This window comes from Bombyx mandarina, chromosome 11 (assembly GCF_030267445.1).
Source record: "Bombyx mandarina strain Sakado chromosome 11, ASM3026744v2".
Classification (NCBI taxonomy): Eukaryota; Metazoa; Arthropoda; class Insecta; order Lepidoptera; family Bombycidae; genus Bombyx; species Bombyx mandarina.
Window position 1 is genome coordinate 16,968,859 of NC_143218.1, and position 144,179 is coordinate 17,113,037.

At 37.9% G+C, this 144,179-nt stretch overlaps 1 protein-coding gene across 12 annotated transcripts; it reads left to right on the forward strand.

The window, feature by feature from the left end:
- Positions 1-3,238: 3,238 nt before the first annotated feature.
- LOC114243293 (uncharacterized) lies at positions 3,239-94,946 on the forward strand. Of its 12 annotated transcripts, none has more exons than XM_089731113.1 (23): positions 3,239-3,477; positions 41,307-41,589; positions 59,688-59,736; positions 60,482-60,516; positions 62,560-62,697; positions 64,690-64,884; positions 68,309-68,467; positions 69,085-69,202; positions 69,702-69,785; positions 74,952-75,004; positions 75,452-75,658; positions 76,156-76,299; positions 76,584-76,673; positions 77,134-77,365; positions 78,096-78,167; positions 79,060-79,172; positions 81,369-81,461; positions 86,887-87,009; positions 88,473-88,603; positions 89,571-89,750; positions 91,325-91,468; positions 92,025-92,105; positions 93,435-94,946. In XM_089731113.1, the coding sequence occupies exons 2-23, from the start codon at positions 41,401-41,403 to the stop codon at positions 93,508-93,510; spliced, it is 2,706 nt and encodes a 901-aa protein (XP_089587239.1). In that variant the 5' UTR covers positions 3,239-3,477; positions 41,307-41,400; the 3' UTR covers positions 93,511-94,946. The 12 variants fall into 12 exon arrangements, with proteins under 12 accessions (XP_089587239.1, XP_089587233.1, XP_089587237.1 ...); XM_089731107.1 differs by having other exon boundaries at positions 3,239-3,419; positions 41,203-41,589; XM_089731111.1 differs by having other exon boundaries at positions 3,239-3,419; positions 41,224-41,589.
- Positions 94,947-144,179: the final 49,233 nt, after the last annotated feature.

Consider the following 144,179-nt stretch of genomic DNA (forward strand, 5'->3'; position numbering starts at 1 on the left):
TTAAAAGCTACAGTTAAAATAAAATCAAAAGTTTCATATGAACAGCAATTACTTTTGCTGCTTCAATTATTAGATTAGCGTTTCAACCTTCTTTGTCCTGCTTCAAATTTTTACTACCTCCTTCACATTATTGCATAGTTTAACCGATTTTCTATTTTGCATCGAGACCGATAGACTGGTGCAAGACTAATTTTAAATCGCGATTAAATCGTGCCTGAAGTCTTGATAAAATATTAACAAGTGCCTGGACGTTTTGAACGAACGCCATCTTTATTAAACTTTCACGGAGTTTTAGTGCCAATAAAAGTTGTAAAAGGTAAATCAAGTGTATCAAAAGGTTAGAAGCTTTACCAGGGATTTATTTAAGCGCACATTTGCCTCACGGCATGTAAACACAGCGACTCGAAACTAAGATCCTATCATAAGATACCTGTTGTACTGGAAGCGTCGTATTTACGTTCGCGTTTGAAGATTTACAGTAGTTTTCATTATGTATGGATATATTTTTTATAGGTGATCGATTGGCAAATTGATTATGGATATGTCTGAATTATTCGTTGATATACTATTACATATGTGTCTGCTATATCAGTTGAAGGCACTGATCTAATTTTGAACTTGTTTTTAGTATCTTACGATAATTTTAGGTACCTTTTATCTTGTCATTTTTTGCTTTCATTTTGTATACTTGTTAAGAGACGATTGCTGCTAGTGCTGGATGTAGTCATGATTCAGCAGATTTTTGGTGATAATCGGGCCCAAATGCCCAAGAACCTGAAGGCTGCTAGCCACATTGAGATGAAAAATTTCAGGTATAGAACGGTTATATGGAATAATGTTTATTCTACCACGGCAAAAACATCAGATCGATACTACTTATCCATGTGACTTATTGCCAGTAAAATTAAAGGGAATCTAGAGAAAGGTTGAATATGGAAAGTTACAGTTAAGAAAATAGTGCAAGAATCGATTGATGAAGAGAAATCGTTAAATATGGATGGAGTTGCTTATCTGCATTCCCCAATAGATATTCCCAGAAGGAATCAAGATTTGACGTCTTCGGATTAAAGCTATTACAGATGAACAACAAGTAATGAATTATGCAATGTCCTAAAAAAGATGTTAGCACAATGCTCCTAAAGTAATAATAATAAAGTTCCTAAAGTACGTTTATATATAATACGTTCCTACTGTGTATGACTTTTATTTCATGTTTTACAGCCTTCCTTTTGTCTGCACGCAATAAACAAGAAAGAACTACGGAATGTTTTTGACCGCTATGAATTGTTAACCGTGTAGTTTTTTCGCTTAGTTTTATTTGGTAACGGTATAAAATAGCGAATTATAGACTTGACATATTACATTTGAAAAGTTCGATCGGGTAAGTTTGTTTGAAATTTGTTTATTTGATATATTTTGTATTGGTGGTACTTTATAATAACGCAAGATTGATAGTTGAAAGAAAACGCTTATACTATTCATTACAAGACATCACAATGTGTTATAATGTGGATACTTGACACCAGCTTAACGGTAAAAAAAAACCGTGATGAGAACAGCAATAATTAATTCTTAGCTATCGTTTTGTCTCCGCTCTCCTCGAGTGCTCTTTCTAGTAAATACTAAACAAAGTCGCTTCACCGATTATTGGCAGCGTTGCATATTTTCCTAGCTCACTTTCGAATTTCTAACCAAGAAGTCCCCAGCTGTCTACTTAAGGTTTTTAGGTTCTTGGGTTAGAATAGGCCCTAAGTACTAGTATTACATATTCGTCACTTGCTTATTCTTCTCGAATGAACGTTTGGAGGTTTCATAGTATATTTGAGAAACAGCAAACCTTTTACAAAGTACAATCCTTTCTGGAGATTCAATTAGTGGGTATCGATAGGATTTCGTTGGTTATAATATCATCAAAACGGCGTAATACTCAAGGAAATTCATTCAGAATGATCAAAATGATAGTCGGACGTAGCGCAATAATTTTCATAGCAGGTACATTTCACGTGCAAATCAAAATACACAATAATTTTGCTTTGAATTTGTTAGTATTACTGTAAATTTAGCAATAAAGGAAGCTTGACGCTGCCATTTTATGCCAAGAGCTGGTGACTTATTTTGCCAACAGCATGTACAGATGACCTCAAGATTCACCAAACACACGACTGCGTCGCGTCCGAAACAGGGCACGATATGGTACATACCAGTGGAGAATCACAATACACTACCATCCGTAAGAATACTAAAATTTAAAAATGCGTAATTTCAAAACAAATTGACTACTTTACATTAATATTTCATATCACTGAGTATTCAGTACTATTTCCTACTAGATGCAGGTCAAACACTATAGCTTATACTACATAGTTAAGATGAGGATTTCCATTTAGTTTAATAGGCAATGAATTTATTCGGCTGAGCACGCTTAGGAAATGTAAAGTTGCAAAAATATATACAACTGAAGAGATAAATGTTCTGCTTGTAAATAATATATATCATTTTACAGACTGCATGTGAAATCAACAATGGCATGGGTAAGTTGAATTCTGAAATTGTTTCGGCCGATCTGAATTTCCTTTGAGGGCTTTAATGTCGCTTATTAGTTCGTGTTTTGCAATACCTCTCTCATAAGATTGAGACATAAGGTCGGTTGTATCAATTTAAGATAATTCAATAATAGCCCTTTCATCAGCTAAAATAAGTACGTTTTCGGTTTGAATTTTTGGTCAGACTTCCGACGTTTTAATGCTGAGAAGAAATTATTTGTTTCGTGTTCTCTTTTTGATTCAAGTATCATTAATAAAATTAAATGAAAATTATTTAGTATTTACGTGAAATTTAATGTTGGTTTACAATTCAAATTCGAAAATACTTGTGAAGCTCATGAATAATCATTTACATTTTGTGCTAAATAAATTATTTTAAATTATAATAAAATAAACAAAACAGACGTATTACTATTATTTATGTCAAAAACATTAAAAAAGTCTACTAAAATGATTCAGTTAAAATGTTAAATTTTATTTTCTACGGAAAACCTTTTTGACTCATATGCAAATAATTATTTTTATATTATAAAATACCACAGTGAATTTCAAATTTAAATAGATGAAAATTTACTCGACTACTCATAGAATAGACTATTCAAATTGAATTAAACTTAAATCTATTGATTCAGGAATCTGTGCTACGAGTAATAATATAAACTGTAGCGCGCCGCGTAGCCAGTGCCGCCGCGGCATCGTAGCGAGGTGGACGCCGCACTACGCCGCACTACGCCGCTACGGAGCGCGTATCATTGTAATATTCCGTACTGCGTATCGTTACAATCACAACCGTGTTCTGTGACCGTGTCATTGATGTGATAATCTATTTCACTTTCGCACGTATTCTTGAATAAGTGTTTTGTGTATGTACGAAGGGTAATTGAAGGCTTTTGTTTTATTCTCCGGTGTCTTAGTGAAGCGCTTGAAACTAATGGTCTGTTAAGATAGACGTTAAAAGGGTTTATTCTGAGTCATAAGCCGTTCCAAGTTCTCAAATTTCATAAATCCGGTCCGGTTATCTTGTCATAAAGTATCTTAGGTTTTACGTTCGCGGCTCTGTTGGAATATATTAAAGGTACAAAAGATAAGTTAAACTCAAGTGTATTTTTTTATTTACGACAAAAAGTTCCGCAGTGTTCTTATACTCAAAACATAAGGCGATTTATTATATTTACGAATGTGATTTGCAAGTATTTTTCAAGCAGTTTGATTAGAGCTGTCTAATTGAAAACTCGCCCGTATTCTAATTTTATGACTGCTAATGAACTTTAAATTAGAAATAATTATCTTTCTTCATTAAAATGTTAGATTTGTGTATTTTAAAAAATAATATTTGTTTTGAATTATCGATTATTTCATAGATTCCGAAAAAAAATTCAATGATATTTAATTTAACTATGAGATAAATGTCGAAAAATATATTATATTTGTCCTTCTTAGGGTTTTGTGGCATGTCGTCACAAATTGTTTTTTTTTTAATTTTATACACCTCTATTTATATGTGAGATATTACGCATGTACGTAAACTAAATGCAGTCTATGAGCTAAACAAAAGTATACACTAATAAACAAAAAAGAAAAAAGAAAATTTTAACCGATATTTTTTTAACAACACTTGTTGGGACACGTCATTCTTTATTCATAAAAGTTGGACACGACTATTTAACTATGGGAGGGGTGAATCAATTTAGGGACAATTATAAACTCTTCTCTTTTCTATTATTTACCGAACACGCACTTTACCATATTTTTAAATGGTCTAGAAATTAAATGCTGGTATAAAAAATAAAGATTCGCACTATCTATTATGCCAATAATAAAATATAACAATTTCCTTACAACTTACTTACAATTTGAAACTTACTATGACTATATATATACTATAACTATATTACTTACTATGAAAACTAAGGCGTTACCTCTGACTTCAGCAGCTTCGGATTGAAGAGCACGACAGTCTATATTTGAAGTGAAATATTCGTCTACCATCTTGTAAATAAAAATTAAAAGAATATATTATACACTAAACTCACTTCACTTTCACCTAATTCGTGTCCCATAATTAACGGCAACACGCAAATTCATTTCCTAACAAATTAATTGGATAGTTAAGAGACTTATAATTAAGTCGGAAATTACTGAAAATAAGTTGTTTCTAAATACATAATTTTGTTTAACTACGGAATAATAATTATGGCTCCTTCATTTAATGTTTCAATTAACCTTGTCGTTTATGCAGTCATCGTTTGGTTTTTTAGTAAAGGAGATCTGATACAATAAATAAAAAAATTGGACCAGCAAAATTTAATTAAAAAATCAACTTTTGCATGTCAATAGAAAAATAAATCGTCAGCAATTTTATATAACGGAAAATATCTTCATAAGCAATTTCATAGTATTTCACTGTCAAACAAAGTCACTTTCTCTGTCCCTATATCTGTCTGTCCCTATGTATGCTTAAATCTTTAAAACTACGCAACGGGTTTTGATGCGGTTTTTTTTCGTAGATAGAGTGATTGAAGAGGAAGGTTTATATGTATAATAACATCCATTAAATAGTGGAGAAATCAATAATAAATTACAGTCTCCGAAGCGAAGCGAGGGCGGGTCGCTAGTGTAGGATATATTATGATGAAACGCCGCTTTGGTGAAGTAGAATCGCGACTCTCGTACGCTGATGGTAATACACTAAAAGCACTAGAACACACTAGGTAATACACTAGAATACACTAGACTAGTAATCGTAGAGAGCTTTAACTCAATATCGATGAGTTTATCAGTAGCTATCCAAATGTTTAGTTAGCCTGCTTAAAGCTGGCCATCGACTTTAAAAAAATAAGATACTATAAGTTCGTACCCATTCCTGAACCTAAGACCTCTTGATGAGAGGTACCTGTGATATCGCTTGGGTCACGAGCTGTGAATAAATTTAACTTATAATTAAATATGAATTGCAGATTTGGTAAATTTAAGTTGATCTAACTTGCAAGATACTATGCTAGATTGACGGACGGATAAATAAAAGTAATGCGCTGGAAAGGTAGCGATGAAGAGTATGTACGACACAAAATATTATAATGGATCGAATTGTCAGTGAATTATTAACCAATTTCCGCAGTAACTTCGATAAGATGAACAAATATTTAATTTATACATGCTAAGTTTCGTGAACTGAAGTAAGCCCGGATATTTTAAGTCGTATTCGTTCGAAATCAAATCAAGAGATGCAAAGTGAGATTCCAATTCACCAAAGTGATTCCATCGGAACGAGTTTCGATACAATCGCTTCTTTTGGGTGACGTGTCATTCAATTTTGAATTCCATCGACTATCTTGATTCAGTTAACGATTTCGAAGCGGATTTTTGGTTGATTTGTTGACGTTACGATAAGAAAATTGCAGTACACCTACGAATAAATATTTATTCGTAGGGTACAATGAATTATTATTATTTTAGTGATGTACAAATTAATGTACGGAATATCTTGAAACACTTCTAACACAGCTGTCTACTGGACAATTAAATATATATATAGAGAGAGTATTCTTTATTGTACACCAAAAAACAAATAAACAGTGCGATACATTAAACACAAAAAAGTACAATTGGCGGTCTTATCGCTAAGAGCGATCTCTTCCAGACAACCATCAGGCGGACAAGAATCATTTGGAAACGAACTACGCGCTATGTACCAATCCAGTGAAATACATATTATTATATGTACACATACATATACACATACATACATACATATATCCGTGTAATGTATTAGAGAATAATACCAATTATTAAAAAAAAAAATTAAATTTTACTTCTTTACATAAATAAGATATATCGACTGAGAAAGACAATAAAGCAATATAGAGTAGTAATACTTCGTGATTTAGTTAAAATAACACTTTTGTATTTGTTAGGACTTCCCAAATGTCCAACGTACTGAAAACTATTACATGTTTTTAATATAATTTATTGACGAATTTGCTTTTTAAATTTATTACATGTGAACAGAAACGTTTTCTCGCGTATTTTTACTATTACAACCCCAAAGGACCTCTTGAGTCCGCACGGGTAGGTACCACCGCCCTGCCTATTTCCGCCGTGAAACAATAATGCGTTTCGGTCCGAAGGGCGGGGCAGCCGTCGTAACTATACTGAGACCTTAGAACTTATATCTCAAGGTGGGTGGTGCATTTACGTTGTAGATGTCTATGGGCTAAAGTAACCACTTAACACCAGGTGGGCTGTGAGCTCGTCCAACCATCTAAAGAATAATAAAAATAAAACGTAATAATGTTTTGTCATTTTCGCAAAACGTTGTTAGAAATTGTAAAGTTTATTTGATATTGTAACATTCAAGTTACGACTTAAACTAAACGTTAGCTGCTAGAGTCAGAGCCCTTTCAGTTTAAAGGGTTATTTGGACGCGAAAACTATTGCAACTAGTCGAAAGAACAATCTAATTTGCATGAAGTTAGTATAAAATCTATATTGGCACTTAAAGTTCATTGCAAGCGATATAAGGTTAGTTAGTGATTGGGGTTATACAATATTAAATTTGATGCAAAATTCATTTATTTTTTATACAAAGTGACATTGAGTGTGGATATGAATTTTTTTGGAATCTGCCGGCGCGACAATTCTAATGAGTGTCTAAAGATTTACAAATCAGAAACATTTTTGTATGAATAGTTTGAAAAATTGCCGATAATAATACAATAATAATAATGAATCGCTTTAGTGAAACTTTTACTCGAGTTTTTCATTAATTCATAACCTCATAGACAGATAAAGGTAAGCCTGAAACATTTAACATCGAATTATATTATTAGTTTTGACACATATCTCACATTAAATATACAATTATTCTAATTACTACCACGAAGCTGCCATGCGTTCGACCCTTATAAATACAAATGTTCGGAAAATATTAACGAAGGCATAGTTTATATATTTATTGCTTAGATGGGTGGACGAGCTCACAGCCCACCTGGTGTTAAGTGGTTACCGGAGCCCATAGACATCTACAACGTAAATGCGCCACCCACCATGAGATATAAGTTCTAAGGTCTCAAGTATAGTTACAACGGCTGCCCCATCCTTCAAACCGAAACGCATTACTGCTTCACGGCAGAAATAGGCTGGGTGGTGGTACCTACCCACGCGGACTCACAAGAGGTCCTACCACCAGTAAAATATATCCAATCCTTTAGATGAAGATTGGATCAGAAACATTACAACGCAATAAAATTAAAACCCAAACCAAATGATTCATTAGGGTTTTTGATGCGTTATTGACATGACATGTAGCATTGGCCCGCAAAGTTTGCTCCCGTAAAGTAAACATCGCTCTTATGTTCCGATTGTCACGTTTATACATCGCCGAGCACATCGACGAATTGAACCGAGTGAAAATTTAACATTCAATGATTTGCGTGTCAGTGAACTAAAGTGCTTGTTAGCGCCCCAGTTGTTTGATGGCGGTAAGGAATTAGTACAACTGTATTTTTGTATTTTTAATAATTAAATGAGAATAGCAAAAGCAGTAAATGATCTATGTATCAAGTTCCCTTTGTATACCGGCTTAGGGGACCCGCCAGAGACACCCAAGAAGACTGCGTATAAGCTAATCTACACCGGTCTTGTGAAAGAAAAAACGGGGACAGGTACTTCGACAATGACTCTCGTTGATTCTAACCGGTTTGGATATTTTGGGATACGTGCTAGAGGAATGGTCTATATGGATTTCGCATGGCCCGTCGATTAAGAGGCTCAATATTCTCAATGCAAAGCTCGTTCCTTTGCCCCCAGCTTGCCTTGGACGAACTCTGCTTCATCAATTTGCTGAACGATAGCGTGTTCTACATGATTCATTTTGGACATGCCCCGCCAACCCGTAGGTGGAAGGCCGGTTATTTCCTCCTGAAAAATCATACTACATAATTATAATTTATTTAGCTATCCTTTGATAAAATGGAAAACATGATCTTCACTTTGGATTATAAGATCGAAGTTTCAATTGCTCAACGCCTACCCCACTCTTCATAGCGGAATGTAGGATTGCTTCACGACAGAAATAGATAGGATGGTGGCACCTACCCGTGTGGGCTCACAAGTAATTACACAAATTATAATTTTGTGGGTTCGATTTTTATTACACAATGTCATTCCGTTACCGTAAAAATCATTCGTGAATATTTATTAAGTACGTATTTTATTACAAAAATTGATACCTGCCTGCGGGATTCGAGCACTGACGCAGTTGCATCGCTCGATACAAATACACCAGACGTATTATCCTTAGCTTTATCTTATCCTTAGCCACGACGACTTCGAAAGTATGTTGGAAACTAAATGAAACATAGTTTATTGCTCGCCCCTCGCTCGTATATGTATAGACGACACATTTCATGAATACTTCGTCGATATGACACAGACGGTTGTTATTTAATATTAGGGTTCGTTCGTTTTCTTTGGGATTGTGTACCGTCTTGGGTTGTTTATCTTATGAATGCGTTCGTACGAGTTTAATTAGAGGGAAAACCGAAGTTGTTTTTCATGAAGTATTATTGTTTCGATGGCATTTTTGGAGTGCTTATTTATGTGTGAAAGATAATGTTTATTTTGTTTTCTTATCTTGATTTTTAGACTCAAATGAAATAACTTAAAAGCGTAGGTATGTTTCTTCAAATCTAAACGAAGGTGCTCATGAAAACATTATATCATATTAAGTATAGATTAACAGTGCAATACCATCTTAGTTTCCTTTATTTTAATAAATCTTTATAGAAAAGAATTCCGGTATTGTTGTAGTAGACAGAACTTGAAAAGGTTAAGGGAGGTGCCTGAAACATCTTCCGAACAAGTCCTCAACATTTTGACCGCTCCGAAATAGGTCGTCCCGTTTCTGGATGATTAAAATACCCTGATCATATTTCTAACAATAGATACTCTTGCATATCTATTGTTATAATTCGTCTCTTAAGAGAGCACAGATTAAACAATGAAAGCGAAACATTTCTATGTTCTGTAGTAGGTACGTGAGTTGTTTAATTGAAGCAATGCCGACACTTAGATGAATGTTTTGGCAACTATGACAGTGGCGCTAACGAAATTAAATTAGATGCATATACTAATTAGTTTCCGTTGGCAGATGAGATGTATCCAAACGCTTCGCTAGAAAGGAATAAGGTCATTCGCCTCTACTATCATGTCAACGAATTGGTTAGTCTGCTAATGACGGTCCAGAAAAAAGACGAAGCTATAAAAAAAGACGAAGAAAAAGAAGAAGTATTTTCCGAAGAAGAAGAAGTTATTTTCCGAATGTTTCCTTTTTTACGCATCTCAGAAAATTCTTTTAGATTTTTGATCAAACTAATGTTTTGTTGACAATTATATAACTAGTAATATTATTGTGTAATGTTTTTATTGTGTAGATTAGCGAACAGGCTCAAGATCCACCGAATGTAAAGTAGTCATCGAGCTCATAGTCAGCTCAACTCGAATGTCACCCAGTGTGTAACACACGAAGGCAAAATCTCAACTGCGTTGTATAACGGTTGTTTCACCTTTCGAAGTATAACCCATGACTGTTTCGCGGCAGAAATAAGACAATACGGTGGTAGGTATACATGCGGGCCTACAATACACCACCAGATTGAAGAAGTGATATAATATTCAGAGAACGCTTCTACCCATTCTCTGGTGAATCTCTAAAGATGACCTTTAACAATGCCCATGGGAAGAAATAATATGGTGCTATTCTAAATCGCTTGCCATCATTGATTAACAAAAATAAAGTCAAATACAAAATGCGAAAAAAACTAACTTTAATTGCGCGTTTGCTACGATTAAGATTTATCAAACACTTTCTAAAACCATTGGATGTTTAGGTACTATTAATTTTTCATTAATGAAATGACTCACGAACTCCATGGTGCCCATATTGTGTTTGTCTTGCAATAAGTCTATTAGAATAGACCACAACATATCGAGGGGTGAAAGGTGTTTGAACGACATTTTTGCAACTTTACAGGAGAGCTATTTAAAGTTTAAAATTAGGAAAAACGATCATAACAAAAAAACTTCTTCAGCTATGAATGGGATAAACTTAATTGAAGTTCAGTTAAAAACACGGACTTGTTGATACTAATACCAAATTAAAGGGCCTTTTCATGACAAGGATAAAGGTCAATATAACATGGATATTTGGATTTTCTCCAACTAATACTTGTAAGTTGGTAACGAGAATCTTGAACACAAGTACACTTAATTTACAGCTTGTTCCATAAGCTACTTTGTCTACAATTGTAGGATAAAAATGTAATAAACGAGATATTAATTTCAGCTTATCCCCCTCTGTTTGGTTCACTGTTGCGTTGTCAAGACGTTGCCTCGATTACTGTGCCATATATTCAGGTCTGACTTAGGATCTTTGTTAGACACATTTGCTGTTGAGGGTCTGGGTGTACTTTGCTCTTATCTCTGGACTCCAATAAAAATACTGTGGTTGTGAATGGAGTTTGTCACCGCAGGATTAAAAAGACGAAGGAATTCATAGAACATAAACATCGTTATGAGAAGGCTCAAGGTCACCCAAAAAGCAATGGAGAGGGCTATGCTCGGAGTTTCCCTGCGAGATCAAATCAGAAATGAGGAGATTCGCAGGAAAACAATGGTAACCGACATAGCCCAAAGGATTGCGACATTGAAGTGGCAGTGGGCAGGACATATTGCTCGCAGAACGGATGGCCGTTGGGGCCAGAAAGTTCTTGAGTGACAACCGCGTACTGGAAGACGTAGCGTGGGTAGGCCTCCCACAAGGTGGGCCGACGACCTATTGAGGTTCGCGGGGATCCGCTGGATGCAGGCAGCGCAGGACCGGTCTTTGTGGCGAGGCTTGGGGGAGGCTTATCTCCAGCAGTGGATATCTTATGGGCTGATAGGAAACATCGTCAAGGTTTTTATAAAAGCGGTTCTATCTTGAATTTAGTTACGGCACGAAACATTATTCATAAAGAATGAAACTGATGTGGAGTAGCAAAGTGAAGTATGTTGTTGAAATAATATTATACGTCAAAATATTTTTTTCTATGAAATCTACTTAAATGCAAATGACTCACTAGAAATACTTCACACGTTTCTCTTCTATTTTCATCCTCAGTAATCTTTTAGGATTTTAATGATGTTTTTTAAACAAATGCAGGTAAAAAGTTCTAATAATAGTTTTTACAAGTCTAGAGCCGTAACTATTCCCAAAGAACACGTCTTTAGGTACTGATTATAGGATAAAAGTTACATTTAAACAAGTTTTGGCGTTGTTGTATAGGCGAACTTCAGAGGCGTGAAGCCAATAAATTATACGCGTTATAAATTTGACCGTTGGGAACCCTTCATAACGAAGATACATAAAACTTTCTCACGTGCGAAGGGGCTTTATGTTCCAATTTTTATTATTTCATCGAACTAAAATATTTTTTGAGATATAGAAAAAACAAAAGGTTTTAAAGATAATCCAATTTCGTTCTTTGTGTTTTGTTTTATTTAACTCGATGGGTTATTTTAATTATTGATTGGATCAATTGTAAAAAAAATAGAACTTGAGTTTTTGATATTTTGAACTAATTTAAAACACTGACAAAACAATTATCTCTATAGCCATAGTAGTGAAAACGGTCTTAAGACAAGTTATTTGAGTTCGATATGCGTATCAATCTAATTAGGGTGTGACAATCGCAGTCAGCGTTCGATTTTATTATAATCTACAATAGTAATTTGATTAATCCGTCGAACCAAAATTACAAATAAAATAAACTCTAATAATTCTCATGTTGTATTTGTTGTTTTAGCTGTTTCACAAACACTCATCACTTTTAATTATTATTCTCATAATCCTCTCGCAGGTCTACTGGAAGAGATTTCTAAAAGAAATAAGCAGTGCCTTTGTACATAATTTTCCTATTACTCTGTACTATGTCTTCTTTTTTGTGTGTACATAAATAAATAAATAATTAATAATTAATAAAATAAACTAACCCAATAAATCAAAAGGACAGTATTATTTAATTGATCAAAATATTTCCTGTAACACGAGTTTGGGTGCTATATAATAACACTTGAATGAAAGCTACTGGATTCGTACGATTACTCATATATCTTCATTGCGAAACTTCCTTGATCCGAGTCTATCGTACATTTTTTTCTTCGAAATCAAAGCAAATTACTCGGACGTCATTCATACAATCAGTCCAGATCGGACGTTGGCTCGTAAATTGTCTCCACAATGGTTCCTCACTATGTCTTTCACGATCATATAACATCTTACTTATCGACCTCAGATCTGCTGACTAAGGTCCGCTGCGATTCGTAAGAGCTGCCTTGAATAATGCGCTATTCCTTGCAAGATTTGGGATCGGATCCGCCTCGGGCATATATTGCGGCAATTGAGTCTCCGAGATGTCGTATTGCAGAAAATATTGGATTTTTTTTGTGTGTGCGTTTCCCTTGTCAGATTATGTTCAAATAGTTTTTTTTTCGGGTAACATTTAATACTGTTGTGTGGAATAAAATAGTTATTTTTTACTGCAAAATCGGATTTTATGCGTATAATTTCAATAATATACAACAGAAACTATCTAGTTTCTGAATTCCTTACATTCCGCCAATTATGGTGGGTAATGGCAACCAAAATGTTCAGATACTGTTTCTTTTTTAATTATATTATGACTATTCTTGAAACCACTTGCTCGCAACGTTCTTTTGTTACTATAACGGAAGCCTCTTTATAACAGACTAGCGACCCGCTCCGGCTCCGCTCGGGACTTTAACAAAAATTTAATAAAAGAACACTTATTGCGGCTTAAGTATAATGCCGTCGCGACACTTTTTGTAACTAATATTGTGTTCTACAAAGTCGTAGTACATTATTTTATTCTATCAATAGTTTTCGCAGAGCACGAGATGTATTTTAAGTAATTTTTTTACACCTTGGGTTACATTATAAGAGTTTTAGTATGGATTCCTAATTATTAAAAAAATATTATAGCCTATGTCACTCGGGAATAGTGTAACTTCTAAACAGTGAAAGAATTTTTCAAATCGGTTCAGTAGTTTCGGAGCCTATTCAATACAAACAAACCAACAAATGTTTCCTCTTTATGATATTAGTATAGAAAGCTTAGAACATAAATCGGATGAACGACCTTGCAATATTAAGAACCCAAAAAAAACCCAGATAATTTACCCTCTTCAATGTTGATAAAAACGCCGATATATGTGTAGATTATATTTTAAACCAGAAGTAGGTAGGTATATAAAATTTCGTTCTTCTTGCTTTAAAAACGATGGACTACGATTTATTCTACAACTATTAATTCCTTATTTTATGTTAGAGGTTAAATTTCTAAAAATACTTCACTGACGAAGTAAGTTCTTAGTACATAAAAGGCATCAACTACCAAAATTTCAAGCTACACAGGCCTAGTTAGGAGTAGTAATTACATTTATATGTATAGGCTGAAAGGTCCGATGCATGCATGGCACGCATTCTATGGATTCACCTTATTACTGGTGGTAGGACCTCTTGTGAGTCCGCACGGGTAGGTATCACCACCCTATTTCTGCCGTGAATCAGTAATGCGTTTCGGTTTGAAGGGTGGGGTAGCCGTTGTAACTATACTTGAGACCTTAGAACTTATATCTCAAGGTGGGTGGCGCATTTACGGTTTAGATGTCTATGGGCTCCAGCAACCACTTAACACCAGGTGGGCTGTGAGCTCGTCCACCCATCTAAGCAATTAAAAAAAATGTAACGTTGTCTTTAATAAAGTTGAGAAACTAATTTCCAGTTTCACTGTATTTCAGATTTGTCTCTTCTGTCTTGGAGATAACGTTTCCGTAACAATGGGCTGAAAACCAGCTACGTGAGAGTCTTGGATAAGTTTATTGGAATTGTCTAATTGGTTTGCTCTCTTGGCTTCATCCGAAGATTCAGTATCCAACTAGAGTAGGTAGGTAGCTCTTATTCATGTTGGATAACATACAGCCAGCTTAAACATAAGAGCTTAATCAGTAGCTATTAACAGCCCGTAACAGGTTTTCGCAAACGGTTCAATGAACGTATACTCGTAGAGTGACAGAAAGTTTAATGTTAATATTGAAATGAATGAATATTTAAATTTAAATATTAAAAAAAAAATGTATATTAAATAAAATAATATCTATTGACAGTGCTTCGTGTAAGTTTCGTAAAATTCAGAACATACAAAAACCTTTTGGAATAAATATTAAAACGGTAATTATCCTACCTGCCCCCACTTCTACTTTCAATCTAAATAACGGGTTGAAATTGTTCCTGCCCAGTAAACAAACAAAATTTCACTGGTACACTTTGTTGAACATTTAAATTACCTCTCTGGTTAGTGACGCGAATAACGTTATCTTTCTATTGTGACCGACTGAGTTCTTCACGCTTTGGAAACAATTTTGACGTGACTATTTTTATGGAAACGTTTCTGGGTGATGAAATTCTTGGAAAATTCTTTTTTTTTGTTATTTTGTTTTGTTTGTTTACAGGAATTGGAATTTGGTCAACTTTTAGCGCTTTGTGCGATAAAGTACCTACATAGTTCCAATGATTGGCGTTCGTATAAAAATATTTGGGAGTATTTTGTAAAGCTTAATTTTGCACTGACAGCAAGGAAATTAAGTTAAAAGTCGTTAATTATGACATGAACACCCTGGGGAAATTTAGTACAAAAAAATTGTATGGATGGATTACATTAAATCGAATAACTAAATACCTTCTCCGTTTGTGAGAAATTACAACAATTCAAATACCTAAAGATTACATGTTTATTAATACAAAGTGTGCAGGCTAGTCTCAAGATTCTTTGATCATGTTTATTGCCGGATATTAAATCCTCGAGCTTATTACAATCCCTCAGAATAAAGACGAAATGTAGGTCCCCACTGAACGCCTATATCCTGTCCTAGGAAATAAGCAGGAAATATTTGTAAGGAGACTATCTTCATGTTTTCGTAGAGTGATTTTTTGATCTGAATAACACATTAAATAACAAATTGTAGGTAAATAAAAGGATTTAGTGAAGAATTATTTTCAATTCAACGAATTCAAAGAAGGGAAATTAGTCACAAGATAAAGTGAAGAAAATCCCAAAGAAAAACTCAATATTGATTTTGTACACTAATGTAAAAATGGACGTTGAAGCAGACTGTTTTTTTCTTCTATAATTCTTAGATAAGCGTTATTCATGGGATAAAATACAAGATACGTAATAAAAATAAAATGTTTCACGAATAAAATGGTTTAATTGCTTCACTTACTTTTTCAGTTCGGTTCAAATTTGAATTATTTGATATCTTTTCAATTATGACGAAAAATCTGCGTGTAATTCTATGTAATACTCATGTCATCTGTATTATGAGGACCTCTTTGGGAAACAACAATATAACAATGTGCTCACAATGAAAAAGCATAGTAGGATCTGTTTCATTCCATTAACATCATCTTCCTTTTTAAACTATGTACTCAAATCCACGACAATCCTAGAAATGGATACAGCTGTGAAATTTACTTGTGTGGGTAGCCGCAAGTCTTCCAAGCAGTAGACAAAGGTGGCCAGAATCACATACTTGTGTGGCGAGTGGGCAAGTCAACTCGCACATCTCAACGCAGCACAGAAATCATATGATTTTACGTCACATCAGGTGATCCGAGTGCCGTGTGCAAAGACTGTTAAACCACGCCCCCTGCAACATCTTATTTGTCGGAGTGGTAAAGACACAAGATAGCCACGCATCGAAACTCAACACGAGCTATTTGCAGCCAATGGATCAATCATATTCACCTACGGTGACCTGCCTCTTACGCTGGACTTAGGACTACGACGTAGTTTCACTTGGCGTTTCGTCGTAGCAGATGTGACGAAGCCCATCATCGGTGTCGACTTCCTAGGTTACTATAGCCTACTAGTCGATTGCCGCAATCGACGCCTGATTGATGGCATTACAGCACTTACTGTTGCCGCACCAACAAAGAATTCAACAGAGGCTATTTCATCCGTTCGCACCACTACGGACAACTCAGTATACCATCAACTGCTGAGAGAGTATCCAGATGTCACACGTCCTGCCGGTAGACTTAATAACGTCCAGCATTCAACTGTCCACCACACCTGCATGTTCTGAGAAATATGCATTGAACTCAGGATAATACTTTTTTTTTATTGCTTAGATGGGTGGACGAGCACACAGCCCACCTGGTGTTAAGTGGTTACTGGAGCCCATAGACATCTACAACGCAAATGCGCCACCCCTTGAGATATAAGTTCTAAGGTCTCAGTATAGTTACAACGGCTGAAAAATTTGTACCCGCCTGCGGGTTTCGAACACCGTTGCATCGCTAGACACGAATGCAACGTCTTATCCTTTAGGCCACGACGACTTCTAGAAATATTTTAAACTTTTCAATATATTATACATTTTTTAACTCCCTTTATAAGGAGGCGTGCATAGTCCGACATCGTTGGTTTAGGACATCAGCAATGCCAACTATCCATCCAAACCGCTGTCTGCTGCAAGATTTTCTTTTTTTAATCTGATTAAATAATATTATGTATAAACAACGAACTATAAGATACATAAGATTACAATGATTAAAGTCATTGTTATTTTTGCTTTTAGCACCTCACGCATTTTTACAATTAAACCTTTTTTTCCTAAATCACCAACTTTTTTAGAGCTTTAGTAAATTATTTTCTACTTTTTAGTAGAGCTGGCTAGCAACAAAATTATATTTTACTTTTTAAGTGTCATTTATACAGGAAAGAGCCAGAGTTAGAGTAAATACAAAACAAGCAACTAAATACTACTTGTAGCTATAGCTTCAAGGCCTGCAGTACACGATTAAGGCTGTAACGGAAAACGATCGAGTTCTCTGATAGATGTTGGTTTTATCACAGTCACGCAAAGCCTATATTGGAATGTCGTAGGCCACTGATTACATAGATAGACCATTATTACGTAAGCGTTTCTTTACAATGGCCAGTTTGTTTGTTGAACGTGCCGTGAAGTGGCTGTTATGTTTTATGTCTTCTATAAAACACTCAGTCAAACAATATAATAGTGAATTCAATGTTATAGTAGCTGGGCCCAAGTACTTTTTCAAATATCTATGTTTGTCGATACCTCGAAGATAATAACACCCTCGAAGATTGGCGTTTTCCATTCAAAGGCTGCTTTTCGTAGGCTAACAGGCATGTTCTGTGGGTAGACAGATTTTTTTTTTTTTAAGAATTAACTTCCGATAAAAGAAGTGCCAGCTCACCACGCTAAGACCTTCTGAAGTATCTGATTTAATATTTTTGCATTATCTTTTTAGTGTTGCTCTTTTGGGTTTCAATCACAACGAAGGACAACACAATACTAAGGAAGTTTTCACTGCAGTTACCAGATTTTTTTTTCAACCTTACATGGTAAAGGCCCCTAGCATGCCGTGCTTGCATGCTACGTCAGTAAATACGTACCTGACCTGCTGAGGTTAGATGATTACACATGTTATAGAGGGGAGCGATCGAATTGTCCTATAGATGGTGGTTGTAACGCTGTCACGCAAAGTTTGTTTTCATTATTCCGTTGTGATTAGATTTTATTGGATCGGTATGAAGTAAATACAATCTTTAGTGCTTTAAAACTAATCTATACGTAATTTGATTGATATATGTGTTGAATGGAGGTGAGTGAAGTGTGCATTAATAGAGGTATTTTAAACCTACACCAGGGTCGCAAGTTCTCTGGCATTCTCCAAATTCCTCTTTAAGCATAGAAATAGAACTGTCTCATGCACGGTGAATTGGTGTATTCGGTGAAATTATTCTCAAAGCATTAGAAAGCCGATTATCAAGGCATACGTGATCAAAATGCTTTTTTACTAAATTTAAAATGTAGATACCCTCATAAAAATACCCCTTTTAAATCTTATTACCTCCTAAGACATGTAATAAAACGAAGCGTAAAAGGTTACAAGCTAAATAAGCTTAAAATTTGGCTACGTACCCAACGAAGACCCTTTTTTGTTTACATTCAAACGTTTCCGGGTAGGCCTGAGAAACGCAACCTTATCTTTGGTAAACTCTCGATCTGACCGAGATAAGCACATCTGTTACGTAACGATATCGAGAAAAACAGTCGAACCATCCCTCCCGCTTCTATTACGTATGCGTACAGCCTTCGTTCATCCGGGACCGGGTTTTTCATACCGATATATTATGTAGAATCTATTATGTACCCAATTAGGTCCATAATTTAAATACGTTGATGGTGTAGGTGTACCTGCTGACTCATTTGTCTTTTTGTAAATTATAAACGTGCCCATAAATGAATTATGAGAGATAATTTGAGGAGTTTAGGTGAAAATATTCCAGTTTTGTATTGGAATTTAAGATAAGCGTTGAATTAAATCATTTGTTCCAATTTGATGTGTGAGAAAGCCTGCTAAAGTAGTTAAAACTGCAGTCTTGTTTTTAGGCTGGCAACAGTATTCACATGGTACATATGAGATCCGATGACAACTTAGTATTGGGTGGACTTAGTATTCAGTTTGGAAATGATGTAACAATAATAATTAAAATCCCTATATGTAAGATGACAAGAAGACAAGCCGTTCTCGGAAGCACAGATTGGTAATTGATACATCACAAAAAAGCGCTTCCGAATAAAAGTTTCGGAGAAAGCTTCGGGTGTACTCACGACCTATCGGGTGTGGTGCTTGTGGTTCTCAGAACCCATAGGGGTCACAGCATCAATGCCGCAACCATATTAAGAAACGTGCTCTTAATACACGGATAGAATAAATAGTACCAATTTGTGGGATTTCAACGTTGGCATGCCATCTTGATATGAGTACATTCATATTTAGTAAATACAAACGAACCTACCGCCACTGGGAATATGCAATGTTGCAGTTTATTTGTATTTTAGGTTCCATCTTTTAACAACCAGTAGTAACTACATAATTAGTACAAATTAAATTTAATATTTTTGAATATCTTATTTATGTATGAATTTCAAACATCGACTTATTGACAAGAAATAATATAGGATTGCTTACTGGCGACAGAGCGTCTTCTGAGCCTACGCATCACTCTGCCTACTTCTGCCGTGAAGCAATAATGCGTTTCGGTTTGAAGGGGCAGGTAGCCGTTGTGCTTATAACTGAGACTTGAACTCATGTCTTAAGGTCGGTAATGTCATTTACGTTATTGATGTCTATGGGCTCTTGTATTAATTCATCGTCAGCCCATTTAAACGAAAAAATGTAATATATAAAACTAATCGAAGGGTAGGTTTACGGTGCGCGCGGTTTTTGAGACATTTAACGCACGCATATAACGAAGCGAAAAATGTGAACTGAAGTCAGATTTTGAATGTACCTTGTCAGGTCATAAATTCTGTCACATGTTTAATGTAAAATAATTGAAACAAGTTTATTCATTATGTAACCATTCATATACCAAAATGAACTTAACAAAACATAGATAGATTCTTATGACACTAAAGTTTATTCAAAATGACCTCCGTGATTTTGAATACAGGCCTTCAATCTGCGCGGCCAGTCGTCTATCGCAGCACGAACGAGGTCCATGTCAATATCGGCGGCTGCCTTAATCAAGGATGTCTTGAGTGACTCCAAATTGGGATGAGGCTTTGAGCACGCCTTTTCCTCCAAGTTTGCCATATCATGTAATCTAACGGATTCAAATCTGGACTGGAGGAGGGCCAGTCTTCGTGCCGGATGAAGTCGATTTCACGCGCCGCCAGCCAGTCTTGTGTGTTCTTCGCTCTATGAGCTGGCGCCGAATCTTGTTGGAATATCCAGTGCCTGTTATTGAACATGGTATGAGAAACAGGTTCCACAAGGTTCGTCAGGACTGTATTTTGATACACAACTGCATTAGTTTTTACACCTTTCTCACAAAAATGTACCTCTGTTAAGCCCCAATAAGAAACTCCCAACCATACCATGAGCGAGGATGGAAAATGACCTCGTTGGACCCGCGGAATACGGTTGCTCGCTTCTTCACTACTGTGTGCGTACACCTTATCATTTTGTTTGTTGTAGCTCTCTTCTACGGTAAAAATGTTTTCATCCGAAATAAGAATTTCCCGATATTTTTTTCCCGCGTACCGCTTCAACAAAGCGCGGCATCTCTTCAGTCTCAGGTCCATTAGACGAGCATTCAAACGATGTCCTGTTTTTCTTCGATATGCCCGAAGCCCTAAGTCTTCATTTAACACCCTTTTCACCGTGGTTCTGCTTAACCCCATCTGAAGGGCCAACAGTTTCTGCTTACGTTTGGGATTTCTTTGAATTCGCGCCTTCACAGCTTTTATCACTGCTGGAGTCCTAACAGACCGAGGGCGACCACTTCTTGACCTGTCATCTACACTAGAGTCTTCATTGTATCGTTTGATGGTACGATAAACAAATCTTTTGGTTATATTCAAATTTTTCAGTATGTTAAAAATTTGAATTGGCGCGTAACCGCAACGATGCAACGCAATAACTGCAACACGGTCTTCTTTAAGCGTCCACTCCATATTTAAAAATGAGTAAAATTCTAAAAGTATACATTTTTATTTTCATGAACAATTCGAAATTCGAATTCAATAAACTTTTTTGTGGCCAGCATTCTAAAAGAAAAGTTTTTACTGTGTGACAATACTTATGACCTGACTAGTTATAATTATTAGTGTTTGGAAAAATAAAATACTACCCACATTTTTGATTTAGTATTATTTTTATTACATATTTTTCTTGTGTTTTTCAATTTTAAACTATTATTATGACAAAAAGATCTTATTTAGCATCTAAACTTCGAGTTCCTGATTTCCTTTCAAATATAAATCAAACCGACCTATCTGCACCAAAAACTAATACCAGAACATTGATCGGATAATTGGACAAAAACTAAAGTTTCCTAGTTCGTGCCGACGTCTTAAGCCTCGATGAAACATGAGAGGCATTCTCGCAAGCTCCCTTTCAGATAAGCCGTATCCTATATCTGTCCCTTGCCAGACGATACGTGTTATTTGTGCCTTCGGGCCTTATTATAGAATCACTTACCGGGCAGCGATTTTGATTGAATTCTGCTTTTTATTGGCATTGGTGAACAGATAAATTCACCTTGTGCTAGGTAGCTTAGTATAGTGAGGAAAGGAGACTAGTTGTTTATAGACAACACAAAATATGAAGATTACCATTTACCTTTAGGTTGGTGTTTTCTGCTTTCCAAGATAATCACACCCTAAACCCAACTCCATTTAAATTAAAGTTCACCCCTAGGCCCGTCACGTGTCCCGTAACGTGGTACGACGATCCTGATGGTTCCAAGATAATGGTCATTGATGTTCTGATGTCTTACGTCCAGTACATGAGAGGCGTTCTCCCAACCTCCCTTTCAGATAAGCCGTATCCTATATCTGTCTCTTGCCAGAAGATAAGTGTTATTTGTACCTTCGGGCCTTATTATAGAATCACTTACCGGGCAGCGATTTTTATTGAATTCTGTTTTTTATTGGCATTGATGAACAGACAAATTCACCTTGTATAGTGCTTAGTATAGTGAGGAATGGAGACTAGTTGTTTATAGACAACACCAAATATGAAGATTACCATTTACCTTTAGGTTGGTATTTTCTGTTTTCCAAGACGATCGATCGCACCCCAAACCCAACTCCACTTAAATTCAGCCCTTCTTCAGCAGGCAGCCTACAGAGGAATTCGCCCTTATGACCGTCACGTGTCTCGTAACGTGGCACGACGACCCTGATGGTTCCAAGATGATGGTCATTGATGTGCTGATGTCTTACGTTCTGTATTGCTCAGTCGCGTTGGTAATGTCAGGGTCACGGCCAATTAAATATACATTCACATCCACGTTGTGATGTCTATTGAATATTATTATAATTAAATTCAGAAATGATTCGACAAAATTCTGTCGACAATAATACTTCAACGAAATTACCGAAACAAATTTCGCTCCGTTTTCATTTCACCGACAAAATGATAGATACATCGTACGACCTATCTATTAAATAAGAACCCAATGATTCAATATTTGTTCAATCCCTTGGGTCCTTAGGTAAGCTTCTGTGTGTAGGTAAAGAGCAGGGCCGGAGGTGAGAGTCAATTTTTTTTATTAGTCCACGTTGGCAGAAAGGTAAGTGGCCCAAATTGAAACGGCAGACAATTATATCCACTTAAAAGCTGAGTGTGAGCGTCATTGAGCACGCTTCACGTTGAGCGTCTGAGTAAGACTTCAGTAAGCTAATCACTCTAAAAAGTTAGTTATGGTTTTTAGGGATGATTTTTAATTTCAAATTGGAAATTATTTTAAAAAAAGTCTGAAAAGATGGTTTTATACTAAACCTTGTTCGTGTGTATGTTTCTTTAATTATCTGCCTTTTCAAGTATTAAGGAAAGAGAATAAGAACATGGTTTAAGTTCTTCGACACCCATCAATATGGTTGTATGATCTCATGGCTCACCTGGTCCAAAATGCTTACCTGAACCCAGAGACTTTCACAGTCTCTTTGGGGTATGTATCCTCAATTGCATTGTTTAACGGATGTACCATTCTTCAAACCAGAACGCATGACTATTTCTATAAATTTGAAGAGATATTTTATGCCTGCTTTGCCATATGCTGGAGCTTCTAAATTTAGTAAAGCTCTTGTATGGTAGGTATCAGAACTGGTGGCGGCTACCTAGTGGACAAGGGTCAAACGCCATAGCTCCAGTTCAGCGATCAGTCTATAAGCACGATGAAAAGAAATCAACTTCAACTGTTTAACTTACAAAACCCCACAAGTAGTTAGTTACCTAGAAACTATTTTAGTTCCCAATAAATTAATACATTTTCACGATTTCTGAATCCGGACCCGTTGCAGCAAGGGTAATTGTATATCAACTTCTCGGATAGCCTCAGAGGCAAAAAGAACTGTCACTAACAACGTTCGTTCGACGTAATTGAAACACAATAAATGCTTCCGTTTTGTACAAATATTTCGGACATGTTTCATTAAAAGACTAGGCGTTTTTGCTTAGGCTATTTAAGTTAGGACAGACTGAAGTGTAGGTTATCAGTCCGAAAAGTCCTGATATAATAAGAACATTATAGTCCTCATGTGTACTAGCTAATTTGGTAATGTGTCCAGTCCAAAATCAAACTGTCCATGACATAGAAGAGCGTGCATTATGGCTGATGATGGAAAAGCCTTAAAAACGACTACAATCTCTAAGTTTTTAATCAAGAGCTCTTTAAAAGTAAAGCAATTTTTACGGAAATCAACTTTGACGCAATGCATTAAATAAACGAATAACTAATTGTTTTTGAGGTAAATTGCTAGGTCTTGTAAAATGCCAATACTGCACAATATTATCAAGGTCATTGACTGACGGGTCTCACACATAAAGTTCTAAGCAATATATTTTTGCACGTTTTGTATGATGGCTAGATATTAATCTCTTAAAACAGAAATTCGAAACCTTTCCTCATTAAAGGTCTAACAAGTAACGTGTTTAATGTAAGGGGCTTTGATAACGTAATTCAATAACACAGCCGTCCTGAAAATTGTTTTCTTAATGTAAATAAATTCAAATTTTCATGAAATTTTGCTTCCGGCTTATACGCTGAGAGGATTGAAAATAAATATATCCACGTAAGTATGGGTGAATAATTGGATGAAAATTTCTGTAAAATGAACAGATATATATTCAGTTTCAAAATTGAAACACAAAATGCGGCTCAAAAAGAATTTTACAATCTCGCTCAGCAGTTCATGTGTGATCAAATAACAATATTGATTATGATTTAAGAGTAACAATCTTGCAGTTAAGTATTTTCCCTTGATTGTTACTCACATATATTTATATTTAAAGTGTTATAACGAAACATTGTGTTAGATCTTAGAGCATTGTCAATAATAAACCAGTTGTAACTGTAAAGTATCAAACCCCCATTAATTTTTTATAAGCGTTTGAAACCATAGTAAACATTTTTTTACACCGTTTAAGTTTTACACCGTTTAACCATACTTAAGTCCTTAAATGGTGGCGCATTTATGTTGTGGATATCTATGGGCTCCAGTAACCACTTAATACCAGGTGAGCTGTGAGCTCGCCCACCTATCTAAGCAATAAAAAAATAAGTTTTCTGTGTCAGAATCGTATTTCTGATTTAATTATCGAAAACTAAAAAACAAAAAAAAACAATGATACTTTTTTGATGTGATACGAAGTTTAAAATTTAAATTATCTCTCGACTCGACATTACACGGATTTATTGCCGAACGCCCAATTAATTGGATTACGGGATTGTTTTCACTCGTTAAAATCAAGTTTCAGAATGACGGATCGTGGCTCAGTGATATCAACTGGAAACGTCACGCAAACTTATTCCAGAGAATATTGCATCATAATATTCTATCCCCTTGCTAATCAGAAAATACGGATATGCGAACCAGGCAGTGCTGCCAACTCTACCAACTTTTAGTGTCGTAATCAAACCTACCACTTTGTAGCAAAAATCTACCAACTTTTGAAGTTTTCAAAAAGTTCAAATCAAACCTCCATAAAAATAATATTGAAACTAATTTTTTTTTTTAATGTTAACTTTTCAATTGTTACTATTTTCTTTTGATATTTTGAATATTAGCGGCCTGTAATTCTGTTTTATCATTGGATTTCTAATAAAAATAGTTCAAATATTCAATCCAATCGAAAAGTAAATTAAGGATGCCAGATTCTTTTTGGAGGTTCTCTAAAAGACTTGAAAAGTATGGGTGGTAGATCTACCAACTTTTCATAGTAGAGTTTGTTGGAAACTACCAACTTGTAGAACCCTATCTCCCACCTTGACGAATTTCAAGTTGGCAACACCGGAACCGAGTCTCCTTGAGCGCTCACAGTTACTAGATTACCATCATCAGTCAATAGTAAACTAGTATTGTTACTTCTTTTTTCTAAATCGAATTCGGTAAATCGAGTATCGTTGGTGGTACGTATTTTGAACCCAAATATTGTACCACAGTTTTTTCTAGTGCTGTAGCAAACCAAATTCTCTTTGCTGATTTCTTTTCTGCTTTGATGAGACTTTGACATGATTGTCTCTGCAGTAGATGTATTCACTCAATGTTGTCAAAAGAATCCATTTTTTATCATAAAACGATTTAAGTTCGTCTGCAGGTCTATCAGTCTGTCTGTCTATCTTTCAGCCCACAGACGCGCACCGTTCGAAATAGGCTTCCTCCAAGCCTCGCCACAACGATGCTATTAGATGGTAATTTAAAAGTAATAACTAGATAGATTCTGATATACTCGTACCAGCGTTCATACTGGCTAACTCAATATTAATCATACCAACACTTACTAGTACCTATTTCTACCATAGCAGGTAGATAACAGCTTACGACAAGCATTACCCAAAATAAACAAAACAAAAACAAAATAATATAATAACTGTAGATTAATTGGTAAGAAAAGTCATGATGAGTCAGTCAAAGTTCAAAATAAGTCATTTGACCCGTTAAGATATGTTTAATGTTAAGCTGAAACTCAACGGGAATTTTCAGAAAACTTGACCGAAGCGATCTTCCAATTAAATTCGATTACGTACCACGTAATATACAAACATTCACCCTCGTGTACGGAGGTATTTACACGTATATACTAATTGAATGCGGTGCAGTTGTCAGTATCGTAATGACGGCACGGTCCGGGATGCGCGCTCTGACAAAACGTTACACGATTAGGCGGGAACTCTAAAGGAAATGTTGCTATAAAAGCGATCAGATATTTTAGGAAAAGCAAAAAAAAGAAGGGAGGAGAGAAGCGGCCGCCCCGAAGACCGAGGAAGAGGAGGAGAAACGAAGAATGAAGAAAGAAAAGAAGAGGGACATCACACCCATCACCGCAGTGCATCACCCCTGCCTTGATAGACAGGGTGATGAAAAGCCGGCGGTGTCACCCCGAGGCACGTTCCGCGCCTCTGTAAGGGAACGCGACGACCCAACAGAGAGCACTGCACTTAGATTTATTTAGCGGAGCTGGCAGTAGATGAAACTGCTGGGTCTAAGAAGAGACTTCTGCTCTCTCTGTGTTTTGTACCCCATATTCCATAGAGAGTACTCCGAGAAATTGTTTGAGATTATGGGATTTCAATAATACAGTAGTCTCGCAAATTTCACTCATATTACCAAGAACCACCGCGTGTGTCCATACTGTGTTTTTCTGATTTTATTTTTTTGCCACGTAGCATCAAGCTAAAGCACTTCGCTTTGCTGAATATAGACACACTGGGATAATAGTTGTGTAACGGGTGATGAGAGAACAATTATCAAACTAAACACGACTCTCAAATTAAGATACCGACTTAGAAACAGAAGCATCCGGATTTGGAATGTACGCCCGCCACGAACACTATGACGTGTATTTTTTTACGGATAATACTCAGTGGGAAACAGCGACTTGGCCTTAACTTTGCTGACATACATGAGCAACACTAAATACACATCATAAGGTGGTCTGTACGCTCTTCTGCCTATAATGGAAATAAATATGATCATAGCCGAATTTCAATAAAGCTAGGCCAGGAAAGTATTTTTGTTATTCTTAAAAGTCTATTATTATCATACAACTAAAACACAGTTAAATTAGTCAAGTGCTTCACAGGTGATTCGTTTATAATCTTATACCTTTAAACGAGCAATTCTTGTAAATTAATATATATATATAGTCTGAATCTCGGAAACGGCTCCAACGATTTTCATAAAATTTAGTATACACCGGATTTCGGGGGCGATAAATCGATCTAGCTACGATTTATTTTCAGAAAATGTTGTTTTATTCGTGTTTTCAATAATCAACTCTTCCCGACATCTATTGGCGAATAATAATACTATTTTTCTTAATTGAGGGCAACTAACCGCTTTAAAGACATAACAAGATGGCGTTATCAAAAAAAAAAACCGAGCAAAGCTCGGTCATCGTCTGGTTAATGATTAATATTTAAATAAATTATTCGTGTCCGTTATAATTTGAAGTTGATGAAACTCATTTTTCATTGACAATTTTGGTAGTAAAGACCTATCAAACAATATGATCGATGTTTTGTACATTAGTTCCACGATAACCTTGTAATAAAAGTATTTTCTACCAGTTCAATTCATCTAGTGAATTTATGGGCACAGACATTTACAGCTTTTTTATTGCTTAGACGGGTGGACGAGCTCATGACCCACCTGGTGCTAAGTGCAGCAACAGCAACAACGTAAAAGCCGTGACCCATGTTGAAAAATGAGTTCTAAGGTCTCCGTTTCTACATTACAACGTCTGCCCCACCTTTCAAACCGAAACGCATTTTACCTCACGACAGAAATAGGCATGGTGGTGGTACCTTTACCCGTGCGGGTTCTCAAGGCGTCCCACCTAAACGTTCTAAGTTTGATCAGAACTTGACAGCGAATAGTTTATCAAATGAAAATGACTTTTGAGATTAAATCTCGCGTTAATTATTATCACTTTTGCTAACTCAGACGTTTCTTCTATCCTTTTTCTAGTTCTAGTTCTGTGTGTCTGAAAACAAATTTTAATATTAATATCAAGTAATAGTTTTTATAATAAACTATCGACCCGCCCTCGCTTCGCTTCGGAAACATGAAATTTTATTATTGACTAGTTGACCCGGCAGACTTCGTCCTGCCTCAATCGATAAATAAAAGACCTAAACTTTTGTATAAAATAAACTTAAAACAAACAAAAGGAATCCGTCCGACGGGGGCCACATCAAAGGAAAAACAAAATTGTTATTTTTATTTAATTCCGAGCATTTTCATATTTATCTACCTTTTAAACCTTCTCTGGACTTCCACAAATAATTCAAGGCCAAAATTAGCCAATTCGGTCCAGCAGTTCTCGAGTTTTAGCGAGACTAACGAACAGCAATTCATTTTTTATATAAATATAGATTAGACGGTAGTTTGTACAAAATTCAAATATCGTAGTCACCTTAGTCCTCCACGAAAACAGTAAAGTATTCCAAATTCAAAAATAGTAAAAATGAAAACAATATGTAAACGCTAAACTAAGCCGTTTAAATATGTAATTATAATTGTCTAACCTAAGACTGGAGCTCAGCGGTACACTTAATTTAGAAGTAACGGACAACTTTGTTTACCTGGGCTCCAATATCAGCAACAATGGCTCTTGTGAACCGGAAATTCGCAGACGGATTGGGATGGCAAAAGGTGCCATGTCTCAGCTGGACAAAATATGGAAGGACAAAAATATCTCTATGAACACCAAGAGCAACCTAGTCCGCACACTAGTGTTTTCAATATTCATATACGGAGCAGAGACATGGACTATAAAAAAAGTTGACCGCAATCGGATTGATGCCTTCGAAATGTGGTGCTAGAGGAGGATGTTGGGTATTCCCTGGACCGCACGCCGCACCAATGTATCCATCCTAGCTCAGTTGAAGATCCGGACTAGACTCTCCACCATTTGCATGCGAAGAATACTTGAATACTTTGGCCACATCGCAAGGAAAGACAGTGACAACTTGGAGAAATTGGTGGTCACTGGAAAGGTCGAGGGCAAGCGACCAAGAGGCAGGAACCCGACCCGTTGGACGGACCAGATTCGTGCAGCCCTGGATACCACAGTGCACGATGCTCTGCACTCAGCTGCAGATAGGAACAGATGGCGGTGCACTATAAGAAACAAACTGTTTTAAGGCCATGACCACGACCCTCAGTAATGAGGAAACCGACGCAAGGAGGAGGAGGAGGAACCTAAGACAATACTCCAAAAAAAATCGCTTTAACTACGACACGAACCTTACACAAATAGTAAACAGTTGCGTCACAATTAGCTGTGAGCCGCATCCAGATTTTCGGCTCACTGTGCTGTTATTAAGCTGTGCGTATTTTAGTCACGGATTATGGGAACATTAATAGCGACGCTGTAACATATGTAGCGATTATCGTTATGCTGCTCTGAAGATGTCTTCATTGCAAACGACTGTTTTAAGTGAATTTATTTTGAAGTCGTCGTGACCTAACGGATAAGACGTCCGGTGCATTCGTGTTGAGCGATACACCGGTGTTCGAATCTCAGGCGGGTACCAATTTTTCTAATGAAATACGCACTCAACGAATGTTCACGATTGATTTCCACGGTGAAGGAATCACATCGTGTAATAAAAATGAGACCCGCAAAATTATAATTTGCGTAATTACTGGACCTCGTGTAAGTCCGCGCGGGTGGGTACCACCACCCTACCTATTTCTGCCGTGAAGCAGTAATGCGTTTCGGTTTGAAGGGTGAGGCAGCAGTTGTAACTATACTTGAGACCTTAGAATTTATATCTCAAGATGGGTAGCTCATTTACGTTGTAGATGTATATGGGCTGCAGCAACCACTTAACGCCAGATGGGCTGTGAGCTCGTCCACCCATCTAAGCAATAAAAAAACAAAAAGTGACGAATCCCGCTGTTTTTTAGATCGGAATGATTCATCCTTTGTTATTCAGCTTAGTATTTCATTAATTACAAGGAAAAAAAAAACAAGGTAAGAAACTGAGACAAGTAAAAAACACTAGAGAATTTTCAACATTTTTAGCTTGTCAAATAAACGCTGAAAACGTTCGCTTATAATATTAACTGAAAAGTGTTTTATTTTTAGCGAATTAACGTTTTTACTTTATTCGCCATTTCTGTAAAATATTTCAGCGTTATTTTGGAACGAAGTTCCTTATGGGACGATGCGGAGGGGTACCCTAACCGGGAAAAACGTTCTTAACGTAAGATTTTTATTAGTAATGCACACAGTGTACGACTTACCTTTGTAATAACGTACAAAAAATAACATATTTTATTATCATTCATTGATCACGATCTCAGAGCGTTCGTTTGCGCAATACACTAAATTGTGATCGAATCGCAAACAACCGTGAATGAAGTGTACCACAATAAGTTCGCACGTTACCGAATGACAGTGGGTTGTTGTGAAACCTCCAGTTTTGTTTTCTTTATGCCTCAAATAGAACTTAAAATTAATATTTTTATAATAAGGAACTTCGTTTCTATCCGGTGTCCCACGACCCCTTTTTTAAATATTAAATTAAATAATGAAATCGTTGTTAACTCGCAATTATTTTTATTGTAAAATGTATCTATCTCAGTTTTTCTGAGTAGCGGGTAGTTTTTATTACATTTATGGGTGATTGAGCTTACGTTTCATCTGTTATTCAGTGGTTCCCAGGACCCATAGAAATCACAGTGAAAATGTCACAACCTGTATAACCCCAAAGCTTCGCAGTCTAAATTGTCAAGGTGGTGAAACTCACCCGTACAGACTTCCAAATATGCCGTACCACCAGTAAATACGATTTTATTGCCAACACGACCACATTAATATTCAAAATTTAAAAAAGTCACGTGTACCGATAGGTATGCTTTACATCGCAGGCAATATTTTAGTTGATTTCCCTTTACATTGCTGGTCGCTAAAATATGAACACATAAAATAACATATTTATATTTAGTAAATGATTATTGATTTCTGTTGTTTTTAGGTTAATAATCGATACGTGAATGTCGCGATCTATCTCCAAATTTTAATTGTATTACTAACTGGCGCACCCTTCAAGCCGGACTACATTACAGCCTCTCGTCAGAAATAGGCATTGTGTTGGTAAGTAGGTAGCACATAGGTGTGCTAGGTCGCAAAAGGTCCTCGAAACTATTCAGTAATTACCCATCCACCAATTAATCCAGTAAATTAGTATAAAACATTTGCGGGCTTAATTATATTACAACACGTTATTCCTACATCGTGGGAGTCAGTGAAGTGAGTTTAGTGAATGTGTTCTTACACGGTCCAATATCATGAAGGTAAGACCACGCATTTTCTATTAGTGACCAATTCGTTAATATCGTTGGCCGGATAGAAAATATTTCGAAAAGTATTTGAGCGCATGAGTTCCAATCTCTCAGTTTTAATCGTACAATGGCTACCCCACCCTTCAAACCGAAACGCATTACTGCTTCACCGCAGGAATAGGCAGGGTGGTGGTACCCACCCGTGCGGACTCAAAAGACGTGCTACCACCAGTATTTCGTCTCGTGCGGTGTTAATGTGCCGGTGTTCAAATCCCACTGCCCAAATAAACATTGTAGTTTTTCTCGCATTTTCTATTAGTGACCAATTCATTGATATCCGTGGCCGGATAAAAAGGGTGCGTATACTTATGTACGCGCGTAAGAACTTATACTTTATTTTTATTAAATTTATTTCTTTTTTATTTTTAAATTTTAATCAATTTGAAAAAAATCGATTAAACAACATCCTCAAACACGCATATTGGACATCCCTTTTCTTAACATCGTATAAATTCGGTGATTCTCGGTACGGTTCGGAAAGTTCACCTGCGGCTATATTCAGACTCGCCAAGTTACGTCGGTCGTATTGTAATGAGCGATTTAGTGGGCAACTTCATTCTGTTAATTTTGTGTCACGGTGCGCGCGCATCGTAAAATTTCACTCTCATCAGTTTTTCATAACGCGCCTAAAGAAGTATAACTTCAAAAATATTATGGAGCTATTCCGAAAAAAATTCGATCAACTGACTAACTTATTTAGAAAAGTCATAAACGTACTTACTGTCTTTTGCGCGATGGACTAACATGCGTACACAATATTTACAACACAATATTTAATTCGTTTCATCATCTAATGCACCGTTAAGTTCCGGACTGAAAGCTCAAAGCGCAAACAATGTAAAGTCGGCTTTATATTTAGTGCACACAAAGCGCTGAGCATAATAAGTCTGCCGCTATAGAAAGTCATTGTTGGCCACCTTGAGGCCTATTTAAGGTATCTGGGTTATCGAGTTCCGTACACTACAATGCGTTGACGTCAAACTCGTCCTGTCTAGGGCTGGCGCGATTGTTTCATTATTATAACAGTTGTAGAACTAATGTAGTAATAATCATACACTGTAGCCTAGCCCTAGATCGAATATTTTTAGAGCCAAATTACCGATGCCAATCTTCAGTAAAGCCGCACACTGGGCCTTTTTATGCTACATAAATTCTATTTCGAAAACATTATTCAACATTATTGAAGACAGCTGAGACAATGTCCTGTATATATATTTACTGGTGGTAGGACCTTTTGTGATTCCGCACGGGTAGGTACCACCAGCTTGCCTATTTCTGCCGTGGAGCAGTAATGCTTTTCGGCTTGGAGGGTTGGGCAGCCGTTGTAACTATACTGAGAGACCTTAGAACTTATATCTCAAGGTGGGTGACGTATTTACGTTGTAGATGTCTATGGGATCCAGTAACCACTTAACACCAGGTGCGCTGTAAGCTCGTCCACCCATCTAAGCAATAAAAAAAATCTCAAAGGCATTAGCTACGTTGTGTATTGGCTTAGACGATCACCTAATATTAGGCGGATTTTAAACTCCTACACATATTAATAATATTAAAAAAGACCTCTGTACTGTTTGCTTTTTTTTTATTGCTTAGATGGGTAGACGAGCTCACAGCCCACCTGGTGTTAAGTGGTTACTGGAGCCCATAGACATCTACAAAGTAAATGCGCCACCTACCTTGAGATATAAGTTCTAAGGTCTCAGTATAGTTATAACGGCTACCCCACCCTTCAAACCGAAACGCATTACTGCTTCATGGCAGAAATAGGCGGGGTGGCGGTACCTACCCGTGCGGACTCACAAGAGGTCCTACCACCAGTGATTACGCAAATTAGAATTTTGCGGGTTTGATTTTTATTACACGATGTTATTCCTTCACCGTGGAAGTCAATCGTGAACATTTGTTAAGTTCGTATTTCATTAGAAAAATTGGTACCCGCCTGCGGGATTCTAACACCGGTGCATCGCTACATACGAATGCACCGGACGTCTTATCCCATTCCGATAGAGGCACCCGTCACGTGCGGATGTGCTCATCGTCCACTCGATCGCCCGGTCTTTGTTCGCCCGGCTTTTGTTAGCCCGGCCATTGTTCGCGCGGCCTGTGTTCGTGATACATCTGCCGACCAAGTGTGTTTCCTGGAAGCTTTTATTTGTTTTGTTTTAGTTATTTTTGTGTTCGTGGAACATTTGCCGACAAAGTGTTTTCCTGCAAGTATTTATTTGTTTTGTTTCTTTTTGTAATTTCTGTTTTGTTGTGCTTTTTCTTTGTCCTGTAGTAATCGCGCCGCATTGCCACCTGTGTTCAATAGAACCGCTCAGGTCCGAGAAGTTGGGGCCTCGCCGCAAGGCGAGTGTTTTCAAGACCCGGGGCCGCCCCACCTGGGTACTCAGCGATCATGGACGCTGTATTCGCGGAATTCCTCCGACTTCGCCACCCACAGCTCGCCTCAGAGTTTCTGGCCTTCAAGGCCAATCACACTGCGAGCCCTCTCGAGGACTCCACCGCGCTCGCTGCTCCTGCGTCGCCTGTACCTGCGTGCAGAGCTTCTGCATTGAGCACCGCAGCCTCTGTCGTGCCTGCCGCTCCCGTGTCGCCTATACTGGCGAGAAAAGCTGCTGCGTCGTCCGCCGTGACCATCGTTTCAGCTGAGCGATCATCCGCGGCCTCCGTCGCGCCCTCTAAAACACCTACACTTGCTCGTAGGTCGCCTGCACCCGCCTCCTCGTGCTCCGACTCTGACTCGGACATGGAGGTCGACCTCGCCCCCGCCTCATCGACGGATGGATTCACCCTGGTACAGAAGGGTAAGAAGCGTGCCGCGGAGTCTCGAGCTCCCGCGGCCGCTAAAATTAGCAAAGCCGTGAACGCGTCGCGCCCCCGCCCTCAGACTCCCGTTGCGCCCCCAGCCCGTGCCACTCCGTCGCCGCGTCCGGTGGCACAAAATAAAACCCAGACCCCTCCCCCGGTTATCCTTCAGGAGAAGGCAGCTTGGGATCGAGTTTGCCTGGCCCTTAAGGCCAAAAATATAAATTTCACGAATGCCCGTAACCTCGCGAACGGCATTCAAATTAAGGTTCAAACACCCGACGACCATAGGGCCCTCTCTTCTTACCTCCGTAAGGAACGTATAAGTTTCCATACTTATACGCTCCAGGAGGAGCGCGAACTCCGCGTTGTAATACGCGGAATCCCTAAAGAGTTAGATGTAGAGCTCGTCAAGGCCGATCTGTTAGAACAGGGCTTTCCAGTGAATTCTGTGCACCGTATGCACACCGGTCGCGGTAGGGAGCCATATAATATGGTTCTAGTCACCCTCCAGCCTACCCCCGAGGGTAAGAAAATCTTCAACACACAGACCGTCTGTAGGCTCTCCGGTATCGCCATCGAAGCCCCCCATAAAAAAGGCACTCCTAGCCAGTGCCATAACTGCCAATTGTACGGGCACTCTTCCCGTAACTGTCACGCGCGCCCCCGATGTGTTAAGTGTTTGGGCAATCACGCCACGGCCCTCTGCGCTCGCGACCAAAAAACCGCGACGGAACCGCCTAGCTGCGTCCTGTGTCGAACACAGGGTCACCCCGCGAATTACCGTGGTTGCCCCCGAGCCCCTAAAATAAATCGCCGCGTCGCCCGCCAAAACCGCCTCCGAGCTTCGGGCCCAGACATCAAAGCCTCGGCACCCTCTGCGTCGCAGGCTAAGCCAGCGTTCGTTCCAGCGGCGGTGCCCAGTGTCTCGGCCTGGGCAAAACCGCTGCCGTACACGAACACGGCTACAACTCCCTCCTCCGCGATTCGTCCCGCCCCCGCGACTCGTCCCTCTCCCGCGACTTGCCCTCCGACCGCGTCCGAAAATCTCGCTTTAGCGATCGACTTCTTTCAGTCGATCAACTTTGAGCGCGTTAACGCTTTGGGCGACGCCATTCGCGCTGCCTCCACTGCACAACACTTTATCGCCGTTGTGCAGGAATACGCCGACGTATACGCGTCATTAAATACGTACGTCCTCCCCTCACTCCGCCGGTAATCAATGGCGTATATAAGTAGAATAAAGCCCCTATCCGTAACGATAGGATTTTTTAACGCTTACGGTCTCGCAAATCAACGTGATCAGGTTTCTGACTTTTTGCGTGACCATCAAATTGATATCTTTTTAGTGCAAGAGACCCTACTTAAGCCCGCGCGCCGTGACCCTAAAATCGCGAACTATAACATGGTCAGGAACGACAGGCTCTCTGCCCGTGGTGGTGGTACCGTCATTTACTATAGAAGAGCCCTGCATTGCGTCCCGCTCGATCCTCCCGCGCTCGCTAATATCGAAGCATCAGTGTGCCGAATCTCACTGACGGGACACGCGCCGATCGTTATCGCGTCCGTTTATCTTCCACCGGATAAGATCGTTCTAAGCAGTGATATCGAGGCGCTGCTCGGTATGGGGAGCTCTGTCATTCTGGCGGGCGACCTAAATTGTAAACACATCAGGTGGAACTCACACACCACAACCCCGAATGGTAGGCGGCTTGACGCGTTAGTCGATGATCTCGCCTTCGATATCGTCGCTCCGCTAACCCCGACTCACTACCCGCTAAATATCGCGCATCGCCCGGATATACTCGACATAGCGTTATTAAAAAACGTAACTCTGCGCTTACACTCGATCGAAGTAGTTTCAGAGTTAGATTCAGACCACCGTCCCGTCGTTATGAAGCTCGGTCGCGCTCCCGATTCCGTTCCCGTCACGAGGACTGTGGTGGATTGGCACACGCTGGGCATCAGCCTGGCTGAATCTGATCCACCATCGCTCCCGTTTAACCCGGACTCTATCCCGTCTCCTCAGGATACCGCTGAAGCCATAGACATCTTAACGTCACACATCACCTCGACATTAGATAGGTCATCGAAACAAGTTGTAGCGGAGGACTTCCTTCACCGCTTCAAATTGTCCGACGATATTAGGGAACTCCTTAGAGCTAAGAACGCCTCGATACGCGCCTACGACAGGTATCCTACCGCGGAAAATCGTATTCGAATGCGTGCCCTACAACGCGACGTAAAGTCTCGCATCGCCGAAGTCCGAGATGCCAGATGGTCTGATTTCTTAGAAGGACTCGCGCCCTCCCAAAGGTCTTACTACCGCTTAGCTCGTACTCTCAAATCGGATACGGTAGTAACTATGCCCCCCCTCGTAGGCCCCTCAGGCCGACTCGCGGCGTTCGATGATGACGAAAAAGCAGAGCTGCTGGCCGATACATTGCAAACCCAGTGCACGCCCAGCACTCAATCCGTGGACCCTGTTCATGTAGAATTAGTAGACAGTGAGGTACAACGCAGAGCCTCCTTGCCACCATCGGATGCGTTACCACCCGTCACCCCGATAGAAGTTAAAGACTTGATCAAAGACCTACGTCCTCGCAAGGCTCCCGGTTCCGACGGTATATCTAACCGCGTTATTAAACTTCTACCCGTCCAACTCATCGTGATGTTGGCATCTATTTTTAATGCCGCTATGGCGAACTGTATCTTTCCCGCGGTGTGGAAAGAAGCGGACGTTATCGGCATACATAAACCCGGTAAACCAAAAAATCATCCGACGAGCTACCGCCCGATTAGCCTCCTCATGTCTCTAGGCAAACTGTATGAGCGTCTGCTCTACAAACGCCTCAGAGACTTCGTCTCATCCAAGGGCATTCTCATCGATGAACAATTCGGATTCCGTACAAATCACTCATGCGTTCAACAGGTGCACCGCCTCACGGAGCACATTCTTGTGGGGCTTAATCGACCAAAACCGTTATACACGGGAGCTCTCTTCTTCGACGTCGCAAAAGCGTTCGACAAAGTCTGGCACAATGGTTTGATTTTCAAACTATTCAACATGGGCGTGCCGGATAGTCTCGTGCTCATCATACGGGACTTCTTGTCGAACCGTTCTTTTCGATATCGAGTCGAGGGAACCCGCTCCTCCCCACGACCTCTCACAGCTGGAGTCCCGCAAGGCTCTGTCCTCTCACCCCTCCTATTTAGCTTATTCGCTAACGATATTCCCCGGTCGCCGCCGACCCATTTAGCTTTATTCGCCGACGACACGACTGTTTACTATTCTAGTAGAAATAAGTCCCTAATCGCGAAGAAGCTTCAGAGCGCAGCCCTAGCCCTAGGACAGTGGTTCCGAAAATGGCGCATAGACATCAACCCAGCGAAAAGTACTGCGGTGCTATTTCAGAGGGGAAGCTCCACACGGATTTCCTCCCGGATTAGGAGGAGGAATCTCACACCCCCGATTACTCTCTTTAGACAACCCATACCCTGGGCCAGGAAGGTCAAGTACCTGGGCGTTACCCTGGATGCATCGATGACATTCCGCCCGCATATAAAATCAGTCCGTGACCGTGCCACGTTTATTCTCGGTAGACTCTACCCCATGATCTGTAAGCGGAGTAAAATGTCCCTTCGGAACAAGGTGACACTTTACAAAACTTGCATAAGGCCCGTCATGACTTACGCGAGTGTGGTGTTCGCCCACGCGGCCCGCACACACATAGACACCCTCCAATCCCTACAATCCCGCTTTTGCAGGTTAGCTGTCGGGGCTCCGTGGTTCGTGAGGAACGTTGACCTACACGACGACCTGGGCCTCGAATCAATTCGGAAATACATGAAGTCAGCGTCGGAACGATACTTCGATAAGGCTATGCGTCATGATAATCGCCTTATCGTTGCCGCCGCTGACTACTCCCCGAATCCTGATCATGCAGGAGCCAGTCACCGTCGACGCCCTAGACACGTCCTTACGGATCCATCAGATCCAATAACCTTTGCATTAGATGCCTTCAGCTCTAATACTAGGGGCAGGCTTAGGGACCCCGGTAACCGTACTCGTCGAACTCGACGTGCAACCTAACCCATGCATCAGCCCGCTGAGTTTCTCGCCGGATCTTCTCAGCGGGTCGCGATTCCGATCCGGTAGTAGATTCATTCGCGAAACAATTGCTCTTGAGTTGTTAGGTCTCCTTCGGAGGCGCTCGGGCAGTTGTTAGCAAATCCCACCCCTCTTGGCTGAGCCTTTGCTCGCCCACCTGTCCTGGTGAAACTGGAAAGGCCTTCGGGCCACCAGTAAACTTTCAATTATAAAAAAAAAATTAAAAAAAAAAAAAAAAAAAAAAAACGTCTTATCCTTTAGGCCACGGCGACTTCAAAATTATGATCGCGATACAACCCTAACTATTTCCGTATTCGCGTTTACATTGAAATGTTACCCGTACATTGAATGTTATGTTTGAAACACAATTTGCATAAAACAATTTATAATGCTATTGTATAGTCTTCTATTAATATGTGACATCTGAATGCGTATTCATAGTATACATTGAGATCGGTAAGGGAAGGCAAAACAATAAAGGGTAGGTGTATTGCATATATCTTATCTCAGTCAGTACTTATTGACAAAACTTGGATGAAAAACAAATGTAGCTAAAATGCGAGTTTTTCCAGATTCGGTTGTTATTTATATGTTTATGTTAATTATGCGTCCGGAATAAATAAAAGTAACTAGGCCCTGAACTCTTTCTAAACGACTGAAACTCTTTCCAAATCTCTATAAACACGTTTTGTGATATTGTAGTAATAGCGACGAAGGGAAGATCTTCCATCGAGCGGGTAATGTTGCTCGGTAGACCTACGGTTCGAAATTTGTTGTTCGAAACTTGAATATATGTAAGCTTAACTTGAAAATGTCGTAAGCGAGATTCAGGTATCTGTCAAATATCTTGTGTTCTATGCTACCGCCAGAGCGACAATAAGAACGCACGTCGTTTTTTGTTTTTGTTTTTTTTGATTAGATGTGTGGATGAGCCCATAGCCCACCTGGTGTTAAATGGTTACTGGAGCCCATAGACATCTACAACGTAAATGCGCCACACACCTTGAGATATAGTTCTAAGGTCTCAGTATAGTCACAACGGCTGCCCCCACCCTTCAAACCGAAACGCATTACTGCTTCACGGCAGAAATAGGCGGGGCGGTGGTACCTACCCGTGCGGACTCACAAGAGGTCCTACCACCAGTAATTTCGCAAATTATAATTTGCGGGTTTGATTTTTATTGCACGATGTTATTCCTTCACCGTGGAAGTCAATCGTGAACATTTGTTGAGTACGTATTTCATTAGAAAAATTGGTACCCGCCAGCGAGATTCGAACACCGGTGCATCGCTCGATACGAATGCACCGGACGTCTTATTCTTTAGGCCACGACGACTTAAACTCGTATTGAGCGATGCGACGGTGTTTCTATTCAGATCTCGCAGAACCAATTTCTCTAACGAAATGTGTATTAGATACATGTTCAAGAATGACTTCTACTATGTAGGTATAATATCGGGTGATAAAAATCAAAACCGACCACCGTTTGGGGCGAGAGATCGTGAACTCATCCATTTGATATTAAAATAAAATAAAATGCAATTTACCTACAATATAATGTGTAGTTATCGTTGTTAGAATCTTTGTAAAAGTACGCAACGATTCTCGTAAAAATAATCAAAAAGCGATTCTATCTGAGTATAATTTAAATTCAGTTGTTAAAAAATAAAATTTATATTTTTTTGAGTGATTGTAAAACGTTAGAAATGAAATATTGCTTCGTTAGTTGTTTTTTAGAATTTTATTATTCCTGTGAAATTGTAATTCATTAAGTGAACCGATATAAAGTTTTTATTTGTGTACATAACGGAAGGGTGTTGGAAATACGCAAATGTCACAGGAACGTCCAAGTTGTCGTGGCCTAAAGGATAAGACGCCCGGTGCCTTTTTTTTATATAGCTTAGCTGGGTTGACGAGCTCACTGCTCACCTTGTGTTATGTGGTTAGCGGAACACATAGACGTCTATAACGTAAATTCCGCCATCACCCGCCCATGAGCTTACCAGTAAATATGTAAATTAGATTTTTTGCGGATTTGATTTTTATTACACGCTGTTATTTCTTTACCATGTAAGTCATTTGTGAACATTTGTTAGGTACATAATTATTTCATTAGACAACTTGGTACCTGCGGGATTTGAACACCGGTACATTAACACCGCACATATATAAATATTTAAAAAATTACCTTAAAGTCTCGATTTCAACTAAATCATACCCTACTTCCAGCCAGAACACACTGTAGCTGCGTTGTAGACAACAGCCGCTGGACCCTTCCAGCCAGAACACACTGTAGCTTCGTTGTAGACAACAGCCGCTGATAGTAACGGCTGTTGAGTTAAGTGACTATTGGAGTCCCTGGATATCACAACGTGGATACCGCCCCCTACCTTGAGAAACGAGATTGAAGAATTTAAGCCAGGATGCATGACTGCCTTGCCATAGAAATGAAAGACTATTTAGTTAAGTAGAAATAGACTTTTATAATGCTACCTTGCTACTTATTAATAACAGTAACTTGGCTACTGATAGTCAAAGTTTATAGCATAATTATCTTATAGTCAAATCTCTCAATATCCCTAGAAATGACATTAAAATATGATACTTTGGTCAATTTTTAATTCTTAATTAATTCGGGACTTGAAGCTGTTTTAAAAGACTAAGCAGTTACCCTCTTAATGCACTAAGTACACAGTTGAATAGAATACGTTTACCAGGTACTGAAGATTAAATCGTAGGTAGCCAAATTCTCAAACAAAATAATCCTCAAATTCAACGTTTGAAGCAGAACAAAAGCCTTCAACTTTACATCCTTAAACAGCGTATGCGCCAAAAATGTTTATTGCAAAGAGGAACTTGAACACACGGATCTAAGTGTTATCTGTATTGACAATGACGTGAGTGTCATATCCAAGATGGCGATGGTTATTTCCCAGACGACAAAAGCGGCAATTGGCGGGTTTTTAGCTTTAATGATCCTTGGTGCTGTGCTAGTTGTCGGGGCCGCTTTCGGGTGGTTCGACCCGAAAAGAGAAGATGAGGATACGCCTGCAAAGATCAGCGCTAGATTGCAAGGGAGGACCTCGTTCGTCACGCATAGAGCGGTAAGTCGAATTGTTTATTTTTAAACTGCCATTATAATGTTACACGGTTTGTTCTCTAGTTACAATGGCCTGGCAGTCTTAAAGCTAAGTGGCAATGAGGCGTCGCCTTTGAGAACGCCTTGTAGCCTTTGAGATGCTGTTCATATTTTTAAGTGATTTCAATGTCACAATTCATGTATTGTAGAATAAGCAAGCAAAAGATAGTTGGATATACGTTAAATGCGGATAAATGGTCATTGTATAAATTTCTATGTGTCTTAAAAACAAAAGGTAAGTAGCATCAATATTTTTATATTAACCGTAACTACGAGTATTACAGAATTACAAATTATGAGTATGGAAATTTTAAAGTCTCTCTCTCTTTGTTCAGATCGTTTATAATAAATCTTGCAGTGTTTTATTTATTGCAAAGACGAATGTCCGAGTTTAAATTCCAAGGGAACACCAAACTGTTTCGCAGCAGAATTAAACAGGACGCTAGTAATTATCCGTGCGGGCATGCTACGCGCTCGCTCCCAAGTAAAATCATTTTACTTCTAAGCATCAATTCGATCTAGGCTTTTAGTAAATTTTAAACGAGACTTACAAGCTCAGTTCAGAAGCTACGCCGAAACTTATTGAGATATTTGCTTAACGCTTAAAGTCTGAAACTAATTCAAATGAGACTAATTTATTAAGCTCTCGTCGAATCACTACAGTTTCAATTAGTCTGTTTAATAAATTTACATAGAAGAAAAGCGTGAAAATCTCCTCTCGACGTCGTGGCCTAAAGGATAAGACGTCCGTTGCATTCGTATCTAGCGATGCACCGGTGTTCGAATCCCGCAGGCGGGTACCAATTTTTCTAATGAAATACGTACTTAACGAATGTTCACGATTGACTTCCACGGTGAAGGAATAACATCGTGTAATAAAAATCAAACCCGCAAAATTATAATTTGCGTAATTACTGGTGGTAGGACCTCTTGTGAGTCCGCACGGGTAAGTACCACCGCCCCGCCTATTTCTGCCGTGAAGCAGTAATGCGTTTCGGTTTGAAAGGTGGGGCAGCCGTTGTAATTATACTGAAACCTTAGAACTTATATCTCAAGGTGTGTGGCGCATTTACGTTGTAGATGTCTATGGGCTCCAGTAACCACTTAACACCAGGTGGGCTGAGAGCTCGTCCACCCATCTAAGCAATAAAAAAAAATTAGATAGGAGAAAATCGTGATAATCTCCGCTCGACCATGTACGGTAGCATTTAGGAAGATTCTGAAATGATAGAGCGTTGCTTGAATCTCTCACGTTTTCTCGCTTAACAATTTTGTATGCTGCCCTAAATTGAAGCCGCTAATTTAAATGAAATTACATTTTAATTAGCATAAATAACAAAAGGTATTATTTTTTTAGACAGCGGTCTCGCGTTTTTTGATTATTCAACGTGATTTCGTTTCGTGCCTGACTCGATGGTGCAGTAATTAGCACCTCTGACTGTTGCGCCGAGGGTCGTGGGTTCGATTCCCACATCGGACAAACTGTGTGATGAGCAGATTTTGTCTGGGTGCTTATTATTTATACATACTGGTGGTAGGGCCTCTTGTGAGTCCGCACACCACCACCCCACCTATTGAAGCGTAATGCGTTTCGGTTTGAAGGGTGGGACAGCCGTTGTAACTATACTGAGACCTTAGAACTCGTATCTCAAGGTGGGTGGCGGCATTTACGTTGTAGATATCTATGGGCTCCGGTAACCACTTAAGATCAGGTGGGCTGTGAGCTCATTCATCCATCAAGGCATCAAAAAAACCATGTATATATTTCAACGTATATAAGTACGTTTTTGGTACCCATTAGGGAATCCTAAATTGGGGATTTTAGTCGTCTTGGGTTGTAATATAAATGTCTTTCCAAACACAAATGGAGACAAAGAAAGTTTTTATTTAAGACGAACACAATATATAGAAAGAAGGAGAAAGTAAAGAAAGTCAGATTTCGACTTGCGAGCGCGCATCCCGTATTATCTTTTCTGTTCTACGCCTTTTATAATTTTTGCTTTTTGTTGCGTGTACCGCTTGTGTTGCTTGGACTATCTATTTCTTGTTACTTTCTCCTTCTTTCTATATATTGTGTTCGTCTTAAATAAAAACTTTCTTTGTCTCCATTTGTGTTTGGAAAGACATTTATATTACAACCCAAGACGACTAAACTGGTGACCCCGACGTGATAAATGAATGTGTTGATATAAAATAAAGTATGTATGTGTTGTTGTGTAGTGTATTGTATATAATAAAATATTATAAAATAAATAAATACATGTGAGTCACCCACAGGGATGGATGACCATGTGTGATTTGCTCTCAATTAGCATCATTATTAATATGAGCTTCTTAAAATCACATCAATAAATTTAAAACTCAATTTGGAGATTTCGAATATAATATCACTTTAGTTTGTTATTTAATTATATCCCAACATTTTTCTCGCAACTTATTACGGACGCAAATGCTTTTGAGAATCATATAAATGAATGTTTTGCGTAGTTTCAGGGCTTTTGTGCAATTATGCGCACTTCTGTTTTATTAAACAACTAGCTGACCCGGTAGACGGTAGTAGACTTCGTAGTGCCTCAATCGATAAGTAAAAGACCTAAGCTGTTGTATAAAATAAACTTAAAACAAACAAAAGGAATCCGTCGGACGGGGGGCACATCAAAGGAAAAACGAAATTGTTGTTTTTATTTAATTCCGAGCATTTTCTTATTTATCTGGGATCGTTTGGAGCCTCTGGGTCTGCGGAGGGACTTCGGTTCCCTCTGTATTTTGTACCGTATGTTCCATGGGGAGTGCTCTGAGGAATTGTTTGAGATGATACCGGCATCTCGTTTTTACCATCGCACCGCCCGCCACCGGAGTAGAGTTCATCCATACTACCTGGAGCCACTGCGGTCATCCACAGTGCGTTTCCAGAGGTTTTTTTTGCCACGTACCATCCGGCTATGGAATGAGCTCCCCTCCACGGTGTTTCCGGAGCGCTATGACATGTCCTTCTTCAAACGAGGCTTGTGGAGAGTATTAAGTTGTAGGCAGCGGCTTGGCTCTGCCCCTGGCATTGCTGAAGTCCATGGGCGACGGTAACCACTCACCATCAGGTGGACCGTATGCTCGTCTGCCTACAGAGGCAATAAAAAATATATATACCTAGTCAGGTCATAAATTCTGTCACATGTTTAATGTAAAATAATTGAAACAAGTTTATTCACTATGTAACCATTCATATACCAAAATGAACTTAACAAAGCATAGATTCTTATGACACTAAAGTTTATTCAAAATGACCTCCGTGATTTTGAATACAGGCCTTCAATCTGCGCGGCCTGTCGTCTATCGCAGCACGAGCGAGGTCCATGTCAATATCGGCGGCTGCCTTAATCAAGGATGTCTTGAGTGACTCCAAATTGGGATGAGGCTTTGAGCACGCCTTTTCCTCCAAGTGTTGCCATATTTTGTAATCTAACGGATTCAAATCTGGACTGGAGGAGGGCCGGTCTTCGTGCCGGATGAAGTCGATTTCACGCGCCGCCAGCCAGTCTTGTGTGCTCTTCACTCTATTAGCTGGCGCCGAATCTTGTTGGACTACCCAGTGCCAGTTATTGAACATGGTATGAGAAACAGGTTCCACAAGGTTCGTCAGGACTGTATTTTGATACACAGCTGCATTCGTTTTTACACAAAAATGTACCTCTGTTAAGCCCCAATAAGAAACTCCCAACCATACCATGAGCGAGGATGGAAAATGACCTCGTTGGACACGCGGAATACGGTTGCTCGCTTCTTCACTACTGTGTGCGTACACCTTATCATTTTGTTTGTTGTAGCTCTCTTCTACGGTAAAAATTTTTTCATCTGAAAAAAGAATTTCCCGATATTTTTTTCCCGCGTACCGCTTCAACAAAGCGCGGCATCTCTTCAGTCTCAGGTCCATTAGACGAGCATTCAAACGATATCCTGTTTTTCTTCGATATGCCCGAAGCCCTAAGTCTTCATTTAACACCCTTTTCACCGTGGTTCTGCTTAACCCCATCTGAAGGGCCAACAGTTTCTGCTTACGTTTGGGATTTCTTTGAATTCGCGCCTTCACAGCTTTTATCACTGCTGGAGTCCTAACAGACCGAGGGCGACCACTTCTTGACCTGTCATCTACACTAGAGTCTTCATTGTATCGTTTGATGGTACGATAAACGAATCTTTTGGTTATATTCAAAATTTTCAGTATGTTAAAAATTTTAATTGGCGCGTAACCGCAACGATGCAACGCAATAACTGCAACACGGTCTTCTTTAAGCGTCCACTCCATATTTTTAAAAATGAGTAAAATTCTAAAAGTATACATTTTTATTTTCATGAACAATTCGAAATTCGAATTCAATAAACTTTTTTGTGGCCAGCATTCTAAAAGAAAAGTTTTTACTGTGTGACAATACTTATGACCTGACTAGTTATATATATCTACCTTTTAAACTTTTTCTGGACTTCCACAAATTATTCAAGACCAAAATTAGCCAAATCGGTCCAGCCGTTGTCGAGTTTTAGCGAGACTAACGAACAGCAATTCATTTTTATATACCTATATATAGAAGATAGAAGATGCATTAGAGAGAAAAAAAATCGTGGTAGAATTTTCTGGAAACGTGGCGACCTGGTTAAAAGAGACTAATTGATAGAGTGACAGTAGTAGGCTATGCAGGCTTAGATCACTCAACTTCAATCGCAAATACTTATAATCTCATCCCCTCTCAAGATTTAACTTGTACCACGTCCTATGGCTAAACGAAATAACATTTCCATATCAAAACTGACGTATGAAATTGACGTTGATCGCGGTCGTACAGATCCTGAAAACCGTTATTTACGTGATGGACGCTAAAAGTGATCCCAATTTTGAAAATTGACAATTAAAAAAAATACCGGTTTGAGGTGGACTTATGTATGAATCGGTTAGTAGTAATAGTAGTAGTAGTAGAAGTAGAAGTTGCAGCTTAAAGGGCAGCTTTTACACAATATAATGCAGACATCGTGATATTGACAACCAGACCTCACGTCTCAAAGTCGACCAGTCTCCAGTAGCCGTTCGATACCAGCTGTATCGCGAGCTGAAGGATATAAGTAATTATAAATATTTACAAACAATTTCCTATTCTCTATTTGATTTTCTTCTCTCTTCTCATTTCGGTTTCCTAAATGCCTCAATGGTCGTGACTACCGCCCAGCAACAAAAGTTTATTCTGGATCGTTCTACGCCATGAATAAATTTAAATTGAAAATGTTTTTGAAGATTTTTTCTGTCCAGTGACCGATGTTCAATTTTTTTTTTATTCATTTAAAAAACAACTTCTTTACCATACAAATCATTCGTGACCCGCACGTGCTAAGATATTAGATACCTAGACGTATATTTGAAAATTTGCTACCTGCTGGCTTAGTTAGTGGAAGGAAAGAGGGCAAGGTGGCGTAGTCCCATGCGCTGGTCCGATCAAATTAAGACGACATTGGACTCCAGCATCAATGTCACTATCCAGTGCGCAGAGGACAGAAAGAAAGTGGAGAAACAGTCCGAACAAAAATACTCTAAAAAGGTTACGACCCTCAGCACTGACGAACACGATGCAACGAGGAAGAGATTCAGTTAGTTAGAATAAGACCAGAACACCGGTACTAGACCGTGAATATTTCGGAATTGTTAAGCATAAATTAAGCTCTTCTGTAGAGAGTCAACGTAAGCAAAGAAACGAAAAAGGGAACGAAAGGGATTTCTTCATCACGATAGGGTGCATGCTCAATAATAATTTGGCTTTTCGCACTGTCCCATTTCATGTTTCGGGTGTCAATACATTTGAAAAGAAACCCTTTATAGTTTTAGTCGAGTCACGCCCAGATCTGAAGCATGGCTAAGGTTTTGGAGTCAATACATATAAATAATTCATATGGATACAGTCGGACTGATATTGAAACAACCCCAATTCTTGCATTATTTTTATTTGGGAATTCTTAAGGCGAAGCTTGCCATGCCGATTTTTATTAGGATTTTTTTTTATTTCCAATTGAGTTCTGAATTGATTCTGTTACTTTGCTATCGTATAAAGTACTTAAGTATCAGAAAATAAACAGAGTGTACCACTCTGCGACCAATGCGTGAGGTGATTAAGCAATCTACCACTAAGATCCTTTGGAACCTGAAACTCTAGTATCGGATCCCTGCCAAACCATTAGAACAAAAGAGAAAAGCGGCAACGTTTCTTCAAGTCATCTGGTTTCCCTCATTCCATGGAAAGCCCAATTAACGATCATGCTGTATTGTTTGGTGAGAAATCCGGACTCCGTAGATGTGGTACATAGTCACGTCAAAATATAAATCAAGTAGCTTTTTTACTAAAATAGGTCATATTAAACGAAGAAGAGTTACTATCATGACAATCCTATTGCATAACGGCTACCCCACTCTTTACGCATTACTGCTTGGCAGCAGAAATAGGCAGGGTGGTCTTACCAGTGCGGGTTCACAAGAAGCCATACCTTCAGTCCGAAGGTGTGCGAATGCTTTGTCTCCTAGTGGTTCATTTACAAGAGACGTGCAAATAGATACCTCCTGGTCACCGTCAGTCTTGCCATCGATTTTCAAATCGAACATGAGGGTAGCCTGAATCACTTAAATGCTGAAACAAAATAGCCCTTCTCACGCTCCTTCGACTCTTCTTTCTATCTCTCTCTCTCTCTCTCTCTCTTTTCTACGAGACATTGCAATAAGTTTGGTATCAAGAGAATTCTGCTTCAGCAATATTCAACATTTACTCAGCAATTGACATTTTAAATAGACCCGATCAAAGCAAGATATACATCGAAATTTCTCAGTAGAATTCAAAATAAATACAACTAGTTTTTTTATAAGTGTAGGCGTGAATCGTTTTCGCATAAAACTCTCAATCAATTTAAGAAAATCACAAACAAACTAACGTCAGTCACAGCATTTAAAAATATAATGATACATTTTTAACGAAACACGCAATTCGACAATTAGCAGGGTGAAGTAACTAACTTAGTTCCTTCGGTTGTACAAACTTGTATAAATCGTACGTTAAAAAGATAAATCGTTTTATTTTTATATTTACAAATATGGTACGAGCAATTAGACTAAGCAAAAGGAACTTTAGCTACCATTTCGTATAATTAAAGCGGTGTGTTTCTTATATTTATCGAAACCATAGTAAAATTTATGGTTTGTTTATTTAACAAATCAATCGGAAATGGTTTTTTTATTTTATTTTTATTGCTTAGATGGGTGGACGATCTCACAGCCCACCTGTTAAGTGGTTACTGGAGCCCATAGACATCCACAACGTAAATGCGCCACCCACCTTGAGATATAAGTTCTAAGGTCTCAGTATAGTTACAACGGCTGTCCCACCCTTCAAACCGAAACGCATTACTGCTTCACGGCAGAAATAGCCAGGGCGGTGGTACCCACCCACGCGGACTCACAAGAGGTCCTACCATCAGTCTCGATGAATAGATAAAGCCACGTCGTTGCTCTTTTTAAGCGAAAATTCCAGCATTAAAATCTAAATCCCATTGGGAATGAAATGTTATAAGAAGCTAGGCTTACTGCCGACGGATCGTAGTATATTAATAACATTGCTAATATTCATAAAATAATTTAAACATTAGTTATTAGGAGAGTTGATAGCTTTAAAGGTTAAACGACGAATAATATATTTACAATAGACAGATGCTTTAATTACGAATTAAAATACGAAGGCTAATAGACAAAGTGTTTTTAGCGAACTAGTATTCCTTCTGTTCATGACGTAATATTGATATACTAAAAAAATCTGTTAATATAATTTAATGCAGTATAGCAGCTGAAGGGCAGTGGAGGGTGCGTCGCTTATCGCCCAAAATTTAGGAAGAATATTAGCGGAATCAAATTCAATGATAGTGATGGTGCTTTTAAATGAAATATATAACGCTTCGTATCCATTCCAAAAAATTTTGATTAATTTATATACACAGTACAGCATAGGCTATCTTATATTTAGTTCCAAGAATTAATTAATTTAAAAAAAAAATTTGTTGATGAAGATTTATTAACGCCTATTCGCTGAGATATTGTATTATGAATAAACAAACAATCATTTCAACATTATATTAAAAAGTTATATTATGCTTACGGCATATACATACATTTTTTAATGTCAGCACAATTTCCTTTAAGAGAAAATTTACCTCTTTCTAAATGTGTAAAAGTACACGCTTCATACATTAAACAACATTATAGAATGTCGTATTGTAGTATCACAACGATACCTTTTATCAAGCATTCTTCTTTTCTTTCTATCATGTTCTTCTTCTTCTTCTTCTCATTCGTGTCAATATTGTTCTCAATCGTCATGTAGCGTTGGAAGGGGCAAACTTGATGCTTCTCGCGATGTCCCACCATCTCTCCCTGCTTTAGGCCATTCTACTGCACTCATTTAGGGAACCTCCCACTGCAGTTTTAATTTGCTCGGTCCACCGCATTTGTGACCTCCCGTGCGGTCTTGTACCATCAATCTGTCATCTTATTAACGAAATATTTCACTATTTTAAAGACATTTTCATTGCTAAAAATTTAAGAGGCGTCCGTGACTTAATAAGTACAGTACATACGACGTCTGGTTCAATTATTTCTAAAAAAGAAACGTACCTACAGCTTCTTCACGAACGTCTTCTGTAAAGTTGTATTAACTACAAGATGGAATGTATTCGAGAGGTACTCATAAAATATCATCTTGTAATGAAAGCCCAAATTGCCGAATTAAATCTGGCTATCAGACACTTAGTAGGGTAGCGTCTTCCACCAGCAACGCAGTTTCGCTTTCCTACTCTGAGCGTATATAAATTGTTATTGCTGTTATTAGACTTCAACGTGTATATAACAGTTGAATTTGTTAATACACAACATTTACTGTTATCTCCAAAAGGAACAGAATTTGAAAAGAACAAGTCGACTTTCGCAGACAGCAAAGTCTGTTCTTTAATAACATCATTAAAATAAACAAGCGACTTTACATTAATTGCCCCATTTATAGTTCCCATCCCATCTACAACAAAATACTTCTGTGAAACGATTCTGCGAAAATGTTATTAACCGCTTTACTGAGGCTTTCTAGAAATGTGATCGATAGGTGTTGTGTAGTCATAATTTCCATTCAATGAATGTTATACTGCTTTATTAGAAAATATACTAAATATTTAAAACATATCAATTATTAGCCGATTTCAAACACCAACAAGAACAATACAAAGGCTTTCATTTCAATCTTTCACTTCTTTGTCCAAAGACACTACTCCTGTTATTGTTATTAAAGTGAAGTTACCACAAAATCTCCATGACCTATGCAAACGTAATGTACGCTTACGCGGCCCGCACCAGATTGAAACCCCTTCAAGTGTTTCAATCCCGTTTTTGCAGTATAGCCGTCGGAGCACCATGGTTCCTAAGGAACGTAGATCTCCATGACGACCTGGAGCTTGACTCAGTCAGTCAGTATCTACAATTGGCATCATTGCGCCACTTTGAGAAGGCGGCACGACATGGAAACCCTCTTGTCGTGACCGCCGGGAATGACATACCCGATCCTGTAGACCGAATGGTAAACAGTCGACGTCGCCCTAAGCACATCATTAACTGATCCGCCCAATCCATTAACGGTGCTTTTAGGTACCACAAGCACCGGTCACCGTCCTCGTCGAACCCGTCGCTTGCGACGAAGGGCTCGACGGGTGAATTAACGCATAGAAACATCCCACTGAGTTTCTCGCCGGATCTTCTCAGTGGGTCGCGTTTCCAATCCGCTGGTAGATTCTGCGAAGCACTGCTCTTACTAGAGCCAGTGTTAGCAACACCCCCCCGGTTAGAGCCCCGTGAACTCACCTACACGTCAAGGAGAAGCAGAAATTGCCTCTCAAGGCTATCAGCAAAGGTAGGAAAAAAAATCCTAAATCTTATATTTACAATCGTATTAAAAAACAGAGCGACCACTTAACTCCGCTATTCTCCTCTGCGTTGCAGTTTTGACTACGACCAAAAACAAATAGTATTTAATTAAACCATTACACATCCCCTTAAATGACACGCCTCATGGATTTAAACAACACATACCCTCTATCAACAGTTTCACACGGAATTACATTATCCTATACCGCATTGTTCTTTCGGGAGAACGCCCCTCTCTCTGAGTAAAAGGGAAAAGCTTTGTATCGTCCAAAAGGCGTGTGCGGACTTAATGACGAATGTGAATGCGTGAATTTATATAGTAGCTTTTCTTGAGGCGAGCTTTAGTATTTTGTGGACTGATTGCAACGTTCTTTTTTTATTTTGAATGATGTTTTATGTCGGCTTGCTAAATAATTTATTATAACACCAGTTTTTGTTTTGTTCGGTCTTGACTCAAAGGCTTTTGTTGGATTTTATTTTTTGGTGTAGTTGGGTAAGAGCCTAATACAACTTGCCTGATAAATGTGATTACTGAATCACTTAGACATTGCCAGGTCGCCATGTCGATGTCGTCGTGAATATCACCGAACTTGAGACAAGAGATCTAAGTCTTAATTATATCGTTTTATCGCTGTTTGTGAAAGAAATAGACAGCATAGGGCTACTTATGAGCTAAGGCACATAATACGGTCTACCACCATTAATCATGCTTTAATTTCTCCGATAGAATCTTAACACACACCATTATCCCTAATCGTCGAAAGACATCCTTGACCTGACAAAATTTTCAAAATGAAATGAAAGTCAGTAAAATTATTTTTCGTTTCCATTGTTTCTGTAACAATTGCTATGTGGTTACCGTCCCGTGTGACTTTATTAACTAGAAGCACTAATAAAATTGCTTTTAGTTGTTATGGTGATATCATAACCACACTGTTTTTTCTATTGAAAAAATTAAAGACTTTTACTTTTTTAATTGAAATAAATGATATTATATGTTTTTTGTTGTTGTTGGTTTGTAATATTAAGCACCCACTGATGTTCATCTGTGTTCATATAGTTTCCATGTTGCACGTTCTCTTCGGTATATTGAGTATATGAGTAGAAACTTTATGCATTGGATATTGGGACGTCAGGTAAAGCATCCCATAAAATCTTCAATTCTGATGACTCACGTACGTGTTGTTTCTATTGCATAGAGATTTTAACTGTTTTTCTAAGGCGCATATTGTGAGTGCGCACGGGTATTGTGATCTTGCTGTATTCTGCCACTAATCTTACTCGCATTAAGTCCGATTAGTCAAGCAGTTGCTACATCTCCTGTCCCAAAATGCTTGACGGTATTTATGTATATGGGCTGCGGTAACTACCTAATGATAAGAGGATCATGAGCTCTGTCAACCTCGAGGATTGGGATACTCATACTTTTAACAACATCCCTTTTGAGCTCGCTAGTCAGAGAGAGAGAGAGAAGAGAGAGAGAGAGAGAGAGAGAAGAGAGAGAGAGAGAAGAGAGAGAGAGAGAAGAGAGAGGAGAGAGAAGAGAGAGAGAGAGATGTATAAAAAAATAAGCAAAAAAAGTTTTGCAACGCGCTCTCTGCAACATTTTCACGCCTCAGTCGTTGAATTTATTTGAGCGAAAGTCGGTTTAGAAACAGTTTGAATCCTTGGCAATAATATCGGCTAACTCTAATTTCAGCGGAGTAAGTAACCCACGTAAGTTTAAAATGTAGTTCACGCGTGAGAAATAACGGTCGAAATGCTCGTTTTGACACGTACCTTTTCATAAATCGTCTTGAAATCTATATATTAATACGTGAAGCAAAAACTTTGTATCCCTTTTTACGAAAATTGCGCGGACGGTGGAGTATGAAATTTTCCACACTTATAGAGAATATAGAGAAGAAATGCACAATGCTAATATTTTTTTTAAATAATGTATAAAAGATACATTAAATCAATAAAGAAAACATTACACACACTACATACCATGTGTTTGACGCACACACGCATACATACTATTTATTGTCAAACTTTTGTTCTTGACGTCTGTTGTCAAATTGAGAATAGATTAAAATTAAATATTGTTTGTCTTTATTTTTTTATAGAGCAGCCTTGGCGAAATTTGTGATTATAGACGTATAAAATACAATCATAATAGTGTATAAACTTACAATTCCAATTATAGTCGAATTTCGACTACTGCGGGACCTCTAGTTTGAATAAAGAAACAGACAAATACTAGCCAATTCTAAACATTAAAACAAAATAAATACGACAGTTAGATGTCATTATCATTGAACTCGAACATCAAATACGCCGATTTATTATTCAGGTCCTAAATTCAAAGGCCTTTGTAATTTTACGTCTCTGGAATTTTACAAAATATTTGGAATTCTTGTCGAACCCTAAGTTCTTGTTTTATCAAAATAAATAGCCACGTAAAACTAAAATATTTTGATCTTCAGTGTAACCTTTTTGATAAAATTACTTTAGAAGATTGAGTCAATTTATGAAACAACCCCCAAGCAAGGAATATCTGTTCTACAATTTTTTTATTGCTTAGATGGGTGGACGAGCTCACAGCCCACCTGGTGTTAAGTGATTACTGGAGCCCATAGACATCTACAACGTAAATCCGCCACCCAGCTTGAGATATAAGTTCTAAGGTCTCAAGTATAGTTACAACGGCTGCCCCACCCTTCAAACCGAAACGCATTACTGCTTCACGGCAGAAATAGGCAGGGTGGTAGAACCTACCCGCGCGGACTCTCAAGAGGTCCTACCACCAGTAAAAATTGAGTAAATTTATGAAACTACCCCCAAGCAAGGAATATTTGTTCTACATTCGGTCTAATGTTTGTAGAGGCTGTCCTTACACACCTTAGATATTGGATGTATAGGCAACAAGGATGTCTAACCTTACCACTCATGCGTGCTCTTCGGATACGGCTGTTGCAGTGAGTACTGAGTTTTTGGAGGAGAGCCACAAGCCGTCACCACTATGTAGACTACGAACTGACTTAAAAAACATCTGAACCGTAATGATTAAAGTTAAATAAATATATCAAATTGGCGATTTCATTAAACATTACGAGCCTCAATGGTATCAAAATAAACATACAATTCATTAGCATCTAATGACAACGGTCACGCTTGTGTAACAACCATATTTTATTACGACTGCCCGAAAGAATTTATATTTTAAGTGCCAGTCGACACGGTTCGAAACAAATTGATATAACTACGTCATGGCTTCCGATTGTAATTTCAAGTATTTATTAATTCAAAAAACTATTATAATGTATAAAATATATTGGGCACTTTTCATTAAATGGTGAGCCATATTATTAAAAGTTGTCGTAACTTTTTTTTATTGCCCGAGCAGGCTTCGGATACGGCCCACCTGATGGTAAGTGGTTACCGACGCTCATGGACGTCAACAATGCCAGGAGCAGAGCCAAGCCGCTGCCTACTGCTCCAAGCCGCTGCCTACCGCTAAACTGCCTGCCTGTCGTAACTTAAAATATGAGATCGGTGTACTTTTATAGCGGTATTATTGTTTTCTTAAGTAAATGTCTGCATGTGACAACATTAATTAACTACAATACGTCTGCCGGGTCACAAGCGCTATACACCGGAAACCGATTGCTCGTCACAGCTGGTCTATAGAGCTGTAATTCCGTCACCCCGTGACCTTAACCGGAGGGAGGCCGGCGTCTATACAGTAATCCAAACCTCGATCTGTTTTATTTTTTTGTTTGATGGCCCGGAGGCTAGGAGAGATATTGGCAGGGTATTGCATTCCGACCCGGCTGGCTGATTCTGACTCAGCGGGTATCCCAGAGCACTAGCGTCACCGCCTGGGCGGCCTGATGAGCTGCCGTACTAAGAAGGTCAACGTTCAGAGCCTTCGATTCGCCTCGGAGGTTCCGTCGGCGCCCTTGGGGTGCGCCGTGCGTCTGGTTGTAGTGTTCACCGAGGTAACCCTCTTACTCCGCCCAAGTTCTAACGAGTTCTTCAAAGGGGATGGATTGCTTAGGCAAGAGTGTAGAGTAGTTGTCTAGTGGGTAGGGCCCTAAATACCATCCTTAAGCCCGCGGTCCACTCCCAACATTTATGGGTCATCCAGTTCCACAAAAAGCGTGCCTCTCAGCGCTTAGACGCGGGAACCTCGTAGCAGCTTCGGCCCCCGGTTCAAAATAAATGTTTGGGTTACTGTGTGTGTGTATTGTAAGTCTGCACTTAACGATACCACCACCTTGCCTATTTTTGCCGCGAAATAGTCACCTATACTGGTTAGTCAACCAACCATCACAAGAAAATTTTGATTTCGATCTCATGTCTCATGGTGAGTGCGGCATTCAGATTAAGGTATCTATGGGCTATGGTAATCATTTAACACCACGTGGGATGCAAGATTCATCTCCTACAAATAAAAACATGCCATTATCGATTTATTATTGTTGTAATTATACTACTTGAATCCTAAATAATATTGAGTTAATCTGAAAACTTATCGATATATTTATCTTGAAAAAGGAAATAATTTAGTAAAATATTTAAGCTTATTAATTGAAGGGATTAAAATTCCAGGAAAGACAAGAGGCTATATCCTCTTTTGTATATTGCTTAGTAATAAATTCTAAATTTTCCGAATAACTCATCGCAAAGTAAATACTCTCCTCGGTGTCTCTTTAAACGAAAAAAGAATAATGGGGTCAGTTGTTAGCTTTGCAGTACAGAGTCTTACAGCAACAGCTTATAATTATTTGGGCGGTAAATATATGTTACTCTCGAACAGTAAATAAAGGAATTTGTTGTAAATGTCAATAATACCGCAACAAGGATGAAGTCGTCGTGGCCTAAAGGATAGGAAGTCCGGTGCATTCGCATATAGCGATGCAACGGTGTTCGAATCCCGCAGGCGGGTACCAATTTTTCTAATGAAATACGTACTCAACAAATGTTCACGATTGACTCCCACGGTGAAGGAATAACATCGTGTAGTAAAAATCAAACCCGCAAAATTATAATTTGCGTAATTACTGGTGGTAGGACCTCTTGTGAGTCCGCACGGGTAGGTACCACCGCTCCGCCTATTTCTGCCGTGAAGCAGTAATGCGTTTCGGTATGAAGGGTGGAGCAGCCGTTGTAACTATACTGAGACCTTAGAACTTATATCTCAAGGTGTGTGGCGCATTTACGTTGTAGATGTCAATGGGTTCCAGCAACCGGGTGGGCTGTGAGCTCGTTCACACATCTAGGTAATAAAAAAATAAAAAAACATTTTACAAAATTGGAAAGCTACTAAATTGTGCTTAAATCAACCAAATGGCAAACTCTTTAATGACAATACAGCGATGACTTTAAGCTGTCATTCTAATTACGTCACTTCTAATTACTGAAGCGACCCAGAACGACATAACTGCCTCTTCATTGTGTTTCGCATGAATCGACCCTAAAACCCAACCTATAGTTTCACATGTAAAATAAATAATGCGAACAACTGGGACAGAGACGGCTTTCAGACACGGAAAAGAGTCATTAGCCAACCGATTACCGTGTAATTTTGATTGGGTGAAAAGACACTGATTATGATTTATTAATAACGAAGTGTTTTCTTTTTTTCTTTCGTAATAATTGTCCGTGTACCTTTATAAGTTATAGCTTTGATGTTTGTATTGCGCTGTAAATTATATTATCTTCACTGTACTTTAGATAGGTTTGAAGGGTGGGGCAGCCGTTGTAACTATACTGAGACATTAGAACTTATATCTCAAGGTGGGTGGCGCATTTATGCTTTAGATGTATATGGGTTCCAGTAACCACTTAACAACCAGGTGGGCTGTGAGCTTGTCCAACCCATCAAAGCAATAAAAAAATAATATTTTACGACAGTTCACAAGAATGGAATACGAGTATGTCTAAAAACCAAAGTACTGTCAAAACCGGGAACTAAGTAGATCTATTGTGTTATCCTGCAGCGCTTTGTCCTGAGTCTTATTTTTGAAATTAAGTTTGAATATTGAATAAGTTTCAATAAGTTTGAAGTTTGAATATTTTGGAAATTAAGTTTGTCTGTTAGCAAATAATGCACGGTCACCGGCCGTAATTTAGGGTTCGCTGTGTTATGGGTATCAGAGACTGACATGCATACTTATCATCATCATAGTCGGTTACTGTTGGCAGAGCAGTCGTGGTCATGTGGAATTCTTGTTTATTAACGTCTTGACAGATATTCTCCATAGTTTGCGAATTGAGGCTTGGCGCACGCACTCGTTAAGTGGAGTTTTAGTAAGGTCTTTCACCTGATCAGTCCAGCGCATGGGGCTTTGTCCACGAGATCTTTTGCCATTGACCCTACCCTGAACAACAAGTTTCTCGATAGACTTTGCTGGCCGTCGGATACTTATACGTTTAATATGTACATAATAATAAGATAATAAACACTCAGACAAAGAGCAAATAAATCTATTTCTCACACAAATGTTTACCCTATATGGCAATTGAACCCACGACCACTGGCGCAACAGTCAAGGGAGCTTATTACTACACCACCGAGTCAGTCGAATGAAGTGTATTGTAACTGTGCATGGATAGGAACCACTATCCCACCCGTTTTTGCTGAGCAGTAAGGCATTCCGATTCGAGGATGGGAAAGCCGTTATATAATACAATTGAGACTTTGATCCCATCTCTGGTGACAGTATTTAAAGTTGTGACGCCCAAGAGTAACTACTTGTCGCATGAACAGAAAACTCGTTATCTCATTCTATCTACAAAATAAAAATATGATCCATCACATTAACATAACAAATAAATCCTAATTGGTTTTTTATATAGTCCTAAATAAATTGGGACAAAATTGGGACACCCACATTAACATTTGTAAAGAGCTCCGCCTTCCTAACGCCAATGGAAAACCCACGAAACCTTATTTCGTCACCGAAATATCTTATGTAAGATATTATCGTTTTTGTAATCCTCGTTCCGTTTCCGTAACAAAGATTGATAGGCCAACGAAGCTTGTGTATCAAAAAAAATACATTGACCGATTGCCACGTTCATTTTTTTTCTATTTTCTAGTTATATTCATTAAAACACATAGAAGAAGGTATTGTTTTGGAATTGGTTATATAACTCACAAGGTTTATTTAAATACCAAGTGTCTTGTGAATATGAACTTAGCTATAACTAGCCATACTTCGTTGGAATTTGGTCTGGATTCAATTCTGTGCGTAATTTGGAATGTGTTGGGTGTTAGTGCTTAACATAAGTTACTGACCTCGATTCAATCAGGGCTATGAATGACGCAGTTAATTTGATGCCGTACTTCTCAATGCGTCTTTAGCAACGTCTGAAGTATTCAATCCGACCCAGGCGATGGAGCAACACAAAGCCGGATCTACTACTGGTGCGTTTAGGCTCTTCAAAGACAGATCACCGTCCTCGTCGGACTCGTCGACTACGAGAAAGAGTTCAATGAGTGAACTAACGCATAGACACAGCCGACTGTGTATCTCGCCGGATCTTCTGAGTTGGTCGCGATTCCAATCCGTTGCTAGATTCTGCGAAGCACTGCTTCCATACAATAATACTAATAATAATTGCATTTGTTTACTCCACAATACAAATACAAATAAATTTTCAATTAATATGACATAAAAATTCTAATTCTAAACAATATTACAGCATATTATACTAACACAGTGGAGATAAAAAGGCCACGGCTCAGCTTTGTGATAGCTGAAACTATTGTTGTTAATCTGCGGCTGCCTGTAATTTTAATCTAAAAATTGTACAGACTACTAACAACCCTATGTACAATGTTTCGATATATCTAATATCTTGTTTTTTTTCATATTTTAATATTAGTTCGAGCATTTTTTTATTTTAGAAAATAGTGCCAATGTATCGGGTATCAATATAGCGGTCATATCTAATTAAATTGTCAAGGCAAACGTCCACAAGTTTTATTAAAAAATAAAATCATACCTAGATATTTCCTTGGAGAACCAAAACATTAGCCCAAATAAACTATCAAGACGAAGAATCAGATTAATCTGTAGCTCTCCTTTTTTCAGGTGAACCCAGACGAGAATCATCTACCGGTTGTCTCGCACTCGTCGCCGTGTAAGTACATCAATCACACTTGACACGTATTCGTTAGACTACACTTCGCTTTCACGTATACCGACGGTTCATTTTCTTCAAATAACTCGTTTCCTGGCAAGTCACGTAGAGTATTTTTTCGTGATGAAAAGCTTCATCGTCGAGTGTCTATCGCCGATAATTGGGAGTTTAAGAGAAAAGATAAATATTTTTCGGAACATTCTAGCAAGAATAACGGAAAGCACCTTCGAGCCAAGGCTCTGTTAGGACAGACAGTTGGAAATTGACATAATAATATTTATTTTCTTGAGCTACGTAAGTCACAGGACTGTTTGGCCTGAAAAAAAAATACGTTGAGGATAGTTTATATACATTTTGACTTTTAGAGTCAGCTAATGAGTTTTCAGACGTGGAGGTCATCAATCAACAGTATTTATTACCTTCCCTTTTCGTTTATTGAATAGCTTTTGAGGTTTCTGGTGGCATCAAACATATTTTTTTGTATAAGTTTTTTGTAAGCTTCGTCGAAATTATAGATTTGAACATGTCATTTTTACGAAAGTTTCAAAAGCTTTTTCCAATTTATTAGATTGTTCTTGACAACTATTATTGGCTTATAGATAAATAAGCTATCTTAAAGGTGAGATGAGGCCAGGCAGTATCTGATTTGTCCCACATTGCTTATTTACTTGAGGAATATGCAGAACTGTAAAATGACTAATAATTTATTTTACTCATCAGATTTACAATTGAATTTTAATTTCAGTTTACGTTGGAGATAAAAGTGGAAGCACAGATGCAGTAAGTATTAATTACTATATTAAAGCTTTACTATAGAGAGAATAGGTAAGCAGACAAAATTGGCCACCAAATGCATAAAAATAATGTTAATGTTAGTGCCCTGAGACCTTGTAGGAGGGTTGGAAAAAGGGAAAAAGTTTTGAAGCTGATTATTTATATACTAAAAAGGAGATTTGGCATTATTGCTTTGATATAATCATCTGAAAACTTTTTTTGAGGTATAATATCACACAACATATTCCAAATTCTGCATATATCTCCGGTGGTGCGTAAGTCACCCTCTTTGTGAACAAATTAAGTTTGTTTGACCTCCGGCTCAAGCGGTGACCTAAACACCGAAGTGTGGACGTGACTATTAGACGGTCACTAGCGTTAAGGTTTCCTTCATTCCATTTGTCTTATTATATGAATCGTAGGAGCGGATTTTTCGTTGTCGAAATAATTCATAATTTTGTTTCGTATGTTTTGTAATTGTTCTTGGTTAAGACAATAATGTCTTCAAGGTATCCCAGATTAAGATTCGTGATTTCAATAGATACTAATGTTACTCTGGCAGTACTGACTAGAAACTATAACAATAACAAGAAACCAATTTTTTAAAATTTTATTCTAAAAAATAAAAAAAATGGATTGGAAATGTCAATAGAAACTCTATCAAAAACCCAATTTCAGCTTACGAGAAATTTTCACGCATTTCATTCATAAATAAACTAAGTCAAAGCGAAAGCCCTTCAATTCATCCAATAATATAAAACTACCGTATTTCATCACACGTCGAGGGTCCAGACCCTAGGCGGTACTTAAGTAAACCTACCTACCCTTGTCGTTGATACGTAACGAGAATTTATTCTCAAATATTCAACAGTTTTTTTTTCTTTCGAATTCTCGAAATCACATTTAACATTCACTTCGTTATTTGGTTTACAAATATATTTTCGATATTTGGCTCAAACCTGGTGTTTGAGTAAACGATTTTTACTGTATCTGTAATTCCATGAATATGTTATGATAGTTTAGTTTTAAATTACAAGAGAATTTTCTTGGTATTTACTTGCCAGTATTTTATTATATATTCTATTGGCGGAATCTCCGACTGATATAATGTAGTAATTTTAATCTGAATTTATTATCCGAAATTCAATTACGAAATAGGTATCGTATGAAGAAAACAAACTAAACTTAACATAACCTATTAGGTTATAATTTACAAAAGCTTAATACAAACGAATTTCGCGGAAACAACCCCTAATGATGGGGCTGCTTCAATAAATAACAAACTTACACTTCCAACGTTACCCGACACGAAACCGGAATACTAGCTCAAGACTTCGTAGCTTACACAACCGAATCACGTGCCGCTCAAAATACCTATATACCAATTCCTAAAATTGTGAAACTAAAATTGTTTCTCCCCTGTTTGCTGGTAAATTACGACTTGGCCTCACATCCGAAGGTATAAACTGTCATTATTTTACATTAAAATAGCTATGTTTAAGGGTAGTTGACAATAGAAGACCCGCCCGGCGTAAAGGAAGCCGGAATATACTGAGAGTGTTCGTGTGAGCCTATTCGCTTTACAATTTGGCAGTATTGTTGAAGGTTTTAAATGATAAAGGCGTTGAGTAAAGGAAAATCCATAGAGATACCTTCGCAGGGTTGGCCGGAATTTCGCGTTTGAAATTCCTTTCATAAAGCTTTTTATTTATACACAAGAGGTATTTGACTAAAATATCGTAAACTCTTGTCGCATTACGTTCCAAGTCGATTAATTAAGTTGAGTGTTAAGTTCTAACTAAGAGAATATAAGCTTGAGCGTAATGGACAATTTTGGACCAAGGCTATTTATATTTTACCATAGCTTGGGGGTATATTACGAATTTCGCACGGTCCTGCCAATTTCTATCATGCGTTACGGTTTGAAGGGTATGACAACCATTATATAATAATTTGACACCAAGTAGATCGTGAGCTTGTCAAGCCACCAACTTCAATGTTATGAAATGTTATTAAAAAGATATATCTTTATTTTAATTTATTTATCAGACCGCAGTACAAGGAACGTGCCGGTGCAGTCTAAATGACATCTCTCAAATCTTGGAAGTCATGCCAGAGTTAAGAGGACCTCCTGGACCACAAGGACCAACCGGGGCTGACGGCACTACGGGCGCTCCAGGGAAAACGGTAAATGTGCCAATTAATAACAATGATGTTCCGGGTATTCTTCGAGGCTAGGTCTTTTGAATTTTATTCCAAAAAATACCAATATGTTTTCGCTGTGGGAACATCAGTTTCTTTCGCTTCCTGACCTATAATCTAAATTGTGGTGAAGCCAACGTTCTTATCATTTCTCTTTACTTTGTTCTTCTTGCACCTACTTAAGTACCTAACACGTATTCACTACAATCTACTTTATTATAAGCTAGATAATCATAGAGCTTACTATCAATTATCAACATGAAGTACAACCGCATCAAAGCATCAATTACAGCAGTCCTTACCCTTTTTAAGGCTAGTATGAAATATACTTCGAATTTCAGGGTTTTCGTTTTCTATCACCGCTTAAAACCAGGTCAGCCGTAATGTCGTCTATACGGCATGTGTATTAATAAAAAAACTAGAGGTTTATTAAAGTGCCTCGGAAAATCCAGGTTGATTCATAGAAGAGTGCTTTATTAAGGAGTATTAAAAATCTTCGCTTGTTTCGTTCAAAACGCGTAGGAGCTCCGTAAATCTTAACTTATTAGTAATCACGAGGCTCAGTAGGTACTTAAACGAACGCGTAGGAGATTTACACGTTTGAGTATATATATTTTTTCTTCTTTATATATGCGCAGAATGGCATACGACCTGACAGATTTTCTAGTACTTGGAACGGTATCAGGAGTCTGTAGAAGACGTGTGAATACCTAGTGCGTTTTTCGATTTTATATTATATAATCTAAACTAGCTGAACCGGCAGACTTTGTAGTGCCTCAATCGATAAATAAAAGACCTAAACTTTTGTATAAAATAATCTTAAAACAAACAAAAGGAATCCGTCCGACGGGGGACGCATTAAAGGGAAAACAAAATTGTTATTTTTATTTATTTCCGAGCATTTTCATATTTATCTAGCTTTTAAACCTTCTCTGGACTTTCACAAATAATTCAAGATCAAAATTATCCAAATCGGTCCAGCCGTTCTTGAGTTTTAGCGAGACTAATGAACAGCAATTCATTTTTATATATATAGATTAATATTTATGAAGGCAGCACTAATTGTATTGGAAATAAATTTCGTTACCACAAAAATATCAAAAAAGAAAGCGGTTATACTGTAAAAACTGAGATTTAGAACTTGTGTCTCAAGAAGGGTGGGTGGTAAGAATTTAGTAAATTTTTAAACAAATTTTAAAATAAATGGCACCTAAGAGATATTGTTTTCATTTTTTTCTGGTGTATAGTTACTGTGACATGAGTCTCAGCGTAGGTATTGATAAGTCGAGAAACAATATAAACTGTAATCCATTTGTCATGGATATTGTTGGCGTTCTGTTTTCGAAACCCATTCTAAGAAATTGCTTATAAGGTATATCGATGCCACAAATAATATTGTTATCTCTATATATAAAAATGAATTGCTGTTCGTTAGTCTCGCTTAAACTTGAGAACGACTGGACCGATCTGGCTAATTTTGATCATGAATTATTTGTTGAAGTCCGGGGAAGGTTCAAAAGGTAGATAAATATGAAAATGCTCGGAATTAAATAAAAATAACAATTTTGTTTTTTCTTTAATGCGTCCCCCGTGGGACGGATTCCTTTTGTTTGTTTTAAGTTTATTTTATACAAAAGTGTAGGTCTTTCGTTTATCGATCGAGGCACTACGAAGTCTGCCGGGTCAGCTAGTTGTAAAATAAATGTTGTTCAAAAATTTTAACTGATTAAACATCACCAGCTCTTTTAATTTAACTGTTAAGCGACACTTTAATTTTTTTTAACAGTAAAAACGTTTTTAACATCGTTTCGAAAACTCTCCAAACTGCAAAGCATTTCTTATACGGATCAATAATAAAAAATACCGAGTTTTGAATCATGTTTTTGTAGAAAGGAGGAGTTTTTGATGGACCCGAAGACAATCCGGCTTCACGCTGTTAAAAATATTCTACTTTGAAACAAGACTTTTATTTTTTAGGGACAAATTGGAGACCCCGGACCTGCAGGGCCTCCAGGATCTAAAGGCGATCGAGGGGAAAGAGGGGATACAGGGAATTCAGGTCCAGAAGGTCAACCTGGTCCCAAAGGCGACCCTGGCGCGGATGGTTCTCCTGGGCCACAAGGCCCTCAAGGCCCACCCGGGCTACCAGGCCCTGTGACATCCGCACTAATAGTAAGTGTTGTTGACTTACCACAATAAAGGAATAACATCGTGTAGTAAAAATGATACCGGCAAAATTATAATTGGCGTAGGACATCTTGTGAGTCCGCACGGATAGGTACCACCACCCCTGCCTATTTCTGCCGGGAAGCAGTAATGTCTTTCGGTTTGAAGGGTGGGACAGCCGTTGTACTGTAAAAACGGAGACCTTAGAAGTCATGTCTTGATTTAGGTGGCGACTTTTACGCCGTAAGGGTCTTTGGGCTCCTGTAACCACTTAACACCAGGTGGGCCGTGAGCTCATACACCCATCTAAGCAATAAAAAAACAAGCTTTTTCACGAATACGTGTATTTTTTTTTATATTTAAAAATAGAAATTCCATTCGTATCTTATCGATTTTTATCATTATTGTCAACCTAGATATCTAGGCTATGGATTTAATTCTGAAAAAACAAAAGGCTCGTTTTTTTGTTACTTCGAAGTAAAAAGTTTTGCGTAGTATATATCCAGTGTTAAATAAATAAGTCTACTTCAGAAGCTCAAAATATAATTACCGAGTTCAAATATGTGAGCTATATTCGAATTGAGATAAGTGATAAGGTAAAGGTTGGATTTCTTTTTTTTTTTTGAAGTTAAACACGTTTTCCAATATTTTATCCCCTCATAATTTTATTATTATACAATATAATTCACATCATTACAGCGAAATGAGAAAACATTCTTTGATATTTAAAAAAAATAACAATTCGCTGTTTCGGAAAATAATTGGCAGTCTTTACAATGTTGGTAACAAGGATCTGATTGTACAGAAAATATCTAAGTCTATTTAAGGCTTATTTGAGAATGAGCCAGATCTTGTTTATTGTAACAAGAGGTAGTCAGCGTATAATATTTTTTTATATTCTTAATTAAAAATCAAAACGGATATCTTCTCACTCTTTTATTCCTCACCGATTTTTTATATAGAAACAATTTGTTATTTCTTAGCATGAATAATATACATGTTTAAAAGTAATTATATTGTTCCTTCAATAATGAAATGATAGTCGGCTAAATTAAAAACTAGATGAATGTATGCGAAAGTGGCACCTGTGACAGAGAAGCTGAGGAGTGCACGTTTGGGATGGTATGGACATGTAATGAGACGGAATGAAAATGAGGTTGTTAAGAGAGTGTTAACTATGAATGTGGAAGGATTTAGAGGAAGAGGTAGACCTAAGAAGAAATGGATGGATTGTGTGAAAGACGATATGAGTAGGAGGGGAGTGAGCGAAGAAATGGTATATGATAGAAGAGTATGGAAGGAGAAAACATGTTGCGCCGACCCCAGGTGACTGGGAGAAGGGCAGGATAATGATGTATGTATGCGAAATAGTCGTGCACTCTAGTTGGAAGTTCTGTTGTACCAAAAATAGACTGACTCGGTGGTTCAATAATTAGTGGCCCTGACTTCTTACGTCGAGGGTCGTGGGTTCGATTCACACGTCGGGAAAACATTCGTGTGATGAACAGGCTTGTTTGCTTTTCGACTGGGTATTTAATAATATTTATATATTTAAACGTATATAAGTATGTATGTCAGTCTTTGGTACAAGAAATTCTTTTTTTTTGTCGCTTAGCTGGGTAGACCAGCTCACAGCCCACCTGATGTTAAGTGGTTACTGAAGCTCATAGACATCTACAACGTAAATGCGCCACCCACCTTGAGATATAATTTCTAAGGTCTCAGTATAGTTACAACGGCTGCCCCACTCTTCAAACTATGACCGTGCGTAATTTGTTTCCAGCTATAAAAAAAGATACATAAGACCTAGACTTTCTCAGAGTGGTCTCGACATTCACTCTGGAATTAGGTTACCGTTTAGTTAACGCAGGTGTGACGTAAGTTCGTCTCTCCATGTAAAGCAATAAAATAAACATAAACGAATTTAATCATGCCAAATTTTACACCGCTTTTGACCTTACGAAAGCTTTCAAAAAGTTCACCTCGGCGTACGGCAAAGATGGAGTTTCCGAAACCTAGTTTCACGGTTTTAAGCTATGCGCTAACAATAAGTCAGTAAGGCTACATTTTATAGGTGTATATTCTGTTGGCTTATTCCAAAGTATAGAATATATATGCTTAATCGATGTATAGATATGAAATAAATAAGTACTTTTTTAATTGATTCAGAATAGGCAGTACAAAACTTTGACAAAAAGCCGACTTTAGCATAGTAAAAAGCAAATATCATGTACTTAAGTCCAGTGAATTGAAAGATGCATAATATTAGGAATAACTCAAATATATTGGTAAGATGTTGATAAAATTTAAAAACCAGATGGTTCTCATTTGGTTTTATGCTTTTATGTGTTACATATTCAAACACATTAAGAATCATTCAATTATCAATATCGGTCACCTAGAAAAAGTTCTGAATGAATACTTAAAATAGTCGAATTGAGAAATAGATACAGTTACTGTTACAACTCAGACCTTAAAACTCTTGTCTCAAAGTATGCGGCATTTACATTGTAGATGTCTATGGGCTCTGGTAACTGGTAGTAGAACCTTTTGTGAGTCCGCACGGGTAAGTACCACCACTCCGCCTATTTCTGTCGTGAAGCAGTAACGCGTTTCGGTTTGAAGGCCGGTGCAGCCGTTGTAACTATACTGAGACCTTATTATATCACTCACCTCAAGGTGGGTGGCACATTTACGTTGTAGATGTCTATGGGCTCCAGTAACCACTTATTACCAGGTGGGCTGTGAGCTCGTCCACCCATTTCAGCAATAAAAAAAATACTAAAATCGCCTAAAACGTAAACAAAAATTCTATCTTAAGTACATTTTATTGTATAAGTGAAGTTTCATTATTTACGTTTAGATTTCACAGTTGAAAAGCGCTTTACAGAATCGGATGATTAATGATAACTGATGCTATTTTATTCAATTCAAAGCACTTGGCTTTCCCGAACAAATAAGTTTAGCGCCGTTTAAGAATACGATTTAAGCAGATGCTACCTGTTGTTTATGAAATTCTCGACTTTGCCACTTTAATAATTATTTCGTTCAATGAAACAATGTTGTTATCAAATACGTCTTATTGTCTTCTTCTATAATTTAGGGCTTTGTGAACACAAGATCAATTAATCTCTAGTTTAAAATATAATAGTAAGAAAAAATCTAGTATAAGCACGAAAAGTGGTGGTATATTTGCATTGTATCTGCTACCTTCTGTCGGAATTCGTGTTCTCCTTTTAATTAGGTTCGAGATTCTATTAGAATTCTTCATTGGCAGCGACTTGATAATGTCCGTCAAATTTCTGATGTTGAAACAGTAATTCGATAATTTTTTAAGAGTTTCGCACTCAATATAAGAACGTCATCACGTTACTGTAAAACCAAGCTGAATAGCTCTAAAACGCGTGAGTAATTATTGGGTTTTACACAGGAATCAACAGGATTATATGGGTCTGTTAATCCTGGTATCCAAGGACCTCAAGGCGAGAGGGGTCCAATGGGCCTTCCAGGGCCTCAAGGGGAGAGAGGCTACCCTGGGAATAAGGGCGAGAGGGGATTACTTGGCCCTAAAGGAGACAAAGGCGACCGGGTGAGTTTCTTGAATATTATTAAATAGGATTGTTTGGGTTAAGCGTTTATGTAAATGTGTATCAAAGTTGGATTTAAGCTTGTTATTATGTTTAGCTACGGGGTGTTGTTTTAATAGTTGTATTTCTAGATGTTTCCTCCAATTATGCTGAGAAAATGTAACCAAACTAAAAGGTTTATTGATTTTTGTAAAATTTTCTTGATTAAATTTACATTTTTCGTCATTTTTTATTTGTACAAGATATCGATTCTAATAATTTAAAAAAATATTTTTTCTTTGTAATTAATATACCCTCTATTTTTTCTTCTACAATTGCGTCTTTTCTTACTTTCTTTACCGTCTATTAAAGTCTTCGTTAAGAATCGGCAACAACTAAGACGGGACCCAAATTAACACAGTTTTTATGAACACTTATATCCCTTTTATTGCAGGATCCCTAAAAAAAGACATTGCCACACTAAAAACGCCCTATTCACCTTTACGACGGTAACTTGGTAAATCAAAATAAAATCCGTCACTAAATTAGTTCCAACCCGGATAATAAAAGTAGACTAACGCAATTACCCACGGTTTTCCAACTCGTGATGTCGTACCTTTAGTATATAACTGTGTTATAGGGGTACGTGGGTCTTAGAGGTCCACACGGTGCCAAAGGCGAAAAAGGCCCTCCAGGCAGAGACGGGGTCCCAGGCCTGCCGGGAGCACACGGCCGTCCCTCAGAAAAGGGTGAAAAAGGTGAAGAAATCAAACCATCAAATTTTATGTTTCTCTATGACCTATATTTATGTCCGAGTAACTCGTTTGCAAGATTTTAGAGCTTAACAGTAGCGATTTGGGAAGTCTTTATTACACCCTGGTCGAACCCTTAGGATTGCTACGGAGTTTTCGCATAGAGTTTATTTATTATTACTGTTCTGTTTTACGACCGACTAGAGAGTTCTTTTTATAGGTGAACCTACTAGGTCCTATTTTATATGGGATACCTTTAGTGGGCGTTTCTGTTTTTGATCAAAGATCAATATTGGAAATAAAGATAGGGATGTAGGCTGATAGCTATTATCCAACATTGAATTTTCCAAGTGGCTCTCCAGTTGTGCCGGACATGATCGGTTTAAAATCCCAGTATTTTACCCGGTAAATCTATTAATTTTCTAAGTTTTTTTATAGATTCCGCAACATTTTTATTACTGTTAATTAACGGATTTTATTTATGAAGGCTAATTGATTTGGATAGGTGCTAGAGGTCTTCCTGGTCTGCCTGGACCTCCAATGCCGACAATATCTGACAATGCTGTGCTGAGCGACATAACACGAACAGGTAAGACTTAAAAAAAATCATTAATTAATTCAAAACATTTTTTATATTCGCAATGGATTTTATTTTATTTGAAATTCTCATATTTATCTCTCATGATATGCAACTGCATAGTGCAATTAAATAGTCGAATAGTTTATAAACTTATGTTTTTCGATAAAATGCTACAGAAAATTACACTATCCATATTAAATTTAAAGCAATAATTAATAATTAAAATAACTTGTTTATGAAGCAATTAAAACTCGTTCAAACATCCAATGTAATTAAAAATAAGTGTAATGAAATTATCAAATTTCGTAATTTCAACTCAAAACGAATAGATTCACAAAAAGAAATAAAAGTGTTTTTTAGAATAGAATAGATAGAAACACTATTTTCCTATCTATCATTAGAAGCTAAGTTTAATTAATTAATTTTAATCCTGAGCGTTTCGGCTTAAATACTTCAATTAAGTTATCAAATAATCTATATTTTTAAGTTTTCATAAATCTTAGACTTAATTTAAACCATCTTCTGTAGTCTCGCGACTATTATTTTAATTTCTATATTTTCAAGGTTATAGATACAGTACAGTTTTCGTGGTCATTGTCGATCAACTTAACATGGTTTGTGTTTGAACTTATTCATTAACACTTATTTGACATTAATCTCAATTCTCAAAATGCAAATTCACATATGGATTCAATGGATACTCTGATGATCTGTTGACAGGTATTAAGGGCAATTATGTTAATAGCGTGCGAAATTAAATTGAAAAATGTGTTTCCTAAAATGAAATTATCCAAATAAAACCAGAAAATTAAATAAGTCGCTGAAATTATGGGAATGCCAATCAGTATGACCGTCATAATAATATATGTATCTATTTGGACTGCCCCATATTATGAAAGTCTTTACATTTCTCTAGGCCCAAATCCAGCATACATTGTACTACTTTTAAATTTCTTAGACAGATATTTTTAACTGGACCACTTAAAGAGTAGCAGTAGGTGGGTGGCACATTTACGTTGTAGATGTCTATGGGCTCCAGTAACCACTTAACACCAGGTGGGCTGTGAAATCGTCCACCCACCTAGAAGTGTCGTTTAGAAGTCGTTTAGAAGTCGTCGTGGCCTAAAGGATAAGACGTCCGGTGCATTCGTATCGAGCGATGCACCGGTGTTCGAATCTCGCTGGCGGGTACCAATTTTTCTAATGAAATACGTACTCAACAAATGTTCACGATTGACTTCCACGGTGAAGGAATAACATCGTGCAGTAAAAATCAAACCCGCAAAATTATAATTTGCGTAATTACTGGTGGTAGGACCTCTTGTGAGTCCGCACGGGTAGGTACCACCGCCCCGCTTATTTCTGCCGTGAAGCAGTAATGCGTTTCGGTTTGAAGGGTGGGGCAGCCGTTGTGACTATACTGAGACCTTAGAACTATATCTCAAGGTGTGTGGCGCATTTACGTAGTAGATGTCTATGGGCTCCAGTAACCACTTAACACCAGGTGGGCTGTGAGCTCGTCCACACATCTAAGCAATAAAATAAAAAATAAAAAAACCCATCTAAGCAGTAAAAAAAAGCCTCATAGTATGAGTAGAATGGTTTTTGCCTTCTCTTCAGAGGATCTGCAGACTAGATCAGTAGCAAGGCTTAACTTTAGCATGTATCTTTGTGACTTACAAGGTCCCTTTAGTGACGTTGTGAAAAACTTTGGCTAGTGAAAAATTTGGCATGCAACCCGAAAGTTCAATATTGAACCGAATAATATCAATAAATTTTGGGAATCCGATGTGAGCACGAATACATTTACTTTCGCCTCACTGATTATAAGCCCGCAGTACATATTTTAATCATGCGAAATGGACATTTGAATCAATGATTTCCGGATATAGATGTTAAGTGAATTATATAACACTAGTGGTCCCGCAGTAGTCGAAATTCGACTATAATTAATTGGAATTGTAAGTTTGTACATGTGGGCGCAAATGCCACAATTGGCAATAAATAACATAGTAAATATATAGTTTAGTTTATTTACTTATGGGTAACGACTTTAGTAATATTAAGACATTGTTATGATTATTATTCTAAATGATAAAATGTTGTTTTGATAAATATCACAATAATGTAGGGTAGACACCGTAACGCCACAGTATAAAACGGCGGTGCGTGAACAGTGTCGCCTCAGTCTGTCTCAGGCAGTCAAGTCGGTCGGTCGCTCTGTCGGTCTGCCGGTTTTATTGACTTTTATTACAATTATTACAATACACTGGGTTCAACGGAATAAGAGTGATGACGGAACGGCCGCTCAGCCATTCTTGGCGCCGTCATACACTATCATGATTGGATTTTATACTTCTATAATCACAAATTTCGCCAAGACTAAAAATAATAACAAAGACAAACAATATTTAATCTCAATTTGACAACAGATGTCAAGAACAAAAGTTTGACATTAAACAGTATGCATGCGTGTTTGCGTCAAATACATGGTATGTAGTGTGTGTAATGGTTTCTTTATTGGTTTAATGTATCTTTTATGCATTATTTTAAAAAAATATTAGCATTGTGCACTTCTTCTCTATATTCTCTATAAGTGTGGAAAATTTCATACTCCTCCGTCCGCGCAATTTTCGTAAAAAGGGATACAAAGTTTATGTTTCACGTATTAATATATAGATAGATAATCGAGTATTTCAAGTATTGTTAACTGATCGTTATTAATTTATAATATACGTTATCTAATTATATTAATCATGAATCAGTGGCATGATGACATTAGCTGGACTGGAAAATTGTTTGCCTGAATTCGCCATGGCTTAGTCTTTTTTTTATTATTATTAATGCTTAGATGGGTGGACGAGCTCACAGCCCACCTGGTGTTAAGTGGTTACTGGAATCCATAGACATCTACAACGTAAATGCGCCACGCACCTTGAGATATAAGTTCTAAGGTCTCAAGTACAGTTACAACAGCTGCCCCACCCTTCAGACTGAAATGGGTTACTGCTTCACGGCAGAAATAGGCAGGGCGGTGGTACCTACCCGTGCGGACTCAAAAATCTAGTTGGTATTCAATGTACTAGGATGATATTGTTAAAGTTTGTGATATATTAAGTTTTTAATGTCACTGGTATTACAGTGCATATTGTTATGGATAGATATCACCTGTTTAGTCGTGAGGCAGTAACGTGTTCCACTTCGAAGGGTGAGATAAGCATTAAATAATGCAATAGATACTTTTAAGCTATTGCATAGATTTTATCGCGGGCCTTGAGCGCGGCGACCGAATCATGAAATTCCGTAACGAAAAAAACCTTCCACCCCTCACTCCGCCTACCATGTACCTCGCGTTCAATACATTCACACGTTGCGCTTGTGTAGTGTTTGTGAATAAACGCGTGGCGTGACGTCACACTGCATGCGCATAATGAAAAGTCTGCCCATCTCTCTCTCGCGCGGTATAGCTTATGAGTGTGAAGGGGACAGTTAAGGTTTTGCTTTTATTAATGTTTAATATAGCGTGGTCTTGTTTTATTATTGTTTTAATATTAAATTATCATTGTCTAATTATAATTGCATAAGTTGATAAAAAATGCTATGCAATAGCTTTACCGCGGCAGTTACCGTGTGGCACTACACGTTTTTTTTTATTTCTTTATGTCACAAATTAAAATTACGTGCAACTAGACGTAAAACTAATGTAAACATGTTTAAAAAACTCAGTACCTTGTCATGTACATTTACCTTTCAAGTAGACGAGGAAAACCTGTTATAATTTCCGGGTTATTAAACGAACAAACAAATATTTCATTACGACTCGGTGCGTTGGGGTCACGGAAAATAATTACAGTTAGAAACTCTTCTTGGTAACACTCGTTTCCGACTCACTAATTACATTAACGGCACGTTAGCGTTACCCGTTCCGAAACTCTCAGAACTCATCTACATCTGGAGGTTTGTCTGAATCATTACACGATTCGGCTAATATTTTTTCTGTCATTATTCATTGAAACGACTCTTCTAGTGATGCGAAATTTGATTTTGCTGAGTTTAATTTGTTTTGATATTCACTACTTTAGGACAAGAGGTCATACTTAGCAGTCTAAATTTAAAGTGACATGAATGGCTTCGTGTTAAAGTAGGCAGAGTGGTTGGATTAATATTAAACTACAAGTCGAATCCCACTTTTTCTGTTTCATGAAAATACGCTCTCAAATACAGTAATTCTTTATACAAATACACATACGGACAATACAAACAAAAAAAAGTTCAGATATTTATCTCTTCGTATAAATATTTAAAATCCATTGGGATTTTTTTTAATTTGCAATTTGAATTTTGAATTTTTTTTTTGTATAAAATACAGCTTCGATAAAATAGCGTCGAAGAAATTAAAATGTATTAAATTATCATACAAGAATAATTGTTTAAATAAATAAAAACCAGTGATCTCCCTTAAAACAAATTGACCAACTTCTTATGAGAGGTATATTTAAATGTATTAGTGATGTATTCTTTTCTATCATGTTTGGTTTTCTAAATTATATGAGAACCATTCTTCCAAACGGTTGTCACATTACAAAATGATGTCTTTTAATAATTTCATTTGTTAAGCTACCCTAGTAAATATTATTATTAGTATTTTGACATGGTCAACAAAATTAGGTTTCCTGCGTAACTGTTTGTTAACTTTAACTGCACATTATTTTATTCATCATCATTATCCTGCCCTTCTCCCAGTCACCTGGGATCGGCGCAACGTGTTTTCTCCTTCCATATTCTTCTATCATATACCATTTCTTCGCTCACTTCCCTCTTACCCATATCGTCTTTCACACAATCCATCCATTTCTTCTTAGGTCTACCTCTTCCTCTATATCCTTCCACATTCATAGTTAACACTCTCTTACCGACCTCATTTTCATTTCGTCTCATCACATGTCCATGCCATCCCAAACGCGCACTCCTCAGCTTCTATGTCACAATATTTTATTGTTAAAACCTAACTTTATATCATCATGAATCGGTTATTAAATTGATTCAAGTACACGTGTGTTTCATGGCTATTATACGAGGTCTAATCGACCTCCCACGATAAAGTCTGACCGATAAATCAGTACTTTATGAATTTTCTATACCAGCACTTGAATATAAATGAAGTGTTATTTACAGAGGCTTCGCTCTTGAAGGGTCCGAAGGGAGACCGCGGGGAGACTGGTGAAAAGGTAATAAATAAATTTAATACAATCCTAAATAAATATAAATATCTAAATATTTTTAGCTTTAATTCTGGAAGTTTCAGAGTTTTGGAAATTGTTCAAAATAAAATTTGAGAATTGGTTTTAGCCTAAATGAAGTTTTTATTAATAATTGTGAATCGTAAGTTGAGTTTATTAACTCCAATTAATTTAAAGTAAATAAACTCATTAATATCTACGTGCTTGGTGGCAATGTAGCTAATTGAAAGAATATAAATACAATAGTAATAAGGAATTAAACAGAATTAATTATTTTGTTTGTTGTTCAAATATTAAGGTTTATATAATATAAGTAACTAGTTAGGTAAGATTTTAAATGAAATATGTATTTTAGACTCCAGTTCGAGTTTAATATATATGTAGCTTTATCAACATTTCATTGAAATGGATATACAGAAAATCATTAAACTACAGGGTGAGAAAGGAAATAGGGGCCTCGAGGGACCACAAGGATTCCCAGGAGTTGATGGAAAGCCTGGTGAACGGGGTGACATAGGGCCGTCTGGCTTACCAGGAACACAAGGCTCGACTGGTCTTCCAGGGTCTAAAGGTGACCGCGGCGAACCTGGCCCGCCTGGACCAGTAGCTATATCTCGAGACGATGCTATGGTTATGACCAAGGTTAGTACTTCCCGACATCAGAAGGGCGAATCTAGTTTATGCAATAATTGATTTTATTATTAAATCGCATACCAAATAACTATTCAGCTTCAACGATAATATTTACGAAAAAAAAAAAAACGTATTTGATAGCTCTCAAAATTTCGTATCTATTAGTCCAATTACATACGTACTAACGAATTCAATTGATAAAATTTTCCTGTTTTGATAATTAACTTTTGTTCTTACTCCCTCCCATTTCAAAGCGGATATAAATGTCTTCTTCATTATATTCGTAATAGCGAACGTCTCGTTATACGAAATAATAATGTGCGTAACGTGTTATGGGATGGCAAATTCCGCTCTCGACATTATTTATATTCTAATTACCAAAGTACAAATGAAATATTGGGAGAGTACGTGCAAACCCTACATCAGAATAATTTACGAAGGGCGCGTAATTACATTCTTAACAGATTTTCATTATTGGGCTTACGACACATTTTCTCTACAAACAGGGCGATAAAGGTGATGCAGGGCCTCGCGGTAAGAGAGGCCACCCAGGGCCACCTGGACCGAGGGGTCCTCCAGGACTACCAGGACCTCCAGGTACTCCAGGTGTGAATGGGCCCACTGGAGACATTGGACTTCCTGGATGGGCGGTAAGATTTTAATAGACTAAACCAAAAGAACTTCAATGTACCACCACCTTTTTCACATTTCAGTTCAAGCATATTATTATAAAAACTAACGAAACAAATAAAATAACGAATCACTCGCATTTATTATTCATAAAGTTATCAAAACGGCTATGATTTAAATTTGGTCTTGAAAATCCGAAGCAAATACACTATCTAAATACCAATAACATCAAAGCTGAATGTTTACCTTTCTGAACTTAACCTTCTCAAATAAGATCAATGTTAAAGAAAAAGTTTTCACGCAGGGCCCGCCCGGAGCCACGGGTCAGCCCGGTCCCCCAGGCCCGAAAGGTGAAAAAGGGGACTCCGCCGTTAACCCACTTGACTTGGAAAAGGTAATTCTAATACTGTAGGGTTAATTAAGTACCTGAATAAGTATGGCGTACAAACAGAAATATGGGGTCGGTCGCACATTACTGCATTAGCTTTAGATTGCGCGATAGTTGCAGGTTGCGAGTTTTTTCCATTACTTCTATCTTTTGTTGTATTGATATTGTCCTTTGTAGGTATGAACGGTTTTATGTTCTGGCCTTTGTGTTCTCGTGTAATGCAGTTACATTGTCGTTTTAGTGTCTCGTAATTTATTTGTTTATCTTAAAATCTTTATGGCGACGTTAACGTTTATTACTCTGTGTAAGTATTTAATTAAAAGCTTTACATAGTTTTTTTATAATGACATAGAGTTTATTGCTATTTATATTGCTATTTTTTTTAAAATTGAAATAACGATTTTTGTGTAATGTAGCAAATCTTTTGCGCAATGTGCTAAGACAATTATTTTCCTATCAAATATAGATAAAAGGTGACAAAGGTGATAGAGGATTCGATGGTATTCCTGGTGCGCCGGGCAAGGATGGGCCGCGTGGGCCTCCAGGACCTCCTGGGACTCCAGCATCGAACGTCCAATATGTACCAGTACCTGGACCTCCAGGCCCCCCTGGTCCACCCGGAACTTCACTAGGGCTACCAAAAGATTCAGTCGATACACTCACAGATAGTCCTGGAGTTAGAAGGGAGCCCAATACAGGTATGTAGATGGTTTTCCCTGAAAACAATGAAACCTTTGCGTGCTTTATGTTAAGGCATTTTTTATATAATATACTAGCGGCCCGCTCTGGCTCCGCTCGGGTCTTTAACAAAAATTTCATCAATATTTGAAGTTGTTTAATTTTTTTAAATAAAAAAGCACTTATTGTGGCATAACTACAATAGTTAGACATATACTGTCGCCACACTTTTTGTAATTAATAATGTGTTCTACAAAGTCGTAGTAGATTATTTTTTTCTATTATTAATAGTTTTCGCAGGGCACGGGATGTAAAGAATAGTTTAGGTAATTTTTTTACACCTTGGGTTACATTATTGGTGTTTTAGTAAAGAACCCAATTTTTTTTCAAAAAATGTTATGACTTACGTCACTTGGGAATAGTGTAGCTTTCAAACAGTGAAAGAATCTTTCAAATCGGTTCAGTAGTTTCGGAGCCTATTCAATACAAACAAACAAAAAAATTTTTCCTCTTTATAATATTAGTATAGATATTCACTGAAATTTCATTTTAAAAAAATAGACAGATTTTATCTTCATAGGTAAACAGAAACTCTCAAACAAGTGCTAACAAAAGTCCGGAATTTAAACGCAATTTTTAACGCAAAAATAACACTCCTATAAAATTCTCTGTAACAGTTTTCGCGCTTTTTTTTTGTTCGACAAAATACCCTTTTAGTGCCAGCGTTCAAGCATGTATTTTATTTGTTAGGCAAACAGCGGGATCCTCTACAAATTCTACGAAGCCTGAACCATCTGGTGCAGTACCGACAAGAGCCGCACGGTAAGCAATCGACTTCGCAAATATGCTTGCGCGACTCACAATGTTTTTATAGAACGTTCGACCGCCTTTTAGATGTTTTGAAATCACGAAATTTCGGTTCTTCTGGTGTCGATTTATCATAGAGGTTTTATTGTGTATGGCTGTGATTATGATTTTGCCATAATTATTATTGGCATCATCATAGCCCATTACGTCGGTTTTAGTCGATATACACAAAAGTTTAGCGGTGTTTAGTGGTCTAGCTATTCCCAATTGCGTCTTTTTTCGGCATTTTGAATAAGCGCTATTTCAGATACTGATAACTTCTGTTCTGCGGGAAGGAAGTGGGAATCTTATAATAATTATTTTGCTCTTTCCTTTCTTCTTTTTTATTTCTCTTGTAGGACATACACGGTTGAATGATAAGCGGTTACCGTCATCCAATGACGTCAACAATGTCAGGGCATAGTCAAGCCGCTTCATAAAATTTCTATAGATCTGATTAAGTACAAATAAATATTCCTTCAAGTATGTCGTCGTCGTAGTCTAAAGGATAAAACGTCCGGTGCATTCGTATCTAGCGATGCACCGGTGTTCGAATCCCACCGGCGGGTACCAGTTTTTCTACTGAAATACGTACTTAAAAAATGTTCACGATTGACTTCCACGGTAACACCAGGTTGGCTGTGAGCTCGTCCCCCCAACCAAGCAACAAAAAATAAAAAATACAGAAACCGCTGCCAACAATCTATCAAATTGTCTTTATTTGTGCATTTTTCATGGTTTACTCGTGGCCTACGAATTAATTACTAGTTAACTGGGTTAAACTAAGATGAAAATTTTAATAAATTTGTCACAGTAGCAATTCGAGCTTAAGTCATTTAAATACTAAACAAATATATCTTTGTAACAGGTTTTCGAGATTCATTAGATCCACTTGGTGAAGGCTCAGATTTAGATGACGAAGAGGACGGAAGGGCTATTGTTGGAACCATCCTATTTAAAACAACTGATTCGTTGAGACGTGTAAGATTGCATTAAATTTTAATTTAAATATATGTACATAATATACCTAGTCAGGTCATAAATTCCGTCACATGTTTAATGTAAAATAATTGAAACAAGTTTATTCATTATGTAACCATTCATATACCAAAATTAACTTAACAAAACATAGATTCTTATTACACTAAAGTTTATTCAAAATGACCTCCGTGATTTTGAATACAGGCCTTCAATCTGCGCGGCCAGTCGTCTATCGCAGCACGAACGAGGTCCATGTCAATATCGGCGGCTGCCTTAATCAAGGATGTCTTGAGTGACTCCAAATTGGGATGAGGCTTTGAGCACGCCTTTTCCTCCAAGTGTTGCCATATCTTGTAATCTAACGGATTCAAATCTGGACTGGAGGAGGGCCAGTCTTCGTGCCGGATGAAGTCGATTTCACGCGCCGCCAGCCAGTCTTGTGTGCTCTTCGCTCTATGAGCTGGCGCCGAATCTTGTTGGAATACCCAGTGCCTGTTATTGAACATGGTATGAGAAAAAGGTTCCACAAGGTTCGTCAGGACTGTATTTTGATACACAACTGCATTCGTTTTTACACCTTTCTCACAAAAATGTACCTCTGTTAAGCCCCAATAAGAAACTCCCAACCATACCATGAGCGAGGATGGAAAATGACCTCGTTGGACACGCGGAATACGGTTGCTCGCTTCTTCACTACTGTGTGCGTACACCTTATCATTTTGTTTGTTGTAGCTCTCTTCTACGGTAAAAAATTTTTCATCCGAAAAAAGAATTTCCCGATATTTTTTCCCGCGTACCGCTTCAATAAAGCGCGGCATCTCTTCAGTCTCAGGTCCATTAGACGAGCATTCAAACGATGTCCTGTTTTTCTTCGATATGCCCGAAGCCCTAAGTCTTTATTTAACACCCTTTTCACCGTGGTTCTGCTTAACCCCATCTGAAGGGCCAACAGTTTCTGCTTACGTTTGGGATTTCTTTGAATTCGCGCCTTCACAGCTTTTATCACTGCTGGAGTCCTAACAGACCGAGGGCGACCACTTCTTGACCTGTCATCTACACTAGAGTCTTCATTGTATCGTTTGATGGTACGATAAACGAATCTTTTGGTTATATTCAAATTTTTCAGTATGTTAAAAATTTGAATTGGCGCGTAACCGCAACGATGCAACGCAATAACTGCAACACGGTCTTCTTTAAGCGTCCACTCTATATTTTAAAATGAGTAAAATTCCTAAAAGTATACATTTTTATTTTCATGAACAATTCGAAATTCGAATGCAATGAACTTTTTTGTGGCCAGCATTCTAAAAGAAAAGTTTTTACTGTGTGACAATACTTATAACCTGACTAGTTATATATATAATAGGGTGGGCACCTGAGCATTCGGCGACTGCGAAGCAGTCAAAAGCAGCAAGGCCACATGAGGTTTCGACCTCATTACCCAAGTTAATGACGACATTCAAGTTACGACGTTTGTGAGCTAAGGTTACAACTAAAAACCAGATGAGCCATGATTATTATGTAGTAAAATTTAGGCTTAAACAACTGAAACATTAGATGAATTTCGAAATGTATACAAAAAGTCATTGAAATGTTGAAATACCCATTTTGCAAGGTCGCAACCGTTATACCTTAAAATTAAATACATTATAATATTGGATTTGTGTTAAAAAAAAAAACTCAACGCCCAATATTAATCAATCATGATGCTATACACGCAAAATTATGATACGAATTCACTTATTTAATACTCAATCGATCAATATTAAATTTATCAAACACATTGTCGGGGCACAAAAATGTACTTAAAGCACTTTCGTACAAAAAAATAGTATATTACCTTGGGCAATTATTTGATTTCGTAAATTCCAACGATTGTAGTTGTAGATACTTAGTACTATTATTATAAATTAGATATATTAACTATTTATCGTGTAATTCGGCAACAATTACTGACATATCAAAACTAATTTCATGTACTAAATTTTCTTTTTTGTTTCCTTCTGGACATTTCGAAAAGTACATTGATTATTTTCAATTTTGTTTTCATTGATACCACTAAAGCTTGTCGTAATAGTTACTAAACAAAAATTTGAAACAGTTACATACAAACAAAGGAGAAAATTTTACGTAACTCTTTTGTTTTGTGCCTATTTATTTATGTATTTATTGAAATAATTATATTATTACGCACAGCTAGGAGTAAATAGTCCTCGAGGAACTTTGGCCTACGTGTTACAAGAACAAGCTTTGCTGATTCGTGTCAACAACGGCTGGCAATACGTAGCGGTGAGTTTTATTTTATTGATACTTATCTATTAACTATTAGCTATTATATAGGTATATATAAAAATGAATTGCTGTTCGTTAGTCTCGCTAAAACACGAGAACGGCTGGACCGATTTGGCTAATTTTGGACTTGAATTATTTGTGGAAGTCCAGAGAAGGTTTAAAAGGTAGATAAATATGAAAATGCTCGGAATTAAATAAAAATTACAATTTTGTTTTCCCTTTGATGTGTCCTCCTTCGGACGGATTCCTTTTGTTTGTTTTAAGTTTATTTTACACTACGAAGTCTTCCGGGTCAGCTAGTGCTTGATATAGTTGATACTTTTTTTTTATTGCTTAGATGGGTAGACGATCTCACAGCCCACCTGGTGCTAAGTGGTTACTGGAGCCCATAGACATCCACAACGTAAATGCGCCACCTACCTTGAGATATAAGCTCTAAGGTCTCAAGTATAGTTACAACGGCTGCCCCACCCTTCGAACCGAAACGCATTACTGCTTCACGGCGGAAATAGGCGGAGCGGTGGTTCCTACCCGTGCGGACTCCCAAGAGGTCCTACCACCAGTGATTACGCAAATTATAATTTTGCGGGTTTGATTTTTATTACATGATGTTATTCCTTCACCGTGGAAGTCAATAGTGAACATTTGTTGAGTACGTATTGCCACTTTTCTGCCTATTTATTTCGCAAAATAACCTTCTAATTCTGTGTGAAGGGTGGCTTAATCCTTATTCCAATGCAAACGGCACATGAGCATAATGACTGTCTCGAATGAAATAGATCCCGCTATGAGACATTACATAGTAATATTAATGGTAATCGGTGAAAATATGAATTGTGAAAATATTGAAGTGTTTTAATTAATGATTACAAGTCTTTTAAAAACTTAATTTCCTGCTGCCACTTAATAACGTGTGGGTCAACCAATCTGCATCAGTGAAACCACTCATCCAAACAAACACAAAAAAGGCCAACTAAATGTATTAATTAACACGGATAATAAACCAGTCAATATTTTAAAGTGGAGAACGAGGTACAAATATGAACAATCCCAAGTTAATTACAGGTTTGCGGTCATACATAATTGATACCTGAATTCAACCAGTACCATTAAAGTTGTACAACATTTTCAACCGTACAGGATTATTGCTTTCGAGTTAATTAAAAACGGTTTAGGCGAGTAATGTACGCGTTCCGTGTTTACGTAATCACCGGTTTTACGGTATAACAAAGGTTTTTGGTATTTATTAGGTCAGAATTTGTATAAAGTTTTGTTGTATTGACATTTGAAGTCGTCGTGGCCTAAAGGATATGACGTCCGGGGCATTCGTTGTTGCGATGCACCGGTGTTCGAATCCCGCAGGCGGGTACCAATTTTTCTAATAAAATACGTACTTAACAAATGTTCACGATTGACTTCCACGGTGAAGGAATAACATCGTGTAATAAAAGTCAAACCCGCAAAATTATAATTTGCGTAATCACTGGTGGTAGGACCTCTTGTGAGTCCGCACGGGTAGGTACCACCGCCCTGCCTATTTCTGCCGTGAAGCAGTAATGCGTTTCGGTTTGAAGGGTGGGGTAGCCGTAGAAACTATACTGAGACCTTAGAACTTATATCTCAAGATGGGTGGCTCATTTACGTTGTAATGTCTATGGGCTCCAGTAACCACTTAACACCCGGTGGGCTGTGAGCTCGTCCACCCATCTAAGCAATAAAAAAAAAAACATACGATTTGCGATTTGATCACGATTGTTCTTTAGAATAAATAGAATAGACGTAAGTAGGTTTTTGAAGAAGAATGCGCTTATTTGGAATTTAACTCGTTTTGTTTTGTTGTTTACTCTTTTTGATACTAGAAGGTGAATGTCGTCTGTGAGCACGAGATTGTAGACTTCTTTCTTGCCCAGAAAAAGCGCGGCAGTTCAGCGAATTAACGGCCTGCCCAGGGATTCCTTTACAGCAGAAATTGAATCTTAGTGACTATGCCCCTGGCTTTACCTGGAATCGGGACGGGCGCGTATTTGTCTACCTATAAAAAAATCCATCACATAATTAGCTTCACACTTAAATATTTCCCGTTTTATTTAATTGTCCGATATATTTTGTTTATACTCAAATATGTTCTTCAGCATGTTGCAGGACGTACGTGATTTTTTAGAAAGATCTGTGCTGGATCAGGGATCAATCTTTATCTAAACTGTTGGTATCAACCATGTCGGTACAATGTAGTGTTGTATTATAATAATCAGTGGATTAAAAATGTTTATACCATATTTTTAAAAGGTTAACAAGACTTAAAAGAAACGATAAAAGAAACTAGGTATGGATGGGAAGCAGAGCACGATTTCACACAATAGTGAGCACAAGTTCGTAAAAATCACATATTTAAAACCAGATGAACACGCCCTCTTTCTTAAACTTTTTCTTTTTTGTTGTCAGCAATGTAGGTATAAGCAGTGTTTTTTTAATAATCTAGGGTGTCAGGGAGTAGGCCATTTAAAAAGTATTTTTTAACACATTTTAAATCTAATTTCGATAAGTTATTTCTTTGAAAAATTTATTGATCGCAAAAATATTCAATAAACATCTCGACCTCAAGCATGTTGTTCGCGGTGTCATAGAATGTAACGTTTTTCTCATAGCGAATTCAGTACATGTTTGAGGGTTCAAATTAAATTCAAACAAACGCTCCCCTGAAAACATAACAAAAGCTTCCTACCCGACGACTTCCTGAACATAAATGCTGCAACTTTATAGCATTTAAATATTCATGAAAAAAAAAAAAGGAAGAAAACACCCTGCGAAATCCTGTTGGGAGTTAGTCTCGTCATCCTGCCGTTGTTTTTAAATGAAACTTATTCCTTCGCCCATCGGGAGAAAGCTGAATAAGTTAAAACACTTTTTATTATGGAAAGAAATTAAGTTTAGTTCAGAGGTATTGAAGTTGCTTTTGTACATTTGATTTGTTATTCATAGGCTGGAAAACGAGATACTGTTGGTTCATAATAGGAGTGCGTGCTTAATAGGAGCAAAAATAATTGTGTTTTTCTTTATCTATACTAATATTATAAAGAGGAAAGATTTGTTTGTTTGTATTGAATAGGCTCCGAAACTACTAAACCGATTTGAAAAATTCTTTCACTGTTTGAAAGCTACACTATTGCCGAGTGACATAGGCTTTAATTTTTTTTGAAAAAAAATTAGGGATCCTTACTAAAATTGCAATAATGAAACCCAAGGTGTAAAAAATTACCTAAAATATTCTTTACATCGCGTGCTCTGCGAAAACTATTGATGATAGAATAAAATAATGTACTACGACTTTGTAGAACACGTTATTATTTACAAAAAGTGTCCCGACAGCATATGTCTAACTATTATAGTTATGCCGCAATAAGTGTTATTGTATTTAAAAAAATAAAACAACGTCTCATATCGTTGAAATTTTTATTTACCCGAGAGGAGCCGGAGCGGGCCGCTTGTAATATAATAAAGTTATAGAAGGCTGCTATTGTATGCGCATCACACCTACTGCATACATTTCGAAAATTTTCTTTAAATCTAACTTTTGGGTCTTGCTCTAAACTAAGTTGGTCTTCGGAAAAAAAAACAATTATTATATACTTTCATTGAATATCTTTTTTTTTTAGACTTAAAATCTACCCGCATTTACAGTATTGCTCGATATATGGGGCTATTAGTTTTCTCAATCGGGTTATAGCCATATTATATTATTAAATCATGGCTTAGTATGAAAATGTATTTCCAAGCGATCGCTGAAGACCGCTGAGACAAAACTGCGGGTATGAATAGTGGCATCCGCGCTGTCGTATTTGATTATATCTTATATCTTTAAACGAGCAATTCTTGTATATACTTAGTCTGGCCATAAATACTGTTACAATGAAAAATAAACAAAATATTACATTTGAATTTGGAATCTGTCATTTTTATATGATTGCTCATTGAGTTTTCTCATTATGGCGCCAATACATATTACAATATTTTGCGATATTAAAATGGAGTGGGGTGATAAAGAGAACCGAATCGCTGTGATGGCATTACACAAAGTAGGTATGGAGCCAAATGCAATTTTTAAAACTCTCCATACGCTTGGTATTAGTAAAATGTTTGTGTACCGGGCTATTAATAGGTGCAATGAGACCTCCTCTGTTTGTAACAGGAAAAGATCTGGCCGTCCACGTAGTGTTCGTACGAAAAAGGTGGTCAAAGCAGTAAAGGAAAGAATTCGAAGAAATCCTGTCCGAAAGCAAAAGATTTTTTCTCGGGAGATGAAGATAGCACCTAGAACCATGTCGCGTATTTTAAAAGATGACTTAGGACTTGCAGCCTATAAGAGAGAGATTGGTCATTTCTTAATTGATAATTTAAAAGAGAATAAGGTGGTAAAATCGAAACAACTACTGAAGCGGTATGCAAAGGGAGGTCATAGAAAATTTTTGTTTACGGATGAGATTTTTTTTACAATTGAGCAACATTTTAACAAACAAAATGACCGTATTTATGCTCAAAGCTCTAAGGAAGCTTCCCAATTAGTCGACAGAGTGCAACGTGAGCACTATCCGACTTCAGTGATGCTTTGGGGGGGTATTAGCTATGAAGGAGTGACTATTTTTCTTAATTGAGTGCAACTATCCGCTTTAAAGACACAACAAGATTGCGTTATCAGAAAAAACCGAGCACGGCTCGATCATCAGCTAGTATTACATAAACGAGAACACTGTCCAATTGAATATGGTCTGAGCTGGCATCAGAGTCTGTAGACACTACATAGGGAATTCGTTACCCAGAACCCATGGTTAGTAACGCCGATAATCACTTTGAGATATGAGTTTGAACCCTCAGTTGTGATATTCAACTGCTTTCCCACCTTTCGTAGGACCTCTTGTGAGTCAGCGCGGGTAGGCACTATCACCATGCCTATTTCTGCCGTGAAGCAGTAATGCGTTTCGGTTTGAAGGGTGGGGCAGCCGTTGTAACTATACTTGAGACCTTAGAACTTATATCTCAAGGTGGGTGGCGCATTTACGTCGTAGATGTCTATGGGCTCCAGTAACCACTTAACAGCAGTTGGGCTCTGAGCTTGTCCACCCATCTAAGCAATAAAAATAAAACCTAGCCCTGTGAGTTCAAAGTATACCAGTGAATGACGATAGACGATAGCGGTATACTGAAATTATACTTGAATGAAAACCACTAACTACCCTTCTGTGAATCTCTTAGTCATTCTCTGTCACACTACGAATTGCCTTCTATAGTCTACTCTTAAATAAAGTAAGTCAAAGCTACGTTAAACTATTTCGGCAATCGAGTCAACACCAAATTATTTACGAAGAACTATTGTTTGCAAGTGATTTCAAAAATAAACTAAATGTTATATGATTTTGATTTACGGCAGATGGGGTCATTACTCGCTTTGCACGCTCCGCCCGCGAACGGCCCTACCAGGTCGCCATTGCAGAACATTCTGGAAACGTCCAGTTTGGTTCACCACAAGAATCCAGCTGTCGATGGACCAGTCGTGAGTATAGTTTGCATCGACAAACATATTTTTACGTTTATAGCATTTATTTAAGATTCATGCAAAACTCAATTATTGTCAAAGATTTTGATTGCTTGTAAACTTTTAAGTTTTGCTCTCTCATGATTTACATAACAAAAATACATTATTTTCTATTGTCAAAAAATTCTTATCATACTAATAATCCCGTTACAGCAAACAAAGAAGCGTTATTAAAATATCACGTCTCAACATTACAAAAGGAAAAAGCTTTGACATAATGATTTCCATCCTTGAGTTCACTCAAACTTGGATTCACAGGATAAACTTACGCTGTCACTTGACATCTTGGAAATTAGGTGGTCGTTTGCTTTGATTATTATCCTGATACGCAAAAAGCTTACACGAAAACAAGATATTACCAATTTCCCAGAAAATTTCTGTTCCTATCTTCTCGTTAAAAAAAATGTATAATGAAAAAATAACGGTGTCAGCAAATGATACTTTTATTTACGTAAAAACAAAATGCTAATGTTTGGTAGCCACAAAATCAATATTGGTAAACAAGTAAGTAAGACTAGTCGCATACAAAAAACATAGTCAAAAGCTTTTTTAGTATGAAAAAGTATTGAGGTACCGTATCAGAAAAAAAAAACCCAGACAGATCGCTTTTTGATTAAACCGTCGGGCAATTATCGAAACCTGTACATGCCAAGCAAAACAGACGGATGCGAGATTATTCGCAACTGATGAGTTAATAATGATAGTGTCGATAGCAAAATGACAGTATAGTCTTCGAATCCACAACAAATAAACAGTTTATTGTCGATATTATTCTTACAGTTTGTTCGATATGACAATTGCACATATGTGTCCGGTTTTAATGAACGGGCCCACTGACTTTCTCGCCTGATCTTCTCAGCGGGTCGCGATTCCGATAGTAGATTAATTCGAGCAGCTACCCTTGAGTGATTAGCTCTCCTTCCCGGCGCTCAGGTAGCTGATAGCAAACCCTACCCCTACTGAGCCCATGCTCGCTCATCTGTCCTGGTAAAATTGTAAAGACACCTGGGCCACCAGTAATCCTTTAATCCTAAAACAAAAAAGATGTGTGGTGTCGTGGGACACCGGATAGGAACGAAGTTCGTTATTATGAAAATATTAATTTTAAGTTCTATTCGAGGTATAAAGAAAATAATTATTCTGGTATACATTTTTTATTATAATTTTTTATAAAAAAAAAACAAAAAAAATCTTTTTCAAAGTTTTCAACTTTATTTTATTCACAATGATTTATAAAAATATACAAAGAAACAGCTATTTATATGAATAATAATAATAGGTATATAGCCATCATACTAAGACTATACATAAATAATAAAAATCTTACGTTACGGGTGTTTGTTCCCGAACTTTGTTCCAAAAAAAACTTAACAGTAATATTAGAAATTCTTACGTATTATTGAGAAGAAATTTTCTTACAGTTACGTCTGGCTGCATTAAACGAGCCTCGCACGGGCGACATGCACGGCGTTAGCAGCACAAATTATGAATGCAAAAGACAAGCTCAGAGAGCTAACATGGACGGAACATTCCGAGCGTTTATATCGTCGAGGTGAGTTTTCATAGTAATATTCACATAGTGATATACATAGTTATCGATACTCCGCATATTTTGGCCAGTTACTAACTATCTCTAATAAAAATACCTTTGGACTAAATGTGACTAAAACCCCATCGCGCAAAACATTGCCCATCGTAAATGACGTTGAATAGAACACACTCTACGGCGCAGCGGAGTCAACGCAGCATCAATCGCGTTTGAGTGGCAACCGCTTGACTGGAGAAGATCTGCTCAACAACAACAATATACATACTATGTCTATAGTATTCTTGTCTACAAATAAAAACTCAAACAGTTATTGTACAATACGTTCATTGATATAACTGGTGAGCGCAGTGGCGGAGACGAGCTCGGTGGTTTTGGTTAATTCATGTTCAGATTTCTCCAGCAAGCCTTATTGCCTCTAGTGTAGGGTTTAAAATTGAACAAACTGGTTGAGCTTCCAAAACTCTGCGCGTAGTTCATCGTGAACACAAACATTAGCAACTTGACAAGCTCAATACGGTCGCACCAATCGTGCTCGAACGAACCAGCTTCAAACGAATTCGATTGGAACATGCACATAATTTGTACCGAATAACAGAAATTTTTAAACAACTTGTAGGTTAAAGATATAAATTAATCAGTTTATATGGTAAATAAAATTCAAAACACTCCCGTATATTAATTTAAGATAATCAGTTCTGGACTATAACTATGTGACCAAACTTTTAATTGCCGTGATAGCAGACAGAAGATCTCATGACGAGTCGCTTATGCAGGTAGGCAGTGGTTTGGTTCTACCCCTGGCATTGCTGAAGTCAGGCGACGGTAACCACACACCATCAGGTGGGCCGCGTGCTCGTCTGACTGCAAGCGCAATAAAAAAAATGCACAACCATATTGTTGATACCGCAGAAGCATTAAATGGCGAAGTTTAACAACTAATGCTTTTATAAATCCATTGTTTTTCTACCAGGGTTCAAGCAATAGATTCCATCGTCAGCTGGGTAGACAGAGAGATTCCAGTCGTAAACACAAGAGGAGACGTTCTGTTTAATTCTTGGGGTGAAATGTTCGATGGTTCAGGAGCATTGTTCGCTCATGCCCCCAGGATATACAGCTTCAGTGGTCAGAATGTTCTAATGGACCCTGGTTGGTAAGTAAGGCCTTTTCAGGATGGCGATAGGTATTAATCAGTAAATCAAACAACATGACTATGGATTAGGTTTTCAGTACCTACTGCTAGCTGTAACATCCTTCGAATAGGAACGCATTACTGCTTCTCATCAAAAAGAAGCAGGGCGGTGGCACCTAAATGTGGGCTCGCAGAATGCGAATGTGAAGTTATCTGTCGGTTGATTGTTCTTTTTTATTGCTTAGATGGGTGGACGACCTCACAGCCCACCTGGTGGCTACTGCAGCTCATAGACATCTACAACGTAAATGCGCCACCCACCTTGAGATATTAGTTTCTAAGATCTCAGTATAGTTACAGCGGTTGCCCCACCCTTCAAAACGTATTGCTGCTTCACGGCAGAAATAGGCAGGGTGGTGGTACCTACCCGTAAAGGCCCTAACACCAGTAAATGCTTTGTCCAGGTTTGTTGATAGTGATTTGAATACGAAAGTGAAGTTTACGTTTTTATATGTGGTGTGTGAGCATCAGCTCGGCCGTGGACTGTCTTCTTGGCTAATTCATTAAGAATTCGTGTCTACGTATTCATGCGTAAGTAAATAAGCATATTGGTAGGACATACTGGTGGTAGGACCTCTTGTGAGTCCGCGCAGGTAGGTATCACCACCTTGCCTATTTCTGCCGTGAAGCAGTAATGCGTTTCGGTTTGAAGGGTGGGGCAGTCGTTGTAACTATACTGAGATCTTAGAACTTATATCTCAAGGTGGGTGGCGCATTTACGTCGTACATGTCTATGGGCTCCAGTAACCACTTAACACCAGGTGGGCTGTAAGCACGTCCACACATCTAAAGCGAAAAAAAAAAATTGTTGAAATAGCCATCTTTAATTATTTTTGTCAACAAAAACTCATAAAACAACTGGTTCAAAGGGAGACGGACTTACACAAAACTACTGGGGGGGAGGTAACCCCAACATTACAAATACCGAGATAATTTATCTATTTAAATGCTCTACAAAGTCTTAGTATTTACGAACAAACTCCGTGACGAGTTTTCTAATTATGAATGAAACGTGCCCTCATTAAAATGTCACCTGAATTGGGCCAGGTATTTAATTAGTTTACATTTTTCTTTGATGATATATATAATGGATTCGGAGGAAGCCTACCCTAAAAATGTTAAAGGCCAAACACATTAAAATTTAAGATAGTAAATATTGGGAGCTGAAACACGGAAAATTGAATCAAAAACGGATAATCCCTAGACTGCCGGTGCTAATGGGTCGAAATCGTTGTTGAAATATTAAACGAAGTTATAAATTTAAGATCGATAAAATGGATTTATTTCTTGGTTTATAATTTTGCTAGCTTGTGCTAGGGCGTACAAGCCTACACGGGTAGGTACCGTCATCCTACATATTTCTACACAGTAGCTATTCTATGTTACATTATAGGACTGTACAAACGTGCGTTTGTGGCCTATGTCGCAAAGTGGCGGCCAAAACCATTAAATACAAGGCTAGCCGACAATTACACTACCAAAACTTAAAGCAGATTTGCTTCTAAAAATATTTCTAAGGTCAAATATTAATTTAGGCCTACAAAAGCCGTCTGGCACGGCGCTAGTTCCACCGGCGAGCCAGCCATGGATGCGTACTGTGACGCATGGCATAGCAGCAGCCCAGATAAATTTGGTCTCGCATCTTCACTGCACACGAATAAACTGCTGGATCAAGAGACGTGAGTGTTTTAGTAACAAAGAAAACTTACAACAATGAATATGTTCTTCTATATACGTTATACAAACCGGGAGAAGTGGCGATTGTTCGTGAGTCGCATAACATCTGCCCACGGCAATGATACTGAATGACGACCACGACCGCTTTGACAAAAAATAAACCCGTTGCAACTTAGTTAAGAATTTAATACTCCTAATTGAACACAAACAAGTACGCAAGCTACCAAACCTGTATATAGTACGGGCCTTATCGCTCATAGCCCATACCTTAAAACTTCGAAAGTGGCGGGGCGTCATGTATGCCCTTAATACTAGATACCACCTATATATCTGATGCTATCTTGGCTTCACAGGATGAATCAACGTTAAAAAATACCACCTTCGATAAAGATTTCGAAGTCGTAACCATCATTTTATGGTTCGCCATTCAAGTTGCAGTGTCTTTGGCTCACAGTAACCCTTTAATACCATATGGACAACGATCTACTCGTATACACCAAATAAAAGATGATAAGTCCTGTCGGAAAATATTTTTTGTAAGCTAAAGATTTTTTCCAGATATTCGTGCAGCAGTAGGTTGATAGTATTATGCGTGGAAGCAACTCCGGCTGATACGGTTCGAAGAAAAAAACGATCCAGGTGAGTTTCCCATGACTTTTGTTGGCAGACATGACCTATTTGTGATGTAAAGTTATGGTCACTCATGGCATTAGCAGCTGCATCTGACTACTAGTGATGAAATATTCATAAATTGGTTGAAATGAACTGTCACTTAGTGGATATTTCCACTAAGTGACAGCTCGCTATTGCGAGGAGGGGAATTTAATTGAGAGTCGAATGGTACGTGGCAAAAATAATGCCTCAAACTGCTCCGTTGGCGAAGTAGTTTCATGCTGTCCGCGGACTTTATTCCGGTGGTGGCTGCAGTGGTAAAACATGACTGGGTCACAGGAAGCATTTCCTTAGAGTACTCTTTACCTCTGTAGTAGTACCTCTGCTTTGAGTAAAGCTCAATTATTACTAAAATCAAGACCACATTATCGTCTTAGGCCCACTTTTGAAGCGAAGAGTTCACTCCAGTTGCAAGGGCTTAATAATTCATTTGTTCGAAACCCCGATTATTGAGGTATTTAGCGTCACTGAAGTATGGTATGCGTAAGAGACACCGAAAGCCTTTATATGTTTTACCGTTTATTATATTCTGTAACCTGCTCCTGTCTTGCTGTAGATAGGTTAAGTGAGCTTAAGATTCATCTAATTTTAGCTGGTTATCTCACAGACGCCACTGTAATGCCTTTAAGCAAGAACATTGAGACATAAAATGGAAGTTTTAGTGGTTTTTTAATATCGGCCTAGCCTCAAAACTGCCTGTTTAGGCTGCAAAGCAATCTTAAATTCCATTCTATCATCTATGATGGCGATTCTCAAACTGTGGCACGCGTGTCGCTCGAAGTTCCTGAAAATTATATTGGGAATGGCGGAAATACTAAGAAGTTAAAACAGTTAAAGGAATATTAAATGTAGGTACCACCAACCTACCTATTTCTGCCGTGAAGCAGTCATTACTGCGTTTCGGTTTGAAGGCTGGGGCAGCCGTTGTAACTATACTGAGACCTTAGAACTTATATCTCAAGGTGGGTGGCGGCATTTACGTTGTAATTATCTATGGGCTCCAGTAACCACTTAATACCAGGTGGGCTGAGAGGTCGTCCACCCATCTAAACAATAAAAAAAACATCTTTAATGCTTACATCTCATGCTTATTGAAGGAAAGCTTCTTATTGAAGAAACATTTTGTGATGTGTATGTGCGAAACTAGTCATTTAACGACATAAGGGCTTTGTGCCGTCATCATTTGATTGCTATAGATCAATCAAATTAGAAAAAAACCATGCCGTATTGACCCATATTGATGGGCGAGCTACTAATTTGATCTATGATAAAACTAAACATTAATCTTTATTCCAGCAGGTATCGAACAAACGAAAAGCTCAAGTTCTTGAAAGATACAGAAAAATCGAATGAAACTAGTCAAAGCTTATAGGTAAAGAATATAATCTGTGTATGACTGAAAACGGTTGTTCTACTTCTCACGTTGTCTATGTAAATAAATTTATTCAAAATTTATGTTTTTTTTTTATTATTATTTAAATTCGAATATGATTCTATCAGAACCAGTTTTCATGATCATTTTATATAATAAATTTAGCCGACTTTTTTTTTAAAGTCTGGATCCGACTTATCGTTTTTGTATCTCTTAATTTAATGATACAGTGAAAACAACGAGAAATAGTTCTTGCGTTTGTGTGGGTTGACAGTGTGAAAAAGGTCGGATCGAGTACTGCAATGCGACATATTACGTCGCAGCGATAATGTTCTTTGCTCTATACAGACACACACCTACACACACAAACACACACAAACAAGAATATAAAAATGTAAAATAGTACGTCTAGGTCTGACTTTTTAAATGAGTTTGAAACTACGAATTCGATAGGAGAACATTCAAATTTAATTTCCAAAACTTATTGAAAAATTATTAAAAATCGAAGACTGTATAAAAATTGGAATAGGAAAAATCAATTTTGAGAGTCAATATAATAAAAGGAATGAATCGACAATATTTATTAATAAAGAATCTTCTAATATGTACGCCACTACTAAAATACATTAAAAATCTATAGATGAAACTTAATAAATTAGATCATAATTAATATATTAAAAATTGAATGTTTAATTACAGCCATTTCTGTAATTAAGGAGAGCGTGGAAATATTTAGATAGATTTAATAGAAACAAATATCAATGTTAAATTTTGTAAATAATTAGACAAAAGCTTAACTATATTTTGTTCTAAAATTACCTATTGTCTATTTTTGCGCTTAATACTAAAGAATATTATATTTTTGTTCACAATTTAAATACCCAGCTGTGTAGCTCTCTAAGATGAACTGAACTAAAATTCCGTTAATGTTATATATAGCAATTATTTACAAGTGAAGGCACGTGGGTCTGGAAAATCTCCATTATCAAAAGAAATTTCAAAAAACGAGCTAGAGACGAAATAGGCTCCTTGAATTGTCGTATAAATGTGTCCTTCAGATATATCATTTGATTCTTATGTCACGCTCAACATATTCAGACTTTATTACGGGATCTCCACAAATGTAGCAAATTTTTAGTATTAAATTAATATCGTTGTATAATTCATAGTTGAGTTGATATTGAATTAAAAATTGTTCCAACGTTTTATTCTTATTTGGACTGTCGTGTAAATAGATTAAACAGTAAAAAAATGCTAAGAGATAAATTAACGCATCAATTCTAAGTGTCAACTCAAGTATATGATATAATTGAATTAGTTAAGTTACTTGTAATTTTTTATTGTTACAAACGAAATATAGTTTAATAATTATTAATTATTGTACTTAAAAGGTGCAAATTGTTTTCGTGAATAAATAAGGTGTTTTTTATTTGTAATTTGTGTTTTATTTTCGATTTTGATTTCGATAGCAGTTCAGTTTTTGGTGACATTAAATCTAAATCATGGTTACAGCTACAAAATACCACTCACTGCCTTTGTATAATACTTAATTTGAGCACGTCAAACTTCAATGGTTGCCTTTTTTAAAACGGCTTTTCAAATGAGCTAAAAGCCGTTCTGATTTGGGCGATAATCTATAGACAAAACAGCGTGAGTGCCGCTATTCATCTTAAGATAGCCTTTCAGATTAGAATACACGGCTACTTCACGACACAAATAGGCAAAGCGTTCAAGACTTACTTACCATCAGGTGACCCGTCTTGCTCGTTTGCCTCTTAGTTGTTATAAAAAAAAAAAAAAAGACTGAGCCGTAGGGCCACTACACGCATTTAGAAAATTACCAAAATTCAAGCTCACAAACATAAATCTATTAGCATTAAGGAAATACAAAATTTATTATTCATCAGCAACTAATCTTAATGATGTTAATAATTAATCGAAGTGTCTGTCTCCGTGGAATACAAACGTTGTGAATGCTGCTATCTCTTTCATTCTTTCAGTAGTGGTAGGGTGCGTTCAACTGCTGCCTGATTACAATGGCATTGAGACGAACTTCATGACTCAATGTGGACTCCGGTAAGCCCTTAACGACAGGTAAGCCATGAGCTTCACCTATCACCTAAAAACTATCTCGCAGAAGGAGGCGGCGGGGCGAGTGAGGGAAAGCTCTCCTCACTACGCAGAAACCCGCCGCCGCCGAGCAGGGGGTCGGGACCGGGGTCGTATCCGTGACCTGGCCCCCTAAGAGCTAGGGGTCCCACCCGTTTTGTGCGGGGAGAGACCCAGACGTGGGGTGGCGTGCTTGGCACGCTCACCCGCAATAGGAAGCCGGGTGATGGTAGACCGCGTTCCCCCGACCGCTCTGGGGGAAGGTGTAACGCGGCGCCATCAAAGCGGGCTCTCGGCCCGCTGAACGAGGGAACCGGTGGTCGTGTCGCTGGCGGCCACCGGTCCGGCGTCCGTGGGACGGTGGGATGGATGTAATGTGCTCTGCGTCAATCCTGTCGCGCCGTTTCAATAGCCCCGACTGGGCTCCGGCTCGGTCCGAGGTAGGGCGCCGGTTGTGAGCGGCAGGAGTTTTTAGTGGGTTCAACTCCCACATACCCCACCTGCCGCGCGGGTGGGGATGCGGAGATTTCCTCCTGTGGAAAAAAAAAAAAAAAAAAACACCTAAAAACTAACGTAGGATCTTCTGTTTGTATAAACTATTGTACAGAGCTCTTGCGAAAACGACCGCACCACAGTCATTTACTTTTCGAGCCAACGATCGCGTGCAATGAAACCCGGATTACGTCATGGCTTCATTTTGACACGGCCGCGGAATAATAATTTGGGAAAAAAATAGTAAAATGCGCAGTCACTTCTGGGCTTTTTGTCAAACGAGGCCACTCAAGGCAGGTGGCTTTGTCGAACTAAAATGTATTGCCACTCCCGTGGACTGTTAACGAATGGGTTTGATTACTGTGTACATCTTTGTCTTCAACAATCTTGATAATCCATTTTAAGTTGGATTCCGAGTCACGCAAAAAACGCGCAAAGTTAAACACCACAAGTACCAAATTATTATATACAAGTATATTTTAACAACGATAACTGGTTTAAATGTCTTAATTGGGTTCACATTATTACTTGGTGAGATAGGTGTTATTAACGTTGGCTTATAACACCTGTCTAAGAGAAGAAAAATGCTCACCTGGTGTCAAGTGGTCACCAGAATTCAAGAGACCACATTATAAATACCGACACAAACTTTTGGACTAGAGTTCGAAGTTTGAATTTCTTAGTAAAACTGCGGTTTTACCCTTCAAACCCGAATGTATGACTGCTTCACGGCAGAAACAAAGAGAAATGTATGAACTTAATCTCACCGGTAAATACGTATAATTTATTGGGGACTCGATTTTTATTACACAACTCCTTCAACGTGAAAGAAACTCTTCAATACGTCTTGTGTACATATGTATTTTCTTAGAAACATCGGTGCTACAAATCTCGTTTTGTGTGCAATTTAAAAAAAGAACGAATTCCTTAGAATTTGCGCTACAAAAGCGATTTATATTTATACATACGGCATACCCATCGGCCAAAATATTGTCATTTTATCCCGTGTCAAAACATTTTCCATACAAAATATTATAATTTGTTATTAAGCCAACTGTACATTTCGTAAACCAATGAGCACCGCAAATAAAAAAATACACTGAATCCTGTCAAATAATCCGTATCATGAAACGCGGTCGTGATTTTAAAACGGTACGTGCTCTTCGTAAAATTAAAAGGGATTAAAGGGATGAATTAAAGTGCTCGATCGTCCGTTACCTAAAAGACATTTTTCGTTCCCCGGTCTTTGTAATCGAAATGTTTTAATGCTTTGTTTGAAATCTGTGTGGATCGCAACAGGATTGTGCGACATGAGAAATGAGAAGCTTAGTTTATTTTTCTCCTTCTTCGCCTTACCACAGGAAATGGAATTGACACAACAGTTTTGCTACCGTGAACCCTAGTTGTGAATTTGGCTGAGCAAAGGAGTATAGTCATTTTTGAGCGAATATAATTTAAAGGGCTTTATTTAGGTTGGGAAAGTTACTGGTGACCCAAAAGCCTTTTCAGTTTCACCAGGATCGGCTGACGAGCAGGGAGCCACGTTCGAGCGCCTCCGAAGAAGACGTCATAGCACAAAGGCAGCTGCTTCGCAATTACATCTAAAACATAAGTATTATCATCATCAACCTCTAAGTTGATGACCATAATTTTGAGTTTTAATAAAAAGTCACACAAAACTAGGACAAGCCATAAAGTGTTTAGTTAATAGAGTTGTAAAAGTTGCCTTTATGAGGGTACGGTGTAATTCACGCGATCTTTTGATGTACTAATAAGGATACATTGGAGGTTGGTATAATACTGATATTTTACACTGAAAAAGACTAAGCCATGACGAATTCTGGCAAACAATTTTGCAGAGAGAACTCATGATCTGGTATGATCTGATCTGAATGATTATGTCATTACGGATCCTCCCGATCCATTAACGGTGCTTTTAGGTACATCAAGCACCAGTCACCCTCCTCGCCGAACCCGTCGCTTGCGACGAAGGGCTCGACGAGTAAATTAACCCATAGACACAGAAACTCAGTGGTTTCTCGTCGGATCTTCTCAGTGGGTCGCGTTTCCGATCCGGTGGTAGATTCTGCGAAGCACTGCACTTGCTAGGGCCAGTGTCGGCCAATGCTTCCGGTTCGAGCCCGTGAGCTCACCTACACGTTAGGGTGAAGCTGAAATAGCCACTCAGGGCTATCAGCAGAGGTAAACAAAAAATATATTGTGTTCGCTTTCTGTGCATCAAAACCGATATTTTAACTGAATTTAAAAACCTCGTTTCATCTGGCCCTCAAACAACTGTGCCACACATCCATATGATAATGATGAATCAATCGATTCCAACACTTACCACCTCCTTTGCCCAAACGCTGAAGAAGTTTTTTTTTTTTCGAACGAATCGATATGTTTCTTTGTAAGATCTACGCCTATTGACGATGTCTGTGTATTTATTTCGTTGTCGTTATTACTAGTATGACTAAGGCTTAATATATAAATGGAGATGAAATTTCTCGATGTTTGTTTCCTAACCTTGATTTGAAAGCTCGGTTTAGAGGTTTCATTTACTACACAACCAATTAATGTTTCTTATTGAATTTGTGTTAGATTAATTAAGTATTTATGAACGCTGAAAGATTCAGTTAGGAATTTTATAAAAAAAAATAGCTCATATTATACTAATGAAACTAATTACATAATATTCGTGAGGTAAAAAGCGCTTAATGATTTGCAGAGGTCTGAGAGGTCTGATGCTCTTGTCTCTTGTCCGAAAAGCTAATGTTTGTATTAAATTGTAGTATGTACATTAGAAATTACAAAAAAAAACCGCACATTTTGGGAGTTGCTAATGAATTTCGCAAGACTGGCGTTGAGTCTAAAAATAATGTTTGATTTTTAACATTTACCCAAAAATTGTTCTTCTCTTACAAACATTAACGCATTATAGTAGCCGAAACAGAGAATTAGTTACTAGATTATTTATTACCAACTAGCTGACCCGGCAGACTTCGAAGTGCCTCAATCGATAAATAAAAGACCTAAACGTTTGTATAAAATAAACTTAAAACAAACAAAAGGAATCCGTCTGACGGGGGACACATCAAAGGAAAAACAAAATTGTTATTTTTATTTAATTCCGAGCATTTTCATATCTATCTACCTTTTAAATCTTCTCTGGACTTCCACAAATAATTCAAGATGAAAATTAGCCAAATCGGTCCAGCCGTTCTCGAGTTTTAGCGAGACTAACGAACAGCAATTCATTTTTATATATATAGATAGATAATGAGAAGAATTTGACGAACACCTAATATTCCAGTTTCATATTTAGGCAGTTTTTAACATCGGCTCGCGTGTCCAGTTTATTGCCGAGATATGCAGTCCCTAATAAAAATATTTTCAAATTATATGCCACACCGTAAAAAATTCACGTATAAAACTGGCTGTTTAAGTATTTTAATTAACTTAATCGTAAATGGGGAGTCAACTATGACCTAAAAAGTTTTTAGTCGTAAACGGTGGCTTGTTTATTTTTATTAGCAAGACATACATACGGACATAATAATATATAATATAAGTTATATGTAAATTGACTGATATTCACTTATTTTTAACTAGTCTATTGGCTTCAATGATTTAGGTTTTCGATCTAAGTAAGTCATATTCGTTAGCAAAATTTCTTGCCTTGGTTTTAAATAGTTATAATTTTTTTTCTTGGAGATGGCTGTTCTAGGATTTCTAGAGTTGGGTCGATCAGATGCGCGAAAATGTACTAGGTTAGTGACGTCAAAAGCTAGTAAAAAGTTATTAGCTTGTTTATATTTAAAAGTACCTTGTTTATATTTAAATGTACCTGAATGATATGTAAAAAAGATATATATATTTGTAGTATTTTATTATGAAAGAAAACAATACTATAATATAATAGATGAACGAATTACAGTAATTTGTACATTGATGGTACTATGAAAAATATTCATTGCAATGTAAGTACCGAGATTCAATTCAATCTAACACAAAAGTACAAATATTATAGATTAGCAAATAAAGATATAATTCAAAATGACAATAAGGCTTAAAGATATTGTGAGTTAGGGATACCAAAAGATTTTAATTCTTTAAGTAAAACATTAAAAATTATATTCTGTACTCATGGTTTGAGGATAAGATTTTAAATGATTCATCATTTAAGCTATCCATCCTATACTTTGGCACGTTGCCATGGCAACCTTGGAACTAGTCATACGTTTTAATACTATAAAGATTGCCCAAATTCTGTTCATATTATGAATATTATTGCTTACCTCGTCTCATTTTCTAGATTAAGATTAAATCCTTTTTTACTAGTTTTTATTCTTCAGAATATTAGGACTTCTCAAAAGTAACACTCATCTAAAATATTTTGTAATTATCCTGCTTTGAATCAATCAGTCTTCTATTGGAATTATTATGGACGGATATTTCTTAGAAACAACTCTTTTTTATTTCAATACTATAATAATCCAAAAGTTCTAACTAAGATCACATAAATTTAAAGACATTTGGCGTTGAATAGCATTTTGTACGTGTGCCTTTTTAAATGTGCTTTTATACTCATAATACAAGAAAATCATAGTTTTAGTCTGTTGAATAACGAATATTTTTCTGGATTGAAACTATTTTCTTAATTAACTCGGCATTTGAATTTAGTTTGAAGTATTTTCAAATTTACGTGATAAAATTTAATATCTTCATAGGTTAAACAATAAATAACGGTTGTTGTTCTGTTATCAAGCGATACGTCTATACCAGTGTTCCCTCTGGCAAATACCGATTTTTTTAAGAGATGTATCTACTTAATAAGTTCGTTTATTAAAGAACTATCTGACCCGGCAAACTTCGTAGTGCCTCAATCGATAAATAAAAGACCTAAACTTTTGTATAAAATAAACTTAAAACAAACAAAAGGAATCCGCCGACGGGGGGGACGCATCAAAGTGAAAACAAAATTGTTATTTTTATTTAATTCCGAGCATATTCATATTTATTCACCTTTTAAACCTTCTCTGGACTTCCATGAATAATTCATGGCCAAAATTAGCCAAATCGGTCCAGCCGTTCTCGAGATTTAGCGAGACTAACGAACAGCAATTCATTTTTATATATATAGATAGAAGATAGATTAAAGAATAGTGCCGTCAAATAAGTTTTTTACTTTCTGCGTCTCACTGCAAACGTCTTCCGCTAATCGTTACAGCTTGGCTATGAGATCGCCTGCCTATTTAATTTAAATCACAAACTAAAAGATTAAGCCAGTAAACTGATTTTCAACTATGCGTATAACTCGCGAAGCCTGAACTGTATAGTTGACGTGTAAAACGCTTTACTTCGCCTCGACGGAGAATGTTTTCTCAGTATACATATTACGAAACCAGGTAAGCCCTATTTGGCTCAAAGCCGGCTAAATCGTTTACTCGTGTGTCGCCTAAGGTGATGCGTTACGTGACTGAAAATTTTGAAGGGACATTGAATTTCTCGTACGTTTTGAGACTCCATGAATATTTAATGCGGGCATTGGCCTTAGAAGTTTGTGCTGAATAGGGTTTTCGGCAAAAAGGACCGGCTTATAAGCATATATTAGGCTACGTGAAATAACTATTTTTTGCGAAAATAAGGCGGGTTTGGTGATTTCGTAGTTTGAACATGCAGTTCTTTACTGGTGGGAGGACCTCTTGTGCCTGACCTATTTCTGCCGTGAAGCAGTAATGCGTTCCGGTTTGAATGGTGGGGCAGCCGTTTTTTTGGCCCCACCCACCTTGAGGTATCTAATCTATCAGCGTAATCTCGAAAAGCAACCCAGTCGGCGATGCGTCGTGTTCCAATACAGCAGGCTGGTTCTAAGCTAGCAAGGCATCCTGGCACATCATCGACACCGCCTGAACCGCCAGAAACCGCAGAAACCGGCGTCAGCCGCCCGGCGGTCGGACGTAAGAATTTATAAATAGCAGCAGATGGGTCTTATGCTCAACAACAAATCTACTCAAGTTAAAATATTGTCTGGTGACTTACACACAATAATCGTAAAGTTTGTAAGTGTGAGTGTGAAGAGTGCTATGTGCGTTGCTGTAGCTTCTCGTGCCAGTCGTCCACAGATCTCTGATGACTCACGACCCTTTAGCTCGCATACTTACTGCTGGTAGGACCTCTTGTGAGTCCGCGAGGGTAGGTACCACCACCCTGCCTATTTCTGCCGTGAAGCAGTAATGCGTTTCGGTTTGAAGGGTGGAGCAGCACTTGTAACTATACTTGAGACCTTAGAACTTATATCTCAAGGTGGGTGGCGCATTTACATTGTAGATGTCGATGGGCTCCAGTAACCACTTAACATCAGGTGGGCTGTGAGCTTGTCCACCCATATAAGCAAAAAAAAAAGTTCATTTAATTATTATTGTTATTATTTTCATAGCTTTTTGTACGTCAGAAACATAAGTCTATAAGCACGATCAAAACTAATCCGAGTAAAATTGACAGTCGATCTCTAATAGTAGTTTTACTATAAACTGAAAAAAAAAAAAAAACGATCGCAAGTAATTATTTATGGCTATAAATATTGAATTGGACGGTTTGTTATCTGCGCTCTTGTGGTCAGCTAACTGCTTCTAAATAACTAGGTGGATATTTATTGCTCCTTTCCAATTGAACTGAGATATTTATTATTTTTGAAAATATTTCTAAGCACAAAAAAATCATGTTTATTTTTTGCTGTAGTAAAACGACAAACGTGATCGGAAAAGCTAAGTCATGATAAGCTATAAAGCTATTTCGTATAATAGTCTTCTTTACAACAATTATTGCAATAGTATTCATTTGTCAATGATATGAGAGAAGATGGGAGCAACTATTTAAGCAGTCTTTTCACATGTAAAGGGAAAATCAAAAGCTTTCACCTACGGGAAATTATAGAGTTTATAATCATAATAATTTGTGAGCTTATATTTTTTAACTACTGGACTACTGGCAGCTATGGGGTCTAATTCTGTTTATCGTCTAGCGTTCTTAGATGAAAATATTTTGTAAGGATTCACCTACAGTGTTGCCTTGCGATTTGCAGCCTTGTTGATAAACCGTTGAGATTAGATTGTATTCATAAGCTTATCGTTATAGTAATGATAAGTCAAAAAATAATGCAAAAGCATCGCTTTTTTGTTGGAATATATTTGTGAATGAAGACATGATCATGATATATTACTAATACATCTTCTTCTCAGTCGTATGCACTCTTGGCAGAGTGGTCGTGGTCGTCACTTCGGGTGGTGGTTCGCTTCACCAGACGTCGCCATTCCTCGCGTACCGCGGCCCTTCTTGTGCACTCGTTAACGGGACCGTTTAGAGCTGCCTTTATTTGGTCGGTCCATCGTAACGGTGATCTGCCGCGCGATCTTGTACCCTCTATCAAGCCCTGCACCACAAGGCGCTCAACTGAGTCGTCACCCCGCCGCGACACATGCCCGCAGAAAGTGAGAATGCGACCCTGAACGATGGAGGATAGTCGCTGCTTGATGCCGAGTTCCTGTAGAATTGACTGATTCGTTCTGAACTCCGTCCACGATATTTGCAGCATTCTTCTCCAGCACCACATTTCGAGAGCATCTATCCTCTTTTTCTCACTTTCTCTCAATGTCCAGGTCTCAGCAGCATAAAGAAAAATGGGGAAGACCAGCGCTCTTACAAGTCTGATTTTAGTGGCTTTAATGATATTTCGATTCCCCCATATTTTCTTCAGCCTGTCCATGGCTGACCTCGAAACAGCCATACGCCGCTTGATTTCATCAACGCACCCGCCAGTGTTCGATATCAGTGCACCTAAGTAAATGTATGACTGTACGACATCGCAGTTCGCAATTTTTGTGACCTCTGGCGAGTCATTATTAGCACGGTCGACAATCATGCACTAATACATCTGCACTGTTACTAATGTTATAAGTTATTTTATTCATGATTACGTTCATAAATTGCTATTAGTTTTTGAAAATATTTGCTAATGTTCAGCTATAAAAAAAAAAAGAAAAAAAAAGGTTTTTATATAATCCAAGCGTATTTTCTGATCAAGATAAAAGAAAGCGCGCTTACGTCTCTATAATAACAATTTAAAATGAATTCTCGAGCGATCGAGTGCCCTGTGTTTGCATACAATTTATTCGAGCGCCTTAATAGCCAAGGAAATTGATTGCAAATAATTCTGGTACCGAGGGGTAGTTCTGAAATTGCCTATACAAGGGACTGCCACAACAAATCTCTCTATTTCCTAGTTCAAACTGTAATGTTTACGGTATTATAATTTTAAATGGCTCCCAAGGGATTAGGACGGAAATAGCAATGGCTTAGTTGAGATTGCGAATTTTGAATGTTCAAAGTTTTGATCGAATGGCCATGACGGCTGTATGTTTTGTAAAATATTTGGTGAACGCATTAAGTATTCAATAGTTTTGCGTGGGATCAAACAGAGAGATGACACATTGTTTGATAGAGTACCTACATTAACGTTACAAGCCTAAATATAATTATAAGGTCTTTTGTGAGAGTTGTGGTTGGTTAATAAGTACGTCCAATTTCACATACAACAATTTATTACAGAAAAACTTTTACAAACAGCTCAGAAGCTGAAGAGCAATAAAAACTAGCACAAGTAGATAGATAGTTCAAAGCAAATGATAAGAGAAAGTCTAGGCCCACAATAATCTATAAGCTGTATGTACGTTTAACATTTATTTATTTTTTATTTATTGCTTAGATGGATATACGAGCTCACAGCCCACCTGGTGTTAAGTGGTTACTGAAGCCCATAGACATCTACAACGTAAATGCGCCACCCACCTTGAGACATAAGCTCTAAGGTCTCAAGTATAGTTACAAGTGCTGCTCCACCCTTCAAACCGAAACGCATTACTGCTTCACGGCAGAAATAGGCAGGGTGGTGGTACCTACCCTCGCGGACTCACAAGAGGTCCTACCACCATTAAGTATGCGAGCTAAAGGGTCGTAAGTGATCAGAGATCTGTGGACGACTAGCACGAGAAGCTACAGCAACGCACATAGCACTCTTCACACTCACACTTACAAACTTTACGATTATTGTATGTAAGTCACCAGGCAATATTTTAACTTGAGTAGATTTGTTGTTGAGCATAAGACCCATCTGCTGCTATTTATAAATTCTTACGTCCGACCGCCGGGCGGCCGACCCCGGTTTCTGCGGTTTCTGGCGGTTCAGGCGGTGTCGATGATGTGCCAGGATACCTTGCTAGCTTAGAACCAGCCTGCTGTATTGGAACACGACGCATCGCCGACTGGGTTGCTTTTCGAAATTACGCTGATAGATTAGATACCTCAAGGAGGGTGGGGCCAAAAAAAAACGCCCAGAGACCACGACGGCTGTAGTTGCAGACCGCGGTAGTTGGTATCAGACCCTTCCCCTTAGTGCCAGCGCGCCAGAGTGATGGTAGCGTGCAGCGCCGCCTCAAACCCCTTGGTAATCCCAGCCCCCGGCTCGGCGGCGACGGATCGGTGCGGAGAGGCATAAGCTCTTTTTCTCGGGTTCCACTGCCGCATTCTGAGATATGCTGGATTCACAGAAGTCATGAATCACTTTTTAGGACTCGTCGCTACCGAGCATCGTAGCCACGACGATCGGCAGTGACAAGTTGGTGCTATTAAAAGGAAACGGCTCTGCATTGCTCAAATGTGTGCTCCGCCATGTCCTCGTCGCATTCACAGTGGTGGGACTCCATGTCACTGACAAAACATCCTAACCATAAATTTAAATATTTTAAATATTATATTAATCAAAAAGTACACATTCTTGTTTTCATTCCTATTCAATGTACCTATCTATACTTGAAATTCAAAAGCTCAGTCGCTTTATTGTATACAAACTCTGAAAACGGATCTGTACCGGACAAGCATACAAAGCCCGGAAGGAAACGTCAAGCCAGTCCACAGTATCGGAAACGGTCGCACTGCGCTACTAGCTAGTCTCACTATTATGCTATCAACTGTGGGTAGTTGTAATTAATGATTAACGTGTACCTATTTTTAGTGACGTTTAATGAAATCTTGCCATAGTTTTCACTTACAATTATGTTGTAACTTCTGAACCAAATAATTCCTTATAGTTTCATTTTTTTTTTATATCCTTGTAGACAGACGAGCCTACGGCCCACCTGATGGTGAATGGTTACCGTCGCCCATGGACTTCAGCAATGCCAGGGGTAGAGCCAGGCCGCTGCCTACCGTTTAATACTCTCCACAAGCCTCGTTTGAAGAAGGACATGTCATAGCGCTCGGGAAACACCGTGGAGGGGAGCTCATTCCAAAGTCGGATGGTACGCGGCAAAAAAGATGTCTGGACAATTCCTCAACAATTCCTCGGATTACTGTAAACTGAGAAATAGGATATTTAAGACAGACTGGGATACTGGGTCTTAAGAGGTTTGAGCCAGGTGATAGCAGGAATATGGTAAACCTCTGCACTTGGACGGTAGAACAGTGGATCGGTACAAAAGTTAATTCCTGGGTACAGTTTAGATGTTTATTCAGCTATTTTGTACGCTTGCATTTATTCATGAGCGTCTTCTACGATGGAGAATTAACATAATAGAATAAACAAGATTACAATTGAATAAATTGACGGTAACGATGTAATAGATAGTGTATTTTGTGAGAGCGTGGTGCATTTTTATGGAGTTTCGGTTTTTTTAACATACCTGATTTGGGGATTGGGGATGTTAAATAGAGATTAAAATTATAGATGAAGGTCCCGTTATTTACCTTGGTTGGTTCTCCATATTTATAATTTTTTATAGAACCATAGTACGAAATAATTAGAATGCATTCCGAACTTTTGGAAATGCTTGTCAGGACATGAATATTTGAATAGGCTTGGATAACTTTAATTTCATTTTATGGTTCCGTTCTGAAAATTACCGCAGTCACACAATAATCGTAATAAAATAAAATGACTGCAGTTTAAATATTATAATAGGTTTTGAAATAATTTATAAAAAAGTGTCGGAATTTACATTTATAATATTGCTGTAGATGGGTAGATTAGGTGAATCTATCTATAAGTTATCGGAGCCCATAGATGTCGCAATAGTTATGACATTTTAACTTTATTTTATGAGGCACTCACCTTGACACACAAGGACTAAGGCTCAACTGTCTAACTACTTCCTACCGTCTAACTGTTGGACTATGTCCTCAGGTACAGAGTTATTTTAGGCAGGCAGCAACATAGCTAATGCTTTTGATAGGACAGGTTTTCGAAGAATAAAAACTTCGATTTTTCCGTATTTCTGGTGGTAGGACCTCATGACTGTGTTTTCTTTATTATTGTTTTTAGCAATAATTCTTGTTTACATTCGAGTTGAACTAGATCAATGAGATTCCAGCCAATCGTCCGTCTGACCACCAGTAACTGGGCACAAGCAATTTGTAAACCGACAACGTTTTAGTCCATTCAATGGACCGCCGTAATCGAATTTTGCACGCGTGCTACGTGTCTATGGAGACTTAGAGAAATTCTCCAGCAATACTAAATATAATTTTCTGTAATTGACTATAAAATATTGTTTAAAATATTTGCGACTGATTTTTTTTATTGATGTGAAATATCTATAGCCGCACGTAAAACCGATTTCTGGCGTGGCGATGCATGCAGTGGCGACGCGTCGCCACCATATATGATGGTATATATATACAGTCTATATGCAGTAGTGTGTACGGTGTGGCGACGCGTCGCCATGCGCAATCGACTGTGCTATTCTCTCCCACACGATCCAGCGCTAAGCCATCTTTCTCACTACACTGAGCTCGGATACCTATAGTGTATACTCCGTAGTGTATACAGTGTTGTTTACTACAGTACACATGACCTGTTTTTTACTTGAAAACAAATTATTTTTTCGTATTATTTTATTTTATCATTATGACATATTTAGTTCCTATCACAATCTGTTCTTTTCTGCATATTACTTTTACAAAATAATGTCGATGTTTCACATCTGCCAGGCGTCCCGTGACGGCTCACATTTTTTTATTATAATTTTTTGTGTGTTATGATGATAAGCTCCACCGATCGTTAACCATCATATGAACTATGAACTCGTCGGTCAATAAAGAACAAACAAAAATCAGAACTTTATCGCTTGTCTTTTTGCTTAGATTATAGTTTCCCAATCCTTTTCAATCCAACTGTTTTTGTATATTTCGTTGTCACTATTCAATCTCCTACAAATCTCTATAATAATATACAAACTTACAATACAGTGAGTTCGATTTCCATTACTTAATATAGACTTGGAAGTTTGAAATATCCAAAGCTCCAAATCCACTCGGCTCCATTTCAACAAGGCTCTTCATAGCAAAACCGTTTCACACAAAGGGTTGGAAGCCTACGCTGCAACGATGTTTCAATTCGCTTGTGATATCGTGTGTTCTGTATACTGACTACTCAAAAAGTAAAACCTGAGTGTTTGGATGGTTTAACAACATAAAATGAAAATTTAATTCTCAAACAACATCGGCAGACTTGTAATTTTTATTAATTAATGTTTCAGCCCTATCTGTCTTGGGCCAAGGCAGTCCAGACTCTGCTTTTGATTGTTTTGGCCTACTTACTATGTCTATTGCCAGTGTCAATATACTGTGCGTACTTTTTATAGAAAACCGTCATATTGACCGCCTTTGTTCAATTATTTGTGATATTTTTATTGATAGTGCACTATACAGGTCCAAAGGTCAAGTTTCAGCTGGTGTTAAGTGGTTACCAGCTAATGAATACCACAAGCCATCTTAAAACACGAGGCCGAAGTCTTAATCTTAGTCGTAAAATGGCTTCAAACCGAAACGCGTGTATCTCTATCGAAATCGTTAAGATAGTGATACCTATCCGTGCAGGCTCACAATATAGCAGTCAACGATGTCAAGGACCCTTGATTTGCAGTACTGTACTCCCACTGGCTATCTAATTTGATATGGCTACTTAGAACTGCACTGCGGGTGGTTTTTAGTTTCGCTGCGGTTACATGTGTAAAACAGGACAAATTGGTGCAGAAAAAACTGTACGCTTTTATTCGTATGTGTCGCGTGGAACGCTTTGAATTCTTGCCAGATAGTTTGCATTTGTTATATTTTTTCGGTTTTATTTAGCTTGTTACACGGACATGTTGGATATAAAAATGCTGTTCGCTAAATAACCACATATCAATATGGATAAATAAGAGACCTTTCCAAATAAAGAAACCGACATCCTGCTTATTTATGTCGTCTTTATAAGAAATAGATACTAATATGCAAAAAAAAAATCGTAATCCTAATAAATATAGCTAGGCCTACTAAACCGGTTATGTAATCTCCCATCCACGGTACACCAAATATTTCACCGGCCATGTTATTGCACGTCACATTTGCTACAAGAACGCCAAAACTCTCGTATCCGCGGAAGGGCAAAATCTGTGTGACGAGAAATTCCCAGGGTGCCTTCGGCTTGGCTTAGTGGGCTAATTCATAATTGGTATGCTTTTGACGTCGAGTGTCTATCGTCGCTACAATAATTATATTACGAACTGTCCAAAAATATTATTTCTTCTGATTTCAAATCTAGGTAGGAGCTTACGATCGTGCGATCAAATCGAGTTTTATTATTGGCTTTATAGCTAAACGAATGAACGGTCTATCTAATGGTCACAATTGCTCATGAAAAATAGCAATGCCAGAGACCACAGCCGAACCGCTGTCCACTGCAATCCTATCCAAGAGAATCCAATTTACAATAATAAAAATAACAGACACGCGAAAGAATCAAACAGAGCTCTAGTGCGATAACGATACATTGTCATTCGCTTTTTAAAAAAAACAATATCATTGGCTTATTTATAAATTTTCGAAGGCTTGGACGTATTCCAATATGTCCCAAGTCATGACTAAATTAACACGAGCTATATTATTATGAATAGCGGCTCTTTTACCTTATCACCATGCTTTATTGCTATATTTTTTTACGAGTTAATTATATTTCCATCCTCCATCCAAGATTATGTGGTAATTACTTTTTCTTGTAATATAAGCTTAGTACCAACGTATTTTCTCATAGATGTAGACCTTATCTTACAAATAACTTAATCATAATTTGATTTAAATGGTTTTTACCCAATTGCTCATCCGAAGCACAGGTTAGTGTCGTCACAAAAACAAAGACACGTAAAAAAGATATGATACCTTCTGTAGTTTGGCTACAGAAACTTCAGATTCCAATAACCTGTATACTCTAGGTATACTCGCACTACATGAGATGATTTTGAAAGAGTATCTGAAAATCTAAAATCAACATTGTACTCTTGTAAATTTCGTTTGCAAGTTGTAGCCTGTAATTAATTTGAAAATTGCCTAAAAAGCTTACGTGATTTTAAAAACCATATCGGCAAACAGATACTGCCTTTGATACATTTAATGAAAGAAGAAGGTCGCCTATAAGGAGGACTGACCGGCGGAGGACGGACCGACCGTGAAAGCGGCAGTAATGACTGATAATCGTCGTGGCCTAAAGTCCGCACGGGTACTTACCACTGCCCTGCTTATTTCTGCCGTGAAGCAGTAATGCGTTTCGGTTTGAAGGTTGGGGCAGCTGATGTAACTATACTTGAGACCTTAGAACTTATATCTCAAGGTGGGCGGCGCATTTACGTTATAGATGTCTATGGGCTCCAGTAACTACTTAAAACTAGATTGAGTCTGCGACTATTTATTTACTTATCAAAACAACTTGTGTATGTTACTTAAAAGTATTCAGAGCAGAGCCGCTAAACAGAGTCAGCACCCACAGACACAGTCCACTGAGTTTCTCGCCGGATCTTCTCAGTGGGTCGCGTTTTCGATCCGATGGTAGATTCTGCGAAGCACTGCTTGTGCTAGGGCCAGTGTTAGCAACATTCCGGTTTGAGCCCCGTGAGCTCACCTACACGTCAAGGAGAAGCTGAAATAGCCTCTCAAGGGTATAAGCATAGGTAGGGAAAAAAAAAATTCAGCAGTTTGGTGCTTTAAAATAGCCGTCCCGACACTGTTTGCCTTGGAAATATATTGAAACAAATTCTCAATCAACTGACTCTGTGGGGTAGTAGTTAGCGGCTCTGACTGTTGCGCCGAGGGCCGTGGGTTCGATTCCCACATCGGATGAATATTCGTGTGATGAACAGATTTCTTTGCTCTTTGTCTGGGTGTTTCATATTTTATGTTTATCAGTTTCTGATAACCATAACACAATGAATTCCAAATTGGTGCCGGATAATCGTGCGTGATTTGTTCCCAGTTATTTATTTATTCTCAGATTGTGCTCTCCTTGGGGAAAACAATATTTTCTTCTAAAAATACCAACTAAATTTGACGTGTTTTCTCAGAAAAATAATCTTTTTACACAAAGCTTGTGCTGACAATTTTGACAACAATGGAAAATGATATCACGCGAATCGATCAACTCGTTCTCAAGTGATCTACGTCATTCATACATGTGCCAATTGATTTTTATACTCGTACATAGCGACTTCTGATATTCGACATGATGATGTTAATATAACTATACTGTTATTTGAAATTTGGTTGTAAGAGTAATTGTTGTACGCGTGCTTAGATGCACATAATTGATACGTACGATAAAAATAGCGAAATTTTTGTATTCCCTCTCTACTGCTTACATCACTCTTTAAATTTACTGCTATATAATTTTATTCTACAGCTAACAATACTACAATTTCTTTTCATCGTAACTCAACTCAATTTTCCTGTATTTATACGTGCTTAAGATGGCCATGTCCACATACTTCGATTTTATGTACGATAGTGTTGCCGTCGATATTGCTTAAATAAACTCTATTATCATATTTTACCGTGGCATACAAAAGAGAACCAGCCGAATTATATGTATCGGCGTATTAATGAAACCAAACAAAACAGATAATATCCATTATGCGGCCGTTCGCCAGTTGATCTGGACCGTTACGCATTGCAATTGAAATGAGCACGTCACTCTGTGGTCTCTGTTTACGTCACTGTGAATGAAATGTGTGCTTTCGCTATTTTATTAGGATTGTATTTAGTGATATATGACTAACGTGCTGTTATACGAAATAGAGAAAATACATTTTAAGTTATTGCATAGCTTTTATCGCGGGCTTTGAGCGCGACAACCGAATCAAGAAATTCCGTAACGAAAATAAAACCTAACACCCCCACTCCGCCTACCATGTAGCTCGCGTTCAACACATTCACACGTTGCGCTTGTGTAGTGTTTGTGAATAAGCGCTCGGCGTGACGTCGCACTGCATGCGCATCATGAAAAGTCTACCCATCTCTCTCTCGGGCAGCTTATGAGTGGGAAGGGGACAGTTAATGTTTTGCTTTTGTTAATGTTTATAAATATAGCGTTTTTTTTTTTTTGTCAGGAGTAAATCGCCGGACTTCCGCCCTTCACTGGGGATGGAGGGCGGGGCATGTCGGAGTCGAACCGACTAAAACCTCCTGTCTCTCAACAACCAACGTCCAAACCTCGCATGAGACAAAACTCATGAAAAGGCAAAGGGGGGAAAGTGAAGCGTTTAGTGCGGAGCACATCTCTCCCATCACCCTCCCCCTCGGGACGCCGGACTGGCGGTCGTCGGCGCCACGACCACCAGCCCTCTCGGTCGGCAGGCTATCCGAAGCCCGTCTAGATGGCGCCGGTTAGAATGGTCTATCCTACGGAATACCCCGCTGGGTCAGAACCAGCGTGGGTTGAGGATAGCCGGCCTTCCATCACCCGGATGCTCATGCATAAAACGCGTGCAGAGCAGCTTGCACGTTGTCTTCTTAGGCCCCCTTCGCCGGTCCCCAGGCCGACATGTGAGGGGACCCGAAACACTTAGAGGGCCAGGGCTTGGGCGATATCCACCTCCCTGGCCCCCGCTCGACGGCGGCGGGCCTGTGCGTCTCTCACGCGCCCCGCCGCCTCTTTCTGCGAGATGGTGCACTCGCAGAAGTCGAGCATCGCCTTCCACGACTCGTCGTCACCGAGCATCGATGCCACAACACTCGGCAACGACAAGTCGTTTCCTATTTTTGCGACGAGGACACGGCGCCACCCCTCCCATGCGGGGCAGGCGACGAGCGTGTGCTCCACCGTGTCCAAGTCGCAACCACAATGGTGGCACTCTGCCGTCGGCTCGGCTCCGATCCGGTGCAGGAACTCACCGAAGCAACCATGCCCAGTGAGCACCTGCGTGAGCCGGAAAGTGAGGCGTCCTCTGTCACGATTCACCCAGTTCACAAGAACCGGGAGAATCGCCTCGACGGTCCTACGACCAGCCGAAGGATCGGCCAGCCGTCTGGACCATGACTCCAGCACGGACCGCCGAGATTGGGCCCTCCGCGCTCTGACCACACTGGGGCTGGGACGCGCCACGCCCCGGACACGAAGGTCAGCCCGCCACTGATAGTCAGCAGCGAGCGCCTCCGCCTCCAGGACCCAAGGCGGCGTCCCAGCCAGTACACACGCCGCCTCGAAAGAGATGGTGCGATAACCACGGATGACCCTGACCGCGATGGTGCGTTGCGGCCGTTGCAGCAGCTTCGCTACCCCCACGGCCAGGGACTGGCCCCACACGGGCGCCCCGTATAGGGCCATTGATCGCACCACCCCTGTATAGAGACGGCGCGTCACCTGGTCAGGCCCCCCAACATTGGGAAGGAGCCGGCTTAACGCGCCGGCCACCCCCAACAAACGAGATAAATATAGCGTGGTCTTATTTTATTATTGTTTTATTATTAATTTTATTGTCTAATTATAATTGCATATGTTGATAAAAAATGCTATGAAATAGCTTTACCGCGGCAGTCCCCGAGTGCCAAACGTGTTTTTTTTTTTTTAAGATTTTAATAATGAAATAAACATATTATAAAGATTTACGACGACAATAACGGCAACCTTGCCGTGTGGAATTAGGAATAGGAGTGACTGGATAGGGAGGGGATTGTTCTCTAATAAAGGATCATAATTGCTAATGCTATTTGAGAAATGGTGATGATTGAAGCAAAGCTAGGAATCAGAGGGTATCCATAACAGTGCGTCTCTAAGCTGGGTTACAAAATAGTGATTAAATTTACAATTTTCAAGGAACAAACTTAATTAATTTTCTTCGGTTGTAGACATAATTAAAATTACTTTGACTGCTTATTAAATTCTCTCAAGGTTTTTTAGCCATAACATTATTTCCGACATTTTGGTCATCCGCTATCATTAAAACTGTAAAGAATTGGAAACGCTGAGAGTAAAAAGCCAGATTAACCCATAAAAGTAGCTTTAACAAACTTTAAGGTTTGTTTTTAGGTTACAAACAGACCATTATGACAATTTAAAATATCTGTCTAAGTTTTATAACAGATATACACTTTTACACTTTACCACACGCAAATTTACTTCAAAGTAGTCTTGAATCAGCAATTTATGCATGAGAGAGGGGTTTCGGTGCGACTAAATACACATCTATATATTAATACGTGAAGCAAAAACTTTGTATCCCTTTTTACGAAAATTGCGCGGACGGAGGGGTATGACATTTTCCACATTTATAGAGAATATAGAGAAGAAGTGCACAATGCTAATATTTTTTTAAAATAATGCATAAAAGAAACATTAAATCAATATAGAAAACATCACACACACTACGTACCATGTATTTGACGCACACACGCATGCATACTATTTATTGTCAAACTTTTGTTCTTGACGTCTGTTGTCAAATTGAGATTAAATATTGTTTGTCTTGTTATGATTTTTTATAGTGTAGTCTTGGCGAAATTTGTGATTATCTAATATATAAAATTCTCGTGTCACAATGTTCGTTCCCATACTCCTCCGAAACCGCTTGACGTATTCTCATGAAATTTTTTATGCATATTCAGTAAGCCTGAGAATCGGCTACTATCTATTTTTCATACCCCTAAGTGATTAGGGTTGTCCACCCCTAACATAATTTTTTTTATTTGGACATTTTTTTTTTGTTATAATGAGGTATTATGTGGTTGAATGAGGTTTTGTTATTTTTATTATATATTCCCTCATCGTTCACAGCGCTACATGCCTCTTTCACTCATTTACCACATCGTTACACACTTACAATAAGTTAGTTTTTTTTTCTACACTAGAAATTCCCTAGAAATCTTATATATGGCAAAACAATGTTTGCCGGGTCAGCTAGTAGAAGTATAAAATACAATCAAAATAGTGTACAAACTTACAATTCCAATTAATTATAGTCGAATTTCGACTACTGCGGGACGTCTAGTAAATAATAAATATGTTGAGATGAGAGTCACGAGAGCATCCCACGAATTGGGGCTTTAAAGTGGATGTGTGGGAATGGAATAGTGCTAAAGGTGTGCTTAGAGGCAACCGACTCCTGTTGATAGGATTTCGGAAAAATCAAGGAGCGGATAAGTTTACAAATTTTATTTATGTTTAGCCTAGAAACTGTTACATATATTTTTCTCGCTAACTACAACGAGAAATATATTTATAAGCTCAATGGACAGGATTTGGTGTTATGGCAGCCAAATTTTCTAATCAATGTGTTATTATAATTTATTTACTCAAAATTAAACGTAGAAATGTGAAATGTAAATTTCTAGAACGTAAGAGAGCTTGGTGAACACTTTTTTTTTTGTTCCTTGATCGGTGGACGAGATTACAGTCCACCTGGTATTAAGTGGTCACTGGAGCCCATAGACATCTGCAACGTAAATGCGCCACCCACCTTGAGATATAAGTTCTAAAGTCCCAGTATAGTTACAACGGCTGCTCCACCCTTCAAACCGAAACGCATTACTGCTTCACGGCAGAAATAGGGAGAGCGGTGATACCTACCCGTGCGGAGTCACAAGAGGTCCTAACACCGGTAAATGTATATACATGACCTTGTCTCAGCTGTCTTCAATAATGTTGAATAACGTTCTTCGAAATAGGATTCATGTAGCATAAATAGGCCTAGTGTGCGGCTTTACTGCAGATTGGCGTCGGTATGCTAACTCTAAAAATACCCGATCGCTGTTACAGATGCCCTACTACCGTTATAGCATACCGCTATCTAGGGCTAGGCTACAGCCTATGATTAGTTCTACATTAGTTCTACAGTTGTTATAATAATGAAACACTCGCGCCAGCCCTAGACAGGACGAGTTTGACGTCAACGTATTATAGTGTACGGAACTCGATAATCCAGATACCTTAAATAGACTCACTAGGCGGACTCACAAGAGGTCCTACCAACAGTAAAACCAGGATACAAAACTCTAAATAAAGAACCTCTTTCAGAGCTATAGAAATAAATAAGCCTTTTGCCGATTGGCCTACACAGCAATTCGACCACTAATTACGTTTATAGAATGTTATTAACCTGTCAATAATGCTGGTTTATCCGTTTAATCGACCACATAATTGCGTACATTTCCCACGAGACACGTGGCTGTGTGTGGAGCATTGTTTGTTTTTATTACCCGGAGGTAAATTCTCAGCAGAATAAATGCTAAGGGAAACGTACTGAACGTTAATTAAGTCTTTGGCTTTTACGACCCCGTCGCAGTGTGTAAACCCTAATTAAGGGCTTACACCGTATCGAACGTTCGAGAATTCTTGCGTGGAAATATTGTTAGTTTAGTTTGTTTTATTTTTGATATATTTTTTTAAATTTTTTTTATTGCTTAGATGGTTGGACGAGCTCATAGCCCACCTGATGTTAAGTGGTTACTGGAGCCCATGGACATCTACAACGTAAATGCGCCACCCACCTTGAGATATAAGTTCTAAGATCTCAGTATAGTTACAACGGCTGCCCCACCCTTCAAACCGAAACGCATTACTGCTTCACGGCAGAAATAGGCAGGGCAGTGGTACCTACCCGCGGACTCACAAGAGGTCCTACCACTAGTAAAAAATAATATATACCGTTTAATAGAATCACATACTATGTACGAGGGCGGCACTGAAAATTTCGGGAATTAACGAAGTGACACATTACTATTTAAAAATGTATTTTTTGCTTTTCGAAGTATTCTCCGCGAAATTTGACACATTTTTCCATACGATGGAACCAATAATTGAAGCAACCATTCCATTCGGAAGTTGGGGTCTCCAAAATGGCCGTTTTGTAGGCGTCCACAGCTTCTTCAGGTGATGAAAAGCTCTGTCCACGCAATTTATTCTTTATTTTAGGGAAAGTATAGAAATCATTAGGGCTTAGGTCGGGGCTGTACGGCGGATGGTCTAATAATTCTATGTTTTCTTGCTCTAAAAACTCTTTTGTTCTGTGCGCGGTGTGAGAACTCGCATTGACGTGATGGAGGATGATGCGGCGGTTGCAGTTCTCTTTACGGAGTTCAGAAACGACCTGTGGTAAACAAATGCTAGCATACCATTCTGCAATAACCGTTCTTTGTCCCTCAAGAGGAATAGTCGTAGCATGGCCGGTTTTGGAGACAAACGTGGCCACCATTTTTTTTTGCAACACTCCGTGAACGAACTATTTTTGTTGGCTTTAACTCATTTTCGAACACCCAAATTCGTGACTGGATTTTTGTTTCGGGTTCGTACGCGTATATCCAGGATTCGTCACCTGATACAATGTTGTATACAGCATTTGAGGATCCTGCGTGGAATCTTTCGAGAGTTCTGACGCACAAAGTGACGCGAGCCGCTTTTTGCTCTTCACAGAGCGAATGCGGTATCCATCGGGAAAACAACTTTTTTACACCTAATTGTTCATGCAAGATTATTTGTATTTGACTCATGCCAATGTCTAAAGTTGCCTGAATTTCGCGGTATGTCACATGTCGATCTTCCTTAATCAGCTTACGCACAGCATCAACGTTTTCTTGGGTGACTGCAGTTTTTGGATGACCTTGACGGGGATCAACACTGAGCTTGACACGTCCACGTTGAAACTCAGCAAACCAGCGATAAATTGTGGTTTTGGATGGGGCTTCATCACCAAATGCAGAAATCATCCGGTCAACACACTGTTTTTGTGTTAAACCACTTCGAAAGTCATAATAAATCATCGCTCTTGAATTTTCTCGAGTCAATTCCATTTTCTCAACGACTAAACAAGTTTGACAAAACCTCGTGACAAGACCGAGAATCTTTTTTTAAATAAATAAATGGTATTCGATTTTTAAAACCAAGGAGTTTTCAATTAAAAAGATCTTAATGTGACAGGAACAGTGGAAATATTCCATTCCCGATATTTTTAGTGCAGCCTAGTAGGTCGTCCATCAAAATGTCGCATTAAAGAATAATTCGTCAGACAACTGTTCACACACATTCAATACGTGTACAATGGTAATTGTGAAAAACAAAACAAAATGAAGAATGAAAATTTTAGTATATTTTTTTTTGTTTTTTTTTTTGTTATGAAACGCAATTTTGAAGACTATTGTTTTTTTAAATATAAATATAAATAAGCGAGGAACAGAGGGATTGTTCAGAATTGTTTAAGACGTAATCCTCATTGACCTCTGAAACTGAAGTTATCTCACTGTGATCTCTTAATGGTTTTCTTATCTCCTTTTTGTTTACTTTTCCTTTGTTCCTTGAAGCAGGAACTATTGAAAGTAACGTATTAATTTGAAATTTTATTTAATTCAGCAATAGTACAAACAATAAATATTAAGAACATGTGGTTACTTACAAAGCTATAGTTCACCTAAACGGCTGGAGATTTGTTAGCGATTGATCAATTTGGGATCCCGTATGGTACCCTGCGTATACCTGACTCGAAGTAATCGTGCTTTCCATTGGAAAGGATAGTTTGGACTATTCGAAAACAATTAAAACTTTGGCTTTATCACGTGCCAGCCAGCATTCAGCTGTGGTGTTTATTATCTAAAACACCAGTGGAAAATAATGTAACAGGTTGAACCCTTTTCGACCCAACGGTGGGCCTAGCGTACTATATATACCATTCGGGCCAAGCCAATTCCAGGAAATCAGTAATTGTTATCAACTTGAGATTTTACGTTCGATAAGTTGCCCGGAAGATTTGAATTTGGTGACTTTTGCCGTCTAGTTTTAAAGATATTTTAAAAGGATTTGATAAAAACTACAAGTTTCTATTGGACTAGAAAACCACGCCGCTCAGTTCGGCTAAAGGCACTTCCATACGCGTTTAGCCCACTGTGCTTCTCGCCGGATCTTCTCAGTGGGTCGTGTTTTCGATCCGGTGGTAGATTCTGCAAAGCACTGCTATTTCTAGGGCCAGTGTTAGCAACACCTCCGCTTTGAGCCCGGAGAGCTCACCTACACTCTAGGGTAACGCTGAAATAGCTTCTCAAGGCTATCAGCATAGGTAGGGGGGAAAAAATGCGTTTTGCTTAATAGCTGCAATTTGTGGCTTGTAGGAAGCGTTTACGTTATTACCTTCACGCGGCTCACAGGTGACTCTCATGGCCTAAACGGTTCAGTAAGATAAGGCTCACCATAGCCTTTTTTTTGTCAGGAGGAAATCGCCGGATTTCCGCCCTTCACTAGGGATGGAAGGCGGGGCATGTCGGAGTCAAACCGACTAAAACCTCCTGTTGCTCAACAACCAGCATCCAAACCTCGCATGAGACAGAGCTCATGAAAAACCAAGGGGGGAAAGTGAAGCGTTTAGTGCGGAGCACATCTCTTCCATCACCCTCCCCCTCGGGACGCCGGACTAGCGGTCGTCGGCGCCACGACCACCCCCTCTCAGTCAGCAGGCTATCCGAAGCCCGCCTAGATGGCGCCGGTTAGAATGGTCTATCCTACGGAATACACCACTGGGTTAGAACCAGCGTGGGATGAGGATAGCCAGCCTTCCATCACCCGGATGCTCATGCATAAAACGCGTGCAGAGCAGCTTGCACGTCGTCTTCTTAGGCCCCCTTCACCGGTCCCCAGGCCGACATGTGAGGGAGACCCGAAACACTTAGAGGGTTAGGATTTGGGCGACATCTGCCTCCCTGGCCCCGCTCGACGGCGGCGGGCCTGTGCGTCTCTCACGCGCTCCGCTGCCTCCTTCTGCGAGATGGTGCCCTCGCAGAAGTCGAGCATCGCCTTCACGACTTGTCGTCACTAAGTATCGATGCCACAACACTCGGCAACGACAAGTCGTTTCCTATTTTTGCGACGAGGACACGGCGCCACCCCTCCCATGCGGGGCAGGCAACGAGCGTATGCTCTGCCATGTCCAAGTCGCAACCACAATGGTGGCACTCTGCCGTTGGTTCGGGTCCTATCCGGTGCAGGCAAGAACTCATCGCAGTAACCATCCCAAGTGAGCACCTGCGTGAGCCGGAAAGTGAGGCGTCCTCTGTCACGGTTCACCCAATTCACAAGAACCGGGTGAATCGCCTCGACGGTCCTACGACCAGCCGAAGGATCGGCCAGCCGTCTGGATCACGACTCTAGCACGGACCGCCGAGATTGGGCCCTTCACGCTCTGACCACACTGGGGCTGGGACGTGCCACACCCGGGCACGAAGGTCAGCCCGCCACTGATAGTCAGCGGCGAGCGCCTCCGCCTCCAGGACCCAAGGCGGCGTTCCAGCCAGTACACACGCCGCCTCAAAGGAGATGGTTCACCATAGCCTGAATGAAAATACTCAATTTTTCATATGGCTTTCTACGTGTTAAGTAAATGTTATAGATAACACAATTTATATCTTGTTTTGTACTGCTATTTGTGAACACTCATCGCTTGTGGAGAATATCTACGCGCCAGGTCCATTCAATTTTCATTAAATTTCATGCTGTCGGAACACAAAACGCCATCACGAAGGCTGAACAATAAACGAAACGAACTACGCCATTTGATTTCGTGCGGTTGTCGCCAAAATCGCTACAATATACCGCAGGCCCTCCCGCGGGGACCATCTGTCCGAATGCGTTTCGCTATTTCTATTATCTCGGTTAGAGCAAGCTCCGGTTTTTAAACGGATTCAGCAGAACCTTTTAAATAAAATTACACCAAATAACCCAGGAATCTAAGAGGATTTCGCTCCGGTTTTCGCGAGTTGCAGACATAATTAAAACGAAGACTAATTAAAACCGACGACTGTGACCACGAAAACGGTAAAGTACTCGAAACATCTGAAAGAATATAATGACAGTAAAACTGCAATAATAATAAATCGTAAAAATAATAGTTAATTAAATCTCTTAGAGATCACATAATTTTTTTCTTCTTCTAAGTATGAGTCATTAGAAGAACTATTAGAAAAAAATAAGCCTTAAAAGGTAAGCGGAGAAATAGCCCACCTGATTTTGGGTATATCCAAGTCGCCTTGTTTGTAAAGTATATTAGTAAGTTTATATTATTATATTATACTAGCTGACCCGGCAGACTTCGTAGTGCCTCAATCGATAAATAAAAGACCTAAACTTTTATATAGAATAAACTTAAAACAAACAAAAGGAATCCGTCCGACGGGGGACACGTCAAAGGGAAAACAAAATTGTTATTTTTATTTAATTCCGAGAATTTTCATATTTTTATACCTTTTAAACCTTCTCTGGACTTCCACAAATAATTCAAGACCAAAATTAGCCAAATCGGTCAAGCCGTTTTCATGTTATGTCGTGACAACGGAAAACGGGTTTCATTTTTATATTTATATAGATAATATTAATCACAATCGTATTGACGCAAGAAAAAACTATATTAATATTAAAATTTACTAATTATTTATTAATATTATTTATATAATAATTTATTATTGTTAATTTACTAAATTAAACAGAAGTAAATTTCATGAAGAACTATTTTTTAGACTTTAATTGATTAAACACATTTCAGTAGCTTCGTTCTAAATTTTCCAAGCCCAAACCAAATATCCGGCTCTTGGGAATTATGTTATTCTCAATCCAATAACAATTTTCGAATTGATTGCTCGAAAATTCTTCGCGAAAAGGAAAAGAAGGATTTTAATAAAAGACGTTTAATCGGAATCGTCCTAATTAAATTGATAATATCATGTTTGGCTTTAGAATGCCCATAAAATATTTTTGAACGTCTCCACAGTGTCAACTTTTGAAATCTATATTTTGGAATCTATATATTCCGGTAGCAACTGAAAGTCTTAAATAAGGCTCGCTAGCTGAGAAATTAAAAACAGTTTTCCGTTAGATTTATAAGGCAACAAGTCTAGATTTCCTCATCCACCACAAAGCTAAAAAAAAGCTTGTATTTCGCTGGGATCTGAATACAAATAAGCTTCATTTTGCACGAGCGGTCATCCAAAAGTTTCCTAATGGCGTTTCCCTGTTCACAAACAATTTTTTTTCGATGCACCGAGATATTATTAGCCTTTACTCGTGAATAAATTGAAAATAAATGTTCGTTGACTTTTTGAAATACACCGAAAACTCTGTATAGCACAAGGACAGAAACCTAAGTACAGAATTTAACTTAAATGTTACGCTGTGATTATCGCTAAACAGGTATATTTATTATGTGTTATGTCGAGCTTTGATGGCATCCTTTTAAATTCTTCGTAAGCTTTTGGTATGGTCACGCACTGGAATGGTTCTAGTTGGAAGATTAAGAATCAATTGAAAATATATAAATCGAAAATGTAACACTATTATGTTCTATAATCACTCTCTAACTATTTTGGACTATAATTATAATAAATTGACATAATAGATATTTACTGGTGGTAGGACCTCTTGTGAGTCCGCGCGGGTAGGTACCACCGCCCTACCTATTTCTGCCGTGAAGCAGTAATGCGTTTCGGTTTGAAGGGTGGGGCAGCCATTGTAACTATACTGAGATCTTAGAACTTATATCTCAAGGTGGGTGGCGCATTTACGTTGTAGATGTCCATGGGCTCCAGTTACCACTTAACACCAGGTGGGCTGTGAGCTCGTCCACCCATCTAAGCAATAAATAAAAAAACTGAAATATGCAGCAATAATCTTCTACTAAAGCTTCAAATCTCTTATTATTATTTTATTATAAAAATGCGTGAAAGCAAATTATAATAACATTTTTAAAAGTCGATTTCATCTTTCAATCATCAATTTTAGCGACATGCTAATAAAATCAAACGTATGGGACTCAATAACGTGTGAAACTATTTTGGTTTAAAGATTAATGGGAAAATATTATTAACTCCGTAATTAGCAAAACGAAAAACTTGAACAATAAATTAAAAGTAAAACTCAAACAAATCCAACTAATCCAGTCTTATCGAACATAATCGACGACGTCGTATCACGAATCCCTTTGTCTTTTAAAAATACCATTAATTATTCACCTTGAACGATTACAATATTCGCGTGTTCGGGGGTAGTTTGTTATAATAATATATTCGTGACCCAACTGACAATCGCGCTTAGTGAACGCGCTTCCGACAAATGCTAACCGTTTTGCTTTGGGATTAACTGACACAAAACCGCAAGAGTTCCAAGAAAGTTTCTTGGGCAAGTGTAAAATTTGAAATGGGCTCTCATTTTTGTTTTTGTTTGTCGTAATCTATATATTAATACGTGAAGCAAAAACTTTGTATCCCTTTTTAAGAAAATTGCGCGGACGGAGGAGTATGAAATTTTCCACACTTATAGAGAATATAGAGAAGAAGTGCACAATGCGAATATTTTTTTAAATAATGCATAAAAGATACATTAAATCAATAAAGAAAACATTACACACACTACATACCATGTATTTGACGCACACACGCATGCATACTATTTATTGTCAAACTTTTGTTCTTGACGTCTGTTGTCAAATTGAGAATAGATTAAATATTGTTTGTCTTTGTTAACATTTTTTATAGTGTAGTCTTGGCGAAATCAGTGATTATAGAAGTATAAAATACAATCACAATAGTGTACAAACTTACAATTCCAATGAATTATCTTCGAACTTCGACTACTGTGGGACCTCTAGTGTAAATAAATAGCCTTGGTAATCCTGTGCCTACTGTGGTAGGCTACACAGGTAAATGCACCGACATGCCATAAGATCAAAGTCTCAATTATATTACGCCACGATTAGTCGTCGCATTCTTCAAGTCTAATCGCAGACTGCTTCACGACAGACAGACGGGCTGGCACCTACAAGAACAAGCTGATATTAGCGCCCTACCACCGGTAATTACACAAATATTTTTTCGGATTTGATTTTGTGTCACTATTCCTTCATTAAGTCTAATAATAATTGTACTAAGTGTAAATGGAAAAACCTTATCTCTCTCTCTTTCTCTCTTTGCGAATAAGCCGTAAGCGTCTTACATAATTATTAGGTTTTGAAGTATTCGAAAATACCATTTAATTGTATCAGCCAATTCGTTCGAATCCATCTACATCATTTAAAAACGCCTACATTTACATATTATTATATAGTGAATTGATTCTTTGTGACTATTTGCATACTTATTATAATTTACAAAAGCTGCTCTGAAATAGATTCAAATGTAAAATCAAATTCTCCATTAACAAAATCAGATTAATCAACATATTCACTAACAAAACTTTATGCCGTTAATTTACCAACATCGTTCGGGTTAAGCCAATAGCAACTTTCAGTACTGAAAATTGATTGTTAATACCCCTTCTGGCTCCAACGTAGTGGATATCGAAGTTAAATTGCAATTTAACTGTACCCGACCTGATATGGCGTGCTAAATACAATCCGTCCGTTAATTCTTTTGTGTGGCTTTTGCTTTAAATGCTTCGGTTTTCAATTTTAATTAAATGTTTAAGAGAATTTTATTTCTATTACGGAGATACTAAGATTGGTAAAACAATATAGACGTGTTTTCCCTTTCGATCCCCATATTATTTTTTTATTAAAGCTACATTAATGATTTTGTCTAAGCGCTTTTGAGTCTTGGCAATTTAAAATTATGTCTTGTAAATTATTTAGTTTTCAAATGTATATGAAGCTATTTATTGAGTTTATGTTCAAAATTAGATGTGGAGATTTTCATTTTATGGGCGTCAGAAATACACAACATCACTCACGAGACGAGACAAGAACTGCATCCAGACCCATAATATGTTTAAGAAAGATTGTTTCCCACTGGAAAACGAAACTATTCCCTTGTAGGTCGGACCATCAACCGCTACATCAATGAGGAGCTAAATAATAATGGCAGACAAACATTTACGAGTATTATCTATGAAGAACATAACGAAGAAAAAAAAGTTAGTACTTCGAACAAGTCCTTTAAAGTCTAAGTAAATACCCACGATCGCATTGGAAAAATTAAGGACAAGACACAAGAGTGGACAAATCTTAAATTGAATTACATTTTTCGAGGGTTCATTGTTATGTATGTATATGTATATTCCGTTGTATTTTCATTTATGTGTTGTGAATATGTTTAATGCTATAGATTATTTTATGACGTATTTTTGTTACTTAATCCATTAATACAATTATCTTGACTTTCTTTGTTCTAGAATACCCGAAACACTGTCTGACGATAGTCTGGTAATACATAAAGCTTAATAAATAGAATAAAAATAAATATTAACAACTAGCTGACCCGGCAGACTTCGTAGTGCCTCAATCGATAAATAAAAGACCTAAATAAACTTAAAACAAACAAAAGGGATCCGTCCGACGGGGGACACATCAAAGGAAAAACAAAATCGTTATTTTTATGTGATTCCGAGCCTTTTCATATTTATCTACATTTTAAACATTCTCTGGACTTCTACAAATAAATCAAGACTAAAATTCCCAAATCGGTCCAGCCGTTCTCGAGTTTTAGCGAGACTAACGAACAGCAATTCATTTATATATATATAGATATTACAAAAGGAAATTTTATATAGTTTGATGGAACAGTAAAATGATTTCATGACTCATATTATTTACGTAAAAGCATACACGATCTCATAACAGTTGGCAGTAAATATTGTGCGTCACTTTAAGTTCATGAATATCATATAGTTTTGAAGTGAAGATAAATACTAGCAATAAAGGCAAACATTATCAAAGTCTCCGTTTTATTGCCTTTCGTATAAATAAATGAGATCTAGTTATTTTTAGTGGTAATACAGAAAATCTATTTCAACTTAGCTTTTTTATTTCTATATAATATACAGGGTGGCCCATAAGTCCTTTGAAAAGTAAAATTTGAATAAAACGAACAGGGCGCGCGTGAGCGGTGCAGGGGAAGCGGGGGGAGTAACTTCGGTTTCTGGGAATTTAGTCGCGATGGAGCGTTTTACCGGAGCGGACCGTGCGTTTTGTGTGCGCGAGTTTTATAAAAACGACAATTCGGCAACCGTTGCGCGGCGTAAATTTCGAGAACACAAAGGTTTACACAACTTTGACGACACTCCAACTCTTCAAACGATTAAGAACTGGGTTGCTAAGTTCGAGGAGACCGGTTCGACGTTAGATAAACCGCGGTTGGGTCGCCCAAGGACGTCACGTACGGAACAAAACATAGACACAGTGACACAGTCTATTCGCGAAAATCCGACACAGTCAACTCGTAAGCGCGCCAGAGCATTAAACGTATCCAGGACATCCTTACAACGGATTTTGAAGAAAGATTTACATATGCACCCTTACAAAATTCAGTTGGTTCAAGAATTAAAGGAAACTGACGGTATTCAAAGACAAAATTATGCGAATGAAATGTTGAATCGGTTTACTTCCTTCAATAACATAATGTTCTCTGACGAGGCTCATTTCCATCTTAACGGGCATGTTAGTAAACAAAATTGCCGCTATTGGAGCCCCATCAATCCAAAACTTAAGCATCAGAAACCCTTACATAGTCCGAAAGTGACTGTTTGGGCCGCTATGTTAGCCCATGGTATCCTAGGGCCTTACTTCTTTGAGGATGGCAGAGGGCGCGCAGTTACTGTTACGTCGGAGCGATATGTGGCTATGATCGAAGAGTTTTTCATACCAGAATTGCAAAACTTTTCAGGCTTTAATGCCAGGACGTGGTTTCAACAGGATGGGGCCACTTCTCACACCTCTAACACTGCTATGCCCGTTATCCGTCAACTTTTTCCTGGCAAAGCTATCTCTAAGAGAGGAGACATTTCCTGGCCTCCACGTAGTCCAGATCTGACCCCGATGGATTTTTTTTTGTGGGGCTACCTTAAGGCTAAAGTATACGACACAAACCCGCGGTCAATTGAGGCCCTAAAAGAAAACATCCGCAGAGAAATGACAAGCATTTCAGCCGTGACGTGCCGCGCAGTCATCGACAATTTTAGACGTCGTTTGCAAGAGTGCCGTGATCGCAACGGATTACATTTAGGAGATGTTATTTTCAAAAAATAATTCCCGTTTTTTAAGCTTTTTATGTAAATAAAAATTTAATTCATAATGTAATTAGTTTTATTTTAATAAATTTTTTTTCATATCAAAGGACTTATGGGCCACCCTGTATAAAACTGCATGGTACGGTGACGCTGTCGACTCTTAACAGCATTTGAACTCTTTTTGAGTATTATTTATTCTTATATTTGTATGGTGGTTACGGGAGCCCATAAATGACACAACGTGAATGGGTCCTCCCACCCTAAGAAGTATAAGAATTAATTGTGTGAAAAATAAAACGACAGACTATTCTACCCTTCGAACCGGTATGCATTACTTCTTCACGGTAAAAATAGAATACAAATGGGCAAGAATCTATGTGTTTTTTTCCCTACCCATGCTGATAGCCTTGAGAGGCTGGCTAGCCAAGCTACTGATAGTAATTACACTTGGAAATGTAATTACTATTACTGGTCCTTTAAACGTTGAGGCCAGTTATCAATAGAAGCACGCACTCTTTCCATGGAAAAATTTTCACTGCCAATCGTACGGATTGTTTTATGGACTCTAAATTATCATGACGTTTAGAGCAAGCCGTACTCTCTAAAACTGACCATAAATCATAATCCAGCGGATTAAGACCGGGACTAGACGACGGCCAGTCTTCAGCTCTGATGAAGTCCGAAACGTTCGTTTCCAACCAAGACTGCGTAGACTGAGCTTTATGACCTGGCGCCGAGTCTTGCTGGAAGGACCATTCTTGATTATTGAACATGGTGTTGTTAAGGGGCTTTACTACCTTCTCAAGAATGATATCTTGATACACTTGTGCGGATGTTTTGATACCTTTTTCACAAAAGTATGGCCCAGTCACTCCTTCATAGCTACCACACCAAACCATCACTGAAGTCGGATAGTGCCCACGTTGCACTCTGTCGACTAATTTGGAAGCTTCTTTAGAGCTTTGAGCATAAATACGGACATTTTGTTTGTTAAAATGTTGCTCAATTGCAAAAATTTTCTCATCCGTAAATATTTTTTTTGTATGACCTCCCTTTGCGTACCGCTACAGTAGTTGTTTCGATTTTACCACCCTATTCTCTTTTAAATTATCAGTTAAGAAATGAACAGTACGTCTCTTTTAAAATACGCGGCATGGTTCTAGGTGCTATCTTTATCTCCCGAGATAAAATCTTTTGCTTTCGGACAGGATTTCTTCGAATTCTTTCCCTTACTGCTTTGACCACCTTTTTCGTACGAGCACTATGTGGACGGCCAGATCTTTTTCTGTCACAAACAGAGGAGGTTTCATTGCACTTATTAATAACCCGGTACACAAACATTTTACTAATACCAAGCGTATGGAGAGTTTTAAAAACTGCGTTTGGCTCCATACCTACTTTGTGTAATGTAATCACAGCGATTCGGTTCTCTTTATCACCCCACTCCATTTTAATATCGCAAAATATTGTACAAGATTCCAAATTCAAATGTAATATTTTGTTTATTTTTAATTGTAACAGTATTTATATAGATATTTATATAGATATTACAAAAGGAAATTTTATATAGTTTGATGGAACAGTAAAATGATTTCATGACTCATATTATTTACCTAAAAGCATACACGATCTCATAACAGTTGGCAGTAAATATTGTGCGTCACTTTTAGTTCATGAATATCATATAGTTTTGAAGTGAAGATAAATACTAGCAATAAAGGCAAACATTATCAAAGTCTCCGTTTTATTGCCTTTCGTATAAATAAATGAGATCTAGTTATTTTTAGTGGTAATACAGAAAATCAATTTCAACTTAGCTTTTTTATTTCTATATATATTTTTTTTCTATTGCCCTTGTAGGCAGACGAGCATACGGCCCACCTGATGGTGAGTGGTTACCGTCGCCCATGAACTTCAGCAATGCCAGGGGCAGAGCCAAGCCGCTTAATACTCTCCACAAGCCTCTTTTAAAGAAGGACATGTCATATATATACTAATATACTAGCTGACCCGGCAAACATTGTTTTGCCATATATAAGATTTCTAGGGAATTTCTAGTGTAGAAAAAAAAACTAACTTATTGTAAGTGTGTAAGGATGTGGTAAATGAGTGAAAGAGGTATGTAGTGCTGTGAGCGATGAGGGAATATATAATAAAAACAACAAAACCTCATTCAACCACATAATACCACATTATAACAAAAAAAAAAATCCAAATAAAAAAAAATATGATAGGGGTGGACAACTCTAATCACTTAGGGGTATGAAAAATAGATAGTAGCCGATTCTCAGGATTACTGAATATGCATAAAAAATTTCATGAGAATCGGTCAAGCGGTTTCGGAGGAGTATGGGAACGAACATTGTGACACGAGAATTTTATATATTAGAAGATAAATCTACAGTGGTTTTTACGGATGTTCTGTTATAACTACTGAACCGTGCATCCGATTGACTTGAAACTTGGTATCCACGTAGAAAATACATGTACTTAATGGATAAGCTTATATTTATATGAGTGTTGGACTCCCTACACCAGTTGCGGGGGCGTTAATGATGAGAACCTTCGTGGGGGTAAGAAATAATCTATATATTAATACGTGAAGCAAAAACTTTGTATCCCTTTTTACGAAAATTGCGCGGACGGAGGAGTATGAAATTTTCCACACTTATAGAGAATATGGAGAAGAAGTGCACAATACTAATGTTTTTTAAAAATAATGCATAAAAGATACATTAAATCAATAAAGAAAACATTACACACACTACATACCATGTATTTGACGCACACACGCATGCATACTATTTATTGTCAAACTTTTGTTCTTGACGTCTGTTGTCAAATTGAGAATAGATTAAATATTGTTTGTCTTTGTTAATATTTTTTACGAGGGCTGCACTAAAAGTATCGGGAATGGAATATTTCCACTGTTCCTGTCATATTAAAATCTTATTAATTGAAAACTCCTTTGTTTTAAAAATCGAATACCATTTATTTATTTAAAAAAAGATTCTCGGTCTTGTCACGAGGTTTTGTCAAACTTGTTTAGTCGTTGAGAAAATGGAATTGACTCGAGAAAATTCAAGACCGATGATTTATTATGACTTTCGAAGTGGTTTAACACAAAAACAGTGTGTTGACCGGATGATTTCTGCATTTGGTGATGAAGCCCCATCCAAAACCACAATTTATCGCTGGTTTGCTGAGTTTCAACGTGGACGTGTCAAGCACAGTGATGATCCCCGTCAAGGTCGTCCAAAAACTGCAGTCACCCAAGAAAACGTTGATGCTGTGCGTAAGCTGATTGAGGAAGATAGACATGTGACATACCGCGAAATTCAGGCAACTTTAGACATTGGCATGAGTCAAATACAAATAATCTTGCATGAACAATTAGGTGTAAAAAAGTTGTTTTCCCGATGGATACCGCATTCGCTCTGTGAAGAGCAAAAAGCGGCTCGCGTTACTTGGTGCGTCAGAACTCTCGAAAGATTCCACGCAGGATCCTCAAATGCTGTATACAACATTGTATCAGGTGACGAATCCTGGATATACGCGTACGAACCCGAAACAAAAAACCAGTCACGAGTTTGGGTGTTCGAAAATGAGTTAAAGCCAACAAAAATTGTTCGTTCACGGAGTGTTGCAAAAAAAATGGTGGCCACGTTTGTCTCCAAAACCGGCCATGTTACGACTATTCCTCTTGAGGGACAAAGAACGGTTAATGCAGAATGGTATGCTAGCATTTGTTTGCCACAGGTCGTTTCTGAACTACGTAAAGAGAACTGCAACCGCCGCATCATCCTCCATCACGACAATGCGAGTTTTCACACCGCGCACAGAACAAAAGAGTTTTTAGAGCAAGAAAACATACAATTATTAGACCATCCGCCGTACAGCCCCGACCTAAGCCCTAATGATTTCTATACTTTCCCTAAAATAAAGAATAAATTGCGTGGACAGAGATTTTCATCACCTGAAGAAGCTGTGGACGCCTACAAAACGGCCATTTTGGAGATTCCAACTTCCGAATGGAATGGTTGCTTCAATGATTGGTTCCATCGTATGGAAAAATGTGTCAAATTTCGCGGAGAATACTTCGAAAAGCAATAAATACATTTTTAAATAGTAATGTTGTATCACTTCGTTAATTCCCGAAATTTTCAGTGCCGCCTAGGTATAATGTAGTCTTGGCGAAATTTGTTATTATAAAAGTATAAAATACAATCATTATAGTGTACAAACTTACAATTCCAATTAATTATAGTCGAATTTCGACTACTGCGGGACCTCTAGTAATGTTAATTTTAAATGCCCAGCGAAGCGGACGGGTACAGCTAGTACATATATAAATCTACAGTGGTTTTTACGGATGTTCCGTTATAACTACTGAACCATGCATCCAATTGACTTGAAACTTGGTGTCCGTGTAGAAAATACATGTAGTTAATGGATATGCTTATATTTATGTGAGTGTTGGACTCCCTAATAATAATGTTAATTTTAAATGCCCAGCGAAGCGGGCGAGCACGGCTATTATTATATAAAACTGCATGGTACGGTGACGCTGTCGACTCTTAACAGCATTTGAACTCTTTTTAAGTATTATTTATTCTTATATTTGTATGGTGGTTACGGGAGCGACACAACATGAATCGGTCCTCCCACTTTGAGACCCTAAGAAGTTTAAGAATTAATTGTGTGAAAAGAAAAATGACTGACTGTTCTACCCTTCGAACCGGTATGCATTACTTCTTCACAGAATAGAAATGGGCAAGGATCTATCTGTTTTTTTTCCTACATGTGCTGATAGCCTTGAGATGCTAGCCAAGCTACTGACAGTAATTAAACTTGGAAATTATGCGAGTTTGATTTTTATTACACGTTGTAATATTCCTTCAGTTGAAAATTATTCGTAAAAAAGTATTAAGTGTTTCATTATGAAAATTTAAATATATAGTTTTTTTTTTTTAAACTGGGAACATATCACGCACGATCACGTGGCCCAAAATTAGGATTCCTTGAGGCATGGGTACAAGAGACTGACATATATACTTATATATGTGCGTTTAAATAAATACATAATAAATAACTAACATCTAGAAAATAGCAAAGAAACCTATTGTTCACATCTTTGTCCGGTGTGGAAATCGAACCCACGACCCTTGGCGCAACAGTCGGGGTCGCTAACTACTGCACCACCGAGTCAAAATTGGTACCAGCCCACTGAATTTGAGCACCAACATAGTAACATCTCTCTGTCCGAGTACACCAGGCGTCTTAACCTTTAGGCTACAACGGTCACATAAAATAGTAATTTTTCCATCCAACGTTCAACTTTAATCGCTTTGAGGTAAGAGCCGACGTCTTCATTGTCGTGTCTAAAGTATGAGTAAGCAATATACACCTGCCATCTATTCAACGACACTCAAAAAAATCTACGGAAATCCGATTGCTCATGTATTTTCTGTCTTAAGCGAATGAGAATAAGAGATCTTTTTAATTTTGATTGCTTAGATGGGTGGACGAGCTCACAGCCCACCTAGTGTTAAGTGGTTACTGGAGCCCATACACATCTACATCGTAAATGTGCCACCCACTTTGAGATACAAGTTCTAAGGTCTCAAATATAGTTAAAAAGGCTGCCCCACCCTTCAAACCGAAACGCATTACTGCTTCAGGCAGCGTGGTGGTACCTACTCGCGCGGACTCACAAGGGTTTCTACTCGTAAAATCTCGGATCTCACTAATATAAACTCATTCTATATAATCCAACAATTAAAACCGAAACTATTGTTTATGTAACAAGGCCGATTTATCAAATATAAAAGTCATATGACCACACACTTTACACCGTAATACGATCTTCAGAAAAGCAATATTCACAAACGTAATTACAACATCTCCATAAATAATTTGTACAAACAAGACAGGAGGTCTTACAACACAATAGATGACCCTTTATGTGTCCTCTTACCTGTCTCAGAGTAGGGACATTGGAATGTCTCAGAATTAATAAGCCCTTTAGCCGTGGAAGGATCTCGGAATATTTGCCTCCGAAATTCCTGTGAAGGTTGATCATAAGCTTGTGTCGGTTTGGTGACTTTACAAGTGAAAGTAGCTCCAGACCGCAACAGAAAGTCGAAACCTTGAAGTTGCTTTGTCTACGCGTAGTTATGATAACTAATCTGTTATAACTCTTTTGTGTTGGGTTTACTTCACTGGTGACTTTAGATTTCTTGCTATAGAAGAACTTGGAACATAATTTTTTTATTTTATTTAAGCCTTTTTTAGAAGTCGTGGCCGAAAGGATAATACGTCCAGTGCAGTCGTATGTAGCGATGCATCGGTGTTCGAATCCCGCTGGCGGGTACCAATTTTTCTAATGAAATACGTATTTAATAAATGTTCACGATTGACTTCCACGGTGAAGGAATAACGTCGTGCAATAAAAAATCAAACCCACAAAATTACAATTTGCGTAATTACTGGTGGTAAGACCTCTTGTGAGTCTGCGCGGGTAGGTACCACCACCTCGCCTATTTCTGCCGTGAAGCTGTAATGCGTGTCGCTTTGAAGGGTGGGGCAGCCGTTGTAACTATACTTGAGACTGATATTTAATATACTAACTAATATTTCATTTGGTGGGTGGTGCATTTAAGTTGTAGATGTCTATGGGCTCCAGTAACCACTTAACACCAGGTGGACTGTGAGCTCGTCCACCCACGTTAGTAATAAAAAAAATAAAAAACATGTCCTTAGAACACTCGTATATCATATGCGGGGCAATAAGTCACTAAGACTGCTTTCTCTCACATAAAAAAACAAGATCGCGGTTCAAATCTGGGATCATTCTCAGCTATTACTATATCCGTACCACATTTATTAGTATCATAGATGTCGGGTTTTTTGTGTCTGTATTTCCTCATATCATATTAATATAAGTAATTATATTACTGTAGATCAGATTGTATTTATTCACTTGACAGCGGAAGCTTCGAGAATTTAAATTAAAAAGTATCTAATTAAAATGATTAGGAAAGTTTTTAATTTTTTTGAAATCGAGGTATCTGCGCTCTGAGCGAAAAATTCCGACGCACCAATTACCGGAGTTACAAAAAAAAACTTTTTTAATAGAACTGAACAAATTTATCGAAGGACTCCCTGGGATACGGCACTTCGAAGTTACCTCTCTAAAACTTGGAATGGAATCGATTCTATTTTTTGAATCATTTGACTGAAAATATTTGGAGAGAATTTTTTATAGGCAAAAAAAAATATGATTGAAGTCTTGAAAAATGGATTCTTCGTAAGTATTGTCAATCCACAATATTACTTGGTGTATATTGGTGTGTTTTTTAACTGTGCGAACATATCGACCCTTGAAAGGCAAACGTGACTAAGCGACAATAACTGCTTTGTACATAAATGATAGGCAATAACTATATTCGATGCGCAAAAAAAATATATTTCTAGATCGATTAAAATCATTTCAATCCTACAGATACTAGCTAGATTCTACTACAGCTAGATTCGTTAAAATAAATTTTTATTTTCAGGTATTTCAACTTTAAATTAGTCTACTGTAAAGTTCACGCATTGTCGCTTAGTCACGTCTGTCTTTCAAGCGTCGATATGATACTTCTACATTCTAGTTCAAACCTGTTTCCCATAATTATCATCGCAATGTGTCTGCTATAAAATTTTGTCAATTTTTCTTTTTATTTAAATACTCCTTAATTTCTTGCCATTCGTGTCAATTCTGAACCTGTTATCGTATAAATTATTAATGACTAAAGAAATAACAAATGGCTTCCTATAACAAGTGGAAAGCTATATGGAGGATTTGAGCCCTTGAATACTCAGATCACTCGATACAAGTTACAAGTTCATTGGCGATTTATGCTTTTCGTCACGATAACGTCAGCGTCCGTTGCTTTGAAAAAAAATCGAGTTAATATTTTCAAGCTTTCCTTTGCCCAGTTTCGCTTAAATTTTTTTCATAAAGCTTATTTTATATTAACATTGGGAATGTAGATTGGATATAGCTTGTGAATGAGCTTAGGATAGTGAAATTAATTGAAACTCAAGAAAAGCCATTGCTAAATTTTGATTTATTGATCAACAACTTAGCTAATAAAAAACATAAATCTTATACCTTTAAACGAGCAATTCTTGTATATTAATATATATATAATCTGAATCTCGGAAACGGCTCCAACGATTTTCATAAAATTTAGTATACAGGGGATTTCGGGGGCGATAAATCGATCTAGCTACGATTTATTTTCAGAAAATGTTGTTTTATTCGTGTTTTCAATAATCAACTTTATCGATAATCAACTTTACGACTCTTCCTGACATTCATTGGCGAATAATAATACTGTTTTTACTGCTTTAAAGAAACAACAAGATGGCGTTATAAAAAAAAAGCCGAGCAAAGCTCGGTCATCATCTAGTAGCATTTAAATATGAAACTTTATTATGGAAAAGCAAGCATCCCAAGGTATAAATGCCTTGAAATATTAATTTCTCCGGCGATTAATTTTACGTTTTTATCGTGAACTCATTAATGAATCTTAAGAATTCAGTTATTTGGTCGGTTTTAGAGGCTTAACAAATTAATCGGATTAATTTGAACTGGTAAAGCCTATTTTTAATTAATTAACGTAACGGCCTAATTAAGCTTTACAGAGTGTTAAGTTTCCTTATTTGAATTTTGATTAATTTATTACCCTGTTTATTTGTTTTAGTACAGTTATAGTACAATAATTAAAGACGTTGTTTTTAATGTTTATGTAATTAAAATCTTTTTATATAATAAAAAATATTCGTAACATTAATTAAATTTATTTTAAATGTGCTACTCTATGTTAAGTTAATGACTATTTATTTCTTACAAATTTGAGTGTGTTGGCTTTGTAACAAAGTTCTTGTTCCCTTTAAGATATGTTGCACATTATTGAAAATAAAAGCGACGACAATTTTGTGTCAAATCTTAAATTCTTAAAATAAGCTTTAAAGATATTTTCTTGAACATATATAAATCATATACATATCTTGATTTTTAGTCGGATACTCATGATTTAATTATTTTTTAGTGGATATTTTTTTATTAATTTCATAATATTATAATACATTATGTGATTTTTTTTTAAATAATTCGTCAAAAAATTGTAATATAAATATAATTATTAAAATTTCTAAGACCAAAATCGCAAGACAAATGATAAAAAATATATTATTTACACAAATCCAATAATTACAAAATTCTTATCGCTGCTGCTATTAAGGACTATGTTCCTTTGCAACTTACGTAATTAATATATAGGAACTCTTTAAGGAAATGAAAAGCATAGAGAAAATTAAGCCAGCCCACAATTTCCCAGTACTTTTTTTTCCTTTCAGTAGCTCTAGGTGCAGTCAGCGATAAAATGAGAGCATTGTTTAATGTACAATCGTCCCCACAATGCGGTATAGCAATTAGTGATCACGTAACTAGCCATTAACTGATCCCATGTAACTACTCGTGAACCATAAATACTATAAAACCTTTTTTTTCTTTTATTGCTTAGATGGGTGGACGAGCTCACAGCCCACCCGATGTTAAGTGGTTACTGGAGCCCATAGACATCTACAAGACATCAAAAGTTTTTATCCACCTACATTTAGGGTTGATCACTGAAGAGAATTGACAAGAAACTTAGGACTTTACAAATGTATCTTAAGTTTGTATGTAAATGGCAAAAGAAAAGTTACAAGACATTTTAAATCTGTATATTACGTAACGTAAATATAGTACGTAAGCATGATTATAACTAGAGGAAATATCATTTCTTCATTACTAAGCCATGATAATAATTAAAAAAAAGTTGTGTGGTGTCGTGGGACACCGGACAGGAACGAAGTTCCTTACTATAAAAATATTAATTTTAAGTTCTATTCGAGGTATAAAGAAAATAATTATTCGGGTATACATTTTTTAATATTTTTTTATTGATAAAAATAAAAATAAACTACTTTACAAAGCTATCAACTTTATTTTATTCACAATGAGTTATAAAAAAGATATAATAATAATAATATACAAAGAAACAGCTATTTATATAAAAAGATGTGGTGTCGTGGGACACCAGGTAAGAACGAAGTTCCTTCGGCTAATGTAGAATCGACACAATTTGCAAAAAAAAATCGTGCTCAATTTTATGTAGGTTTTCTTGATTTTTCTCTTAAGTTTTGCTGATTAGTTTTTATTTAAGTATAGGAAAGTATTTAGGAAATTCAGTATTTTACGAAATAATAAATTACTTAAAATAGAAAGAGAATGGATGAGAGAACGAAAAGAAAGAGGGAGAAAGAGAAAGGTATTATACACTACACGCTTGTGTACGCGACGGTCGCGCCTGCGCACGTCTCATTTAACGGTTTTATTCCACGCACTTTTTTCCACGGATTTTTTCCACGGATTTTTTCTTACGGTTTTACTATCACATTTTTTTCAGTTCGGTCGCGCAGCAAAATCCCTATCCCCTCCAAGCCTGCCGTAAGGAACTTCGTTCCAATAATAATAATAATAACCGTCATCACGTAGACTATACAATATACACTGTATAGCCATCATACCGGTCTTAAGAACCGCAACCGAGTACCTCATGTCTTGAGGTAGGCATTCACATTCTGATATCTTTTCACTTTAGTAAACCCTGTTCATCAGGTAAGCTATGAGATCGTTCCCCCTATAAACAAGAACATAATTGTATCGTTAAGGTAATTTGTTTATTCTCATTTCGACTTTTTTTTTTTTTTTTTTTTTTTTTTTTTTTTTTTTTTTTTTTTTTTTTTTTTTTTTTTCTTTATCTTGCAATCAGTCAGCTAGACTATGAGCAGATGTGTTGAGAGCTGTTAGACGGTCAGAGCAAAATCTCCATCGAGACTGCTCCACTCTGTCAACCGTGTCTATCAAGACTTAGGATTTGTCGCCTTTTAAGCCTATTTATTAGGTCCGGTGTGGTTAGTTGCGTGGCAAGCTTATTAGGATGCATTTCTAGCCTTTTTCTGTATTTCATACTCCAGGTCTTGATTTCCTGTTTAACAGTCCTGATTTTGAGGTGTTCATGAATCTCCGATGTTTTTATAAACCACGGACAGTTCGATATTTGTTTCAGGATGTAATTTTGAACCCTCTGTATGATATTTATGTTAGAGTCACACGCCGAACCCCATAGTTGAATCCCGTATGTCCAAATTGGTTTCAAGAGCATTTCGTAGATGAGTAGCTTATTATCTACTGACAGCTTGGAATTTCTGCCAAGCAGCCAGTAGAGTCCTCTGTATTTCAGGTTGATTTCTTCTCTCTTCTTCTGTATGTGTTGTTTCCATACGAGTCTCCTATCAAGGTGTATTCCCAAGTATTTTACGCAGTGTTCTTGCGGGAGTTGTTGATTGCACAGAGTTACTGGCGGACAGTCTCCTCTACGGAGGGTGAAGGTTACATGAACGGATTTTGTCACACTAGTTTTTATTCTCCACTTTGAAAGCCAAGTTTCAATTTCTTGCAATCCAGTCTGTAGGAAGTCTGAAGCTTCGTTTGGGCAATTGCTACATGCCAGTACAGCGGTATCGTCTGCGAATGTTGCTAATGTAACATGTTCGCTTTGTGGTAAATCACATGTGTAAATGGTATACAAGACAGGACCCAGGACAGACCCCTGCGGTACACCAGCTTTGATTGAGTGAAATGGCGATGTACACTCTTCTTCTCTTATTTGAAATATTCTTTCTGTTAGATAAGATTTTATGATGGGGAAGAATGTACAGGGTAGAAGAGTTTTTACTTTATACAAGAGACCTTTGTGCCATACTCTATCAAACGCTTGCTGCACGTCTAGGAAGGCAGAGGAGCAGTACTCCTTTCTCTCTAGTGCCTTCCTTATCACAGAGCAGATTCTATGGACTTGTTCCACAGTGCCATGCTGCTGGCGAAAGCCAAACTGGTGGTCCGGGATTATGGCTCTTTGATGAATCTCCTCCAATAATCTGTGCAGCAGGACTGACTCAAAAAGTTTTGACGTTACGGTTAGTAGACTAATCGGCCTGTATGAGCTAAGTTCGTTCACTGGCTTCCCTACTTTAGGTATCATAATTACTTGTGAAACTCTCCACAGTGATGGAAAGTGTCCAGTTCTTAGTATGCCATTAAATAAGATGGTTAGAAAAACTATGGCTTTTTTGGGAAGTTCCTTCAAGACTTTTTTGTCTATTAAATCAAACCCGGGGGCTTTTTTGTCCTCCAATTTTGAGATTGTTGCCACGACTTCTTTCGGAGTTGTAGGCCTAATCGGCAAATCGAGCTGGAAGTCTTGACTTAGGGCCGAATCTATGAAGGAATCATCAGTGTTTGGGTCAGCATCATTAGGCGTGAATACTTTTGCTAAGTGAACAGCAAAGGCGTCAGCTTTTTCTTGTCTTGTTCTTGCCCAAGTGTTATTCTGCAACCGTAACGGCGGTTTGGGATCCATAGGCCTATTATAGTTCCTACAAGCTCGCCATAGAGAGTAGTTAGTAGCACTTGTTGCAGTTAAGGAATCTAGATAACATTCCATAGTTTTGTCCCTTGCATTTTTTATGGCAAGTTTAAGATCCTTGACTGCTTTGTTAAGAGCTCTTTTATCTACTGAGAGCCTGCTAGTATGCCATACTCTTCGCAGTTTTCTTTTATTCAGAATCAGTTCTTTTATTTCAAACGATATCTTATTTTGCCGTGGCCTGGGATTCAAGTGCTCCGGAGAGGTTTTCCAGCAGGCAGCTTGAACTGTTGTGGTGAAATGCTTTGTGGCTTCTTCGATATCCTCTTCTGTTTTAAGTGCTATTTTTAGGCTTAGCTCCGTATCAACTATTTCCCGGAAGCTATCCCAGTCTGTGTATTTGTTGTACAATGTTTGCCGAACTTCTTTCTTAAGAATAGTGGTGCTCACTGTCAATATTACAGGAATATGGTTAGATGAGCTATCGAGGCATGACTCAACATTGAAGAACAGTCGAGACAGTCCTGTTGTGATGAAAAAGTCTAGAACGTCTGGCAGTCTGTTCTGGTCTGTGGGCCAGTGTGTTGGTTCTGGAGTTGACACAGTAGTCAAGAACTGTTTATCTACACTTTTCTTCAGCTCCCTTCCACGTGTAGCTATTAATCTAGAGCCCCAGTGCGAATGCTTCGCATTCCAGTCACCCCCAGCAATAAATCTGTATCCTAAGCTTAAAAAGTAGTCAGAAAACTGTGCTTCACTTATTTTATGTTTCGGGGGACAATAAATTGATGATATATTAAAGTCTCCATTTCTGTCACTGACTGCTACTGTGGTAGCCTGGATATGTTCGGTACAGTAGTTTGGTAGCACATGGTGTCTAACAGTGGCTTTGATTATCACTGCTGTCCCGCCGTGGGCTGTACCGTCTGGGTGATTTGTGGAATAGATCTTATATCCTTTAATTCTTATCGAGCTGCTGGTCGTCATATGTGTCTCTGAAATTAGGAGAATGTCTAGACTATGTAGACAGATCAGAATTTCCACTTCATCGATGTTGGGTGCCAAGCCATTGATGTTCCATGTAGCTATTTTTAGTGCAGTCATTTTGTTAACTTAGAGACTAGTACTGTAATGAGTTCAAGTAATGTACTCATTTGCTGTAATACAGTATCAATCTTTTGGGATTGTTTTATAAACATTTGTTCTATGACTTTATAAGAGTCTGGTTGATGGATTGTATTGTTTTGATGTACCTGAGATCTGACCGTATCGGCATACGATTTGTGCTCATGTGCTTTCCTCTGCTCCTGCAGCGGTTCAATTTCCTCTTTATTCTGATTTGCAGATGTTTTATAATCAGTTTCTTCCTTATTTTTTTGAGGTTTATACTCAAATTGCTTATGTTTACGTGGTAAGTGTTGCGAGGTTTTCCTTGATAGGATTTCCTTGTATACCTCACAGCCTTTATAATTTGCTGGGTGGGGTCCTAAACACAATGCACATAAAGCAGGTGTATTGCGATCCACTTTTGTGCATTCCGAAGTTTTGTGCGGTCCAGCACACTTGACACAGCGATATGGTTTCATACAATAGTTTTTGGTATGACCATATTGCTGACATCTTTGACATTGCACTACACTGGATCTTTTTCTGGGTTCTTCAATAGTAACAGCTTGATGATATATAAATCTAATATCCCTAGAAGCTCTATTATTAGGACCCTGAAGCAAATTTACAAAAAAGGTAGAAGTGGGTTTTTTGTCGGGACCAAATTTGGCATTAATAATCTCACCTACTACTGTGTTGCCACTCTCTTCAATAGCCTCTTTGATAGCAGTAGTAGGAGTAGTGTGGTGGAGATTTCTTATAACGATCCTGTAGGATTTTTGGTCTTTTCTGTTAAAGGTGTGTCCTATTAGTCCATGTCATTTCGACATTTAAAAATTAAATAATTTTTCTTACCAATTTTTCATTTTTGTTCAGTTCAAAAATCCCACAGAACGACTTCGTGATAATAATAAGCTGGCATTAATAAATACTAGAAAATTACAATTGTAGGTTGAAAGCTCGCGTGGAAATATTTTCGAATGCGAACGGTCATAAGCTTTATGAAACCTACGTGACTCGTATCATTAAGCTCCCATATCAACTCTAACTCATCAATTATTATTTTTTTCTGTGAGTTGTGGCTTAGACAATAATTTGATATTACAATAATTTACGATCAAGAAAACAACATTCAACAGCTTTTATACTACAACCAAAATGCACATTCCAAAAAAAACTCCCCACAATTCGTGGATAATTAACAGTCTGGCGATAAAAACGTAGTTACGAAAAGGACAACGCTCTACAAACAGACAGAGAAGAAAAATCTTAGCCGAACATTTATCATTGCGGGTAACAATGCTTTTTGCGGGATTTCCTTGAAGAATCCGAGAGATTAATGAAGGTGGCAATAATGTGGGACCATCCGATAAATAACAAAATAACCCACGAAGCCTAATTACTTAGATTAATAAGAAACATTAGGCAACGTTTGGTGATATAAGAGAAAAATCTTTTCCTACTAAACCCTGAAAATAGGTAATTGTATGAATAATTTTGTTACCTTTGTTCGTGAAAATGGACAATACCAAATATATCACCAAATATATTACCAAATAAAATTCAATAGCTTTGAAATTCGTTCTTGTTTATTTAGATTACGACATAATGGAGTGTTTTTTGGTTTATGTTTTAAAATGAGTTTCAATGATCACGAAATTACCGGGGTTTCGTTCAAGCGCAGTGGGAAACTTTGTTAATGTTTGAAATTGCTGGCAATCAAGCTAATGGCCAAGTTGTTTGAAAGGTTGTCGTTTAATTCCCGTAAAGAGAAAACTGACAGCTAATTTCTTTGAAAATCAATTAGGTTCTTTTCTTTAGCATTGTATCAGACTGTTTCTGGTATATTTTTTCGTTGAAGATTTTAATAATTTATTTCGCTAATAACCAATGGAATAAAACTAGCTCACTGAACGCAAGTCAATTTAAAATTATTTGGTAATTTTTCTTCGTCTGATTCGACTGTAACAAAAAGAGTTTCAAAACCTCGAACCACTTATTTAGCAAAGCAATGAACGCGAAAGCATAGTGTGGTAATAAGCATCATATCGTAAAGGTTAATGGAACAACACCGAAACTTATGAACTTTGAAAAGAAAAGGGATTGTCTCATACACGTGCTGCGGTAATAAATCATCAGACATGCCCCTGATTGATTACCTTCTCTCTCTATGCAGAGAATTAGTGGCTTTTTTTCTTTTCTTAATATTACACAGATTTCTTTTATGAACGATTCATGTTTCGGTTGATCATCTACTAATCACTCTGTTGTAGTCTATTGATGACTGAAATTTTGAAGCTAAAAAGTAATAATCGTAGAATGGTATAACGCAGAATCTGATTCGATTTATGTTTAATCACGTTATTGACTAGGCGACTTTAAATACGGTGGATGCAAATATGGGCTCACATTAATAACGTGGCAATGCAAGCTTTCTACTGAAATAATCATTAAGACATAAAATCGAAGACTCGAATTTCGAATCGCATGTAAGAATTTTTCTACCCGGCATGCACTGTAGATTCGCGACAGAATAACTGAGCGAGCTTATTACGTTGTACAGCAAATAATTACGCTAAATATATGTTTTGCGGTAAATACACGTGTACCTAGCTAAAGAAGATACTCTTTACCCTCAAAATAGATCCAAGGAGAATCTTATGATTTAGGTTTCTATCTTTTCGAATAGAACTGCACCTTTGTTTTACCTAAATGAGTAAATCACATTAGTATTTATAGAAAGAAGTATCATATTATATTATATTTTACAACAGTCACATTTTAATATAAATCAACAATCGGAACCTCAAATTATGCGGTGTCACCAGGCAAAGTGAAGCAAGGGGGTCAGAAGTTGGTATTTGAAACATGAAAAAATGTGGAAGCTTCGATGGAGGAATGAAATGAAATAAATGCCCATACGAACTGGAGAAGAACAACATGGAACAGACAGTATTGGAAAAGATTAGATGAAGCTTTTGAACAGAGGCACATAAAGAAATGGGACATCTAGTATTATTTTTTTATTGCTTAGGTAGGTGGACGAGCTCACAGCCCACCTGGTGTTAAGTAGTTACTGGAGCCCATAGACATCTACAATGTAAATGATCCGCCAACCTTGA

Coding starts and splice junctions, on each gene's coding strand:
- LOC114243293 (XM_089731103.1), top strand. Junction 77,366..78,095: donor TAGAAGGGAGCCCAATACAG/GTATGTAGATGG, acceptor TTTATTTGTTAG/GCAAACAGCGGGATCCTCTA. Junction 92,106..93,434: donor CGAAGAAAAAAACGATCCAG/GTGAGTTTCCCA, acceptor TCTTTATTCCAG/CAGGTATCGAACAAACGAAA.